The sequence below is a fragment of the Vigna unguiculata genome, chromosome 5 (genome assembly GCF_037176805.1).
Source record: "Vigna unguiculata cultivar grain cowpea cultivar isolate G323 ecotype 2 chromosome 5, ASM3717680v1, whole genome shotgun sequence".
Classification (NCBI taxonomy): domain Eukaryota; kingdom Viridiplantae; phylum Streptophyta; class Magnoliopsida; order Fabales; family Fabaceae; genus Vigna; species Vigna unguiculata.
Genome location: NC_140796.1, coordinates 3,348,743 through 3,492,921, shown reverse-complemented (window position 1 = coordinate 3,492,921; position 144,179 = coordinate 3,348,743). Strand labels below are relative to the sequence as shown.

At 30.8% G+C, this 144,179-nt stretch overlaps 15 protein-coding genes, 1 long non-coding RNA gene and 2 pseudogenes across 19 annotated transcripts; 10 read left to right on the top strand and 8 right to left on the bottom strand.

Annotated features, from left to right (window-relative positions):
- The first annotated feature begins 6,326 nt into the window (after positions 1-6,326).
- LOC114186217 (amino acid transporter AVT1I pseudogene) lies at positions 6,327-7,808 on the top strand (annotated as a pseudogene).
- A 17,539-nt stretch (positions 7,809-25,347) lies between these two features.
- LOC114183645 (amino acid transporter AVT1I-like) lies at positions 25,348-27,122 on the top strand. Its single transcript, XM_028070728.2, has 3 exons — positions 25,348-25,602; positions 25,744-26,351; positions 26,478-27,122. The coding sequence occupies exons 1-3, from the start codon at positions 25,461-25,463 to the stop codon at positions 26,991-26,993; spliced, it is 1,266 nt and encodes a 421-aa protein (XP_027926529.1). The 5' UTR covers positions 25,348-25,460; the 3' UTR covers positions 26,994-27,122.
- A 2,083-nt stretch (positions 27,123-29,205) lies between these two features.
- Positions 29,206-32,448, bottom strand: FTSH6 (FTSH protease 6). Its single transcript, XM_028073926.2, has 5 exons — positions 31,599-32,448; positions 30,776-31,316; positions 30,339-30,652; positions 29,821-30,061; positions 29,206-29,735 (listed from the first exon to the last, which is right to left on the bottom strand). The coding sequence occupies exons 1-5, from the start codon at positions 32,201-32,203 to the stop codon at positions 29,394-29,396; spliced, it is 2,043 nt and encodes a 680-aa protein (XP_027929727.1). The 5' UTR covers positions 32,204-32,448; the 3' UTR covers positions 29,206-29,393.
- Positions 32,449-35,824: 3,376 nt separating this feature from the next.
- LOC114184842 (amino acid transporter AVT1I-like) lies at positions 35,825-37,760 on the top strand. Its single transcript, XM_085673534.1, has 3 exons — positions 35,825-36,111; positions 36,193-36,800; positions 36,885-37,760. Exons 1-3 carry the CDS (start codon positions 35,970-35,972, stop codon positions 37,398-37,400), a joined length of 1,266 nt encoding a protein of 421 aa, XP_085529660.1. The 5' UTR covers positions 35,825-35,969; the 3' UTR covers positions 37,401-37,760.
- A 1,348-nt stretch (positions 37,761-39,108) lies between these two features.
- On the bottom strand, positions 39,109-40,773 carry LOC114185692 (Pentatricopeptide repeat (PPR) superfamily protein). The gene has a single exon (XM_028073564.2). The coding sequence runs from the start codon at positions 40,704-40,706 to the stop codon at positions 39,198-39,200; it is 1,509 nt and encodes a 502-aa protein (XP_027929365.1). The 5' UTR covers positions 40,707-40,773; the 3' UTR covers positions 39,109-39,197.
- A 13,071-nt stretch (positions 40,774-53,844) lies between these two features.
- On the top strand, positions 53,845-59,998 carry LOC114184262 (protein NRT1/ PTR FAMILY 7.3-like). Its single transcript, XM_028071552.2, has 5 exons — positions 53,845-53,994; positions 54,970-55,096; positions 57,476-57,693; positions 58,321-58,874; positions 58,959-59,998. Exons 1-5 carry the CDS (start codon positions 53,968-53,970, stop codon positions 59,827-59,829), a joined length of 1,797 nt encoding a protein of 598 aa, XP_027927353.1. The 5' UTR covers positions 53,845-53,967; the 3' UTR covers positions 59,830-59,998.
- Positions 59,999-68,566: 8,568 nt separating this feature from the next.
- On the top strand, positions 68,567-72,298 carry LOC114183287 (protein NRT1/ PTR FAMILY 7.3-like). Its single transcript, XM_028070255.2, has 5 exons — positions 68,567-68,706; positions 69,888-70,008; positions 70,143-70,360; positions 70,582-71,138; positions 71,281-72,298. Exons 1-5 carry the CDS (start codon positions 68,617-68,619, stop codon positions 72,149-72,151), a joined length of 1,857 nt encoding a protein of 618 aa, XP_027926056.1. The 5' UTR covers positions 68,567-68,616; the 3' UTR covers positions 72,152-72,298.
- Positions 72,299-73,486: 1,188 nt separating this feature from the next.
- LOC114186207 (protein DMP9-like) lies at positions 73,487-74,208 on the bottom strand. The gene has a single exon (XM_028074247.2). The coding sequence runs from the start codon at positions 74,203-74,205 to the stop codon at positions 73,576-73,578; it is 630 nt and encodes a 209-aa protein (XP_027930048.1). The 5' UTR covers positions 74,206-74,208; the 3' UTR covers positions 73,487-73,575.
- A 2,898-nt stretch (positions 74,209-77,106) lies between these two features.
- On the top strand, positions 77,107-82,157 carry LOC114185453 (granule-bound starch synthase 2, chloroplastic/amyloplastic). Its single transcript, XM_028073181.2, has 8 exons — positions 77,107-77,621; positions 78,388-78,805; positions 79,161-79,225; positions 79,396-79,473; positions 79,574-79,684; positions 79,935-79,979; positions 80,272-80,445; positions 80,909-82,157. The coding sequence occupies exons 1-8, from the start codon at positions 77,373-77,375 to the stop codon at positions 81,863-81,865; spliced, it is 2,097 nt and encodes a 698-aa protein (XP_027928982.1). The 5' UTR covers positions 77,107-77,372; the 3' UTR covers positions 81,866-82,157.
- A 590-nt stretch (positions 82,158-82,747) lies between these two features.
- On the bottom strand, positions 82,748-84,017 carry LOC114183003 (protein DMP9 pseudogene; annotated as a pseudogene).
- Positions 84,018-84,833: 816 nt separating this feature from the next.
- On the bottom strand, positions 84,834-92,530 carry AAR3 (defective in cullin neddylation protein (DUF298)). Its single transcript, XM_028073862.2, has 9 exons — positions 92,361-92,530; positions 91,906-92,038; positions 90,141-90,192; positions 89,725-89,800; positions 89,529-89,611; positions 87,749-87,845; positions 87,523-87,568; positions 85,715-85,806; positions 84,834-85,352 (listed from the first exon to the last, which is right to left on the bottom strand). The coding sequence occupies exons 1-9, from the start codon at positions 92,407-92,409 to the stop codon at positions 85,045-85,047; spliced, it is 936 nt and encodes a 311-aa protein (XP_027929663.1). The 5' UTR covers positions 92,410-92,530; the 3' UTR covers positions 84,834-85,044.
- Positions 92,531-99,339: 6,809 nt separating this feature from the next.
- On the bottom strand, positions 99,340-100,718 carry LOC114183232 (uncharacterized). Its single transcript, XM_028070167.2, has one exon. The coding sequence runs from the start codon at positions 100,230-100,232 to the stop codon at positions 99,576-99,578; it is 657 nt and encodes a 218-aa protein (XP_027925968.1). The 5' UTR covers positions 100,233-100,718; the 3' UTR covers positions 99,340-99,575.
- Positions 100,719-107,236: 6,518 nt separating this feature from the next.
- Positions 107,237-109,009, top strand: LOC114183226 (uncharacterized). Its single transcript, XR_003604315.2, has 3 exons — positions 107,237-107,376; positions 107,486-107,557; positions 108,773-109,009. It is a non-coding gene; the product is annotated as an uncharacterized LOC114183226 (long non-coding RNA).
- Positions 109,010-110,138: 1,129 nt separating this feature from the next.
- Positions 110,139-113,862, top strand: LOC114183175 (cyclic dof factor 2-like). Of its 2 annotated transcripts, XM_085672951.1 has the most exons (3): positions 110,139-110,256; positions 110,456-110,658; positions 112,178-113,862. In XM_085672951.1, the coding sequence occupies exons 1-3, from the start codon at positions 110,154-110,156 to the stop codon at positions 113,486-113,488; spliced, it is 1,617 nt and encodes a 538-aa protein (XP_085529077.1). In that variant the 5' UTR covers positions 110,139-110,153; the 3' UTR covers positions 113,489-113,862. The 2 variants fall into 2 exon arrangements, with proteins under 2 accessions (XP_085529077.1, XP_027925899.1); XM_028070098.2 differs by having other exon boundaries at positions 110,238-110,658.
- A 2,247-nt stretch (positions 113,863-116,109) lies between these two features.
- LOC114185726 (uncharacterized) lies at positions 116,110-117,247 on the top strand. Its single transcript, XM_028073604.2, has 3 exons — positions 116,110-116,365; positions 116,465-116,499; positions 116,933-117,247. The coding sequence occupies exons 1-3, from the start codon at positions 116,299-116,301 to the stop codon at positions 117,062-117,064; spliced, it is 234 nt and encodes a 77-aa protein (XP_027929405.1). The 5' UTR covers positions 116,110-116,298; the 3' UTR covers positions 117,065-117,247.
- A 1,915-nt stretch (positions 117,248-119,162) lies between these two features.
- LOC114183679 (Biotin/lipoate A/B protein ligase family) lies at positions 119,163-123,933 on the bottom strand. Of its 3 annotated transcripts, XM_028070784.2 has the most exons (6): positions 123,738-123,933; positions 123,590-123,652; positions 122,601-122,799; positions 121,441-121,679; positions 120,720-120,868; positions 119,163-119,678 (listed from the first exon to the last, which is right to left on the bottom strand). In XM_028070784.2, exons 3-6 carry the CDS (start codon positions 122,780-122,782, stop codon positions 119,466-119,468), a joined length of 783 nt encoding a protein of 260 aa, XP_027926585.1. In that variant the 5' UTR covers positions 122,783-122,799; positions 123,590-123,652; positions 123,738-123,933; the 3' UTR covers positions 119,163-119,465. The 3 variants fall into 3 exon arrangements, with proteins under 3 accessions (XP_027926585.1, XP_027926586.1, XP_027926587.1); XM_028070785.2 differs by lacking the exon at positions 123,590-123,652 and having other exon boundaries at positions 123,738-123,923; XM_028070786.2 differs by lacking the exons at positions 123,590-123,652; positions 123,738-123,933 and adding an exon at positions 123,098-123,391.
- A 6,413-nt stretch (positions 123,934-130,346) lies between these two features.
- LOC114183364 (putative calcium-binding protein CML46) lies at positions 130,347-131,372 on the top strand. Its single transcript, XM_028070374.2, has one exon. It carries the CDS (start codon positions 130,715-130,717, stop codon positions 131,330-131,332), a length of 618 nt encoding a protein of 205 aa, XP_027926175.1. The 5' UTR covers positions 130,347-130,714; the 3' UTR covers positions 131,333-131,372.
- A 1,824-nt stretch (positions 131,373-133,196) lies between these two features.
- On the bottom strand, positions 133,197-135,151 carry LOC114183635 (1,4-dihydroxy-2-naphthoyl-CoA thioesterase 1-like). The gene is made up of 3 exons (XM_028070716.2): positions 134,821-135,151; positions 134,497-134,688; positions 133,197-133,522 (listed from the first exon to the last, which is right to left on the bottom strand). Exons 1-3 carry the CDS (start codon positions 134,950-134,952, stop codon positions 133,370-133,372), a joined length of 477 nt encoding a protein of 158 aa, XP_027926517.1. The 5' UTR covers positions 134,953-135,151; the 3' UTR covers positions 133,197-133,369.
- Between the last annotated feature and the right edge of the window lie 9,028 nt (positions 135,152-144,179).

The window sequence follows — 144,179 nt, the reverse complement described above, 5'->3', positions numbered from 1 at the left end:
TTTACATTGGAAAAAAATATCTAAAAATTTTAATTATAATTCAATTATTTGATAAGTTCAAAAATATGAAAAAACAAATGACAATTATTTAGATTTGTGTAATTTCTTTTATAGTTATAGTTATACTAAATTATGTATTAAATTTCATTGAATTAATGACAAAAATATTAAATATATTATTATGACTCCTCCAAAAATTTTGGTCAAGATCCGTCAGAGTGGGGATATAAATAAGTTGAAGGTGCTGTGCTATATATTATAACAGTGTAGGCCGTAAACTAAATACTCACACTCTTTCTTCGCAACGGTTACAATGGTTGTTGTCCAATGTGACCTAAACCTTAACCTTAACATTCCCCTAATCCAAGACCAAACCCAACGCTGCCTTGAACGGAACCAACATCCTCAAACAGATGCCACCACATCTTTCCTCAACACTTGTTTCAATGGGCTCAATACTTTGTCAGGTATTTATTTCTCTTCTTCTCACTCACTATATTCTGTATATCATAACCTCATTCAATTTTATTTTTCTGCCCTCCTCTCCGTTTCGCATACATGCATGCAGATTTGGTTTTTTGTAATTTTTTTCGAGTTTACCGTTTTCTTAATGGAACTCAACCTGTTACACACACATATATACATATATTACCAGAACCAGAAATTTTGACGATTCATAGTCTCGTTTTACCAGAATAATGAGGGAATGAACACCAGGATGTCTTCCTGACCGTTGTCCAGAAAGACAAAGTGACTATATTTATGTAGGACTGGCCAAATTATACTTAACTGTAGTGAACCATTAAAAATTGAATTAAACTAAAAAATGGTTCACTTAAGTTGTATTAGACTGAAAAACAGTTCAGAAAAAACTGTACTGAACTGAACTGTTTTTTATTCTAACAAACTGAATTGAACTGAATTGTAATATAAACTGAAATGTGAACTAAACTTTTTTTCAAACTGCATTATTTTTGAATTGAATTACACTCCTTTTTAACTAAATTACACTGTTTTTGAACTTAATTACTTTTTTTTGAACTGAAGTATACTATTTTTTAATCAAACTACATTAATTTTGAACCGGACCGTAATATTCTTGAACCAAACTAGTTATGTACTATTTTTGAATTGTTTAACTATATTATTCAACTAACATTGCATCTCAATTAAAAACTATAAAAGGTAGTATTTACCCACTTCATTCGTAATATAAGTTTCTCATCAACTAAAAAATAACATAAAACTAAGTAGATAAAAAAGATTTATCTCTACTCAAAAATACATCTTCAAATATAAGTTGTTTTTTATTACTTTATCATTTGTATAGTCTAAAAATAAAAAATAAATCATAAAATAAAAAGTTGTTTTTTGTTTTCAAGTATAATCTAAAATTAAACATTTTAAAAAGTAATAGAATAAATTTTAATTATATAATTTTAAAACCAAAATAACCCACTGTTGTTTGTGATTTGCTTGGATGAGTGCACATATAAACGAATAAAGAATTAGTGAATTAATTGATTGAGATCGAAAATAAGGTACAACAAAAAAATAAATTGGATTATAAAATTCTATAATACATAAATTACTTTTTTCTTTTTATTATACAATTTAAAAGATATTTATAATTTTATAATTATGTCTGAAAGTAAAAAATAAATAACTTTCTAGTTATATGATTTAATTTTTTTTCTAATTATATAATTTAATATTTTTTCTAAATTATAAATATTACATATTTGAGAAAGGAAAAATCATAAGTTTTATATTTATGAGAAATATAGAGGTCTCACAAGAATTAGCCCATAAAATCTAGTTAGAAGAAAATATTTTTATTTTTATACAGATCAAACAAAAGTGTCAGTTTCTCTGTAAAAGAGAAAGGAAAAAATAAAAGAGAAGTTCAGTTCGGTTAATAATTAACTAATATAAGTTCAATTATTTAAAACTGCAGCTTAAAACAGTACAGTTAAGTACAATTATTATTCCAAATGATTCGGTTTATTTTAGTTTATTATAATCTAATTAACTATAATTTAGTATAATAAGGTTAATTTTGTCCGGCCCTATATTTAGGTTATAATTTATTGATTAGTCCTTAATTAGATGGTTTAGGAGGAAAGCACCTGTTGTCCGTTGGATTATTTGTCAACCTTTTTTTTTTCTGTAATAAAATGAGATCACGAAAAGATTCATATCCAATCCCATTGGACATAAGTGGAAGGTAAAATCCTGGCGGACTTTCCCTGTTTGAATTACGTTCGCATGCACAACTTAACACAATGTTTGGTAGATTGATATAAAAGTTCTTTTCATTGAATACAAAATATTTAATTTAAAAATAATAATTTTATTGGTTATATTATTATTATTATTATATAAAAAAGTGGGAATGATAAAGTGATAAAAGTGGAGAGTTGCTTAGATTAACTACTCTTGTATTTTCAAAAATTTCTTTCTACTTTTACTATGTTAAAATGTTATATTTTATTGCTTTTACCGTATGATGTACCGATACTTTAACTTGGATAACGTATCCGTGTCCGACACGTATCCGTATCTGATATTTTAAGATACTTTATCGATACCTTATTAATGAAGTATCTAATTTACAAAGTCATAGTATAATATAAGAAAATCTTTGAATAATGATCAATTTTAGTAACAAAAATAATTAGTCACTATATAGTGTCCAATTTAAGTATCAACTTAAAAACTAAAAATTATTGGTAACTAAAATAGTTCCAAAAAATTATAATTAATCTCTAAATTGATAATTAAAATACTTTTTATTATGAATAGATTTCTAAATTGGTCACTAACATTAACTACCAAAATAATTGGTTTCTAAATTGGTCACTAACATAAACTACCAAGGTTTTGACTACCAAAATAATTAATCTATAAATTGGTCTCTAACATATTTTTAATTACTAAAATTAGTCATTGTTTAAGAGTTTTCTTATAGTGATACTTTTATAATGACAATAATTTATATTTTTTCTGTTGATAACTTTAGTACATATAGTTTTAATTTGGATTAACACAATAACAGTTATACATTTATTATGTTTTTAAGAATTATTGTACCAATTTTTCAATATTCATATATCGTGTATCTATCACGTATCGTATCCTATTATTTCCAAAATAAACGTATCGACGTATTGGATATGTGTCGTATCTGATACATGTATCGTATTCGTGCATCATAAATGACAATTATTTATATTTTTTATGTTGATAAATTTAGTAAATATAGTTTTAATTTGGATTAACACAATAACAATCATATATTTATTATGTTTTTAAGAATTATTGTACCAATTTTTTTAATATTCATATATCGCGTATCTATCACGTATAGTGTCCTATTATTTTCAAAATAAATATATTAACGTATCGGATATGTGTCGTACCGATATACGTATCGTATTCGTGCATCATAGCTTTTACCTTTTATTTTTTGTTGTCCTCTACTTTTAGTAACAAAAAATAGACGTTGTGGGTAGGAAAGGAAACATAGGAAATTGAGTAAAAAGATTGAAAAAATTAACTTAAAAGAAAAATGAACAAAAAGAAAAAAGTAAATGAAAGAAATTATAATCAATATAAAGGAAGAAAGTAGAATACTAACGACATTAGTCTTACTTATAAATGTGTTTCTTATTACAACAAGTTTCTCTCAACTTAGCTTCTTGCTTCCACTCATTCCATCCATTATGCAACCACATAAGGAGCAAGCTCAAATGGAAAACTATCACTAAAGTCCTTTACAACCAACATTTCCTTATACCTTAGTTTGAGTTATTCTTTTCCAATTTCAATTTAGACATTGATTTATTTCTCAATACTTTTCACCAATTCAAAGGTATGAATCTTGTGTAAGGATTTTATTTCCTTTTGCATGATTTTTTACCCCTTGTCTTTTTCTTAATGCGACATAGTTTCTTTATAACTTCCAGGCTCTCCTTGCCAACAAAACAAACTCACCAGGGATGTATTTTGTGAAGGATGTCTCTCTCTAGTTGATATTCTCAAAAGAGACTCCATAGGTGGTTTAAGACAAACTAGTTTAATTGGTTCATTAACTTGATTCTCAGGCAAATCAACTACATTTTTCAAATCTGAATTCACATCTCCCATGGTCATTAGCAACTATGGCAAGAGGTTCTAAGTCAACATCATTGCACCCATGAGTAACCTATTTTAAATTCTCTTTCTTGTTAATATCTTCAATGGTTTGATTTCCAAGAAAAAAAATAACATCTCCCCTTCTAACAATTTTCTTATAACTCAGATCCCAAAATTTGTAACTAAAATCATCATGACCATAATCTAGGAATGCACTGTTTAGACTTACCAGCAAACTATTAGATCAATCTCTAGGGATATGAATAAATGTTTTACAACCAAACACTCTCAAATGACTATAGGAAACATTTTTCCCCTTTCACAGTCGCTTAAGGACGCCACCCTCAAGAGGAATAGAATGAGAAAAGTTAATCAAGTTTATTACAGTTCTCAATTCCTCACCCTAGAAAGCTCACTACGAGAAAATCGTTCGATAACAAGTAATTTAGAGAGAAAAAATAATTAGTCATTATGGACTAAGTTAGACACTTTTTTATAAACTATAAGTCCTTGGTATATTCTCTATTATTAATAAAAAATTATAATTGATTTGTTAATCAGAGTTTAAATATTGGTCTCTAACGTTAGCTATCAATATTTTAGCTATTTATTATATTGGATTATAAAATAATATCTAATTAACAATAGATACTAATAATAGTTAGTAGCCAAAACATTAGTAACTAATATTAAAGATCAATTTAAACTTTGATTTAAAAATCAATTATCAATTTTATTTTTTGATACTAATAATTTTGAGTTTATAAAATAATGTCTAAGGCAATATAATTGGAGTTGTCAATTTCGCCCACTCCAAGGGCTTGTTCCTGACTCATGTGGCTTGGGCCAAAAAAGCCCACAAGATCAAATCCACTCCATTATAAAGGCTCACAGGGCCAAAATACTCTTAAAAGCCTTGTGGATTAATGCCAAGCCAAGCCATGGACTTTCTTTTTTAAACGTAACAAAATATTAATTTTTTAAAATATATTATTAAACCTTTAGTTTAGGATGACCCGTCTTGACTTTCAGTCTAAATAGGCTTGTCTCAACCTACAACAAAATTGGATAGGGTCGACCTTTTTTCTCGGGTCGACCCATCTTGACCTTTGGCCTAGGCCGACACGTCTCGAACTTCAGCCCGAGTCGACCTTAGGCCTAAGTCAGGCCGACTAGTCTCAAACTTAAGCTCAGGTTGCACTAGTCTTGAACTTCTACTCGGGCCAACGGTTTCGACCTTCAATTTGGGTCAGCTTGTCTTGACCTTCGACTCGGATCGACCAATCTCAATCTTTGGTTTGGGTCGACCTCTCTCGACTTTCAGCTCAGACTAGCCCATCTCATCCTTCGATTCGGGTCGACTCATCTCGACTATTGACTCGATTCGGTCCGTTCAACCTTTGACTAATGGAAGTGTTGAATTTAGATTAAGGATGATTTGACCGAATTCAGTCAAATATAAATCGGGATCAACTTAGTTGAATTTAGCCTAATTTCGATTAAGATTGAACTTGATCGACTTGCTTGAGTTTGACTCTCTTGACTATAAATTTGTGAAGGACAATGGAGTGGTCCACTCTATTGACTATAACTTTCCAAAAGAAAAAAAGGTATTGTTTCACATGGGATGCATATTCCTTAAAGAGTTAAAAGACAAGTTGGTGATGAGAAAGTTTTCTCTGTTTTATTTATAATTCCCATTTTTTTTTAATTGATTCCAATCCCTAAATATTTATATCTCTTCAATTTGGAATCATATCATTTGATATTCATAGTAAAATTTCGAACGGTTGTCCATTCGTTGCAATTTATTTTTTACTGTTCACGTATTATTTTTTTCCACGATGTTTCGTATTGTTTTGCCCTATTTTGCACATAAACGTTTTTGTGACCTTTTGAACAATGAAAACAACTTCAAATTTTTATGTATTTATTACACCAATTCTGAGAGCAAATTCAATCCATTCCAAATTCAAACTTCTTACGTAGAAAAATATCAACACCCTCTCTCATCAACCATTGTATGTGATTTTGTTAAGAATGTCAAAACAACTTTCCTCCAATCCTTCTTTCGTACCTACCTTAATGGACTTAAGAGATATCCCACTTCAACTTATTGAAATAATTTGTTTCTGTTATATGTATAAACATAATCCAAGGCTAATGTTTTGTGTGCGATTTTGGTTTAATTTCCAGGCGTGGGCATACTCTCAGTTCCGTACGCTCTTGCATCAGGAGGCTGGTTAAGCTTGGCTCTTCTGTTTTCTATTGCCGCTGCTGCATTTTACACGGGTCTTCTGATTAAAAGATGCATGGATATGAATACGAATATCAAAACCTACCCTGATATAGGTGAACTTGCATTTGGAAAGACAGGGAGACTAATAGTGTCAGTATCCATGTACACGGAACTATATCTTGTTTCAATAGGATTCTTGATTCTAGAAGGTGATAACTTGAGTAACATGTTCCCCATTGGGGAGGTTCAGATAGCAGGCTTAACAATTGGTGGGAAGCAATTATTTGTGATAATGGTTGCCCTTATCATCTTGCCCACAGTTTGGTTGGATAACTTGAGTCTACTCTCTTATGTATCTGCAAGTGGAGTTTTTGCTTCTCTTCTCATCATCCTTTCAATAACATGGACTGCAACATTTGATGGAGTTGGTTTTCATCATAAAGGAACTCTTGTGCATTGGAATGCTCTCCCCACAGCTGTTAGCTTGTATGCCTTTTGTTATTGCGCACATCCTGTCTTTCCCACATTATACAATTCCATGAAAAACAAACATCAGTTCTCTAACGTAAGTACTCATGTTTGATTTGAATTAAAGTGGTCAATATTGTCCTATATTTAAGTAAAGATTGTATCTTTTACTTTTTTGCCTTTTCTATGTAATTAATGAATTTCACTTTTCTAAACATTGCAGGTCCTACTTATATGTTTTCTCTTAACCACTGTGGGTTATGCATCCATGGCTATTGAGGCTTATTTAATGTTTGGTGATGAGGTTGAATCACAAGTAACATTGAACCTGCCTCTAGACAAAGTTAGCTCAAAATTAGCAATATAAACAACCTTGGTGAATCCCATATCCAAGTTTGCTTTAATGGCAACACCGATTACGAACGCTTTGAAAGACTTGCTTCCAAAGACGTACAAGAATAGGGTGACGAGCATCTTACTAGGCACAGTGTTGGTATTGAGCAGCACCGTTGTTGCCCTTGCTATCCCTTTCTTTGGGTCTCTCATGTCCCTGGTTGGAGCCTTTCTAAGTGTCACAGCTTCTGTTCTGCTTCCATGCTTGTGCTACTTGAAGATTTCGGGCACTTACAAGAAATTTGGGTATGAGACGGTAGCCATAGTGATAATAATAATTGCAGCTATTGTAATGGAAATTTCTGGGACCTACATCTCTCTCGTGGAAATAGTCCAAAATTTGGGAAGGACAATGCAGTGATCCGCTCTCTTGACTACAAAATTTCCAGAAAAAAATAAGTATTTTTTCACATGCGTATTAAGCTTTGTTCGCTAGGATAGATTTAAGAGAGAGTCTAAAGATAGATTTGTGTTGATTTGAGTTGATGAATATGTGTGTTTTTTTGAGTGAATTCACTTGAGAGAGTGGATAGGTTTAAGTAGATTTAAGATGGAATTATGTATTTTTTTTAAGGGATTTAGAATTGATTATGAATAAATTTAGAAATAAATTTTGTGAAAGTTTGTGAAAGATTTGATTGATGTGATTTATTAAAAAATATGTTTTAATAGAAGTATAAATGAGATTACCATTTTGTCCTTAATTTAATAAGTAGTATATATTAATATTTGTATTAGTAAAAAAAAAAAAACAGTATTCATAAACTAAGCACATGGATAGAATTCTCTCAACTTTAACCAACTAACAGATACGTTTCATGATATGGGATTCAATCCCTCACCCCATATCCAATCCATTCAAAATGAGATTGAATCCCTCAACAAGCCAATTCCAATGTATCGAATCCCTCAAGCTATTGATCTGATCCATTCAAATGGGGATCGAATATCTCACTTTCTTTGTTAACATAGATCCTTTGTGGGACCGGATCCCTTGTTTAAGCACACTCAGCTCTCTATGTTCAGCTCCCCCACACGATGGATGGGTAAAATTGTCATTAAGTCGGTGAATCCACTCAAATCAGCGCATAAGTGGGGAGATTGCAATCCTTCTCCATCCCCCTGATCACCTCTATGTCTTTTCTCTTAAAACCTACCAAGCGAAATTAACTTCATAATTCATCTTCGCTTTGCCACTCTATCTCAAATGAACACAACATTTTGTAAAAGTTAGTGAGTGATTTGATTGATGTAATAAATTAAAAAAAAGTTTTAATAGATAAAAATTTGAAAATTACTAAAATATCCTTGATGGTAAAAATAAAATTAAATAATTATTAGATGAATTAAAAATATTAAAATTTAACAATATAATAATTATATTTAATTATTATACATATTATTATATACAAATATGTTATTAGTTACTACATATATTATTAATTATTTTATATAAATATATTATTATTATTAATTATTATTATATATATTATTTATTATATATAAAATCGGTTATATATATAATAATAAACAATATAATAGTAATAATAATTAATTATAATATATTATGATTAATAATTATATATAATATAAAAAAGACATAAAAGTAAAGTAAGTTTAAATTTGTTCATATCTTCACGAATGGATGGATTTTAGTAGAAGAGGCACAAATCTATTTTTACTTTTCTGCTTGAATCATTTAACGCGAACATGCAAAATATTTTACATCCAACTTCGTAAATCAGTGTATTGTTATTATCTGTTCGAACCAACAAAGCCTTAGAAAGGTTAAAACATCGCAACACAAAAATTCATCTTTTGAAGGTCCAATGGAAGATTCCGCATCCTGAAGAGACCAAGTTGAATGAATACATGTATCACATGTCTGGAGTCTTAAAATAATCATATTAACATTATAGTTGTACTCCCAAAACCCACAACTTATTTTGTATTTATAAACATTTGAGAGTTCAGCATAGAGTATAACACTTGCAAAAAATAAACTCAGGTTATCTTTTTTAGGAGTTTTCCTGCATCTCGCAATCTTATCAAACATTAATTTATGGCGTCTTTTATTTATCTAGGTTTTTTCTATTTTATTTATAATTTATAATTTTCTTTTCTTAATTGATTCGATCCCTAAATATATGTATCTTTTATACTCGAAGTACACTTTTTACTAAATTCTTTTCTAACAACTCAATCAATGCAAATAGCTTTTAGAAAATCAACCCAAATCCATGTTTTAACGTGTCCAATTTAATCTTTAACTCTCCCGGTTCGTCATAATCTTAATTTACTGAGTTTCCATCGTCAAAATCTCATCTCCTTTTAGAAATAATTTAGTCAGAATTTTTTTTTTAATCAAGTGGAAGCTTGAAAACTTTTAACTTCTATTTATAAATTTCATCTCTCATATATTTATTTGCAATATACTATTATAATAATAATTGGACCTTTCATGTAACACATTCATTTGAGATAAATGAAAAAAAAACTTTTATTGGTTGACAAAGTGATTTTTAACAAAGTTTGACAAAATAGGTAAAAAGATAATATTTTATTATTTTATTTTAATTAAAAAATAAAATTTAATTTACTTTAATTCCATTTATAGAAACTTTTTTAAGTTTGTCAATTTTTTTTGTCAAAAAAGATAATTTTCCAAATGAAAACTTCTTATTCTCATATTTGTTTCAAACTTTATATACAATTCTTGTAGTTTTTTATGTTGATAACATAATTTTAAAGATTGGAGAATTAATAATTAGTATTAGGAGTATTATTAATTTTCATGAATGTGTATTTCATGCATTTCTAATACAAAAATTACAAATTAAGTAACAAATAATTTTACCGTATACACTATTATTAAAAAACTATTTAAAAACCAATTGTGTACGGAAAGGATAAATATACCAATTTTCTTTAATATTAAGAAATAAGGATTTTTACAATTATAAATCTTGATAATCATTATTCTTATTCTAAAACCGGTTTAGATAATGGTTAGTCTTATGTTTTCTAAGGTATTTATATAAATTTTTTAAAAGTAAAATCGTATTTTTTTTTTGTTTTTATGATATTTCTAATTATACGATATTAAATTATCTAATAAAACTAATTTAGCATTTTATTTGTTAGCATAATTTTCTAGAAAATACAGGAGAAGCACTCCAAAGACATTATTTTTTAAAAATATTACATTTTATAAAACAATTAAATATAAAAATAAACCTTTTTAATTTCATATTTTTAAAAACTCATTAAAGTCTACATGTTTAAGTGTCTCTAAGTTCCCACACTCTACATTATATATATATATATATATATATATATATATATATATATATATATATATATATTGGTTGCCTTCACAAACTCTATATAACACACACTAGTACTGGTTAGCTAATCATTGCTTTCTCATTCTCTTTCACACAACACATACTAGCACTGGTTAGCTAATCCGTGCTCTCCTACTCTTACACACTCCACACAACACAGACCACAACTACACATACCAGCACCGGTTAGATAATCCGTGCTCTCACTCTCACACTTCGTACAACACACACTACAACACTCTCACATCGAAGTTTAATGGCACGTGAATGGACAAAATCGTAAAATCATACTTCATCCACTCAAATATTTTCATCCTTGATGAGATGGGTTAATCAACTTACTTATCAAATTGGTATTTTTTTCTCTCTCTCCCAAATCAACTAAAAGGATTTGTAAGTAAACCCATAAATTTGTCCTATCACATTCTTCCACACAATACCACCCAAATAAATAACTAATTTAATAACATGAGTCATCTGCCACCAACATGAAACCTCAAAGCACAACTGAGGTGTTGGAACGAACCAGAGTTCCTCCACAACAGCACCTTCGAACCTTCATCGGAGCAACCGTATCAAACCATTGTGTCAGCAACCACTGAATTGCGTAGGACCTCATTCTTCTCCGCCACGAACACGAACTCGCTGGAAGGAACCCACCTTCCTGCACCGTTGACGTATAGCCACAATGCCACAACAAAGTGGCACGGAGCAGTGACAACCTTCGTCAGAGCATAGTAGTGGCTGTGGTGGACGGTGGCGCAATGGTGTGACGGAGTGTGGTGGAGTTCGCGCAGAGAGGAACAACAACTTCGAGTTTGGGACGAAGATGAACAATGTTGGTTCGCGAATTTGGAAATCTAAATAAGGGATATGGCATCGGTTCAATTAATAACCGAGGCATAAAGTGGAATAGGTCTCGATCCTATTCCACCCGAGGCCAAAGCCTCTGCTGTCAGTGGCATTGAAAATTTGGGTAACTCTGACGCGTTATAGGTCTCAGTTGAGTGATAACTGAATCATAAAAGTCCTTATAGGCTTCGGTTGGATTGGGACCCGAGACAAAAAAATTTAAAAATTTTCAAAAATGTCACCGCGTCCTTATAGGTTTCGGTTTTACAATAACCGAGACCTATAAGGCGATGTAAAAACACGATTCTGCACTAGTGTTTCTTAAGAGCAATTAAATTTAAGAAATAAATTAGTCAGAAATTTATTATATCGCAAAATGTATTTGCAAATAAATTTACACATGTAAACAATTTAACACTCAAACTATATTTCTAAATTTTAAATATTAAATTACAGTACAACAAAAATTTTCCGTATTAATTTATATTTTCCTTGTGTTGATGCATCAAACTTTTATATTAGCATTATGTTTTCAGATATTATAAAATTGTGTCTAGATGTTCGTAATTTTGGATGGTGTTCAGAACGCAAACTTATCATCTGCAATGACAACCCTTAGAAAACATCATAAGTAGTTCAAAAGTTTTCATACCTAAGAAATATAATATAGTTTCTTTAAATTTGTTGAGATAAAAAACATGTAAAAATGTATGAATTTGAGATTGAATTGAATATACAAATATAGAGAGGGAGATATTTTCAAGACGATGGTTAACTTACCAATTTAATTTGATTTGAAAATCTTGTGATGATATACTTTACACAATAATATTTAATATTACATACAAGTTTTCAAATAATTTATTATTATTATTATTATTATTATTATTTTATTACTATATTTTATAAACCTTAAAATATATTTGGATAATATATTATCAGAATTATAAATATGGAATGTCACACATGTTCTTTTCTTCTAATCTTTTTAAAGAAAACACCATAAGGAAGTTTAATAAAGGAAAAAAAATCCCTTTATTCTACATCTACTTTTTTATTTTGGTTATTTGTATAATTTTATATGGAGTTTTCCCTTCTACTTTTAACAATAGAAAACTATTAAAATTTTGTCCCTCTACCATTTTTCCTCTTAAACCAAATATACCATTTAGATATTTCGAAGAGAAATGAGTTGATTCTTCAACCAAGTCACCGACAACGAATTTGAACGCAGCCTCACAGTTAGGGATGGCAGGGGCGGGGCGGGTACGGGTATCATGATCCCATCCCCATCCCCATAATAAAAATTCATCCCCATCCCTATCCCCAAACCCAACGGGTATACAACTTTTGACCCATCCCCATCCCTACCGGGTAACGGGTATTTTCTTATACCCATACTCATACCCATTTTTTTATTGTTCCATATATCAATTAAATATTTTTTATAAAAAAAATTTAAAAATCACACCAACGGAATGATACTATCAAAATATTCAATATTAAAATAACATACTCTTTTTGATTTTCATGATGTCAAATATTAAGAAAAATATTATAATAGTATAAATCTCAAATTAAAGTATCAAATAACAACTAAATAAAATTCAAATAATTATATAAAAGCTAAAAAATTACACATTACTAAAATTTTATAATAACCAAAATATTTATTAATTTTACAAATGATCAGTGGTTTCATTTGCATTCGATCCACCTACACATAGAAAAAAAAATGAAAAATTAGATATGATATAATAATTGAAATTGAAAATTTTAATTACTAGAATATAATGTACCTTCTTCATCAGATTCATTTTCACTCATGAGAACATCTTTTCCTTTTAATTTTTTAACACCTACAAACACCAAATGTAGAATATTAGATGAGAATTCACAAAAAATACTAACAAAAAATATTAATAAATTTGAGTAGATGGATTCAATGGAGATTGACTGTCATTATTGGAACTTTGAAAGGGAGTTGGTTGTTGTGAACACTGTGGTGGACTTGGTACCTGCAAATCTTGATCTCCTGTGCTCATTTTCTCTAGAAACTAACATATGTAACAAAAAAAAATCAAACAAAGTAAAAAGGTTAATTTCTTTTTTAACAAAATATAAAAGGAAAACCAATAATCAAGTTTAAAAATATTTCAAATATTTTTTATACTATTAAAAATTTATATTATACCACTTAAACGAAATAGCACAAATAACAAAATTAAATTAATAATAATTCAAATTTAAACATAGATTCTTCATCTTTTGATTTTGAATTAAATTAAGGATTTATGCAATTGAGCACTTAAAATTGAGAATTAAACATTATCATGAAACAAAAAATAAATAATAAATAAAATTATCATAAAGGAGTAAAGATAATTAAATGTGTGACCCAAATTTGAGAATATCCATTTGAACATAACATAACGGAAAAAAAATGTATAATTAAGATTATGATAAAAGGAAAAGTACCTTGAAGATCTGCTTAAACCTTAAAGACCAAGCCAAACAATTAAAAGAGAGTAAAAAAGTGTATAACCAAAGTAACAAAAAGAAGAGCTACAAAATAAGAGTCAAACATTTTCATGAAAATAAATAAATAAATAAAGATAATCAAATGTGTAACCTAAAAATTATTTCATAGAATGAAATTGAGGAACACCTATTTGAACATAACCATGTACAGAGAGTAAAAATTATGTAATAAGAAGAAGAAAAATTACCTTCAAAATTAAATCTTGAAAAGCAAACCAAACAATTGAGAGAGTAAACAAAGTGTATAACAAAAAACAAAGAGAATGAGAAATATGTTATATATATATATATATATATATATATATATATATATATATATATTATATTATATTATATTATATTATATTATATATTATATTACTATGTATATATATATATTATATGTGTAGATATCTTATGTTTATATATATATATAATTATTTATATATATTATATTATATTATATATTATATTATTATTACTATGTATATATATTATATGTGTGGATATCTTATGTTTATATATATATATATATATATATATATATATATATTTTTATAGATATATATTTATTTTAAGTATATATTATATTATATTATATAATAATATAAATATAATAATATATATTATATTATTATGTATATATATTATATATATATGCGTAGATATTTTATGCTTTTATATATATATATATATATATATATATATATATATATATATATATTTCTTTCAAATTTTTATAAATTTTTAATGTTATAAATTTGTTTATAAAAGATCTCACTAGTTAAATGATTAATTTGTTTTATACGTATATATTATATTATATTATTATGTATATATATTATATGTATATTATATTATATTATATTATATTATATTATATTACATGTATATGTGTAAATATATATATATATATATATATATATATAAAAGTATATTTTATTTATATGTATATATACTATATTATATTATATTATATTATATTATATTTTATGTGTAAATATATTATTTATTTATATATATTTTTTAGATTATTTAATAAATTATAAATAGTTTAGTAATTTAAGCGGGGACGGGTATTTGGGCGGGTATATATATATCCCCATCCCCATCCCCATCCCTAGTTGAAAATTTCGGGTATTACCCATACCCATACCCATACCCAGTCAAAGCGGGGATTTTCCGTCAAAACGGAGACGGGTTCGGATGATACCCACGGGCACGGGTTTATTTGCCATCTCTACTCACAGTCCCCTGAACACAATTAGAAGTAGCACCTAACCCCTCTTTATTTCTTATAATTTTTATTTTTAGAACTAAAGATGTTTCTAGTGCTCGAAAAATACATATATTTTAATTATAAGAATTATGTAAATATTTTACCTTTTACAAAAATTATTTCTAAACTCAGTTTTATTTTACAATTTAGTTTAATTTTTCTATTATCATATTACTAGTAAGACATATTTTTCAATAATTATTTTTTTAGAGATCGGTGATCACCAACAATTTGTTGATTCGAATAGTAATAAACTTTAAATAATGATTAAAAAAATTAAATACATAGAAAAAAAAATCAAAGAAAAAAGTATAAAAGGAAGTTTCTATATTTAAATCCAAAAGCTACGATGTTTTTAAAATTATGATCAAACTATTAATTTAATAAAAAAGAATCTATTTTATTCCCTTTGCCTTTTATTTTTGTCTTGTACGGGGAAGTTTTCTATAACGGTCATCACAACAAGTGAATTACTTGCAGAAGAGAACAGCAGTGTTATCGTTTATTTATAAGCAAAATACTGCAAACCTATAATACTCTCACTCTTTCATCACAAGGGTTCCAATGGATGCTGCCCACCGTCAACTAAACCATAACCTTAACTTTCCCCTCATCCAAGACCAAACCCTACGCTGCCATGAAAGCAATCAAAATCCTCAAACAGATTCTGCAAATACCACATCTTTCCTCAATACTTGTCTCAATGAACTCAATGCTTTGTCAGGTACTATTTCTCTTCTCACTCACTATTCATTTTTTCTGTGCTCTTCTCTCTGCTTCGCATACATGCAGATTTTATTTTTTATAATCCTTTTTGAGTTTGCCGTTGTTTATAGAGCTCAACATGCTACATCCATATTCTTACATACTTATATATATATATATATATATATATATATATATATATATATATATATATATATATTAGATCCTCGTTTACCGGTGTGGTTGGTGGTGAATGAATAAGCACGAGGTCCTATTTTTGAGTATTTTAGCTTATACTCTGTCGATTGGAAAATGAAAGTTTAACACAATTTTTTGTTTTACAAACTTTCACGATCTACCTATTTAGATAAAAGAAATATTATTTTACTACTTCATTTTAATTAAAAAATAAAAAATAATCTATTTTAATTTTATTTAAAAATTTTGTCAAATTTATATATATAAAAAATTCTCTATTAATTAGTGGTTGATTAGATGGTTTAGGATGAAAACACGTGATCGTCACAGGTTGTCCATTGGATTATTTGTCAACCTTTACTTTATGTTGTGATGAAATGAGATCACGAAAAGATTTAAATCCAATCCCATTGGACATAAGTGGTAGATAAAGGGCCGGGGGCCGTCTTAGACTTGGGGGTTTCTTCCGGCACCCAAAGCATTTCTCCTGTGTAATTCAAAAATTTTCTTTATTTTCAATTTTATCCTTAAATAAAGAAAGAGAAAAAATAGTAAAAAAAAATCAACTGCATTGCACTACTGCACCAGTCAGCAAATTCGTTTTTGTTGTAGGCCTCTATACCCCCAAAAAATATCAATTCCATGTGTGCCAAAACGGATGACAGAATCCGTTTCAAGATTTTAAGAAACGGATTTCACAATTCGTTTTGATTTTTCTTTTCATTTTGTAAGAAACGGATTTCACAATCCGTGAAATTAAATTAAAAAATACTTAAACTTTAAATTGAAAATTATTCATTGTATTATAACTTTTTCTAATTTATTTAAAGTATATGATTTTTAAATTTTAAATATATTTTTTAATTTTTGTTTTGTTTATTTATTATATTTTCATATATTTTAATATATATCTAAAAATAGAGTAATATATATATATATATATATATATATATAATTTTTGAAAAATAAATATAATTATAAAAATAAATAAAACTAAATGATAATTAAACTTTAAATTAGATAAAAGAACGAAAATTTTAATTTTATTTTAAATATAATGCTTTTTGAATTTTAATTATTTTTTTAGTTTATTATTTTTTATTTTAATCATATTTACATATTTAATGTATATTTTAAAAATAAAATAATATATTAATATTTTTTAACAAATATTTTAAAATAAATATATGAAACGGAGGTTGAAATCCATTTCAAAAATTTAGAAATTTATAAAACGGATCTTAATATCCGTTTTAATTTTATTTTAGATGACCATATGTGAATATTTCTGCATGGAAGGTTACACCAAATTCAACAGAACCATTAGGAGTGAAGGTGTTGAAGTCAAGAGGGATATTCCCTGAAGCATACTGGTATTGGATTGGTGTTGAAGTTGCCAGTGCAGTTGCAATTCATTAACATAGGAAAACAAAACATTGAAGCTAGAACAGTGCTTACTTGCCACATCTTGAAAATATAGACAAACGAATTCCTTTTCATAAGTAGCGGGCGAGCTTGGATGGGTTGTGGTGGTGGAGGTTCAGGGAGGATGTAGAGAGTTTGGTGGTAATGGTGGATGCGAAGAATTGTGCCCTCTGTCATCTTCATAAATTGCCATTGTTGGAGGGGTTGAGGAGGCGGAGAGCAGAGAGGGACGAGAGCGCCGGAGGGATGGGGCCGGAGAATTTATTGTTGGCGAGCGAGAGATTGGAGAGGAATGGAAGGTGAGCTATGTCGGCAGAGAGTCCCTAGAGAGTCCCGGAGAGGTTGAGTCCGGTGAGGTTGAGAGCGACGACGTGGAACTTGGTGAAACGGATTTCAAATTCCGTTTCACACCTTTACGAAACGGATTACGTAAGCTGTTTCAAGAAAAAAATTAAAATATTTGGGAAACGGAATACGAATTCCGTTTCATAAAATAATGAAACGGATTCTGTAATCCGTTTCAAAAAAATTCGAATTTTTTTTTGAAATGAATTATAGAATTCGTTTCACAATTTTATGAAATGGAATTCGTATTCCGTTTCCCAAAAAAGTTAAGCTAATATTAAGGGTATAATAGTAAATTTTGGGAGTGCAGAAGAGGTCTTGGAGGTGCAGGGAGAAACGTCCCTTAGACTTTCTTAGTCGAATTCGAGCAAGCAGAACTTAACACCGTGTGTGGTAGATAGAAGGAAAAAACAGCCACGACCAGTTTGTTCTTTTTTATACAACTTGTTTCTCGTGAAGAGAAATAAAATAAAAATATTTAATTTAAAATCATATCTTTGTTACTTATTATTATTATTATTATTATTATTATTATTATTATTATTATTATTATTATTATTATTATTATTATTATTATAAAGAGATGGGAATAACAAGTGATGAGAGATAGGAGTAACTTAGGTTAATCACTTGCTTTTTCAAAAAAAAGTCCTTGTACTTTTACCCTACTAAAATGTCATACTTTCTTGTTTTTACTTTTTCTTTTCCATCGCCCTTTACTTTTTATAATAAAGAACATAGCGTAATTAAGAATAAGAATTTCTAAGTTTGTACTATTTTGTATTATTAAATTGAAATAGTGATTATATCTTTACAGTATTATGCAGAAAATAAACCTACACATAAAATTATGGATGGTTATCCTCTTCGGTTACAAGCTAAATTTTAGCTCTATCTTAAAGAATAAGTCAATAAATGAGCTAATTTTATTAAATTAAAAAAAACTATCACATACTTAAAAAATAGAAACAGATAATATTTAAACGATTAATAATCTCTCCTTTAAATTAGATGTTAAAACATCTAGTTTACTTATGTTGCCTCAATCAAATGTTACATAACGCTGAGTGTCAAAAACTGTTCTGATTTGAGTGGTTTAGTCATTATATCTATTAATTGATTTTGAGCGCTACAAAAACTTAACTTGATGCTTCTCTCTTTAACAAGATCTCTTAAGAAATGAAACCTAACATCTATATGTTTACTTCTTATTGAAAGACTAAATTCTTAGATAGTTGAATAACTAGATTACTATCATAAGAAACCAAAATATGCTTATGTTCTTAAAAACCTATGGTCTTCAATATTCTCTTTATCCAAATACATTGGCATGCACATGATGTTGCAGCTATGTACTCTGCTTCTGTTATAGATAGTGCTACCACTGTCTACTTCTTGGAAGACCATGAAACTGGCCCAGATCCTATTGAAAAAACAAATTCATACATGCTCTCCTTTCTTGTAAAAAATCCAATAACAGTTGTCCCTTTTAAATACCTTAAAATTGTCTTGGTTGCAAACGAATGAGTTTTTGTGGGATTGGACATGAATCGATTAACTAGACTAACTCCATACATCAAGTCTGGTATGGTTGCAGTTAAGTACATAAGACTATCAACCACTTGCTTAAATTGAGTAGCATTTGCTTTAGGCCTTGCATCCTTTCTAGAAAACTTTGTTCTTGGGACAATTGAATTCTTGACTGCATTACAATCCATCATGCCAAACTGAGATAAAACCTTTGAGCATATTTCCTTTTATACATAAAAATTCCATGTGCATTTTGCAAAATTTCAACACCAAGAAAATGCCTCATCTTCCAAAGATCAGTCATATCAAATTCTGACATCATGGAGGTTTTAAAGTCATCACATATGATGTCATCATTTCTAGTGTATATTAATTATCTACACATAGACTCAATCAAAATTTTACCTCCCTCTATTGACTTTTGTGAATAACGTATGCTCACAAAAGCATCTTTCAAAACCATGTCGCAAGAAATATGCTTCTATTTTGTTGTACCAAGCTCTTTGTGTTTTTTAAAGCCCATACAATGCCTTTTTTTAAAAAAAAAATTGTATACCATTTCTTCCATGTCTTTTTCCACAAATCGAACTAGTTGTTGTACATATATTACTTCTTTAAGGTCTCCACGAAGAAATGTGCTTTTTCACATCTAGCTGAAAAATGACCTAGTCAAACTATACAACCATTGAAAGTATGATGCATATGGTGTCCAGTTTAGCAACTGATTCAAAAAAAATTGTTGTAATCCACCTTATAGTGTTATGCATACCTCTTTGCTACTAGACTCGCTTTAAATTTGTCAATTTCTCCATTTTCCTTGAGTTTGGTTTTGAAAACCCATTTATTCCAATTGCCTTTACCCCTTTTTGCACATAAGTCAATTCTCCACTTTTTTTGCTTTTAACTGCTTCCTTAAATGTCACTAGATCATTTTTAGTCACTAATAGCGCACTTGTAATATCATTATTTGATAAGTCATCTCTTTCTTCATAATTTGCCATCCATATTGATTTTCTTTTGTGCCTTCTATCCCTTCCTTCAATTGGAATCTCAAGTGTTGGGATATGAGATTCATTTATGATGCTTGTTCTAGTACTAAATGTCTTTGTACCTTACTGATTCTCACTTTCTGTTGCATCTTCAAGTTGTGCAGAGTTATGCTTTCCATCTTCTTCCAATTCAATAACATCTTATTGATCTTCTGCTTCATTTTTCTCCCAATTTCAACTCTTGTTTTCTTCAAAAATTACATCTTTGCTAATGATGATTTATCTATTGATTGGATCAAAAAATCAGTACGCTTTGGATTCATCAATGACTCCAAACAATAAGCATGGCTTACTCTTGTTATCTACCTTAGCTCTCTGTTAGTCTGGTGTGTGAATATGAACTAGGCAACCAAAAACTTGAAAATAATCAACAGAAGGTTTTACTTCACTTCATGCTTCTTTAGGAGTTTTTTCCTGTACGACTGTTATGGAACTTCTATTCAGAATATGAGCACACCATTTTGTTGCTTCCGACCATAAAATCTTTGGAACTTGTCTTTCAACCAACATAAAGCGAACCATATTCATAATGGTTTTGTTCTTCCTTTCCACAACCCCATTTTGCTGAGGAGTGTATGCAACAATAAATTGTCTCCTCATTCTTGGCTTCTACAAAATTCTTCAAATGCCTTTGAAGAAAATTCTCCTCCTGTGTCTATTCTTAAAGCATATGATACTTTCTCCAGCCTCCTCTTCCATCAAACCTTTGAAACTTTTATAGAAAGAAAAAGTTTCTGATTTCTCACTTAGAAAGTATACCTAAGCTTTACATGATAGGTCATCAATAAAACTCAGGATATAATTTTGAGAACCACTCCTTGTTACCACTCCTGTGATTGTTGCACCTCGAGTCTAGAAACCACTCACCCTTCCTCCTTTCTTTGCGTTCTACATGGACCATCAACAATCCTTTTGATCCACTTTGTCCTCCCTTTCAGCATATTTTGCTTTCTTTTCCCACATCGGACACTCATATTGGAAATGTCCAAGCTTATGGCATTTGAAGCATTCAACTTCAGCCATGTTAAATGCTTGTCTTCCCCTTCCTCTACCTCAAACAAATCCTCTATATCTCCCTCTTCCTTTACCTCTTCCACTTCTCTCATCAACCATGACTTGCATGACTTGCTTTTCTACTGTTGAGAATGTCATTCTTTGCTCGTGATCCCAAAGACTGCTTTGAAGTTCGTCTATTGTCATGGTATCCATGTTCTTAGATTCTTCAATGGAGCACACCACATAATTAAACTTGGTTGTCGTAAACCGGAAGATTTTTGCATTTATGACGTTCTCTTGCATATTTTCTCAAACTACTTTCATATTTTTTGCTATCTTGAAAGTTCGAACAAAGTATGTATTCATGAATTCTACTTCCTTCATTTGTAACATTTCAAAGTCCTTGCGTAAGGATTGAAACTATGCCCTTTTCACTTGTGTCGAATCTTGGAATTTCTGTTTCATGGAGTCCCAAATGTTTTTAGAAGTCTCATCATTCAGAATGGTATCCAAAATTTCTTTATCAATTGCTTGATTTCGACTTTTGTTGCATTTGCCTTATTGGGAACAACTCTAATTCCATGCTCGACCAAGTGCCAATACTCTTTTGATCGAAGAAAATTTTCCATCAACTTTGCCTATTAATCATAGTGCCCATCAAATTTTGGAATTGTTGGTTGCACGTACTTGATAGATTCTGCCATCTCTAGAAAAAAGTTCTTGACACTCAAACTCACAGGTGTTTCACTCACTCTCACCTAGTTTCTTTTGGTGCATATTTTTTCCCCTGAGATGTCCCTCTCTATCACTCGATTATTTTGGTTTAGGCCCATGTGAAGCAGTTTTGATACCAAATTGTTAACGCAATAGGTAAGAATAAGAATTTCTAAATCTAGACTAGTTTGTATTATTAAATTGAAATAGGGATTACATCTTCAAAAATTGTGCAGGAAATAAAGTAACACTATTTCTTGAAGTTCGATCTTTTCCCCAGATGAACCATATAGCCATGAGAAACCATAGACCAGAATAGAAGAGCTTACTCCACCCATGAGTAAATATTTCGTAGTAGCCTCATTAGACCGTACATCTTTCTTGCTATATCCAGATAGTAGATAAGAACATAAACTGAAACATTGTAGAGCTACAAAGATAGTTATTAAATCGTTAGCACTGCATACATGCAGAGAATCATATGCGGTTATCTTCCTAGTTTATGAGCCAAATGACCTAATTTTATTAAATTAAAAAGAAAACTTTCAAATACATAAAAAAAAAAAACATAAACAAAGAAGATTTGAAATGGTAACACATATTATATGTACGAAAAGAAAAGATCGGAAATTGAGTGAAAAAGATTAAAATATTTAATTTGAGAATAATGTAAAGGAAAAATTATAATTGATTCCTAGCCAGGTTTAGACTCCAAATGAAAACAAACCGGAAACAGAATGTTGATAGATTAAAGAAATATGAAGAAAAATAATAATTATTAAATATATAACTAATTAAGAGCAAGTTATAAGATATATACTTAAATTATATTACTTTTCGTTCATAATAATACTTGTCTCTGTTGAAAATTAATATGTATTGTATTCAAGTTTATTTTGATATGAATTTTCTAGATGTTTTCTTCTCTCATTATGATTAATCATAGCTAGTTTCAAATATCCTAATTTTTGTGGACTAAAACACATGATTGATTCTTCAAATTATCCCTTAATCTGCACATGTTTCTTTTGTGTTTTCCTTTCGAAGTTAAATTAAACATGTGTTGCATGTTTTGGATGAACCATCAACCTTATTTCGTACAAAACTATATAGATATGAAATTCAAAATCAGTTCGTAACTTTATTACAGCCTTAACTCGTTGTTCAAGAAATTGATCACTGTTTATTAGTGTAATTATTTTTTATAGAGTAAGTATAGAAGATGACGATTAATATAGAACAAATTACTCAATAAAGTGAAAAACAAAATAGGATAAATGATCATCTTAAGATAACGTCAAATAATGAGTAAGATATTCATTAAAACAACGTAAGCTTGCTGTAAATATAATGAAAAAGATAAACGTTACCTGTTTGAGTTAAGGTTTCTTTTATTGCTATACCAAAATGATAGAAATTTTATTTAGTTATTTAAATAACTAATTATTAACTACTTTTATAGATGTTTCTAATCATAGTTTAAACGTATCTTGATACTTTTGTGAATATATTTAGATAACTAGCTATATGTAAATGTTTTGATACTAGCTAATGTTTTCAATCATGTATTTTATTAGAAAAACTTGTTATACATATTATCATTGTTATTATCAGTATTATTAATGTACGGATATAGTATTTTTTTTTACATATTTATCATTGTTTTGGTATATATATATATATATATATATATATATATATATATATATATATATATATATATATATATATATATATATATATATATATATATATATATATATATATTTCCAACTTAAAACATTAAAATGTTTATTTTAAACTTTGTTAAAAAGAATGATTGTTATATAAATTGGAATACGTAATGATCAATTTGTGAACTTGATTAATTCAATCTAACTTGATTAATAGTTGAATATATGTTGAATTAAATTTATATTCGTTTACCTATTTAAAAATGGAATAGATCATTAGGTTTTTTTTACTCAATTATTCTAATCTAACTTTTGTCTTATTAACAAATATTGAATGAATTCAGCACATTTATCTTGTGTCATTATTAAATTGGGTCAATTAAATTTATTATTTAATAATGTTTTCGCTTTTAAGACAAATAATTTATTTTTCTATGATTTTTTTTTAATTTTTAAAATATATTAATTTTTTAATTAATTAATCTGAATTCTAATGACTAAAAATAAGTTATATATATATATATATATATATATATATATATATATATATATCATGAAGATTAAAATAGAAAATATTAAAATAACTAAAAGTAAAAGAATTTTAGTTGATTAATTTCTCTGCAAAAATAAATAATAAATATAAGTATATTTGTGAAACGAAAACATGTATAAATTGTTGCCATAACTTTCATCCATTCGTATGTTGAATGACCATTGACTATAATTGCAACTAATTAAAACACATGGATATTTATGAAATGAATGATACTTCTGAACTGAAGACCTCACTATCAAACATCCTAAAATAAGAGAAACATCGGCGTGCTTACTACTCGGTGCTTCTCCCTTTAATTTCGCTATCAAAGTGGGACCTATTTTTTCCTAAAATGCTCTTACACGCTTCTTTCATCTCATAGTTAAAGAGGGCATTTATCTGATCTTATCTCAATAGATGATTCAACCGCGTTCTTTTCACTTTGCCATCATTCTTCACTTAAATATTCAGTTTACTCTCCATAATCATTCTTTTCCACTCTCGAATATTAAACAAAAGATATATTTTAAGTAAGAATTTCTTTGTATTGTATCCATAAAGACAACAATGATATATATATGTCCTAATTATTAAATATTCTTCAGTAGTTTAAAAGTATGTACAAAATAACTCTTTTGTTTATAGTAAATATTTTGTGCTTTTGTTTCCTCGATAGCCAATAGTGGATTAGATTTGCTGATGTGGGAAGGTACTCAGAAGTTGCTTCTGTACTAGGTGGGGAAGTAAGTTGAAAAACCCGTTTAAAATAAGCTAAATACACTCATACTAGTTTGAAAACAAACTCATATTTGGTATGAAAAAAAAGGCAAGGCTATTTACGCGTGGCCCATATTTAGCATCAGGGTTTTTTGAATTGGGAAATATCATAAACGTTTTTTTGACCTTTCGAAGTATGAAAACAACTTCAAAATTTCTATGTATTTATTAGACCAGATCTGAGAGCAAATTCAAGCCACTCCAGTATCAAACTTCTCACATAAAAAAAGGATTAACCTCTCTCTCATCAACAGCTATATCAGATAGATATTGTAAGAATGTCAAAAAAAATTTCGTACAATCCTTCCTTGAGTGTACCTTTTCTCAATGATGAGGAGAAAGCCATAGCCTCTTATTCTTCTGCCAAAAATACTGTATCCTTCTTCCGTACATGCCTTAATGGACTCAATACAATAGCAGGTTTCACCTCCTACAACCATGCACTTACTTTCAACTCATTGAAATATATAATCTGTTTCTTTTATAGTTGCTTCAACCTATGCAAAAACATAACTTAATATAAGGCTAATGTTTTGTTTGCGATTTTGGTTTAATTTTCAGGTGTTGGCATACTCTCAGTTCCATATGCTCTTGCAACAGGAGGCTGGTTAAGCCTGGCTCTTCTGTTTTCTATTGCTGCTGCTGCATTTTACACGGGTCTTCTGATTAAAAGATGCATGGATAAGGACTCAAACATTAGAAGCTACCCTGATATAGGTGAACTTGCATTTGGAAAAACAGGGAGACTAATAGTGTCAGTATCCATGTACACGGAACTATATCTTGTTTCAATAGGATTCTTGATTCTAGAAGGTGATAACTTGAGTAACATGTTCCCCATTGGGGAGGTTCAGATAGCAGGCCTAACAATTGGTGGGAAGCAAATATTTGTGATAATGGTTGCCCTTATCATCTTGCCCACAGTTTGGTTGGACAACTTGAGTCTACTCTCTTATGTATCTGCAAGTGGAGTTTTTGCTTCTGTTCTCATCATCGTTTCAATAACATGGACTGCAACATTTGATGGAGTTGGTTTTCATCATAAAGGAACTCTCGTGCATTGGAATGGTCTCCCCACAGCTGTTAGCTTGTATGCCTTCTGTTATTGCGCACATCCTGTCTTTCCCACATTGTACAATTCCATGGCAAACAAACATCAGTTCTCTAACGTAAGTACTCATGTTTGATTTGAATTAAAGTGGTCTATATTGTCCTATATTCAAGTAAAGAGTGTATCTTTCACTTTCTTGCTTGTTCTATGTAATTAATGAATTTTACTTTCATGAATATTGCAGGTCCTAATTGTATGTTTTGTCCTAACCACTGTGGGTTATGCATCGATGGCTATAGTGGGTTATTTAATGTTTGGTGACGGGGCTGAATCACAAATAACATTGAACCTGCCTCTGGACAAAGTTAGCTCAAAGTTAGCAATATACACAACCTTGGTGAATCCCATATCCAAGTTTGCTTTGATGGCAACACCTATTACGAATGCTTTGAAAGACTTGCTTCCGAAAACGTACAAGAATAGGGTGACGAGCATCTTACTAAGCACAGTGTTGGTAATGAGCACCACCGTTGTTGCTCTTGCTGTCCCTTTTTTTGGGTCTCTCATGTCTCTGATTGGAGCCTTTCTAAGTGTCACAGCTTCTATTCTGCTTCCATGCTTGTGCTACTTGAAGATTTCGGGCACTTACAAGAAATTTGGGTGTGAGACGGTAGCTATAGTGATGATAATAATGATAGCTATTGTAATGGCAATTTCTGGGACCTACATCTCTCTCGTGGAAATAGCCCACAATTTGTAAAGGACAATGTAGTGGTCCACTCTTTTGACTATAAATTTCCAAAAAAAAAAACAAGTATTTTTTCCACATGGAGTGTATATGCTTTAAAGAGTTAAAAGACAAGTTAAAGATGAGAAAGAATGTGTTAGACGTGCTTGAGTTCTAAATATAGAATATATGCCAAAATTTGGAGAGAAAATGCGCATTCAGTGCAACAAATATGTCTTTTCAGCATAGTCCCCAAGTTAAAAGTCAGATATGAAAGAGGTGTAAAATAGGAATTATGTTCTCTGGACATGAGAGAAAAAAATGGAAGAGTTTGTAAATATTAAAATAACTTTTACAGATAAATGAGTTATATAACAATGTAATAACAAATTGAACAACAGTATTCACATCATTTACCACAATTAATGCGCATTTTTTCTTGTATGTTTCACATCACTTTGTCCCGGGAATATCTTTAACTGATCATAAAATTCTTACAATGCTGCTTGTAGTCATAAAGTGTATGCAATCACAAAAGTGTAAATATTTCACTACGGTTGGGATCGACCCAACTTGCTAAAGGTCGACAATGACACTACAAACATTTACACAAATTGCTAAAGGTAGACAATGACATTATAAGAAAATAAAATAGTAATTTAGTGAAATTTTGAATTATGCTAATAAATAAAAGTTGGCACTATTTAGTTAATAATGTCATATTTACATAATTCATGTATAGATCTAAAAGTATAGATGCTAATTTATTAATTTATAGATGTTAACTTTTAAAGGTCAACTTTGTAGTATTGTTTTAAGTTGATGTTAATTCATCATTATTTTTTAAATTACCTATTGCGAGTCCTACTTATTTTTAGGAATGACAATTCGGGGCAGGTCAGGCGGGTTGGCCCGTAGGTCCGCACAAAAAACTAGGGATGAGTTGAGATATTGAATCTGCTGACCCGCGATGATTCGTCCCTCATAGGCTCGTAGTCCACGTGGGCTAAAGGTTGGACGGGGCGGGCTGACTCGCTCGTTCGCTTACAAAATTATATGTTCTCATTTTTTTAGCTCTTACATCATTCATCATGTTGCTATTGTACTTTAGCTATGATCTTCGTTGTTATATTTCTTGTCTTTGATTAGCTAAACTAATTGAAATTATTTTGATAGAAAATGAATATCAATTATTATGAAAAAATAAAAAAAAAATATTTTGCTCAACAAAAAAAAAAATATTTCACTCATCACAAATGTGGGCCAATCCGCAGAGCAGACTAAAAAAATGAATCCGAAATTAAACTGTGAAACGGACTAATCCAATCCATACTTTACGGACCAAAATGCGAAACGGGCTAAAACGGACTGGAGTGGCCCGTTTTGCCATCCCTACTTATCTTCCTAAATGTAAGCTCATGTATAAGTTGCGGTAATGCTACTCCTGAATCTTCTGATTGGGCTTTCTCGCTACCAATTGGATTGCTGGGTAGGCTCACAACAACTTTTTACATCACAGCCTCTTCCTAAGCTATATCTTCATGCACCTCCATAGCTCAAATTAAATGACTAAAATATCCTTATATATATGAAAAAATATAACCTATCACATGGCAAAGAAAATAACTATTACATATGTTAGATCAAACATACTTTTATATTATCTCCTCATTTTCAATATAATATAGGTATAATGATTACATAAACACACACTAAGGATTCAATAAATTCTAAATTCTCATTCATTCAATAAAAGAGAAAAGAGAAAGTTAATCCATTTATTTTTGTTGATAACATTCAAGAGTTAGGGTTAATAAGTTTTATAATAGTGTAACAATTATTTAATTAATGTTATTTAAAAGTTATATTATTTCTAATTAATTACAAAAAAAAATACATTTGTTTTTGTATTATAAGTTGTATGGTTATCTCTTTTATATTTGCTAAAACTTCATTCTATTATGAATATTATCTCTATTTCAACTTTATTTTAGTGTTTGCATCCTCTTGGCATCTTTCAATTGAATATGAAATTCATATTCATCTATCAGTATGATTTATTGTGTAATTTTTTTTTATCAAATATTTGTTGTTTATTGGAAACATGCACAAATACACCAATTATTATACTATCTCTTGACTTTAAATCTAAATATTATTGTACTTTCTTTTTTTCTTAAAAAATGATAATTAAATCCATTTATTTTCCCGTGAAAGCTTAAACATTTTCAAACTTGTGCTCATATTAATCTCTATTTCTTATTGTTCAAATCCCAGGAAAAGTTTTCAACTAACTTGTAAGTTCAATAGTTATTGATGAAAAGTAAACAATTCTCTGTCAAAAAAACTAACTTCTATACTCTGTAGTTATGTATAATCTCATCCTACTTCGATACAAAGCTATATATATCATGTCTGTTACTTGAACTATGCTCATGCTTCGATCATTTCCCTCACAGAAGTTCTGTCAATCTTAATGGAAGAAATATCAGTGAATTCTGATAATAGAGCTCTAAATTCATCTCCATTAAGGGTTTCCTTTTCAAGTAGCACATCCACTAACTTGTCAATTGCATCACGGTTATTCCTTATGTGATTCTTTGCAATTTCATATGCTGTCTCTATTATCTCCCTCACTGAGTTATCAATGTCTTCAGCTAGTTTCTCTGACATTGAGTTCCTAGCCAGCATCCTAAGCACCACATCACTACTCTGCACTGCAGGGTCAATCAATGTCCATGGCCCTATCTCTGACATGCCAAACACTGTTACCATCTGTTGCAGAAATTATAACAACTTTTCAGCACACTGTGATTTCTAAATCTCCCATTTCCATATATATTTTGCGGACAATACTAACCTGTCTTGCTATTTGTGTAATTTGTTGCAAGTCCCCAGCAGCTCCAGTGGTTATCTCAGTTTCACCAAATATAACTTCCTCTGCTGCTCTGCCTCCTAAGCCTCCAACTATTCTAGCAAAAAGTTTCTTCTTAGAAACTAGAGAAGAATCTTCATCTGGTATGAACCATGTTAAACCCCGGGCTTGACCTCTCGGAACTAGAGTCACTTTTTGTACTGGATCATGTCCTGGGGTCAGTGTCCTACACAGAGTAAAAAACGTTGTTAAGTCACATTCCAAATGCAAGAGGGTCGATCAATATGAAGTACTTCAAATATCACTCTCAAAAACTGTGTTCTATGGACCTGCTGTTTCTGTTTTGATTCCTTTATTTTATAATGGAAAACTTGGAAATACAAAGAAAAAACAAAGGTCAATTCCTCAAAACGTATTCACCTTCAATTTTTCTACCAACTACGCAGAAACATCATGTTTTTGTTCTAAATTTTTCTATTAACGTACGTATTTGATGTACTTACGCACAAACAGCATGTCCAATTTCATGGTAAGCCACCAGAATTTTGCTCCTGCTATCTGTCATCTTGGTTCCTTCCATGCCTGCCACAATGCGATCTATGGAGTCATCAATTTCTTTGAGTGTGATCTTATGTTTGCCTCTTCGACCAGCAAGAATAGCAGCTTCATTCATGAGGTTTGCCAGGTCTGCACCACTGAATCCTGGAGTTCTCATGGCAATGACACTAAGAGAAACATCCTTGTCAAGCTTCTTGTTTTTACTATGAACTTTCAATATGTCTTCCCTCCCTCTTATATCTGGTAATTCAACAGTGACCTATTGGAACAATGATAAAACTAATAATGTATTTCTTTCTTGTCTCCTCCTCAACTTCAGTTAGTGATAAGATGAATAATACACAGAAGGTAAATTCATTGTCATGAGATTTTATAATTATACCTGCCTATCAAACCTGCCAGGTCTAAGCAATGCTGAATCAAGAATTTCAGGTCTGTTAGTGGCAGCAATGACTATGACGCCAGTGTTTCCAGTAAAACCATCCATTTCAGTGAGCAACTGATTCAGTGTTTGTTCTCTTTCATCATTTCCTCCACCTATACCTGTTCCTCTCTTCCTTCCTACAGCATCTATCTCATCAATGAACACCAAACATGGTGAATTTTGCTTGGCCTTATTGAACAAATCCCTGACCCTTGAGGCCCCTACACCCACAAACATCTCAATGAACTCTGATCCAGATAGGGAGAAGAAAGGAACCCCAGCCTCTCCTGCAATTGCCTTGGCCAGCAATGTCTTTCCAGTCCCAGGAGGCCCTACCAGAAGAACCCCTTTGGGAATTTTGGCTCCAACGGCAGAAAACTTCTCTGGGGTCTTCAAGAACTCAACAATCTCTTGGAAATCCTGCTTGGCTTCATCAACTCCTGCTACATCCTCAAATGTCACTCCCGTATTTGGTTCCATCTCAAACTTTGCCTTACTCCTGAAGTTAATATCATCAAAGGAAATAACGTTAAGTTATGCAAGAGCATATTCTACTTTTAAAATCATCATACATGCCATGAAATATTAACATTCTCATTGCTTACTTTGATTGAGAGTATTATTCAGAGAAAACTAAATAAGTTAGCCTTGAGCTGAATGGTGAACACTAATTTTTCTCAGTTCATCTACTTGCTGCATTTTCTCCTTCTTATCTTATGTTATTTTGAGAACTATGAAACCATTATTTCAAAAACTCTTCTTGAACTACATACAGTCATACCTTCCTAGTCCAAAGGGCAAGTTGGGGCCACCAGCAGGATTATTAATTGATGTCCTCAAGAGTAGAGAACCAAGCAGAATCAAAGGAAATGCCAAATTTCCAAACAAATCAAGTAGCGCAGGCCACCAACCAACTTCCAAGGGATAAGCAGCAAAATCAACATTTTTATCCTTCATTTTCCTGATCAAGTCCTGAGGCAAACCAGGTAACTGAATTTTGACTCTTTGCATTTTTTCCAATGATGGATTGTATATCTCTGCAATAGCAACTGTTCCATTCTCAAAGAGGTCAACCTTCTTCACAGCACCTTCATCCAAGTATTGCAGGAACCTTGAGTAAGAGATTCTGTTTGATGTAGAAGCAGCTGGGCTCTCAGGCTCAGCTCTTGTGGGTTGAGCAACAGAAAGCCCAGCCAATGCTGGGCCCAGCCCAATAACAGCAGAGGATAAAAGCTTCCTCTTGCTGATGACTTTGTTATCTAACAGAGATTGTTGGCATGATTTCTGGCTGTGGCTGGTTTTTGTGAGGTGGTGGAAGTCCTTGGAAGGGTCTTGAGGCTTGTAGAACAAAGTGGGGGAGACTGATAAACATAGTGCTGGGGACATTTTATTGCTCACCAATCTGTTGATTGTGTATTTACTATTTAGTGATGAAGTGTTAATGCAAGTGTGTGATGGTAATGTACCTTTCTTGAGTGGCTTGATTGGTATAGAAGAAGAATTGATTGCGAGGGAAGGAGTAGAGTTTGCTTAAAAAGGAGTGGGAAATGGAACCTTCGGGTGCCTTAATTTGAACTTTTTTGTTTGATTAAGGTTTTTGTTTACTTGTTCAAGTTTTTTGTTCAGGAAGGATCTACTATGTTCATGTATCTTTGGTTACTTCTTTGACCTTTCTTTGGCTGTTTAGAAGTGGTAAGATCGATGGATATGATTGTCCCTGGAAAAAAGCGAAGGGAGAAGATGGTTGTAGAACATATCAACAAAATTTCGTAAGTGATCATAAGTCACAACACAACCACACACTTGGAAGAAACGGAATTGGTAGCGTTGATTGATTGGACTTGTTATACATCAAAATTATTTCATGTGAATCCCAGGTTCAAATGTTGCCACCTAAATAAATTCATATACTTGATGCAAAAACTTTGATATGATTTGAGATAAAAAAATAAAAAATCTTCTATTTATGAGAATTTCTTGATGGATATATGTACTTTCATAAAAAAAATTCCTGGTTATAATTATTGACGTTTACAAACTAAAACATATTCGTTCTAATTTTTAAAAACGCTCTTCATTGCTGGGTATGCCCTTTTACAAAAAGATACCAAACTTTTATATTTTATGAAACTCACGTAAAGTTTTTCAACAATAAAAAGTTAGCTTAAATACCTTTTTGTCCTCATTTTCGTAGTGTTTGTTGCGGATAGTTCTCATTTTGACAGAATGTTTAAAATGGTCCTCATTTTTACTGAATGTTTAAAATGGTCCTCATTTCCGCAATTCGTGTTTTATTTCGTTCCTTTCTGTAACGCCGTTTAAATCATTAAAGAAGCATTGTACAGGTGGCACAGTCTGTATTAGGGTGTGTTACGTGTATTTTACAAGTGTGGTAATTAGATATTTGGGGATAAATAAGTGAGTTAGGGTTTTTGTAAGGAAAGTTTGGACAGTTGGTGAGTTTTGGCAATCTTGTTCCTCCATTCCCAATTGGTGTTGCTGCAATCTTCTTCTTCCTGCAATCCCATTATATAGGTATGTTACGGTCTCAATCTTCTTACTTTACCTCTTGTTGTAATCGTTGAAAAAGGACAACACACAAATCAGCAAATGAGGTCTTAATTATTTTTTGGAATTTCTAATGTAGAATTCATTATTGATGTACTGCATTTTGACTTTTTTTAAACTTAGTTCAATTTCACTTTTGTCAAACATTGATGTAGTGCATTTTGATGAGGATGAATTAATGTTATGAATTTAACTTCTTCCAGACTTAGATCAATTTAATTTTTCCCAAGCTTAGATCAATATCACTTACTTCAATGCTCAGATTAAGATGTCATTTTGAACATGTTGGGATTAATATCAACATAATTAAACTAATTCACTTCTTCATTTAACAATAGTACAAAACAGATTGGACTTTAAAAGATTTACACACAATAACAATACGAATAATACAATAACACAAGTGAACCATATTACTAATTGCAGCCTCTTCTCAGCAACCTTCAATGACTTCTCCAAGTCATTAATCTGCCTCATTTGTGTCATGATGATGACATCCTTTTCATCAACACCGCCATTTGAAAAAGTTGCAGCCCACATTATTGGAACCACCCACTTTGTAAATCAATAAACCAAAAATTAAAACCAATTTATTATTAACACAAAAATAAAAACAAATTGTACCCAAAATTTTCTATCAATATTCTTTGGAGTTCTTTCCATCCTCAAAGTTGTCATCTCTCCACAGCTACAAATCGGGGTTAATCCATTTCTTTTTGAACCACCAACAGTGCACGAAGTAATACAACACGGTTGCCTCCAACAATTACAATCAGAGGTAAAGAAAGAAGATTGGGACCGTAACATACCTATATAATGGGATTGCATGAAGAAGAAGATTGCAGCAACACCAATTGGGAATGGAGGAACAAGATTGCCAAAATTCACCAACTGCTCAAACATTCCTTACCAAAACCCTAGCTCACTTATTTATCCCCAAATATCTAATTACCACACCTGTAACACACCCTAATACAAGCCGTGTCACCTGTATAATGTTTCGTTAATGATTTAAACGTCGTTACAGAAAATGACCAAATAAAATACGAATTGCGAAAATGTGGACCATTTTAAACATTCTGTAAAAATGAGGACTATTTTAAACATTCTGTCAAAATGAGGACCATCCGCAAAAAAATACTATGAAAATAAAGACTAAAAAAGTATTTAAACCTAAAAAGTTTATCGCTAAGATTTTGTTTTTATTTTTATTTAGAAGATACATATTCCAAAAAAAAACAACGTGATTAGTCTAAATTTCTTTTAGATTGATCCGTTTCTGCTTTAAATTATTGAAACATAGTTTATTCGACCCTTTAAAACTTTTGTTATTTAATATTCAACTCTTTGATAATATTATGTTTTTTTCTTTAATTTTGATTTTTTTAAAATTAATAAATATTTAAAAAATTACATATAGAGATATCAACTATATATCTTACTTTAAAGAAAGAGACATATAAAGCCCAATGTCCTTGGCAAGTTGGCATAACAAGAGGAAGAAACATAAAAAGCAAAGAGTACTTTAAGGAGAAATAAGAGAAGCAAAACAGAGTCACCGATGAGGGATAAGAAGTTAAAGACCCTAACAACTTTCCTGATTTGAAGCTAGTATTAACTGTTAGTAGGTAAGTGAGATTGGCATGGAGCTGATGAATACATGTCATTTAATTGTGCTTTGTGTATCCAGTGATGAACTTACTAACAAAAGATAACATAACAAGTAACTTTTGTTGAAATGGGTTATGAGACTTTAAAAAGATAAGGACAAATTTTGGAAAGGAACATTAGCACAGGAAAGTGTTTTATGGCAGCAGACCATGTGGGACAGGGAAGAAAGTGCAAGAAAGGGATAACCAACGTTTGGGGTTGGAAGTGATATTTACCAAATTCTAAGAACTTCTTACAATTTTCTTCTTTCTCTTTTCCTTAGGAATCTCTCCTCAAGGATCTATCATTTTTCTCTGCATCATTGCTTAACATACTAAGTCACATGTCGATACAAATTTATAAAAAGAACAAGCGTTAATTACTATTTTTATTTTATTTACTCAAATCGGACCCATGTCTACCGTAAAAGTTGGCTTTTTATGCTGTTCAAACTTCTTTGTTCTTATTTAGAGCCAGATTGTAAACTGCAAAAGCTTCACGTAATTGTATGGATAATAATAGGCCAGTTTTTATAGGTGGGTTTACAGATAAAAATATCTTCCAAATGTAAGAAAGAGACGTAATCTGATGCAGTGTTTTTCTTCTTCTTTTTTTTACTTTTAGTGAATGTTTCCGAATTCGTTCTGAAAATCCGTCTAATAAATGCTAAATATATATACAAGCTTTCTATCGAGAAAGAACAACGTTTGTTACTTGTTACGTAGGAAAATCACAATTCAAAAGATTATTTATGTGGCCCATACTATTGACAGCAAAGTTAGTTACTCCAAGAAAGTGAAGAATTCCGGTACGGAATTTTTAATGTATAATTAGAGCTGTTCTTCCATCACCAACTTCAAATCAATCCTTAGAGATTTTTCCAACTTCTGCTAAACTTTTTTCCATATCAATATCTGTATCCAGTTTTGCTCAAATGTCAGAAAAACATTCCAACAATTCAGCTTCCAATGTGCCTTTACTAGCCGATCATAAAACCATAACCTCTCATCCTTCTGCACAAGACACTACTGTATCCTTCTTTCGCACTTGTCTTAACGGACTCAATGCAATAACAGGTTTCGTTATTTACAATATGTTTATTCTAAAGAAATAGTAAACATTTTATTTTTTCAGTTACCTCAATGTTCGGTTTGCAGGTGTTGGTATACTCTCAGTTCCATACGCTCTTGCATCTGGAGGGTGGTTAAGCTTGGTTCTTTTGTTCGGTATTGCCACTGCAGCATTTTACACCGGCACGTTAATAAAAAGATGCATGGATATGAATACGAATATCAAAACCTATCCTGATATAGGTGAACTTGCATTTGGAAAGACAGGGAGACTAATAGTGTCGGTATCCATGTACACGGAACTATATCTTGTTTCAATAGGATTCTTGATTCTAGGAGGTGATAACTTGAGTAACTTGTTTCCCAACGCCAAGGTTTCGATAGCTGCCTTAACAATTGCAGGGAAACAATTCTTTGTGATATTGGTTTCCCTTATCATTCTGCCCACAGTTTGGTTGGATAACTTGAGTCTACTCTCTTATGTATCTGCAAGTGGAGTTTTTGCTTCTCTTCTCATCATCCTTTCAATAACATGGACTGCAACATTTGATGGAGTTGGTTTTCATCATAAAGGAACTCTTGTGCATTGGAATGCTCTCCCCACAGCTGTTAGCTTGTATGCCTTCTGTTATTGCGCACATCCTGTCTTTCCCACATTGTACAATTCCATGACAAACAAACATCACTTCACTAACGTAAGTACTTGTGTTTGATTTGAACAATAGTGGTTGGTTAATTTAATCCTATGTAATAATGAAGTTTATCTTTTATAACACTAGGTGTTACTTGGATGCTTTCTCTTAACCACTGCGGGTTATGCATACATGGCTATAATTGGTTATCTAATGTTTGGCGATGAGGTTGAATCACAAGTAACACTAAACCTGCCTCTGAACAAAGTTAGCTCAAAATTAGCAATATACACAACGTTGGTGAATCCCATATCCAAGTTTGCTTTGATGGCAACACCTATTACGAGTGCTTTAAAAGACTTGCTTCCAAGGAGGTACAAGAATAGGTTGACGAGCATCTTAGTTAGCACAGTGTTGGTAATGAGCACCACCATTGTTGCCCTTGCTGTTCCTTTTTTTGGGTCTCTCATGTCCCTGGTTGGAGCCTTTCTAAGTGTCACAGCTTCTATTCTGCTTCCATGCTTGTGCTACTTGAAGATTTCAGGCACTTACAGGAACTTTGGGTGTGAGATTGTAGCCGTAGTGATATTAATAATGGTAGCTTTAGCAATGGCGATATCTGGGACCTACACCTCTCTCAAGGAAATAGTACACCAATTGTAGTGGCTAACGTGAAAGTACTGTGAGGACTTTTACCAATCAAATACAAAACTGTGCATGAAGAACCATTCAGTTCATTAAATTGAAACACTAACTCCCATTAATAGAAAGACTTACGGTGTATGTAACGATAAAAGACTTTCACATGGTTATACACTCTTTTGAAACATTTTTCTTCACTTTCCATTATAAAAAATGATGTCAAATGAATGGAAGTGTTTAAATGTACCATTGTCCAATTATCGAGACATATTAGTGATAATGGCATGAAATGAATTTACCATTTGAGTATGATAGAGTTTTTAACTGCAAAAACAATGAAAAGTCCTCAAATAATGATCCCAGTGTATGTAAATAACAACGTGAGAGATTCTTTTTTGAAGTCCAAAAGCCATCTCCTCTTTAATACCATTGTTCATTTATCTAAATGAGATTTGTATTTCAGTGAATTCCAGAATTGGGTAATGATTATATTCAAAACGATTCTCTCTCGTTTTAATATAATTTATTATTTTCAAATGATATTTATTACAGAAAAAGATAAATAGCTCTATTTTTTTATTTGTTACAAGAGTTTAGATTTGATTTAAATGTATTGATAAACTTTTCTTTGTATTTTCTTTTTTCTGCATTGGGTTGGGATGAGTGCTAAAGAAAGGGACTAACAGAAGAAAATGACAAGAGCATCAAGGGTAATGTAAAAAAAGATACTGCATGAGATTATTTTAGATTACATGTTAATTTAATAATGTTTTGACTTGAGAGATATTTTGAATCTATGTAAAAGAGTAAATGATTGAGACCCAAATAAAGTTTAGTTTCTTTTTATCGAGAGAAAATTGTTTTTTGAGAATTTAAATAACATATTTATTATATATTTTCTATTATACTTTAAGTATATTGTGTTTGGTGGCAAGAGATTTCAATAAAATTGAAATTATATAATTATTTTAGTAAAGTAAAAAATTACTATATTTTTTTCTACAAAATATTAAAAAGACAAAAAAAAAAACTAAAAAAGAATAATTTTCTTACGATTCTTGCGTACATACACAAGTACTTAATACCGCATATGGGCGCATATTTATTGATATCACATGCTTATCTATTTTAGTCGCCAATAATTCCCATATGTTTATTCCACTTTTAATATTATTTCCCAACTATTCCCAATTTTAATAAGTGTGTGCAAACATAAGATTTTAGGTTTTCATGAGTATAAGAAAAATTGATAGTTTTTTTCGTAAAATAGGAATTTTCAAAGCGATAAACACACATGACAATTCGGAACTAAATTGAAAGATAAATTTAGAAATTTTAAAATTTATGGGGTGGCACTTGAAACTATGGACGTGCGGGAAGAAGCACGCTCTGTAAAAGTGGTTGCAATCCAATTTGTACTGAGAAAGCCCAATCAGAAGATGTAGAGGACCATTTCCTCATGAGATTACATCTAGGAAGATAAGTAAGCTACAAAGTACGATGACATTATCATGGCTTTTATTCACATTATTTCTTATTCTATGATGTGGTTTAACGTAGATTATTGATTAATATATTATTATTTTTTAAAAAAATTAATGACTCATACTAAATTATATTACGAAGTAAAAAAAATAAAATCAAAATATAACTTTCCGGCCGCAAAATAAAAAATTTATGTAACTAATTTGATTTTTTTTTAATGGAACTCCCTTGAGCTGAACAAGACTTGAAATGCAGAAAAATAAAGATAAAAAATGTGACGTTCTGTTTTTACAATATGCAGAAAAATGTATTTATACCAAGCTACCTAGAGTTTCAGTAAACCATTTTCAAGTGCAAGTTCAATCCATGGAGCAGATAATAAACAGGCGTCAAATCTGGGCAAGGATCATACCCCGCGAAGAACCTATGCATGGAGCCACCTAAGTCAACACAACTCTCCCCAGCCATCTTCTTCATTCCTCCATCTCTCATCACCCTCCTCACATTTGCTGCTTTCTCCCACATACCCACTTCAGCGTACATGTTAGCAACAATAACCAAATTCCCTCCCCTCCTTGGCTCCATCCTAAGTAACCTCTTCCTCACTCTTTCTCCAATCCCTGCATGGTCATGCACATCATGTACAGTGCATGCACTTAGCAATGTCCTCCACACAACCGGATCAGGCTCAATAGGCATCCTCTGTATAAACTCATAAGCTTCTTCGAGAAGGCCAGCGCGGCCAAATACATCGACCATGACTCCATAATGCATCATCAGGGGCTTGATCCCATGCACACATTCCATGTCATGAAAATATTGGTAACCCTCATCTACCATCCCAGCATGGCTACAAGCACAAAGAACCCCGAGATAGGTCACATAATTTGGACATATATCATGATTGTTATTGCTACTCATCATTGCAAACAGCGCAAGGGCTTCCTTAGCAAACCCGTGCTGAGCCAACCCCAATATCATTGCACTCCATGTCCACACATTCTTCTTTTCCATTCTCTCAAAAACAAACCTTGCATAGCCCAAAGCCCCAGACTTCCCGTACATGTCAACAAGAGCAGTACCCAATTGAACACTTAGAACCATCCCTCTCAAAACCAATTGAGAATGAGCCCATCTTCCCAAACTCAAGTACCCCAACTCAGCACAAACAGATAGTAACAACACCATGGAAGTCTCATCAGGCTCAAACCCACAACCCCACATCCTGAAAAAATACTCAATCCCCTCACCCAACCAAAGGCTCTCAACACACGCAGTGATAACCGAATTCCAAGAAACAACTGTTCTGTCAGGCATTTCATCAAACACCTTTCTTGCATCCACAATCCTCTTACAACACCCGTAAAAGTTAATCAAATTGTTACCAACGTACACGTCAGAGTCCAAACCACACTTAAAAGCGTCCGCATGAACCTGCTTCCCTTCACCAAGTGCAGAAGCCGCAGCACAAGACTTAATGAGGAAAGGGAAGGTGAGTTTGTTAGGCATGGCGCCACGTTCTCGCATTTTCCGAAATACCCAGAAAGCTTCAAGGGGGGAATCGCTCGCGGCATAGCCTCGGATGAGAATGTTCCACGAAATGGGTGATGAAGTGGCACCGTGGTGCACGAGTGCGCGCGCGTGGCGGAGGTTCTTGGAGGGAGAGAGGGAGCAAAAGTAGACGAGTTCCGAGAGAGTGTGTGTGTCTTGGTAGAGACCAGAGAGGTGGATTTGTGCCTGGATTTGACGCATTTGTTCCATGGAACCACACAAGTTTAGGAGAAAGAGGCATTGGTGCTTCTTCGAGAGGAACTGTGTGTTCAATTTCGGAAGACGAACCATGCATGCATTCGTCTTTCAATCTTCCTTCTCCATTGCCACAGTTTTAGACAAGACATCCTACGTCAATCTACTAAGAACTTATTTAAATATGTAATTTTAAAAAATTAATTTAGTTAGTTTACATAATCCTAATAAATTTTATATTTTACATACTCATAAGCAAGTTTTTTCATTAATTTTAATGATAAATTGTCTTCTCTAATTTTAATCGCTCAGCTTATTGTTACTTTTATAAAATATTTTCAATAATAGTTTCAAGAAGTTGTTCCTATAAGCTATTAGGAAAAAATTCCATCAAGCACTAAACATAGTGAAGTTGTCTGGTGAGGCAAATATTTCTACTTCCAACCATTCCTATTTCTAATTTCAATGATGAAATTTATCACATCTAGATTATGAACATAATTTTTTTTTAAATCTCAAAATTTAGGAAACATTCAGTTATTATTATTTGGAAATAAAATCTTCGAGCAGAAACTAAAAGAGACAAAATTATCGTTTACTAAAATTCAGTTGTTGGTCATATTCCAATCATAAATTTGGAAACTCTTAGAAGGTGAATTTGAGGACAGCAAGTATAATATAATTAAAGAGGACTCGAGTTGATAAATATCAAAGTAATTGTGGCATCACGTAGTATTGACACAGTAAAAATTTATTTTTAAAAATTATAAAGTTCTTACTAATATTTATTTAAGAAAGTTATGACGAAGACGATGTCTAACTCCTTTTTTAAGTTATCATGTACGATTTTAGTATAAAAATAAAATAAAAAAATTAAAATCATGATTATTACGTGAGGTGTGACTTTGGTTAAAAAAAAATTAAAAATCATCTTCTTATACAATAACCTTCAACATGTATCATTTTAGTGAATGAAAAAAAAATCAAAATCAAAATTATCTTTACTACACGGCTTTTGTGCAATAGAATTAAAGTATTGTTTTATAAACTAATTTCATCAAACAAAGTCATGAAAAGTATGAATTATCCTTTGTTGTATTTTATTTTTCTTCTAAATTTGTAATTTTGATAAACTTTTTACGAACTTATTTACACTAACGTTTTTCGAGAATTTTGATTCAATGTGGTCTAATATACTTAGATTGAACCAAATTAATTGGGTGTGGATTCTTTTGTTAATTAGGCTAACAATATGTCAATCTGAATTGAGTGTATTGATGTTTGTGATTCCACTATAAACATAAATTTGATGCATAACTCGTTTATATTGTGGATTAATGTCATAATTATATTAAGTCACTGAATTTTCTTTTAATGTGTATTTCAATTAAAAATTCATGATTTTCTCTCTAATAATCATATTTTTGTGTCTGTATTTGGAGACATAATGGTGCATAGAGAACAAAAAGATAAATGTGAAAAAGAAATAGATGAAGATGAAGAAAAATAAATAAGTTTGTAGAAATGTAAATTGCACTAAAGTAAATCATCAATAATAAAATAAAAGCTGATAAAGGAAATCTACGAAAATGATAATTCAAATTATTATATTAATAATTTGTTCGTGACATTTTTAGAGTGTTAGAAGAATACTCACGATTTATCAACCCATTTTGCATTCGAATTATCTATTTTATATTTTCTCTACTAGTTACATTAAAATAAAATAAAGGATAAATTTCATCAATTGTGATAATTATCCTAAAATGGCCTATCTTGTCTCAGTTGTGCCAATTCTTCCCATACTATTTAGCAATTACGTAACTCATCTTTCGATCCAGCTTTAATTCTAACTCATTGTTTTCTCAATGTCTCCATCATGCTTTTTTAATATTGTCTTCGATAATGCAATTATTAACGAACTCTCTCCGATCTCTTTTTGATCATCTTTCTCGAATTCTTATGTTATTCCCTCTAATTTCCTTATTTCGACCCTTTCCTTGGATCCTTCGATGTCTCAATTCTATATATCCTAAAAAATTACAATATTTTTCTCTAGTAAAACTCCATGGTTAATTTTGTCCTGATATAAAATCAAATATTAAATTTTCAATTGAAAATATTTTTCATTTTAAATTAATAATTAAGATGAATTTTTTGCGTATAAGTAAAATTTAATAAAACTCAATCAAAGTACGGCCCAATGACTCATTGTATAAATTAATTTTACTCAATCTTATAACAGACTTGTATTTATTAAAATAACGATAACTTAGAGATGATGTAGAAAGAATAAAAAAAATGTGAATAGGATTCATCGTGTAAAGAATAGATATCCCCATAAAGAAATATAAAATAAAATGTCAATTTTTAAGCTGTAAATTCTTGTCACAGTATCATTGAAACATTTTGAATATGAACCTAACATACAACCTACTATTTTTTGTAGTTAAATAACGAAGATCCAATAATCATGCGAAAGAAATGGCGACAGTTGCAGCATATCTAAATGGCTTAAAACGAAGCTAAGTGTAGCTACAGTTTCAACAAACCTACACTGAATTCCTTGATATAAGTTTTTCAAACGTATTATATTAACATGGAGAAAACGTTTGTTATCTGAATTGGGACCATCAACAAGAATCCATGACGCCACCATAGTCGACCCTCACAAGGTAAGTGACAAGAGCACTAATTACTACAAAATTGACAATTGCATCTTTCTTATTTCTTCATCAACAAATTTCAAGGATTTATGGCTTTGATAGAAATTTCAAGATTAGAGATAAAATTAATTTAGTATATTTAAATGATGTAAACCTCGTCTTATAAATTATTTGTGAAATTGACTTAGGTTTAAATTTTACTTTATAATATCAGATATATTATTAGAACCTATCCTAACGAAATCTATTAGATCTACTGTTCTATTTATTATCGAACTACTTCTTAATATTTAATCTTACATTTGAATTATTCGTTAATTAATAATCTCACATTATATATATATATATATATATATATATATATATATATATATATAAAAGATTAAATTAAATTTAAAATTTAAATCTTAAGAAGGTTCTCGCCGCAAGTGGACAATGCATGCTTTATTTGAACTACATCAACTGCATCCATAATAATAACATCACCATCGCCAACACCTTGTTTTGAACAACTCCTCCAACACTGTTCATGATGTCTTGACGCTTCAACTTTGTCATCCTAAAAAGCAAAAAACTTAATTAGTGGTTACCGTTGAAACCACAAATAGTGGTCACGGATTTGTATCTATGATTCCAAAATTAACTGCTTATAAAACTATGGTATTAAATCTCATCTGAGATATAATTTCTAAAAATATAACTTTTGTTAATGTCATGTCCCAGTACAGGGTTGTGACTGGCACCAAAGTTTTGGTGACATAATCCATTTTAATTAAGCTTTGTCCAAACTAACGGGGAAGAGTGTTATAAAAGAACTTATAAATAATGCTATGCGACCAATTAGAATGGAGACATATCCAGCCATCGTCAAATGCAGACAACTATAGTAATGTTTTGACACATAAACTAACGTTTGCATACCATTCATCATGGAAATAAAACAAAATATGTGTGTTTAATTTTGACTTATTATAATCTGTTTATCAAACGAAACTTGATAATTAACCGTCCAATGGAATGCAGTGGATCAAATGCAACAAGTATATGAATAAGATTATTTAATGGTAAAGTTAAAAAATAAGATAGAAGAGGTTATTGATTTAACTCCATTAACGCTTAAAAGTTATAAAGTTAGCTCGGTAAATTTAAAAGAAAATGAAAAATATTATAAATTATAGGTTCAATTCATCTCTTTAACAAAAATGCAATATTAATCGTATTAATCATTATACAGTATGTTTGTATGAGAATATAATAGTTATCTTGGGTCACAATTGCACATTCTATATTATGTCAGAAGCTCTTTCTTAAAGATGCAATGGAATTTGTAGAGGGAAATGTAGCAAAGGAACGGTTGCAGGGATAACAACAAAGATAAAAATATTTTAATTCTGACCAATGTTTTGGTGTTTCATTATTGCAGTATAGTGCATATATTTGAATTTTCGGTTTGCTTTGAGGATTTTAAGTAATTTTTCATTGTCATTTTTTGGGTTTGACAGATATGTGTTTAGCTGGTGCTTTGATGCCAAACTAGTGCATCAATATATACAGGACAACTTTTTGTATAAGAGTTAGAGCATCCCTTAAGTGCTCTTTTTAATTTTAATTCATTCTTTGCTGATAAAAAAAATCATTATACAGTATGATCACTGTGATTATCTGGAAAATAAAACTCCTATTTTTTTCTCATATACAAGGCAATTAATATCCTCTATCTTAACTGCTTATTTATATCCATGTTTTTAATTAAGTTTTAGTATTTGGTGTTCTCGTTATATGGTCGTGCCTCATCTTTTTTTGTAGAATATTTAATATTTTAGTCATTCCTACATTTCATTGATAATATTTATATGTTCAATTATATTAAAAGTTATAATTCCCAAGGATGTTTGATTATAAAAAGATTTTTATTTTATTTTATCATTGTTTTCATTTAATTCAAATTTTTCAACACAATATTTGTTAATGATTAAAAGTAGTATTCTTTTCTTAAAAAAAAATAGACAAACTTGTATAGCTTATATACAAAGATCACGTCAATAATTTGTTCACAAAGTAATGTTATATCCCAATGTGACTGTCACCAAACAAAGGTTTACTAACCTAACCGACGGTGATTTGATGAGTGGACTAATAAAAGCAAGACAAAAGAAACAAAACTTTTGACCAATTAATGGGAAATAAAGCTTGCACTTTGAATATGAAATACTAGTGGATGAAGATATACTCGTGCTCCAAACACGACAACATATCTAGATCCTTCAAAAGGTAATCACGTAACGTGATACGATAATTTTGTAAATATGAAAATGTTATTCTAATGGTTTAAATTTGAATTCATGTAATAAGGTTTCGTTAAATAAAGAATGTATTTTTTTTTTATTTACTTGCATGTCTTTTTTTTTTGTGTTTCAAATTTGCCCTTCTTCCTCATTTCGTTTATAATTTGTTCTTGTTCATATTCATTTCTTTTATTATTTTTAATTGTTCGACTATAAAATGTTTTGGTTGTTGTTGGTGTGGTGGTGTGTAAATAGAAATTTTCTTTCTTGTTTTATTTTGGAGGAAGAAGAGATGCGGTTCTCAAATAGGTGTTCATTAAGAAATTATAAAAAAATAATATGGATTTTTGGGATATTCTACTACGTGTCGACATTTACAGTGGTAGAACTGTAAGATATGATGATGAATCTCATAAAACACAACTACTATAATCTTCAAATATTTCAGGACAACCACTATTTTCTATGTCCCTTAAATTTAGGTTAGGTACAAAATTAACATAAAAATTTCAAAATTATTATTAAAAGTAATCCCTATAATAATGAATCTAAAATTAACATTTATGTGAATAAAAAAGAATGTTTTTTTTTCAGTAAATAAATTAGATAAATTCTTTCAACATTTTCTTATGCTCACTTTGTATCTATTATTTTTATTATTATTATTAAATATGGAGAGGAGGAAAATTGAAATGATTAAGAATATTTATGTTTGTTAATATCTTTGAGAAGTTTTGGGCTTCCAACGATTTTTTCTTCTTTGTTTTAGAGAAATAAAATAAAGCATTGACTTGGAGCTTGAAGTGATGAGTCATAATAAGTTATATATTATATTGCAAATACAAATTGATTATGTCATTAAAATATTATGCTTTTGAAGTATTACTTATTTATAATTAGTTACAATGGACTGTGAATCTTATAAAATTTAGTTATATATATATATATATATATATATATATATATATATCAAATGCTCTTTGCTCTTTATTTTTGTCAAGAAGTACTAAGTTGGTCTTCTAGTTCTTTTTTCTATCAGTTTGGTTCTAGTTTTTTTTAATTATTTAATTTGGTTCCTGTCATTAATTTTTACAAACGATGTTAAAGTCAATATTACATGTCAATTTGTGATTTTCATGAATATTATTTTTAATTTAAATTTTGTTTACACATGTCATTACAAGGTTTTGCCACATGGACAAAGTCTCAATTGGTATATATTATATGTTGATATTCTTACTAAAATTGATATTTTTTTAAAAATATTTATAGAAATATTTTTAAACAAATTTTAAAATCTATATGAAATATTTAGGACAAGGTGAATGATAGAGTTAATACTTGAATCTTGAGAATTATACTATCCAACTTATTAATTTTAATTTGTCTATGTACTTTTTTGTTGCATGATGTGTTCTGGTTTCACGTTAGATTTAATATTCACATCCAAACTCTAACTAACATGATCTCAAATTGAAACTAAAAACAAATATATATACCAAATTGAGATTTTGTCCATGTGACACAACGGTAGAGTGACATGTGTAAAAAAATTTTAAAAAAAAAAATCACAAATTGATATGAGACACTTGTGAAAAACTATCGACAATGACTAAATTACTAAATTGAATCACTTTTAATAAATATTTGGACAAGATATTGTCGTCATGGTATCTTATAACAAAATATTATGGACGACATTCAAGGAGGATAACAATGCAAAATAATTGCCACATTACAAAATTAACAACAACATTTAATTGTTGAAACTCAATTAAAAATTTTAAAAATTTTAAGACTCAATAGACCATCATCCTAAATTTAATAAGAACCCAGAACATAATTAAGCTTGAAGATATATATTTATGTATTTATTATTATTAGAACATGTTGATGAGTATCTCTTTAAGTTCGTATGCACATTATAAAAAAATGAAGTTATAGTTCATATTTTAAATAATTATTAATTTTCTAAAATTAATCAGTCCAAATTTTAAGATGTCTCTAATTTTTGTAAATTACATTTGCATTGCACAATCTAATAAGTTGGATTGCATCCATAAAATATATTGAGTGTTTAGTATTCATATACAAAAAACAATTACTTAATTCATTAAACAATACACCATCAAGTAGAAAAATTAAATTTTGGATTCAATTGAACATTGTGTGATAACCTATAGAAACAAATTGGATTTTGAATTGGATTAAATGATAATAACCAACAGAAATAAAAAAGTTTAGCTTTTAGACTAAAATGGGTTTTGTCACGTGAATCGTAAGTAGCCTTTAAAGACTTTTACCAAAATGCTTAGTTTTACTAATTATTAATTAACAAAACCTTTTCATATCTTTTTATTTTTTTACTTTATTTTAGTCTTTAACTACTTTTAGAAAATGTCAGCATAATTTAGAATTATGAGTAAAATATTTTTAAAATCCTTTAAGCTATTTTTATTTAATATTTATGAATATCCATAATATGCCCATAAGTATTAAAAGATATATTAGACCATTTTGTATCTAATAAAACTTGTTATATTGTTCTATTTCTTGTGTGCATCACGTCTCATTGTCATACAACTGTTATATATTAAAATCTGATTCCATTACCTGCAGCGTATTTATACATTGATTAATTTTATTTTCTTTCTTGTTCTTATCATTATTAAAATTTTTCGTATTATGTGAGATTTTTTTTATAAATTTATTAAAATAATTAAAAAAAAGTTTACCATTTTTTCTAAAAATTTTAATTACTAGGTTTTTTCGTAAGTAATAATTTTTTATAAAATTATAAAATTTATAAATATTTTTTACAAAATTTGTTATGAAAAGTGTTTTATACAAAATATTTTATACAAAAATTGATAGCAATTTTTTGTAAATTTCTTTTTAACAAAATTTATAAATATTTCTTACAGAAAAAATTTTAAAACAAAATTAACAAAATTTTAGTGATATATATATATATATATATATATATATATATATATATATATTATTGTTTGACTTATTATAATTTATTTAATTAGCAAACGTACCTTAATAATTACGCTATGGACTGTGGAGAACACCAAACACGATCAGATTCAATGCAACAAATAACATAGTAAATAGTGTATATATTGAATGGGAATCATACAGATTGTGCAAGAAAGTAAAACCGACATTTACTTGAAAATATAGGACCAACCCATAAACCTACTTTGCTGCTTAGTTAAATCAAGGTTAGCAATGGACTTACAGACTTAATTTGTATTAGTAAAACAATTTATATTAGGTGGTTCAGATAGTTCAGGAATTAACACGGATCTAACATCAACCATTACATTTATATTTATAATAAAAAGTAGTTTTAATTTCTTGACTATGTTTATATAATGTAACAGGTAGAGAAGTATACATTTAAGAAGTAAACATTAAAATAATTATTTTTGTCTTAATATAGTAAATACTTTTTTCTTATGATTTTTTTTCCATATCCATAGACCAGGGACAAAAACAAAAAATTAACACAAGTTTACATTTTTTTTTAAAGAGTAATACTACTATTTTGACACCCTATAAATGCTTACATCCATTTCATATCCATTATATTTGTTTCTTCTTTTTTTTTCTTTGCAAATGCAAAATTAGATAAAATTTTAGTAGTCAATACTGTAGACACATTTAAATCTTAATTAATATACCAATTATATTTTTATTAATATTAAAGACTATTTTAGAAAATAATAATGTTTAGTTTATAAGATAGTCGCTGATTTAGTCAATATAATATAGTAACTACTTTTTTTTTCTAAATTTGATGGTTATTTAATGATTTTTCTATAGTGTTTATAATGTATTTTTTTTATTCTGATTGGTGTATATACTCATAACTTTGAAGCAGAACTATGAATTGATCTAGGGGAGCCACCACTTTCCCATTTTTTTTTTAATTTATTTTATATATATATATATATATATATATATATATATATATATTTTAAAATTATATTTATATATTATTTATATTAAATTTATATTATGAAAATTATAATAAAAAATTTAATGGAAATATTGGTTTATAAAAGAGATTAAGATTTTTTTTTTGTTATAGCATTTTTTTACTATGTAAATTATCATGAAAGTGTGTGAAGAGAAATAAAGTTTAATTAGTCGGATGGTATCCACTTTTATTTAGATGTGTTAGTTTGATACCTGCTTTTAAAAAGGTACAATTGAGTCCCAACTTTTGAAAAGATGCTTCAGTTAGGTCCTTTTCAGCAAAAAAATATTAGGTCCTAAATTTTGATATGAATATCAATACTTAATTTTGTAATTCATTTTAAATATCAATACAGTTAACGGCTATAGTAATTTTTGTCTGAAAGGGACCTGATTAAGACACTTTTCAAAAGTTTAGACTAGATTGACACATTTTTAAAAGCGGGTACCAAACGGACACATATGAACGAAAGTGGATACCATCCGACTAATTAAACCAAGAAATAAATACAAAGAGATAGATTGGAAAACAGAGGTTTGGAAAACACATAGATTGAGATTGAAGTAATTCTCGCATGATCTCTCACAGATTAAGGTTAGTATCTTATTATGATTTATGTATGTCAGATTTATGATTCTTTTTAAGATGTTTCTCTAAATTAAGTTTATCCCAAATTAGTATAAACCTAATTATGATTTTAGGGATTCTTTTATGAAATTGGTATGAACCCTACTTATACTTTTTCCCAAATTATTATAACCCTTAATTATGAAATTTAGGGATTTTGTGTTTTTTGCTGCCTAAGGTAATTTTTTTTTAAAGTTTTGAATTTATACTATGTTGCTTATTTAATTAAAGTGGTATGAGTTTTGTTATGTCTTGCATTGTGATAATTGTGATTTCTGAATATAAATTTTCTTTTTTTCTAAATAGGTGAGATGTTAAATTTATATTAAAAATATTATGATAAAGAGTAAAAGAATTAATTTCTTTTTTGAAGAAGAAAGTTTGTGATAAAGATGAAAAAAAACGGCATATATGTTAACTAAAATTTTTATGAGAACCAAGAAGTCAAGACAATGAAAATCAAATCTCTAAAGTTTCTAGAGTTATATATAATGAATTTAAAAATTCATTAGAATGCGATCCGGAAAAAGCGTCTTCAAATTTGATAATACCCACCAAATCAAATTGATGAGGTACACAGAACTTATCTAAAATAATATTCATGGTTTAGTATCATGATATAATAGCAAATAATAGTCATATTTTTTTGAATTTTATTATTATGTGTGTTTGTTCTAAGCAGAGGAAATGATGAGAAAAAATGAAAAACTTTTTTTTTCTAACTAAAAAAAATTATATATAACAAATTTAATTTGACACCCCTAAATATTTTTTCCAAGTTTCGCCACTGCTTCGAAGGCTTTGCATTTTTATTGTCAGGTGTTAACCAAGACAATAGAAGCTAAGTGGTAAGGGCAACTTGTCACAAATTGTGTCAAACTTTGTTACTAATGGTTAAAACAATCTATTGAATATATGGATAATTGTGTGAACTAGCTCCTTTTGAGTGTCTTGGGAAAAGACTATACAAAATATGACATGATTTGTAGTAAAGTAATGAGACTTTCTAGCTTGGTGGTGGTGTAGTCTTTATGATCTCATCTATGAAAAGGTTTTTACAAGACGCTATGATTAAAGAAGTGTGGATTGTGATGGGAGCTTTTGACAAAAATCTATCACCATTTCATTTAGCATATACAAAGGTGGAAGGGTTGTGTAGGTCAAGAGTAACTTGTTCCTTAATGATACTATACGATCTTGTTAACATTGTTATATAATAAAAATTAAATCTTCTTACAAGAACTAAGATAAATTTACAAAAACAAAGTCTATTACAAGTTTTTCTAAAATATTTTTCTACTTTCAAAATAATGTAAATAATAATTAGATAATATAAAGAATTTATGTCCTCAAATCTTCACTATTTATAATACCTTAATAATGTATACACAATTACTTACCACATATTACATTTTTTTAAAAGTACTCTATATTGAAGTGATGTCATTTTTGAAATTATTGACAAATAATATAGAATTGTTCAATTAAAATCATAGTTTATCTTACTGTAAACTTACAATTCCCTGAAGGAAACATATAGTGAGATAGACTACGATTTTAAGTGATTTATAGTTTATACTATCTTGAATAATTTAAATTTTTTTTATTTTTATTATGCCTTAAAAGTTACTATTGTCTCTTATCGTTATTGAACAAAAGTTTTTCCTCTTTCGCCACGAAAGACGAGCTTGTCTTCTCCTTTTTTTTTCTTCTTCTTTCTTTAGCTTGTTACCACACCCTCCATTCAAGTTCACATCTCCTTCCTTCTCATGTTCTCACTCCTCCATTTGTTTTTCTACTCTTGCTCGACCTTAAATTCTTGTTCATGCTTTGCTATTTGTGTGATTGTGTTGCCACCCACACTAGTTGTGTTACTCACGTTCGTAATCAAGCATGTTTCCAGGTTTGTATTTCTCTCTTCACATATTTTAATGCATTTAAAAAATCTATATATGATGATTTATATTTTATTATTTATTATGTGTTATTTGAATTATTTATTGTTTGAATATGTTGTTTAGTATAATTTTATATAGTTGGTTTATTGTATAAATGAATTATAGTTTTTACATGATAATAATTCATTATAGAAAACTACTCTAAGATCTTAAGATTCATGAGTCCCACACATTCACGTACATAAATCATAATAGAATACTAACCTTGATCCATGAGAAATTCAATGAAAATGTGTTCTTCAATCTTTGTTCTTCAACCTCATTTTCCTAATTTATCTTTTTGCCTTACTTTCTCCCCTGAGACTTTCTTCCTTGATGAATTATTGGGGAAGAACCTTATGGCCAAAACCCTAATTCTTTGTATAAATCAATGTCCATCAATTAGGGATGAACCTTATTTGATCTTTAAGTTATTTTATCAAAACTTCCCACAATAATCAATAGATCCTTATATTTTATTAAATAATATTTGGATATATTATAATAGTTTAAATGAGTTACATAATAGAATTAATTCGTTAATTAATTCTAACATATTGGATGCATAAATTTAGTTTATTTCATTTTGATATTCAATACAAAACCTTATTTCGTTTCATTTTTATATTAGCGGACCCTAAGTAGTGTTTTTTTTCTTCTTCTAGTTCATACCTCATATAATATGTTGAAAGGCAGACCAACAAAGATCTATTATTTCTAGTTTTGTTTCTATCTGGATTGCTTAAGTAGGAATAGAGAAACTAAAATAATATATATATATATATATATATATATATATATATATATATATATATATATATATATATATATATATATATATTTTGAGAAAAGATCCAAAGGATAATAAGCTATAATTATTAAAAGAATAGTTTATAAGTCACAATCGATTAAGATTATTTGGAGAATTATAATCTATATATAAATGATAGTCTATAGGTAATAACAAACTACTTTTATTTAGATAATTGTAGTCTAAAAGTAATAATAGATTATGATTAGAGAACTGTAATGTATAAATAATAATAGACTAGGATTCCAATCATAATCTAAATAATTATTTTAAACTACATTTTGATAGATTATATAGTTTTATAATGGTGGAGTAAATTGTAAAATAATCGTACCATGATGCTATGCAATAAAGTCTACCGAATATTTGATTAGTATTTTATCACTTAATTATTTTTCTAATGTAATGCGAATTATAACGGGCCGACACGTGACAAACGTTTGTGGCCGATATCATCTTAAAACATTGATTGTACAATGTTTATACAAAATTGCATTAAATAATAATGTTCAAATTCTAGAAGCAGTTTGTCCCTATCCCAATTTTCACCCTACTTCTTTTAACTTAAACTAGACCGAGCGATTCAATTTATCAGCTATCTTAATTAAGTTAGGTTCATAGTTCATAATAAGTTAAGTGGCTACCACATTCCAATTAATAACAAGGACTATAATTCTGAAACTAAAAATTGTTTAAAATCATTTTTTTTAGTACAAAAACTTAGAAACTACGGTTCCATTTTTTTATATTTTCCTTATATATAATTTAAGAGAATCAAGTTGGGCACAATTATTTCAACTATGCAGTAATTACGACTGACACCATGCCTAAGGTATACCTAAAAGATAAACTATATCACCTTCTTCTAAAAAGAAAAACATTGTACCAAGCTTTTTGCATTTTCCATCCCTAACTTCTCTTTATTTGTTTGTCGTATACACATCCTAAGCTTAAATTGCTATATATACATCTTCAATATTCTTCAACTTCTCATCTATATATCTCTTCCATATCCCTAACGTCCAACTCTAACCACAACAATGGCTTCTTTCTATTTTAATAAAAAGGTAAGTTCCAGTTTATGTTCACTTTTTTCAAAACTTTATCATTTCGTGATTCTCGTTCCTTTTGTCAACCTTTTTTTTTTATCCGAGTAGTTGAAATGATCCTCATTTCACCTAATGCATGCATGAATATTGTGAAACATGTAGCAGCACGTGTAACAACAACATGTGAAACATCAAATGGATCATCGAAGACCTCGAGTGCATGCATTTGATTTGCTCAGATATTGTTCTTTTGCGTTTGTAACACAATTATACAGATATTAATCATGCATGCACGATTTGTTCTATCTTTCCCTGCCTTTTCAATTTTCTTCTCTTTTCCTTATTCCTACGGATTCAAACAGTGACTTGTCATTAATAAATGCCAAACAACTCCAATTTTTTCAGTCCTTCCGTGATAAAAGATTAATTCCCTTAAACAACAATACCTACTCTACCATTAATGCTTTTCATAATTCATCTTTTTTAAATTAAAATTAAAAACTTGCCAAATAAAGGAAGTTAGCTAAACGCCTAATTTAATACCAACATATAGTAACTGAATATTTTTTCCGTTTGAAAATGTGAAATTCCTAAAAATTAATTTATCTTAAAGTTAAATTTATTCATAGAATTATTTTATAGACATATTATTCGCTTATGCACAAAAAATGTAATGAAAAGGGCTAATTTTTATGTAGGTTAATGGGTCAATTTAAAATAATAACTAAAAAATATATAGTTTTTGAAATATCATAACAAAAACTATATATGAATTGTATACGTAAGTAGTTAGCTACCATATTGAAGACAAATTTTATTGTCTAACCTGGTTTTTTAATTAAATAAGTTTTTAAATAACGACCTTGAAGTAATTTATTTAGTAAATAGTACAAGTTATAGATGAGAGTTAAAAGAAGAGAAAAGTATATGTGGTAGCTATGATTATGATTCCGGTCAAAGTAAGATCTAATATTATTTGATGATACTATTTAGGAGAAAATGAAGGGAAAGATGAGCAGAGACGACGACGTTTGCACGTCAGATGGAGCTATTGATAGCCGTGGTCATCCTGCAGTTCGAAAAAGAACTGGTACTTGGGTTACTGGAATTTTGATTTTAGGTACTTAACTAAACTCATACATATTCATTTATTCATTTCAACCTTTTTCTAGAATAATATAATGTTATCATCTTCTTTTATATATATATATATATATATATATATATATATATATATATATATATATATATATATATATATATATATATATGCATGCGTATGTATGTGTATTTATATATATTTCCGTATCATTTTCATTATCTTACTCCTAACATAATTATATCGTTGGCGAAAAATATATTAATTTAAATGTTGATGTGGATAATGGGTGATAGAAAAAAATTACCTCTATGGACGTTATTAGTATAGTGAACATTCATTTAAGTCTTTATTTTAATTTTGAGAATTTGATACGGATTTATGAAATTTTAAGAGTCATGTTACAATATAAAATATTAGGAGTTATATAAATACAATATAAAATATTTGAGTGTTAAAAATTTGTAAATTTGTAGAAATGGTAAAGTTAGGAGAGATATAAGATATATGATTGATATAAGAGATATGTTACAAAAGAAACTTATTATTTTATTTTATTCATATTTTTTTTCTCTATCTATTTATACAATATATATATATATATATATATATATATATATATATATATATATATATAACAAAATGTAACAAAATATAAAATATAAAGTTAAATAATTTTACATAATTTTTTTTTTAAATAAAGTCACAAAATTATTGATCTGCAGATTTGGACAAGATGCAAACTTAAATAAATGTAAGCTTGAAAGTTTATTGTATAATCAAACTTTTATGACATAAAAAAAATGCACACAATGAATTTGTATACTTTAGTAAATTCCTATCCATTTAAATTAATATATATATATATATATATATAATAAATATAAAATATAAAGTCAAATAATTTTACATAATTTTTTTTAAATAAAATCACAAAATTATTAATCTACATATTTGGACAAAAAGCAAACTTAAAAATGTAACCTTAAGTGATAGTTTATTGTATGATCAGACTTTTATGACAAAAAAATGAACATAATGAATTTGTAAAGTTTATTGCATTTCTATCTATTTAAATTAATATATATATATATATATATTTTATTAGTTTTTAAATTTCATCTATATATTTTATTTTAATTTAGATTAAAAACATTAAAATTAATTTTATAATGACTAAATGAATTTTATCGTATTAACAAAAAGAAAAATAAATTATTTTATCTTCAATATTATTTACTGATTTAAATTTTTAAGGTTGAACTTCTAACCACGATAGTTCAAATCTTTTTTTTTATCAATAATCTTATTATTTTTTCAAAATTTAAAATTATTTTTATTTGTCAAAATAATAAATATATAAAAACATTAATTAAATAATATAAAATAATTAAATAAGACAAGTTTGAAAAATTTCGATCAAATCATAAAATGTAAAAGACATCTTATTCAAAAAATATAGTTATAAAATAATCAAATAAATAAATAGTAAGATTAATAAATACCAAAGTAATTATATGATTAATAAATAAAATAAGGATAGAAATTCGCATAGATTAACAAATAACTAAAATAACAACAACCTAAATTATAAGATTAATAAATAACAATTAAATTAAAAACAATATTAAATAAAAATAATTATTAAAAATAAATAAAATAATAGATTTCTTTTTTTTCCTAAACTTATTAATTATAGTTGATGTAATATAATTTTACTAATTATGTTTCTCTTAATTTTCTAGAATCTATTTACTTCTATAATTTTTTTTTCTCTCATTGTAGTTTACTACTCTCACTTCCTCTTTCCTTTAGCCCCACTATTTTAGAGTCTAAATTCTTTCTTGATTTTTTTTTATTATCTTTAGTTGAACATTAAAAATATACTGATGCTGGTACTTTACAAATTTGTTTAATATATTTTAAAACTAATAAATTAATGTTAATGGGTGTATTTTGAAAGTGCAGCAAATATTCAAATTATTTATAAGTATATAATAGTATTTAAAAAATATTATATTATAAATTTAAAGATATCACCTATACACTTATACAGCCATGCAAAATAATTATAAAACTAGGTGTTATTCTAACTTTTTAGATTTTATTTGAACAACTTCATAGGAAAGATTGGCTTCATAGTCATTCACTTAACAAAGAAAAAGAAAAGAAAAAAATACTTGTAAGAAATAATCTAATGAAAAGACACTTACAGAAAAGATTATTGCATAAAATGGTGTAAGAACTCGGGAGAATTCCATGCTTTTGCCAAGTTATTAACACATGATAACTGGATAATTTTCATAATAATATTGATAATGCAACTAAAGCAGATATATATTTAAAAAAAATGTGATTAAATAATATTTATTGATTGTGTAATGTGTTTTACTGTTACAGTGAATCAAGGTCTTGCAACGCTGGCATTCTTTGGAGTGGGAGTGAATCTGGTGTTGTTTTTGACGAGAGTGATGGGTCAAGACAATGCTGATGCAGCCAACAACGTGAGCAAGTGGACTGGCACAGTTTACATTTTCTCTCTTCTTGGAGCCTTCCTCAGTGACTCTTACTGGGGAAGGTACATTACCTGCGCCATCTTCCAACTCATATTTGTCATCGTAAGTTGTCTTTAGTACATTCCCAATCAAGCAAAACCAAACACACACACATAAACCAAAATATTTTCTAACTATCTAACCTCAGCAAAAATGAATTCTTCCTCAAAACCATGAATTTGTCCATTAATGCTGTCCTAACCTAGTTATTAGGGTTAACCAGTTTGTTTGGTTTTTATTTTGGGACTCATCATAGCTTAAGCAAAAGTCAAAAAAGATAATCTCTTACACCAAATCGTGGTTTGGGACGTCTCATACAACCCAAAACCAAACTTTCTGTAGTACTAACTTTCATCTTAATTTCCATACACTACTCTCACCCATTCGTATCCGCTGACCGAATCCTAATGACTTTTTAAGTAAACAACAATACATAACAATTTAACATCAATTTGATTAAGCAAGTTTATTTTGGTCTATACGAAAGAACTGCTTGTCTAAATTAGTAAAATCCGGTTCGGGTTTTGGAAACTAAACATCTTTTATGTTGTTCATTTAGCTAGCTTCTCACACTTTTAACTTTTGAAGGAGTAGATATGGATAGTTATCTGTCACTACTTAATCTAAATTTTTTTATCAAAATTATTTACTTAGACTACCTAATCAAAATTAATGATTTTGATATGACAGGGTTTGGTTTTATTATCATTGTCATCTCACATCTTCCTACTGAAGCCGAGTGGTTGTGGTGACAAAGAATTACTGTGTGGATCACACTCATCATATCAAACGGCTTTCTTCTATGTTTCCATATACCTAGTTGCCTTGGGAAACGGAGGATATCAGCCTAACATAGCCACATTTGGGGCTGACCAATTCGATGAAGGAGATCCTAAGGAACAGCTTTCAAAAGTAGCATTCTTTAGCTACTTCTATTTGGCCTTGAACCTTGGCTCCCTCTTCTCAAACACCGTATTAGATTATTTTGAGGATAAGGGACAGTGGACTTTGGGATTCTGGGCATCAGCTGCTTCTGCTGCTATTGCATTGATTTTGTTCCTTTGTGGCACACGAAGGTACAGATACTTTAAACCTGTTGGAAACCCTCTACCTAGGGTTGCCCAGGTTTTTGTTGCTGCAGCAAAAAAATGGAAGGTCAAGGTATCAGCTCAAGATAAACTTTATGAGGTTGAAGAATCCTCACCCAATGGAAGGAGAAAATTGCTCCACACACAAGGATTTAGGTCTGTACATCATCATTACAAAACCTATAGATATATTTGTTTTTGAAGAATGTAGTGATGAATTTTTATACTGATTTTTGTCAGGTTCTTAGATAAAGCAGCATTTGTGACATCAAAAGATTTGGAGCAGATAGAAGAGAACAAACGCAGTCCATGGCGTCTATCCACTGTGACACAAGTAGAAGAAGTGAAATGCGTACTGAGACTACTCCCGATTTGGCTATGCACCATAATGTACTCGGTTGTTTTTGCTCAAATGGCATCACTATTTGTGGTGCAAGGAGATGCTATGGACACTGGAATTCCAGGTTTCAACATTCCTCCGGCGAGCATGTCCAGCTTCGACATATTAGGAGTGGCCTTTTTCATCTTCATTTACAGGCACGCTCTTGACCCTTTTGTGGCGAAGACAATGAAATCGAAACTCACAGAGCTTCAGAGGATGGGGATTGGTCTGGTCCTTGCAATCATGGCCATGGTTTCAGCAGGGTTGGTGGAGAAATTCAGGCTGAAGTATGCAATAAAAGATTGTGTTAAATGCGATGGGTCAAGTTCACTGTCGGTGTTTTGGCAAGTGCCACAGTATGTACTCACAGGAGCATCAGAGGTTTTCATGTACGTGCCTCAGTTGGAGTTCTTCAACGGACAGGCACCAGAAGGATTGAAAAGCTTTGGCAGTGCACTGTGCATGACATCAATATCACTAGGAAACTACGTAAGTAGTTTGCTTGTTGCCATTGTCATGAAAATCTCCACCAAAAATGACATACCTGGATGGATACCTGGGAACCTAAACCTAGGACATTTGGACAGGTTCTTCTTTCTCTTAGCAGCACTAACAGCTGTTGATCTTGTTGTTTACATTGCATTGGCCAAGTGGTATAAATATGTCAAATTTGAAGGAAACCAGGAATTACAAGACATCAAGAAGGAAAATCGTGAGGTTATAGTGTAGACATGTATTTTATTAGATGATAATTTAAGTATGGTCTTGTTGCAATAATGGAGAAATCTATGTACATTTCTCTTATTGAAGCTTGCGATGATTCTATTCGATGGTGTATTTCATGTACAATTATATATATTCTACACCTATTTTATATTAAAACATATATTAAAACTTATCAAGATTGAAAGATCTGGTTGAAAGTTCTTACTACGATGAGTTGAGTCAGATATCAACAAAATGATAAAGGGAAAAGATAGCAGCTTCTTCTGCTTATTTTATTTCTAGGTTTTAACAGTTTTTAACATTGCAATTAATGGTGGGAAACCCTTCTCCTTTGACTGGCAATAAAGGTTATGTGAGTGGCACCAAAAAGTAAAAAAAAAGTTATGTGATGTAGGCGAAATAAATATTGTGGTAAGTGGCTTTCACGATTCACGATCACATTGAAGCCAATTTGGACTTCAAAGAAACCAACCTAACAAATTTGGAGGTAGTGAAAAGGACTTTGACCAATTGAACTCTCTTTTTTAAAGTTAAGGATCATGACACTGACTTCGTGTCCCCTGTCTCCTTAAAGCCAAGTTGAAACTTTGACGTAAAAACAAAGAAACAAAAAATAGTGACACAGAGATAAAGAAAGTTGGAGGAGAATGATGAGTTGACAAAATTGAAACCTAGCAATTTATTTTTCTTTAAAATATTATTTATCTCTGTTTAAAAACATTATTTATTTATCTTCCAGTTCTTTTAACCGTATTTAATTTTATATAAGTTGAAAAATATTTTGTATTAATAATGTAACTATAAAAAATATTTTGATGAAATTAAAAAGTAAAATGACTATCCTTTTCATGGTTTAGTTACTGTATAATCACGAAATTTATATATAAAGTTTACCTGGGCATGCTGATTTCAAAGATGTCATTTTCATGGAGGGCTTTTGTAACAAGAGATGCACGTAAAACATGATTTGTTGCCAACTGTGTTCCATGTAATTAGATTATCGATGATTGTGTCATGTGATGTTATTAATTACAAGTGTCCAACTCTATCACGCATCTTCCAAAAATTAGATTATCGATGATTGTGTCACTCCTTATATTACAAAAATTTATCCCAACTTTACCTGTGAAATAGAAATAATTTTTTTTTTTTTACTTCATACTTGTACATCCCAAGTATTGGGAGTTTAATCCTTCTATATATGCCAAGTTGTTATGGCTAGCTTATGATTAGGAATCATAAGTGTAGGTTTTAGGTTATGGTAATTAATTAGTATCACCAAGTGAACACTACTTTGAATTGTTTTTCTATTTTTTTCGTTTTAAATAAATTTATTTTTATTTACTTAACTAATTCTATATTATTACTTTTATATGGTTAGTATGCTTAGAAATTATACGATGAGTTTTAGGTCATGGTAATCAGTATCACCAAGAGGACATTGTTTTTTTTCTTTAGTTTTAATTTATATTACACAAAATTCTTTAATTATTGACGGATGTAAATCTTTTGTTAAAATAAAATTTACCAACAGAAATAATCTATCAATAAGATTCATAGATAGGTAAATTAAAATTTGAATTATTAATGGAAAATATTTGTTGGTAAATTTTTTCAATAAAATCTGTCAATAATCTAGATTTATTATTATCAGCAAAGAATTGTTTTCATCAGTAAATTTTATCAAAAAAATTACACTACATTTCCCTCTTTGATTGGTGATAAAATTCGTCGATAAATCTATCGGTAATTGATTTTTTATAGTCCATTAGTAAATATTTATCGGTAAAATAAATTTTGATTAATGAATAACAAAACGTATGTAAATTCGTCGGTAAATTACACACTAAATTTTTCACCCAATATGATGAGATATGTTTATAAATTAATTATGCATGTGTTAGAAAAAATACAAGAAATAATTAAAAAAATTGAAATAAAATGAAAAAAATATATAAAAGGATCATGAAGAAGAGAGAGGAAGAAGATGAAATAAATTACAATATTTATTGGCAATTTTTTTGTCATCGGTCGGTAAATTCTTGATAATTTTTATTTATCAATGAATTTTAAATATTTTTAATGAATTTTAAGTATTCTTGACGAATTTTATAATATATTTTTATTTATTTAATCAAATCTATATTATTTTTTTAAAAGCTAATTACTAATTTTAAAAAATCTTTGTATTATGACTATTGACTTTACATATACAACTTTATTTTAATGTGTATGAAATTTTAAAATCATTTTAATCTTGTTCTTTCATGTTTCAACAGACTTAATTTTCAAATGTGAAATAGTTTTTAATTTAATGTTTTGTCAACCTTTTTGTTTTTCATTTTTTTTATTCCACAAACTTTTGAAAAACTATTACCTTAATAATGTGTAATGATAAATACATGAGGTAAAATGTACGATGAAATTTCAGTGTCATTATTAAATGATAAAGAGAATAGTTGCAAAATAAAGATGATAAGTGTTCTCTTTGAGAAAAGGAAGAAAAAAAATGTAATAAATTTTATGTTGTATATACAAATGAGTATTTTTATTATAACAAAAACAACAATCTATAACACTTTTTATCAAGTTAGAAAACATGTAACAAACTTGTTAAAAATATGAATTTGGGATTTAGTATACGTATCAATGAGTTGGTTGCTAAAGTAGACAAAGCTAGTAGATATTTTTTGAACATGACTTTCTTTCTATTAAAGTGGCGATCAATTTTCGATACTTTTTTGTCCTTTCAAATCATATCATTGACTTTTCTCTTAAACTGAAACATGTATATCATATGAAAAAAATCTCAAAGAACACAATGATTGCCAAAAAGAAAAAAAACCATTAGCAAGCACAACAACTACTATGATAGTGAATTTTTGTATTCCTAAAAGGTTGATCAGTTTCACCTTGGTAAAGATAGTACTTGAAACAAAGGTGAAAAATATTTTCAAATAATTCCCAGAACAATTTTACATTTAGAAAACTAGGTATAAAAAATTTTTGGATATATATGTATTAACACACTCTCGATGAAAATATGGATATTCAACTCTGTAAATTTGACACCCCTTTCTCCTTTATCTATATATTAATACATACTTTGATGAAAGAAAAAAATTAGAAAGAATAAAAACATCAGAAATTGAATCATGTACGTAATGGCTTACTTGATGAAGATTAGTAATAATTTTATTACAAAGTTTTCGGCTTTAATGAAATACACCGGTGCATGTACATTGAAAAGATATAAAACATAAGAAAAACATGATAATCGATCTCTCAAACATATAATCATTACAAAAAGAAAATCATTTGATTACTTAATTTACACCTACTACAAATCTTCTATATAGTCACATTTCATTGTTTTTCTCCCAATCCAAATAATTATTTTCTATAATATAAGAGATGTACGTAAGGGAGTTTCAAAACTGAGTTGCCAAAATATAGTTTTATTAAATGTAAAATGAAAATTATTATATCTTTATATTAATTCATCTAATTATCATATTATATTTAAGGGTTGTGTCTAATACTGATAGAAGGGTTACGTAGTAACATAATCAGTTGGTTATTGCGTATTTCATTCACTTAAAAGTATATAGGTCAGGTTGATCCAAATAAGATAAAAATGTAGAAATTTCATGACTTTTAAGAAAAATCTTTGTCCATTCCTTGTCGGAAATAGTTTAACTGTGAGTCAAAGTTCTACATTAAATATAATGGATAAAGTTAAATATTGTATAAGAATAAAGTCAAAGTTCCACATTGAATATAATAAATAAAGTTAAACACTGTATAAAAATAAAGTCTCATAAAATCATTGTCTTATAATTTTGGAGGTAAAAGTAGTGTTAAATATCTTATATGTGAAAGACCAGTATAGAACAACAATTTCTCAATAACTATAACATATGAAACATAATCCAACAGTACTATCAGAGTCAATGATTTAGAATAATTGTTTGCATAATCATAAAAAAAAATCACTTGTATGAGAAAAATCAAAATCAATTAAATTAAAGAAAAATGTACTACACAACCGAATGATCATATTATATGATAGTTAAGATTTTCTAAAAAATCTAGTTGCAAAACGAAAGTATATAATTTTTGCCATCACTATAAAATAACATGTCATGTCATGTCATATCCACACGCGAGCTTGTGTTGTGACTGCCACCAAACTTGACTCACATATATACCTGTTTCTTTTATTTTTCATACCTTTTATCCAAGTTCATGTGTAATACCTACGTATATTTATCTAGAGGGGAAAATTAAATTTAATAAATAATATGATATTATAAGAATAAATAATTACTAATTATATTTACCCAACATATTAATATTTAGAGTAAATTGCAATGACACCATTCTATTTCGGTGAAATTGTACTTCTATTTTTTCAACTTTGTTAACTCCATAAATCTATCATCTCGTCTCACTTGCATCCATGGCCTCTTAAAGGGGTTTTTTCATCAACATAAAATAATGAATCAGTATACACGCATGTTTAATGTTATTATCATTATGACTAGATTAAACATATTTACTTATTTATATTGGAAAAACTTTAAAAGTAATATACTCATTAAAATGAGTTTTATATAGTATTTATTATATTTGAATGATTGCATTGGTTGGAGGCATTTTTTTGGCGATGACAGAGAAAGCGTGAAAAAGACACGAGACGAGAGAGAGTGGAGGGTGTGTCCAAAATGGTAGAATAGGAGTTGAATGATAAAGACATTAGAAGAAAGAAAATTGGGCACCACATCCAAATGCGAGTGCAAGAAAGGGGATGTGTATCCAACAATGCTCTAGTGCCCACGGACAACTGTAGTTTATATCTCACCAATTTTCCATCAATAAAATTCTTTTTTTTAATTATAATATAAATTTTATATGAATATTATGGTCCATGTTCTACGTGCAACACTCTCGTATTATGACAACACGTATCTTTGATGTCAAACCCAAGGACATAAAATAATTGGCATAAAATCTTATGAAAAAAAAAACTAAATTATTCCGCATTGGACAAAGAATATGTGTGGCGGTACAGTTATAAAATTATTTGTATTGAAAATGTATATAATTTCAATATAGAAAAAATAAAAGAAAAATTAGAAATTTTTTTAATACCATTTCTGAAATCAGACAAGTGATTCAAACTGGATCACACTGGCAAAATTGGTCCTAGTGATGGAAGAAAGCGAAACCTACAAAATCTTCTTTAAAGGAGGGCCTGCCTAAGGCTACCAAACAAATCATATTCATCGTACTCCAGCTTGGTTTGGGCTTACCACATTTTTTTTATTTTATTTGCTTAAATGTTATCATTTTTACATCTTTAAACTATATTCTTTTGCTTTTTTAGATATGTATATATATATACATATATATTTACTCTTACCAGATTATTAATTTGTATATGCAATATATTTTAATTTAAAAACAGACAGCATTCTTCTTCAACTTCAAAATATGATTCTTTTATACGGGATTACAGGCATAGTGCCTACTAATTTCAAATTAGGTTTAATGATTTGGATATTACATGACATTATAAGTTCTGATTTCATTACTATACTAAAAATATAGACAGTCATGTTTGAGTGTAGTAAGTTAAACAAACTCTGCTAAATTGGAATAATTTCGAATCATTTAATCTATTAGAGAGAATAGGGTTTTATCTGCTACTTTTTGCATCGACATTAAGTCTAAAATTAAATAAATCCTATACGTTATATTTAATGAAGCATCATTTTACAAAAGGAACATTACTGTTAAAATATTAATATGAATTTTAATTTCAGTTTTTCATAAACTAATAAAATAATTACATATGTTTACAGCGAATAAAGACATTCGCTTTACGTGGCGATGTGTTTGTTAATTGTTAAAACCTAAAATAACTCGAGCCGCCGTGGTTGAAAAGTTTGCTAAAGTTTATATGAGTGTCCACAAAATGATAAGCAGCCTAAGTTATCGCTGATATTTAATGATTCATTTCAACATTTTATGGTATATAAAGGAACGCGTTTCGCTTTTGATAACCAAATTACACAATAAAGTAATACAAGACGTACGCCAATTGAATAGGGCGCGTAAGTTTCACATCCCATGCATTTGCTAAAACCCAATTTTAACACAAAATTAATTAACCAAACATTTTATCAAGTTTTAATCCAGTTGTTTTCATGATGACACTGCAAATTAAAAAATAAAAAATAAAGAAAACTAAAAGTGAAAAGGAAAATATGGAGACAATTAAAAGGAAAACAATTTGACAAAAAAAACATTTAATTTCTGAACATGAGACTTTAATTTGTAAAACAAAAGCAATTAGATATACGCGTTTTAACAATATCTTAAGCAAGTTTAAGATATAACTGCAATCCAGCTCATAGTGTTTTTAGTGGAATAGGTTGGTGATAGTCATGCAATGGTGTGCTCCGAAAATCGACATTCATCACTAGCTGCACCCCAACAATTGCTTACCTTCCACACAACTTGTGCACATCAACAATTCCAACACTGCTTTTATCTCTTTTGTCCATTACTGCCAATTAAATTGTTTTTTTTAATTATAAAACACATTAATTCATAACCTCCTTATTAATTCCTACGTAACTTCAACCATATTTCCTTCCTATAATTAGGGCCATTTTTTGGAGATAGAACTTAGGAAGTTGTTTTATACACACATAAATAACCAAACCACTTTTGTCAAATGATATTAATTTTAGACGAAGAATCCTAAACTCAAAATCAATGTGACACTCAATCATATTTTTTTGGCTAATTAATTATATACATATATATTACTTTTAATAAATTTAGCTTTAAGCTAGTATGACCAATTGGACACAATTTTGGAAAATACAGGCTGAGGGCTGCTGCCACCCTTAAAAATCCAATCTTCCAAATTTTCTATCAGCTCTGATTCTACAGTCAGTGCATTGTATACATCTACTTTTTCACTGGCTTTTGCATCGAGAATTTATTGGATGAAAATCGAACGTTGATTAAAGATAAGACAAATTTAAAATATATAAATGAATGTAAATACATTTTACAAACTGATTTTTGTGAGATTGAGTTCAATTTAAAGTTCACTTCCTAATTTAATATCAGAATTATGGGTTAGAATTTATCTTATCGAGATTTGTTGTTTGCTGGATCTATTGTGCCACTTGTTATTGTGAGATTTGATGAAACTATCATGTTGTTCGTTACTTGGTCACTATCAAATCACTAGGTATTAAGATGTTATCAAATTCCTTATTAATGTCTAGTTTCACGTTTAAAATGTATATGTCTCGACGTAAAAAAAATGTATTAGAAATTTTATATCGATTAAAAATATAATTTAAAGTACATTTCTTAACTATGTATATTTTACCATAGTGCACCAATTCTTCAAATGTAAATGCAGTAATAAGTTAATACAACGAAAACACAATAAGAAAGATTGATTTTTGTTTAAAAAAAAATCACAAGTCCTTTTCAAAATACGTTCTTGAAAAAATAGATGCTTCGTAAATCTATTCAATAGTACAAAAAGAAACTAATTCGTATGTATCATCTTGTGAACGTTGAACAAAGTCGCTGAAAAAGTAAAGCATTTTCTAACGAGTTCAAATATATTAATTAATATATCAAAGCGATAATGGAAAAGGGAGAAACACATTTTCATCCCGTTTCTCGCGTAAGAATCTTGGACAACAAATTTCAATTTTCAACAACTCCTGATATTTTCTTTTAACAACACATTTACTAAAACCAAGTTCCAAACTATTTCAAGTATCATTTCTACTTTCGCCAATAAGTATTATTTTTCTAACTTCTTTGCATTTAAATATTTTTCTTTATTCTTAATCAAGCTACCAAAGTCTAAAGATAATCTACAAACCATACAAGTAACTAGACTAACGCTTGTTATTATAAGTTTAGAAAATTGCTATTTAATATTTGAAAACCAATTACCGCATTAATGTAACTTTATTGAACTCTTAAATTCTGTGTAACTTGAGACAATTAATGGGAGAGTATATTCTTGTTCACAATGAATGTTGAAGTTTATTAAATTTTCCCCATTCTAATAAAGATATTCACAAAATTACGTTTCTATCATTTTTTTTTTATTATTTTGTTGGTGGAAATCAAGTATAAATTTCTTAATTTATCCACAAACACTCCTCTCTTTTTTTATTGTATCGTCTATTTCTGTTTTTATGTTCTCACTTTTGAAGATTAAACTCCATTTTGTAATATTTGTTCGGGATAATCCAAGTTACTTATAATCTTTTCCAATGCCTTGAAACTCTGATATTCTTCTTATCTGAAAATTTATACAATAGAGACGAAGTTTAAAGTTAAGTGACAGACGAAACTTTATGGTGTGTTGATTTTGCAGAAAAGAAGGAAACAAAAAAATTTAAAGATGATAATATTTTATAGATAGTATATATGAAAAGATAAATACGAGTATAAAGGTGAATACTATATAAGAAGATTTGAATGGTTGGGCACGTATGTTTAAAAAATGTAATTATGAGTGACAGCTAGCCTAATTAGAGTATACCTAAAACGTGATACTCTAACGAGTTCATGCTGATTGTGATATGTTATCAGTAAGTGATATGTATCCAACTGTATCACGCTTCTTCAAAATTTTCCTGTGAAACGGCAACACACCGTCTTTAATTTTTCTGTCACTTTCTATTTCACCTTTAAATCTCCACCCAACTTCTATATATACATGCTCAAACCTTCATGCTCATACCTACATGCACATCTCTTCCTCTTCCAACATTCTCATTAATCAATCCTATACTCATGGATTGTTTCCATTTTCTTAAGAAGGTTGGTTCCTCTTCTTTTTCTTCTTATTTCATCGCTTCCTCTTCTTCTTCTTCACTTCATTTGATGATGCATACACATGAATCAAAGCTCTGAAACTTCCTCTAAAACGACAATGTTTCAGATGGGATTGTTTCAGTGTTTTTGCTTTTGTTCTTTCATCACAATCTGAATATTTTATTCTGCGTATTACAAAGATACAAAATATATATAAAGAACAGTGTCTAAATTTTATCCCTTCATGAATCTCGATCGATATGATTATTCACTGTGAGTGTGTGTGAGTTGGTTATATAGAAACTTCAATATCCTCATAACATGCAAATTCAGCCATATGTGAATTTTTGCTTTAAATTTATGAGCAGTTCAATTATGATACTTAGCTACACGAACAGTGCATTGAGATAAAAATATGGAATATATATCATATTAATACTATATAGTTATATGTATTAATTCACGCAAGATTTTTCTCCTTTTATTTTTCTCTATTACATCATTCATTAGAACACTATTTTTTTATAATATATAATTTATCTATAAAACTAACAAATATTTATCAGTGGACTCTGATCTTTGCCGACTCTTATTTACATAAATTACAGTATATGTATAATATATATATAGAGAGAGAAAAGAGATAGATAGATAGATATAAATATATAATCTGTCCTAAAATTTAGAACCCCACACGTGTGAAGATTCATATGAAGTATTTATTTAGTTTATTTTCCCCTGAACAATTGATTGATCTTTTAACCTTACTTCCTCACACGTGGAACTGATTTTATGTATTTTTGCGAACAATATCGCAATCACGGATTGCTTATGACTTCATCACTTATGTTTTACGGAAAGCCTTATTATTTACTCCCCTATACTTTAATGAACATATCTCAGTATGCACAAAAGATGCAGCCAAAATGTCTTGTGCAAAATATGAGAAAAACATGTTCCAACAATATTGCACTTCCTATATTGTTATTCATATACATAAGAAAGTTATTGTTTTTATACTAATTATTTTAATGATCATACTTAAAATAATTTTTATGATTGATAGTATAAAAATTGTAGACCGATACAGAAAGTAAACTCATGCAAAGTTGGTTATAAGAATTTGATATGAAACATTGATAACTATGTTGCAATATTTTATTTCCTTTTATGACTGAATATTTCAGAACACAGTGGAAGAAAAGGTTAAAAAGGAGGACTACACTTCAGATGGAGCCATCGATCGCCATGGTCACCCAGCAGTTCGAGAGAAAACTGGCGACTGGGTTGCTGCAATTTTGATTTTAGGTATATATCACTCAACTTCAACAAAATAAACAAAATAGTATATATATAAATAAGGAGCAAATATATATATATTTAAAAAAAAAAATTGTGATTAAATAATATTTATTGATTGTGTGATGTGTTTACTGTGACAGTGAATCAAGGTCTTGCAACGTTGGCATTCTTTGGAGTGGGAGTGAATCTGGTGTTGTTTTTGACGAGAGTGATGGGTCAAGACAATGCTGATGCAGCCAACAACGTGAGCAAGTGGACTGGCACAGTTTACATTTTCTCTCTTCTTGGAGCCTTCCTCAGTGATTCTTACTGGGGAAGGTACATCACCTGTGCCATCTTCCAGGTCATATTTGTCATTGTAAGTACTTATCCATCACCATCTAATTGATCATCACAGAAATTGAGTTATTGGGACCCTCAAAAAACAAACTTTCAATATCAATTAGTTGTTGATCCAGATGGACTAAATTTGGAAAACAAATAATAATAATGAATTTAAAAGCATTTGAAGACTAATACTGTGTTTATAGTTGGAGTATGAGTTATTGTTTATGAGAGTTGACATGTTGTACGTAACAGGGGTTGGTGTCACTATCGGTGTCATCTTACATATTCCTACTGAGGCCAAGTGGTTGTGGAGATAAAGAGTTACCGTGTGGATCTCACTCATCATACCAAACGGTTTTATTCTATGTTTCCATATACCTAATAGCGCTTGGAAATGGTGGATACCAGCCTAACATTGCTACATTTGGGGCTGATCAATTCGATGAAGGTGATCCCAGGGAGCAACATTCAAAAATAGTGTTTTTTAGCTATTTTTATTTGGCTCTGAACGTTGGCTCACTCTTCTCCAACACCATATTGAATTACTTTGAGGATGATGGATTATGGACTTTGGGATTCTGGGCATCAGCTGGCTCTGCTGCTTTGGCTTTGGCTCTGTTTCTCTGTGGCACACCAAGGTACAGATACTTCAAACCCAGTGGAAACCCTCTCCCTAGGTTTTGCCAAGTTTTTGTGGCTGCTGCAAGAAAATGGAATGTCAAGGTCTTGCAAGATGATAAACTCTACCAGGCTGATCAACAAATCCCAAACAATGAAGGCAGAAAAATGCTTCACACCCAAGGATTTAGGTACATATTCCATCCTCTCTCTCACATATTTTCTATTATTATTGGTTAAAGTCTGTTCAAAAGTACAAAATCACAGTGCTGGTATAGTCCAATCTGTATGTGTGTCAGCAACTCAGGGATGGAATTTACATTGATTTTGCAGGTTCTTGGATAAAGCAGCATTTATGACATCAAAAAACTTGAAACAAATGGAGGAGAATAAATGCAGTCCGTGGAGTCTATCCACTGTGACACAAGTAGAAGAAGTGAAATGCATACTGAGACTGCTCCCAATTTGGTTATGCACCATACTGTACTCAGTTGTTTTTGCTCAAATGGCATCACTTTTTGTGGAGCAAGGTGATGCCATGGACACTAGAATCTCAAGCTTCCACATTCCTCCAGCAAGCATGTCCACCTTTGACATTCTAAGTGTAGCAGTTTTCATCTTCGTATATAGGCGAGTTCTGGACCCTCTGGTGGCAAGAACAATGAAATCAAAAGGACTCACAGAGCTTCAAAGAATGGGAATTGGCCTAGTCCTTGCAATCATGGCCATGGTTTCAGCAGGGTTGGTGGAGCACTTCAGGCTAAAGCATGCAATAGAAGATTGCAATGAGTGTGAAGGGTCTAGTTCACTGTCCATATTTTGGCAGGTACCACAGTATGTGCTGGTGGGTGCATCAGAGGTTTTCATGTATGTGGGTCAGCTAGAGTTTTTCAATGGACAAACACCTGATGGATTGAAGAGCTTTGGCAGTGCACTTTGTATGACTTCAATATCATTGGGAAACTATGTTAGTAGCTTGCTTGTTGCAATTGTGATGAAGATCTCAGCAAGAGATGAGATGCCAGGATGGATCCCAGGAAACTTGAACAAGGGACACTTGGACAGGTTTTACTTCCTCTTAGCAGCACTCACCACAGCTGATCTTGCAATCTATGTAGCAATGGCTAAGTGGTATAAGTATGTCAAATTTCAAGGGATCAATCAGAATGAAATCAACAGAGAAGACCCTGAATTGGGAGTGTAGACAATTTTTTTTGTGTTGTCAACTCTTTGCTGTGACACTGGAGAAATTCAGTTTTGTGTTTCGCCTAGTGGAGCAAAGAATGTGTTTCTGTATTATAAATAAAATTGTATTATTTATTAGCAAATATATTTAATTTGTTTTGTTGGATCTCTGTGCATTTTGAGCTCATACATTTTTCAGTCCCCAACTATATACTCCATCCATCTCAACTATAAAACAAAGTTATATACATGTCTTCGACCAAAATGGCAACTGCTTCAACAATCTTCAGACTTCAAAGAAATTTCTATAACCCAGCATCAGTTCCAGCTGCAGCAGTTCAACACTTTTCAATCATCCAGCAAAGTTTAATAAGCTCAAATATGAGTTCCAGTTGTTGATCAGTAAATACGGTAGGAGTATTCATGGTCCACCAATTGCTTTCCAGGGTAAAAGTCAGGCCTAATTATATTTTTGACCCTTTATTGATGTGCAATTTTTGTCCCTCTGAAACCTTTTCACTCAAACTTAGTTACTCAATTTTCTAACTTTTACGATCATATACTTCCATTACTTTTTCTTTACATAAAACTCTCATAATGATTTGATGTTTGAGATGAATTTAATAATCTATCACTTCTATAGATTTTAATAATTTGAGTGTGTACATCAAGTATTGAGCCCGCATACGATTAGTGGTGAATTTGAGTACGTATCATGCACATATTTAATTGTATATATAAATAGGAAAATAATTTTTTAACTATTAAATTTTGACAACTTTTTCTTACAAGATTAAGTGACATCTTTTGAATAATTTTTCATTTTTTATTTTCTCATTTTTAATATTTCAAAATTACTTAAAAAATAATATTTCATGTTATAAAATAAAATTGTCAAAATTTAATAATATAATAGGACACGTAAATATAAGTAAGTGCACTTTTTAGCATAAAAGAATGACATTTAAACATTACATCTTTACGCAATGTGCAAAAAAAGTGAACTCTGTTCACAAACTATAATCTTAACTACAACCGAAAGCAAATATCAGTTTTTAGGAACGGTTTCTCCAGGTTTAAGTATGAAAATTTGGGCTGATCCTAACCATGAAGTACAAACCCTATTGTAAAATCCTAGGAGAAAGAAAAAGGCAAACTATAAAAAAACGAAAGCCTACTAAACGGTGACGATCAGAGAGCGGAAACCAAAATAGGAGAACTCAAACGAAACAAAGAAGCAAGAAGGCAGCGACATTGAAACTGAAAGCGCGAGAAGAGGAAGGTAAACAAAATTCAAGAAACAACAACCATGAACATTAGACAATTACCCTTATAATTTGCAGCGTCAGGAGATCGTTTTTAATCATACATCGTACATTAGAATCCCAATATTTATTGATGAAACAGAACAGACAATATTTTAAAAGAAAGGAAGAGAAGGAACTAGGCAGACATGCAACCAATGCCATGTCTGGAAATGGGAAAGACGAGGAACAAGCCACTGCAAAGGAGTCCCACCAAGAGAGGAAAACTCTCCCTAACCTGCTCCAAGTCCTTCTCGTGCCCAGGGAACAGACAGTTGGTGACCCTGTGATCGGAAACAGCAATGGCCACGAAGATCATCACGGACATAACGGCGTGGACGAAGTCGGTGAAGCCCATCTTGAACTTGTCGTCGCTCGGCACAGGTACGGCGGGGAGAGAAGGCTTGAAGACGGAGAGGCCGCGCGTGGTGACGAAGCCATAGTATAGGGTTCCGTCAGGGCCGTGGAAACTGTCGGTGAAGTGGAAGAAGAAGCAGGAGAGGGCGCAGACAGAGAGGAGGAAGTTGATCATGAGCGTCTGCACATGGCTGCACTGTCCGTTCTTGTAGATGGAAGGCAGCACCATCTCGAAGGTTAGGAGAGTGCCCGTCGGAAGGAAGTTTCCGAGGAGAGAGGTTTTGGATAGAGTTTTCTGAACACCCTTTGCCATCATCGCACGACGCTTGTTCTGTTGCGGGTTCTTGTTTGTTCCTCCTTCCTCTGCTGGTGTAGTTGCATTGTACACTTTGACACCCATTTCTTGATCCATTGTTACCAAATAGAACCAAAACATGCAATGAAAACAAAATGATGGATTCGGAGGTAGAGCATTATATATTGTGCCATGCAATTCTCACAGTTTTAACAGTTTGAAATTTTGGGACGGTTTTGACGGTTTATGATCTTTTAAACTGTGTTCTGTTTCCTAGGTTCTGTTTGCTAGAGCTTTATATATTGTGCCATGCAATTCTCAAATTTAGACATTTTAAATTTTTGGGACGGTTTTGACTGTTTATTATCTTTTAAACCGTGTTGAAGGGATGTGTTAGATTTAGTGCATCGATAATAGGGTAATTTTGTGTTTGTCGATGTTTGTTTGTGTAGATATGTACTAACAGGGCATTTAATCACAAAATCATATGTGTAGAATTATGGTGTCGTAGTTTTGGAGCTGCTCAAGTTCTTGGTGATAGTTATTTAATCAATCTATTTATTCGCCACTTGCAGTTCAGCAGTACCTTTTTGTAACAAACTTGCATGTGCTGGTGTTTAGGCTCTGCCTCTTTTCACTGATAGAAAAAATGTTGTAAAGATTATGGATCCTTCGTTAGAGGATCAATACTCTATGAAAGAGGTTGCCCAGGTGGCTGCAATTGCTGTAATGTGTGTAACCGAGGCAGATATCGTCCTCTCATGACTGATGTTATGCAGTTATTGGTTCCACTGGTGAAGACTCAAAGGTCTCCTTCAAAATGGTAAAGATGGTTTCGTAGAACCAGAAAATACTGTGTGCTATACCAATGCTCAAAATAATGTGTTGAAACCAACGTGTAAGAACCACAAGGCAACCATGTAGGTATTGTATCGAATAGTTGATGAGTTTGACTACGAGAAAAATAACAAAGTGCAAAATTTTTAAAAGAAGTGTGAAATATTATGGAGAAAACATACAACGAGAAGACCAAGTAAAGCAGTCTGACTCCGAACACTCAAGTGTAAAATATTATGGAAAAAACATACAAGGAAATGACCAAGTAAAGCACGTCTGACTCCAAACAGTCACGAGCAAGTTGGAGAACATGAGGATGAAGGAGACAAAACGAGTTTCAAGTACATCACTGTTGAAACTATAGTAAACTAATTCAGCAGAAATGGAGATACTCATGAATGCAAATTCATGCATACAATTAGGCTTATTCTGCATCAGTTAAAATTGCATGAATGTATTTTGAATATTTTGAAGTAAGTTAGTACCATTACAGTGAAAGATAAGTTTATGGAATTGTGGATAAATTGATCAAAGCTTAATGATACTTCCAAAATTAAATCAAAAGTTAGCAAATAATCAAAGTTATAAGAAGTCAAACATTACATGAAGATAGCAAAAAGAACATGAAAAAACAAAAAATGGGAGAAAGCAAACAAAAAATAGAATATGTGATTTTTTTTTATCTTTTTCATGTGAAAGGGCTTTAATAATGTAATAGTCATTATGATAAAAGAAAATTTGATAAAGATACTTAAGAAAAATCATTAGGAGACATTATATAAACCTTTTGGGGGAGCAATTATGGCCAAGTCTCAACCATCCCGTCTTTCCCCTCTATTTTCTTCTATACCTTTCATGAAATTTTAAAGTTTGGATCGATTTTCTTGTAATTTCAATAATCAATTTTGGAATTTCAACTATTGAACTGTTTATTTTTATTTATTTATTAGTTATTTTTTTATTCTTTTCATCTTGAGTTTTATTTGTTACTTTCGATATTATCTTTGAATGGTATTCAGAAGTCAATTTTATGCATAATAATTAATAAAATTTCGTATTAATTTTTCATTGGTAATTTTTGAACAAAATATATTATAATTAATTTCATTATTCTTCTTCTCTTAAAAATGTGTATGCATGGATAAGTTTATGGGAGAAGCTTACCAAACTTTTATGATAACTTTTTGGGAATTTCTTCCTACACTTCCATGTCTTCTTCTTATACCCCATGAGCAAAACGAAAAGTCAAATTTACTTTCATTTCCTTCCCTTTTCCTTTACTGCACTTCTATATTTTCTTCCATCTCCATCCTATTTTTTTCTTTTACCTCTACCCCCGTCTTCTTCCTCGTCTCTAAACCCACCCCATCTTCTTCATGCAACCCCTTCATTGCATAGAGTATGTGTGTTTTTTTGTATTATTATCCCTTTTGGTTTTATTTCATTTGGTGAATACCCATTAACATTAGAAGCATTACGAATTATATTGTTTATAATGAAAATTAACATTACATATAATACCATTCGGTATGTAATTTGTATTATCAATTATTTTATAACTATATTACATTCCGAATTATACAATTTATCAATAAAATTTATATTATGAATTGTCTTTCGAATTTTCATTATAAATTATACAATTCATAATGTAAATTTATATTATAGATTATATAATTTAAAATGAAATTTAAATTAAAAATTGTCTTTCATATTTATATTATAAATTTGAAATGTAAATTTACATTTGATTTGTAAAATTAATATTTTTTACTTTTGAATTATATAATTAGTACGAAACTATAATTTCAATAAGAATATAATTGAAATTTTAAAAAGTATATGAGATGTAGAAAAGAAAACATGAAGGTTCCGAACTTTTCCAATAGAAAATACTTTTATAAAGCCAACTAATTTCATTTATTTTTTATACGATAATTTAATCTCGAAATAAACTTTTCACTTTCATTAATAACAATTTATTAAAAGAAATTAAGAAATTAATGAGATCATATTATTCGATCGGAAAGAAGAAGAAAAAAAGAGACAACCTTAAAAAAACGAGAGACCATCATCAATGGTCCCACAAAAACTCCACATTTTAAATTCATGAATTATCTATGGCCATGAAATTCTCACACTGAAAATGTTCTTTCTTCCCATTTCTGTTCCAAAATCATCTGTCATTTCCAACCTCAAACTCCTCCATGCTTTCACTTTCTTTGGGACCCACCTGGTGGATTTTCTTCCTTCTCAATCTCTCTACATGCATAATATATATGTATAAATGTAGGTTTAGTTGCGTTTGTTTTTGACAGATGTAATCAATCAGTTCAAGTTCCTCGGTTTATCACTTTCTACACCTTCATATCCTTCAACTGCAAAATCCTTATCATCTCTGCTAAGTTTGTGAAACCAATTAGCCTTGTTGTTATTCGTAGCTTCTCATGGCGTCATCAATAAGTGCCCAAGCTTTGGTTCTGCTTCATAGCAGAGGAAACCCTTGTCTCAGATTTCCACAGAAAAACGGTGTCGTTTTTGAACATTCGCAAAGCTTGGGAATCAGTACGCGCATAAAGGCAACAGGTGGTAACAGTTTAGGGGCAGATGAGGGTAAAGACGGCGCAGAAGCTGTTGAGGGCATCAATGAAAAGAAAAATAAGGTGCTAGCTTTGCAAAAGGATCTCCTTCAACAGGTATTAATTTCTCTCCTCTATATATTCCATAATAATACTACTCAACAATTTGCTATTATCTTGCTTTAATGTTGGATTAGAATAATATGTTGTATTAATTATTTTAAACTGCTAATGGTGGAAGAAGAAATTTATACATTTCTAAAAATATACACACAACTATATGCATTATTAATAAATGTGACTATCGTTATTAATTATATTATAATTTATGAATGAGACATTTGATACTTTGAATTAGTTACAGTATTAAAATTAATCTGCATTATGCAATTCATTAAAGCCTCCAAGAAAAAATATATATATCTCACCGGATAGTTCAGAACTAAATCGGTTAGGAACCAAAATTAATACATAATAAAATTAAAAAACAGATCCATAATTTAGATGGAATGACTTTTTTTTTTTAATTTATTCTGTAATTGGATTTAACTTTCATACAAGGATGGGAGGAGTATGCTTTGAGAGAACAAAATACAATAATAACTTAATTAAAATTTATATTTTGTGTAAATGCCTTATATTTGATTTTATCACAACAGTTGGAACAACTTTCTATTTATTTTATCACAATTATGTACTATCTATCAAAGACACCCCCCTTAAAGGTGTTTCTTTAACTACAGTTTGCAAATAATGGAACAGAAGATCAATCAATTAAACAAATATATTCTGCTTCATCAGAATCTGTTTGATTTCTTTGGTGCTTTCTTAAACCAGCAAGTTATTCCATGCATGCATATGGTTTTCTCTTGTCCATTTGTAGGTTGTGGAAATAAAGAAACTGGTTTCTTCCGAAAAGAGTGAGAACATTCTTGGATCAGAAGTGAACAGGACGTCTTATGAACTCGCTAACAAATCTTTCACAAATAAACCAAGTCCACAGAGTGCTTCCACCAGGGATGGCAATGCAGTTAAAAACCAAAATGGAATTATTGCTTCACCAAACTATGTCCAGTCTAGTGAAGACAAGACACATAAGACTAATAGGCCTGATACTCTCTCAGCCTTCTTTGTAAATGGTACTGAAAATTTGAGTCTAGAGGTTGAGAATCAGGAAGGTATAAGTGAATCTACCCCTATTGAGAGTGAAGGTGAAACAGAAACACCCCAACCTTTGGCTGGGACCAATGTCATGAATGTCATATTGGTTGCAGCAGAATGTGCTCCCTGGTCAAAAACAGGTAATAACTTGATCTGTGTTTCCTTGTTAAATTCATGTTGGTTATGTGTCCTATTACAAGGTAAGGCACTATTGAGAATTGTCTTCATCTAAGAACTTAAAACTGGTTATGTGTAATCTAGTGCATGCATTAAATTTTTTCAGGGTTGTTTGAAAACACGAATAATTGACAAAAGACTAAAAAGAAACTGGAAACACTTTTGTTATATCCATATAGGTTTTCAACTACTTCCATGAGAAGATCCATTGAGCTCTCTCTGTCTCATCTCTTTTCCAAACTATTTATTGCCCTTTATGCATGTCATTTTCATTTTTATGTAATTTAAAGACTTATATCCCTATGCTAATTTTAATAGGTGGGCTTGGTGATGTAGTTGGTTCCTTGCCAAAGGCTTTGGCTAGACGTGGACATAGAGTTATGGTAAAATACTAATTTTTTAATGAATTCAGTCTCACATTCTAGGGAAGAAATCACACTATTCAAATTTGCTGCTTGCTAAGGGAAGAACAACATGAACTTCACAAAATATTTTCCTTGCTTGGTTCCTTTTGAATAATATATCAGATTTCTCTTTTCTTTCTTTCCTATAGGTTGTGACACCTCGCTATGGTAATTATGCGGAAGCCCAAGATACAGGGGTGCGAAAATGGTACAAAGTAGATGGTCATGTATGCAGTATACTTTATTAGTGATTAATTAAATTCTTTGAATCTATTAAGTTGATAATATTTTTATAGTGCTGTAACCTTTCCAATTATTAATTTACAGGAGGCGGAAGTAAAATATTTCCAAGCCTACATTGATGGTGTAGATTTCGTTTTCATTGACAATCCACTTTTTCATCATCTAGAACGTAACATATATGGGGGAAGCCGATTGGTAATAGTCTATTATTTATTAAGTTGAGGATCACTGTTATGTATGATCAGTGTTTATCGTATAACATTATCCAGCACATTCTCAAGTCCCTAAAAAGAGAAAAGATGGGTAAAGAAAATAGCCTTCTGAGTTTTTAAGCTATTGTTTTCCACCATTAGTTAGATGATTGCAAGGTCTAAATCAAAATGCTGCAACGTTACGTTTGTATTATTTCTGAGCTATTTGACTCATGTTGTCCTTTATGGAACAGGATATTCTAAAACGTATGGTGCTGTTTTGCAAGGCAGCGGTTGAGGTACATAAACTAAATTGATTTCTGAAGTGACTGAATCAAGAAATGGAAAACTCAGCTATAACATTTCAAGATTTTTAGCAGATTGCATGTGCTATTTTCTTATGCTGTAACAAATATATATATATATATATATATATATATATATATATATATATATATTTATATAAAAGATCCAGATTATGGACATATGTGGCTAACACGATTGCTATGCTTTTTATCAACGGTGAAGTTTTATTTCAAATCCTTATTTCTGCATACCTGCAACGTGACAAAACGAATTTAACAATTGCAGGTTCCATGGCACGTTCCATGTGGAGGTGTTTGCTATGGAGATGGAAATTTGGCTTTTATAGCAAATGATTGGCATACTGCATTGCTGCCAGTTTATCTGAAGGCATATTATCGCGAGCAGGGTTTGATGAAGTATACAAGATCAGTTCTTGTGATTCATAACATAGCTCACCAGGTTCCATCTGAATCTAGAAAACCATTTTAATTTTTTTAATTCATTGTTTTGGTGTAGCTTATTAAGGAGCTGCTGGATATATTTTTCGTGTTTTAGGAATAAATATGATCCACTAGTCTATTTGGATGGGAAATGAATGTATTTTATGATTATCAGTTAATCACAGTAACCAGAGTGATAAATACCACAGTAGCTTTTATAAACCCTTTGCAGATAATGATATAAAAAAGTTCAGTCAATTCTGATGTAAAATGTTCATATGTCTTTTCAGAAAGCAAATGAAATTAACAAATCAAGAAAAAAGTTTTACTCAACCTATGTGTCTGAGTTACTAAACTACCAGCCAGTTATATCAGAAATCGAACTTATACCTCTGAAAAAGAAACTACCTCAAGTGGGGGACAGATCATTGAAGCTGATTTCATTTACTTAATTAGTCTAAACTGCACTGTTTCTTTTACAGGGTAGGGGGCCTGTTGATGATTTTTTCGCTGTGGATTTACCTGAACACCACATGGACCTTTTCAAATTATATGACCCCATTGGAGGTGACCATTTCAACATCTTTGCCGCTGGTTTAAAGACAGCAGACCGTGTTGTCACGGTTAGTCATGGGTATGCGTGGGAGCTCAAAACTTCTCAAGGTGGTTGGGGCTTGCATGGGATCATAAAGGAGAATGATTGGAAATTGAAGGGCATTGTGAATGGAATTGACGACAAAGATTGGAATCCTCTGTTTGATGTTCACTTGAAATCAGATGGCTACACTAACTACTCCCTTGAGACACTTTCTAGTGGCAAACTTCAATGTAAAACAGCATTGCAAAAGGAGCTTGGTTTGCCTATCCGTGAGGATGTCCCACTAATTGGCTTCATTGGAAGGTTGGATCCACAGAAAGGAGTTGATATCATAGCTGAAGCAATTCCTTGGTTGATGAGTCAGGATGTGCAATTAGTCATGTTAGGCTCTGGAAGGCCGGATCTAGAACACATGCTTAGGCAATTTGAAAGCCAACACAATGACAAGATAAGGGGATGGGTTGGTTTTTCAGTGAAGATGGCTCACAGGATAACTGCAGGCGCAGACATATTGCTCATGCCATCAAGGTTTGAGCCATGTGGATTGAACCAACTTTATGCCATGAACTATGGAACAGTTCCTGTTGTACATGCTGTTGGTGGACTGAGAGACACAGTGCAGCCTTTTGATCCTTTCAGTGAGTCTGGCCTTGGGTGGACCTTTGAAAGTGCAGATTCAGGTAAGTTATCAAATGCATTAGGGAATTGCCTATGGACCTATAGGGAGTATAAGAAGAGCTGGGAAGGTCTTCAAAGGAGAGGAATGACACAAGATCTTAGTTGGGATAATGCTGCTTTGCAGTATGAGGAGGTGCTTCTTGCAGCCAAATACCAATGGTGAACTTTTTGCATTTATTTCCATCAAAGCAAACTTTTCACAATGGAGCTAATTCATGTTTAATAGTTTCATTGTATTAATTGTTGTACGAGGGAAAATAACTGTGCAAGCTGTTGAAATTCTATTGGTTATAGTTAGAGGGTTTATGATGGGGATTGGAAAGCGAAATTTTGGCGCTGTAAGGATTGTGTAACTGTAATATTGTGGGTTGCAAGTGTTCAGCGGCTCAAATGTACTAATTATAGTATGCAAATCTGATTTTCTATGATACGGTTTTAGCTTGATTTCTCATGAAGTATCCGTATTAGTATTGCACATTTCCTCACCTTCTTCCATCATTATCATATACATGTATTTTCAAAGCAACTACTAAACGATAATACGAGCATTGCCATGAAATGGAATCTAAACTTTCTAAAACTACTTCAGGAAAGGATTAATATTTGTCGGTGAATGATACAAAAGAATAATGTGTTATATCTTATTGTGGTAAATTAAGAACTATTGATCACTCATAAAGTTTAATGTGGAGAGGAGGAAGGAGAGACAGTGATATTTCAAAGCAAGATTTCAAAGCAAGGTCGTTTAATTCCATGTATTTCATTCTCGTTGTGGCAGCATCTACAGAATCTCACAACTAATGATTGTCCTATCAAAATATGGATATCTTTCACCGCACTACATCTGTGAAAATTGCATTGCCTAAAAAAGCCCAACAGTATCCAGAGTCAGCTTGTGGATATTAGAAAATTCTGTCATTCAAACCACTAAATCATTCACCAAAACTTAAGCACAGATCAACGCTTACACAATCACAGGAGGCAAATATTGTCCACTAAAATTATATCATTTAAGTGGTTAGCGGTAAGATTATATCACGTTAACTGAAAAAAGATGGTAAGATTTGTCTTCAGAACACCAAAAAAACAGAGGATGTCTAATTTACACAAGTTAGATAATAATCCCATCAAAATGGTTTGATGTAATTCTTGATGGTATTGGCTTTATCTTTTACAATACTATCATAACAGTGTCTTTCTTAAACAATCTATCATTTATCAAGAACACTATATGAGTTTCAAAACATGTTTATGTAACTAATAAACAAATTAAGACCTATTTTCAGGCCTTCTGAAAAAGTCAAATGAATAAGCGAGACAGAACATACATGGAGGAGAACATACATCATATACATCATACATTATGAAGATGTCAGTAACAAAGAGAATCATACAACATATACATTATGAACAGAATCAAACATCATACATTATAATCCTAAATTTGTTGATGAAAGGAAGAGAAGGAACTAAGCAGACATGCAACCAATGCCATGTCTGGAAGTGGGAAAGACGAGGAACAAGCCACTGCAAAGGAGTCCCACCAAGAGAGGAAAACTCTCCCTAACCTGCTCCAAGTCCTTCTCGTGCCCAGGGAACAAACAGTTGGTGACCCTGTGATCGGAAACAGCAATGGCCACGAAGATCATCACGGACATGACGGCGTGGACGAAGTCGGTGAAGCCCACCTTGAACTTGTCGTCGCTGGGCACAGGCACGGCGGGGAGAGAAGGCTTGAAGACGGAGAGGCCGCGCGTGGTGACGAAGCCATAGTAGAGGGTTCCGTCAGGGCCGTGGAAACTGTCGGTGAAGTGGAAGAAGAAGCAGGAGAGGGCGCAGACAGAGAGGAGGAAGTTGATCATGAGGGTCTGCACGTGGCTGCACTCTCCGTTCTTGTAGATGGAAGGCAGCACCATCTCGAAGGTGAGGAGAGTTCCCGTGGGAAGGAAGTTTCCGAGGAGAGAGGTTTTGGATAGAGTTTTCTGAACACCCTTTGCCATCATCGCACGACGCTTGTTCTGCTGCGGGTTCTTGTTTCTTCCTCCTTCCTCTGCTGGTGGAGTTGCATTGTACACTTTGACACCCATTTCTTGATCCATTGTTACCAGATAGAACCAAAACATGCACTGAAACAAAATTCTGGATTTGGAGTTAGAGCTTTATATATTGTGCCATGCAATTCTCACATTTTTAACAGTTTGAAATTTTGTGACGGTTTTTGGCGGTTTATGGTCTTTAAACTGTTTCTTTAACTACAATTTGCAAAACAAGATAATAGGAGCATTGCGATGAAATGGAATCTAAACTTTCTTAAACTACTTCAGGAAAGGAACTGATATTTGTTGCTGAATCTTATAAAAGAATAATGTTTGTGGAGAGGACGAAGGGATTGCATTGACATTCCCAAGGCTCCACCTTTATCAATGAAAATTACTTATTCAGTGATTAATAAAAGTAATAAATATTTCAGATCTATAAGATGATTTAAAGATTAATTATGATAACTCAATTCTTATATAAAATCAAATTTTATAAGATTGATTCCTAATAATTCTTTAAAATATGTGAGACAATTATAGAATTTATTTGAAAGAAGTACACCATTAGAGGAAAAAAATGGTTGAAGTTATTGACTCCCCAAAAATAAGTTAAATAGCTCTTAGACTTTATAACAATCACAATATAATTGTACGTCGAAATTTGATATTCATAGTCTTATCTAAATGGGTACAATCTTTTCGCTAGTTATTATAGTAATAAATCCAATATTGACTTAAATGATTAAGTATTAAGAGAATTTAAGTATTGACATAATTTTAGAAATTATGAAGTATATAATACGAACAACTAAAATCGTTCAATAATTTCTGATGCAATCAAATAATCAAAAACGGTTTGCATTTCACCAGAATAATCCCTTTAATTAAATTCCAATAACTGTGTTCTGAATTCAATACCCCTTTTTCATGATTTAGCACTATTGTTAGTGCCTCTTAGATTGCCACTTCACATTTCAATGCATTGCAGGTAGAGACAGCTGTTAATCATACTACGGGAATCACTTAAAACTAAGACTTTTAACATCAATTAATTCCAGAAAGACCTGAACATACAAAGAAAGAAAGATCACATACAAACAAAACACGACACTTTATTGATTCTATCAAAGGTAATGGACAGTTATTTAACACTCAACAGGATGATGTTACAATTACAAATTACAATGTGATTAATATTGGAAACTAAAACAGTGTATTGTAGCCCATTCAAAATGAATACATCAACAGATATTAACCAGCAAAAGAAAATTCTATAAACCTCCAACTATAAGGGGGGTGTTCATCAAAACGAAGCTCTTCTCTCCTCACTAAACTGCACATAGGAACGAGTTGAGAGTAGTCCAGCAAATCCCTTAGACAGAACCCCTTCAACTGCACATGGGGACATAGATGAACACAATGGGCTATTTTGTGTACTAGTTTCCATAAAATCCTCTGCTGTATTCCCTGATGGATACTCCTCAAAATCTGCTGCATCCTTAGGTCTACTTTTTTTACAATGTGAAAAAACAACATCGTTGGCATCCATATGATCATTTTTGTTGAAGTCTTCATATGACTTCCTCTTCACACCAGAAAAATTACTCAGCCCTGTAAGAAAACCATAGCCAAGTACTGAGATTTATAGAACAGTAAGGAATTGTTCGTTTAGTGATTTCACAAATAATTGTGTTTCCTAAATTTGTTTGTATCTTGAGCACATTTCTGATTTTAAACTTTGTCCCTGGTGTACTTGAACAGAACACTCAAAGAAAACAGAAAACAATGAGAAAGCACCTCTCCTTTTTAGGTTATTAAAACACTTATTTTGGAAACAATTTCAAAACTTAATAGAATTTGGATGAAAATTCGACTGCTAAGTAGTGTACAATCATTTTAAATAACTGTTAAACAAAAAATGAGAAGCGAATCAAGAAAGCCTAAGATTAGAATTCCTATATCAGGGAACTGACCAGGAAGGGAATCCTCCAAAACACATGACTGAGATTCTGGATCACCACACTGGCAATGGAAGTTGGAATTATCATAATATGATTCTTGCATCCTGCAGAACAATAAAATAAATGAAGTTAAGAGATGTTGATAAAATAAAATCCAGTGTATATAAAAGTAGTCACGGCCTTAAATTGGCTTTTAGCAAAGATTTTAGAAATGGTAAGGCAAATTAAACCCAGCAAAAATGTAGACCGTCATTGAAATAGAACAAGATTTCAAAGCAAGGTCGTTTAATTCCATGTATTTCATTCTCATTGTGGCAGCATCTACAGAATCTCACAACTAATGATTATCCTATCTAAATATGGGATATCTTTCACCGCACTACATCTGTGAAAATTGCATTGCCTAAAAAAGCCCAACAGTATCCAGAGTCAACTTGTGCATATCAGAAAATTCTGTCACTCAAACCACTTAATCATGACCAAAACTTAAGCCCAGATCAACGCTTTCACAATCACAGGAAGCAAATATCGTCCACTAAAATTATATCATTTAAGTATTAGCGATAAGATTATATCACGTTAACTGAAAAAAGATGGTAAGATTGGCCTACAGAAATGCCATGCCAATTCAAATGCCATACTTGAAAGGTGGTGCCATTTTTCTAGAAACTGAATCTGTCTCCTGTCAAAGACTCAACTATTATAAAAGACAAAGTTGCTTGATAGTTGAAGGTTCATGACTGCTTACATCTCTTAACACAACACTTCATGAAAGACCCTTTGAACTTCAAGCATGGGCATTGTGAAACCTTCAGATTCTACTACTAAAATGTTTGGAAGATTGTATTTAATTGGTCATGCTGGTGGACTTACTGGTGACTTTAATAATCCAGATCTCTACAATTGCTTAAAATTCAGGTTAATGGTGTTATTCTTCAAAATCCAGATGTTAGGAACAAGGATAGAACAAGTGAGTTGTTTAGGTCATGGAGGTGATCTGATTATGACTCAGGTCAAGGCAGTATTGACATTATGGTTTAAACTGATTCTGCTGAGAAAATTCAGCTTTAATTGACCTGTAGTTCTATTGATTATTATACCTTGTGAATAATTTTCTGCCTGGATTGAGTGAATCTTATATGTCCTAGACGGAATAGGAATTCTAGAATTTGTGAAATTCAAACAGCGAAAAATGGGGACTGGCAGATCACTGACGTGCTGATAAGGAAAAAAGTGACATAAGCGAATAGTTGACACCTAAAGGCATAAAAATTGAGGAGTGTTAATAGCACATAATATCAGAGCCTCTTTGACCAAGAAGATATTTGATCCTTGCCAGTCCCATTCTCTTAATTTAGGTGGTGATTGAATTTTAGCATCAGGAAGAGTAGGTTGGTAAGTAAAAAGTACATGCACCCTTGTTAAACTGACCGAAACCTATTTACTAATCCTATGGCACGCCAAAATAGCATGGTTAAGGTCGTCCTACAGAACCCTCAGAAACTATCTAATATGTCCATAACATGCAAAAGATAATCTTGAAATACGAAGACAACATATAATAACTCACAGTCCACTCTTTATGAAATAAGATGACCCAACATCGCACTCCTGATTTCACCCGTATAACATATTTGACATCAACCATATCCAATAAAATATTAATCCAATATTTGGCATCCCAGGAGGTTATATGGACCAATCAATGCCACTGAGCTCTATCAAAAACTAATACTAATTTTGTAAACCTAACATGAAATTCATCATCAATGTCCTAGTAAAAAATTAAGAAGCTTTGTTTGGCCATAAAGAAACCAAACCTGTACATGTGCTCGACAAAATCATCTATTAAAACTGGCCAAGCACCTGCAAGCATAAAATAAAAATGAAAACTGCATCAGTTCGACAACACCCCATGCACGTTCACTGTTAAACAATACGAAAATTCTTTTTACTGATCCCACTACTTAATTAAATGACATGGAGAGAGGTATACAGGTACTAACATCTGCATCTAATTATAGAAATGAGACAGGAAAACAGTACCTTCAGGATCATAGGCTTCCAGATTTTCACGGGTACACCAGCTGAAAGCTAAAACCTGTTGCCAGGTATCCTCAGAGATATTGTACCGTTGGTTTTTCTGAATAGAAAGTAATAGTTCAGCTTCCACAAAAGAAAAGTAAAATAACACAGTACTAGTAGGTTGTACAAATGGGATAGACCTAGGAAACCAGATCTAATCCACTTAACTCACTGGTTAAATGGACTGAGCTTATACATTGAGATTCCAATTGGCTAATAATATTAAGCTTCCCTAATCCGCACAGTCAAGGAACATGGGCCCAAGCCTAATTTCCCAAGTCTATCCTATGCTATAACATAAAATTGGCCCCTTTCATCCTTATTGTTTACATAGCCTTGTTTCTATTCATATTTTCCTCCGTTTGCCAGCAGAGTAGTTAATTGCATTCTATATCACTGCAAAGCATCACAGCTACAGGCTGCTCAGTGCAACCCCATACTGAGTCACATCTCACTGCCATGCCTGGAGCACCATGAATCACGGCTGCTATTTGCAGTCAACACGAACACTATTGCATCAGACAATAAAATCCCATTTGTTTTTGGACCCTTCAAATAATGTTTAGTGCTGTTTTGGAGAAGGGGTGATATTGAGATTTTGCTCCCCTTTTAGTTCATCACAACACGACTTACTTTCCCATTCTCACTCCTTTTGAAGGTTAAATAATGATGGTCTCTTCTCTCTTTGGCACAAAAAACCTCTCAGCTGCATTTCTAGCCAACTCATGGTTCAAGTCACACAACTTTGGCACACCTATTCTCTGATCTCTGCACTGTTCACATCCTTTGGGGTCTGTTTTGTTCACATCAAAGAGGTATCATTTTGTTTTATATTCTTTCTTTCACCGTTGTGTACAGATAGGCAACCTTATACTGCCCATTCTTATATACTTCTCTCTCCCTTTTATATTACTCAACTCTTGCTTTGATTAACTACTGTGTTTGTCTTAAAATTGTGATTTTTACTTATCAATAATGAATATTCCATTAATTATAGGTAATTATTTTTACTTTTAGCATCTATAAATATGTAAAATAAATTATTTAATTTATATATGGAAATTTCATAATATCGATCATCTCAATATTCACTACCCACTAAAGCAATTTTAGGGTTGGCTGTTATGCACTGCTATCTGAGATGGATCACTATGACTCCAGGTACTGTTATACGGAATACTAAAGTTTTTCAAGAATTGCAATGACTTAAAAAGAACTAATGTGATGGTATGGAAGAGGGATATTATATACCGTCTTACCCTTGTGTATGCAAAGAGACTGTTCCGAATTCAAACCTGTGACCTATTAAGGGTCACCAAGGCACAGCTTTGACATTGCACCAGGGCTCACCCTCTATTGGCATTATACTATTTTGGCAATGTTTGTTGTTATATTATGAAAAACTGTTGTTAGTTTTTAAATATTCACACCACTTCAGTATTGCAGCAGTATCAGCTTAACTTACGAAATCAAGGTGATTTGGTTTTGGAGTGGCTGATTCAACGTACCTTTTGGCTCAAGATAACACTTCAGTAAAAGTGTGTATACTATCCCACGTAGTATTTGCACTTCCAAGATTTTCCGTACCCAGAGAACACTACTTAATCTATGAAACTCCAATCCTTCTACTAATACCACAGTATTCCCCATAAGAAATTTGCATGTGGCTTTCTTCTCAAACACAGCCCTGATTACTAAGGAAAACCCTAAAACAGTTTCGCAGTCCTTAAGTATTATTTACCTCAACAAAATCACACCACGGATGAAGCAGTGAAAACCGCCCAGCAAGAACTAATTTCCATGCAGTTACCGCCCTGCTTACAGCTGCAAATTGTCAAATTTTAACAATTAAAGGAAATAAAGTGAGTATAGCATATTGCCAGCCACTATATTGAATAAAGAAGATTATGTTCAAATTATTAATCTTGGATGCTTACTAATGTTCTTTTGACCATCTTCACGACACATGAAGAAAACAAAATCATAGAACCGAGAGAATTCTGCAAAGTCCACCTAGACAGAGAAACAAAGGAAGCACCTATTTAAATTAAAAATGTATCATAGATAAAAATAAATAAATAAGAGTGCAAGATGTTTTGCAAAATTCTATATCTTTTCTCCTTCTCTCTCCTTATAGCACAGAAAATGCACAATCTCCTGAATTTTCATTTTTTTCCAGTAGAATCAGTAACAGGAGCAATTTATGTTAATATTTTAATTTGATGTCTTACTTTTGTGCGTCCAACTATTACAAATGGTAGTGGTAAAACGCTTCCTTTATAATTGAAAAAAAAAAGGAAATGCAATATCTAAAATTGCATAATTAAAAAATGTCAAAGCAATCAAACCTCACCCTCAAACCCAGATGAGACATGAGCACAAAAATTTCATCAAAAATTGATACCCTGGAAAATATGGCATGTCAACAATTTCGTTAGAAAAGAAACATGCATATGGTGTAATCAAATAATTTCAAGAGCATTTATATTAAAATTAACCTACACCTGATACAACAATAACTTCAGTACAAATGACAATGACAATTGACGGCAGACTGGAAAAGCAAATTTGTTCCTTTCGAAGCATAACTTCAATGCAGATTGCAAATGTAAAGCACAAAATATCCAAACATGACCCAAAATATTCAGAATTAAACTGAAGTTGAAGCCTACATTTTCCAAATATACGACAAACAACAAATTGGAGAAAATCTGAGATTTACTAATAGAACAATAATGATCATCAGAGAAAGAGACCTAAAAATGTATTTATTTAAACATTTATCTAATTTTATCATATTGAACAGCATCATCCAGACAACTGAATGAGTACTTTCAACATTTAGTTGGCTTGAGAGCAATTCTCTTAGCTGAATCAATCTAAACATTCAGATTCCACGTTAAGAATCTCAGTTTGTTCACACAAGATACCAATATTAATAATTTTTCATAGATGAAAAACTGCAAAAGCTAATTACTAACATATTTTCATTACCATATTTCCATTCATTATTGAGAAGGGAATTTCCCTTTAGCATTCATGGTTTCCTTGAAGGAAAATTTTCCTTAATTAAACTACAAAGTGTTTTATTTAAATGCACTGTTTTATTTAAATGCACTACTTGAAATTAAAACTATTAAAGAAAGTACAAGAAAAATGGAAGAGGATCTGCAGCGATATTCACAATCCTTAACTTATTATCATAATGCAAATTTATTGTACATTGTCCCATAAGAAACTACCGCCGGAAAATGTTTCTTTCTGAGTTCAATCTACTCCAACCATTTGCGAATAGAATCAACATAAAATTGGTGTACACTAATGGCCTACTTTAATGATACTCCGAAATCAACAAACTAGAATCAATATTCCAAGATGCTAACCACGGAATAATAAGGATCCTGACATGAATCAAAAAGAATAAGCAGCAAAACAAATTATATTAGAGCCGAGTTTTCAATCATGCGTTTAGTGGCACTGTAACAGCTACATGACACAGCTAGCAGCTGCTCCACAGAAGCTCATCATGTCACAACTCGCTGTCACACCCGGAGCAATGTCAACCGTAGCCATTTGTGGCACTTTGGACACTATTGCATTAGCAGAAATAAAGTCCGTTTTGACCCTGAACAGAAACCCTGTGAAGATGTTTAAGGGGGAAATCTTGGGATTTCGCCCCTTCCCCTATACATTAACCAGTTTTGGAGACCCTGTTAAGATCATTTGCATACTGAAATCATGCCAAGATCATTCCCAGCCCTCTCCACTGAAACCCTAAACTATTCGCTCAGATTCCATAAGCCCTTGTTGACTCCTGGCAAATTCCCAACAAACAACAGATTCACATAGTGCTCAGCGGATTGACACCTGTATTTAGTTCTCAAACACTAGATTTTGATCATTCATTGTGAATGTCTTTAACTTCAAATGTTTTTATATTATAAAATCTATGCTCAGGGTTTAGGATTCAAAAAAATGATCATCCCGCTATATGCTATCTTGATGTAGAATTTTTGGGATGGACGACTCCACTCCATTATATGACAATGACTGCTATCATTAGTGCAAAAACTACTTGGCTTCAAAATTATCACAGGAAATCTCAAAGAAACACAGACCCTGTACTAACTCGAGACTCCACCAACTTTGAGAGCTGTGTGAGCGCCTCCCTTGAGACCTTAGCCTTATGAAGGTCACTGTCTTGTCTGTACCCTTCTTCCCCAGCAATGCATGCATGTCCTGATTTTATGTCTGTACAACCATACTCAAATAAATAATAATAAAGAATAAAGAATCACACACATATATCACCACAATCGTAAATAAAAATGAAATCAAAATTAAAGAACTATTGTTCTAGTTCTTTTCTTTTTCATTGGAGGGAGGGGAAACTAAATCAATACCATGGTGCTCAAACAAAGCAACACCAAAAACCCGGAAAAAAAAATCAATTTCGGTGACCCATAAGCGCAAAATCTTGGAGAAACGAAACAAGAACAAAACTTGGTGCGTAATCAAAAATGAAATTGGTGTTAGCTACGCGTGATTGCAAAGGGGAAGTGGAAGAGATTACCAGAGAATCTTCGGTAAATCTCAAATATGTCGATCCGAGAGGCATCCATGGTGAACTTTGCCCTCTGAAGCTCTTGGACCAAGCAGCGAGCAGAGGAGAGAGGGACACACAGATAGTTGTTCTTAATAACCCAATGTATTCCAAACCCAACAGTTTCAAATTCTCCAACGAATGTTTTATATTTTTTGTTTTTATTTGATACAAAATAGAAGAAATATTGCTATGAAATACTATTATTAAAATATAAATAACTTAAAATAAGTTTTAATTTTGCTCTAACAAATGTACTATATTTTTTTTTTTTGTTTTTATTTGATACAAAATAGAATAAATATTGGTACAGCAATACTATTAAGAGCTGATATTTTGACACTAATTTTTTGCTCTTACATTCAACCGACAGGGATCTGAATATCTATTATTTTGACAATAATTTTGACACTATTTTGACAATAATTTTGATCTAAATATTATTTGATTGTGTAGTCAACAATAAAATCATTATTAATTTGAAAAATACATGTGTGAATAAATATAATGATTTACCACCATTCTAAAATCTTCCTTAAATTTATAACTAAATTGATAAATTGATATCTTTGTCCAAACTATATCAGTTTTAGCCAATTTTGGTCCTTGACTTTTCTTGTGCGCATTTTGCCCTCAATTCTTTTTAAATGTTATAAATTTAATCTGAAAACCATGTTGGATTAGTTAGTGTAGTTGGTTTGAAATCCAGATTGACGAAGTTGAAGAAGTGGAGAATGTAACATCTTTTTCTTTATAAGCAGATATCAATGTACAAGTACTTATTATAAAAATGATTAATAATGTTACTAATCAAAATTAGTCAGATTTACACTATAGTTCATAAATAGATAGGACTTTTTTTTTTTAATAAAGTCATAAGTATTTTAAACAGGATAAATCCCTTATTTAAAATAATCTTATACTAATTTTTCAGTATTTTGTCCCAACTCCAAAGTTATTATCTCCATCAACTTTTATCTCTGCTTCCATATATATAAAATATGTATAATCATCGCATAAGAAAAGTTTTTCAAAAGAATAAACTCAAATAGAAAGAGATTATATCTTATTATAGAAATTATTCATCTCAAACTTTGAAATAGAATAAAATTCGTAAAAGAAAAAATAATTTATAATAAAGATTATCAAAAACAAATCTTTGATGGAAATCGCTACTTAACTTGGTATTTCTCATTTTTCCATTTAAATCAATTGCTTCAACCAAACAACTCATTTAACAATATCATTTCATTATATGAACCAACCCAAAAATATATATACTTCACATACATCGAATCAAATACCAAGTATCAGCCCACGTATCTCAATATAATGGCTTAAACAACTATCAATCTCAAACAACTCAAGCAATCAGATAAATCTAGACTCTACTTCGGGAAGATGGTGTATTGAATAGACTCGTGAGACTTTGCACCTGTCATATTTTCTACCCAATCCTCCATTGATATTCCAACACTCAAGACTAATGTCCCCAAACCAAGCCATGACAGGATAACTCCACTAGTTCCCTAAGTATGATCCTCTTTCATATCATATTGTCCACCATGTGAAGTCTCCTTCGACTCACACCACCTAGACATCTAACTCTGTGAGTGAGATACTAGTTGAGTCAGGATAGTCTCACTCTTTGAGTCAGGATAGTCTTACTCACAGAATCCCCTTTCAATACACTTGGACTTAACCAAAATTAGTATTTTCCCTTGGAAATACTAATTTGACTACCATATATACTACAACTTTACATATACACATACACTAGTAAAGATAAATTCAGACAATCATAATTATCTTAAGTAGCATACAAGGAAACTATTTAGTAACAATATAAGGCACCAATAATTCACACTCTATAACAATCATATAAACATACCACAAATCTCAAAAATGAAAATACAATGTCACATTCAATATTACATTATTATAATACAAACATCGGGTCAAACATATTCATAGTTTATGCAACAATATTCCAAATTCACAGGTTTTTAATCACTTTTAAACTAAAGTGTTCACTAATTAAGGCTTATAAGGAGAAGTTATTGTACCACACCAAAAACATCAAATCCAAACAATTGTTTTACCACAATAACATCAGAGTCACACACATTCTTTTCTCGTCTTATAGGCTAACTCTTCCTTACATAATTATGATATTTCATACTAATACATTATCAAACACACTCAAGTATCAACTTTTCTCGTAAATCAATTTCTTTGTAATCACGTTCATACCCACTCCATTAAAAAAAAAACAGTATAAACAACAATTCATCTAGTTTCTCATCACACTTTATAAGTTCACAATCAGATCAAATCACCCTTCTTATAAGGATTATTCCAAATTTCAGCAAGCATATAAAGACAACATTCATACCATTCTTTCTTTCTTTTTTAATTCAACAATAAAACCTTAAAATTTCAATTAAATTAGCTTCCCTTACTCCAAAGAGAGTTTACCAACATTCTCCTTGGATACCCCCCACACTACTTAAGTTTGCCTATATACCACAAAACCCTACTAAAATTAGATTGTGATCTACTAAAATTAGATTGCGATCTCATGACAACCAAGGGATAAGGATTCATCTAGAACACAAAAAAACTATATGCAAACCCAGAAATTTTTCATGCATTGAAAATGATGATTGACTCCTAACAAAAGGGGAAAATTGTGCTTACCTACACGAATAGATTACTAAGAGCAGATTGTACGATTTGTTACAAAAATCTTGCTTTCACTGCTACAATCTTCAAAAGATGGGGAATGGTTAGATTCTAAGAGGAGCATAGCACAACAGAGAGAAGAATGAAATTGTTAAGGAAGATGAATAGAAAGGTGTTATGTTTATTAAAAGAACCTATTTTTATAGATTTTAACTTTTTAAGAAAATAACCATTTATATATTTATTGGGTTCTCCAATGGAACATTCTTACCATTGGCGGAACATGCATGTAACCGAGGGGAGCCATGGCTCCCCAAAAATCTTTAATTTTATTTTTTATATGTAATTTATATATTTTAAAGTTATATTATGTATAGATATATATATTAAGTTTTGAAATTTTTTTATCATTTTATTTATATATATTATTTATTTATGTATTTTTGTTGTTTAAAAAATAAAATAAAAATCAATTTGATGGATGTTCGTTAATAAAAAAAAAATAGGATTTTGCTTCTATACATGAGGTTTTTTTTTCAGTAAATTATCAAGAAAGTGTGAAAGTAAAAAAAAAAGATAAAAAAATAATCGGGGAAGAGATTAATGAACAGATAGATCAAGGAATGTATTATTATAATATATCTCATAAATCGATATTAATATTCTATTATGATTTATGTATCTTAAACTTATGATTCTCTTATTCCTATTACGATGTTTTTTCCAACTTAAGTTTTCCCCAAATTAGTATGAACCATATAATCAAGATTTTAGGAATTCTTTTATAAAATTGGCATGAACCCTGATTATAGTTTTCCTCATATTAGTATAATTATAAATTAAGAAATTTAAGGATTTTGTATTTTCAGTTTAAATTTGTAAAATTTATGAATGTATCTAGGTTGCGTTACAAATTTTGTTACTCATAATAAATTAGTTGAATAGTCTTAAATTGGAATAGAAAGCAAAAATATTAAAAATTGAAAAGTACATATGTGAATCGATGTGAACAAATAATTTAAGTAGTGAAAATGAAAAATTCATTTATTTAATTAATAAGAATAATTTATATATAAATAAATTTAATTTGACACCCTAAAATTTTTATCCAAATTCCGCAATTGATTGTTACAGTCCAACCCAACAAAACCTGATTCATTTATTTTATTAAACCATCATGTTGAAGATAAATCTTGAAAGCTTAATACTTTTTTTATCTTTCCTTCATTTCCTTTTGTGTTATTCATTAGTTTATTTATTATGCGTTGCTTGAGGATGAGGTATATCAAGATACTATATAATGTTTCAAGAATCATTAGAAAAACAATATAATATTTTCTTTTGCTCTTTATAATTATTTGAATCGATACTAGAATATGATATAAATGTCAAACTTCAACAAGTTGATATATCATGATGATAAAATTTTGTTTTTTAAAAGTAATGTCGTAACAAATCTTAAATCAACTTATTTCTCATCTATGTTATGATAACAAATCTTAAATTATAATAAAAAACTTTATAAAAAAGAATTATTATATAAAATAATATAAACATGATAAAGAAAAATATTATATTATAAAAAAAATAGGATTGAGTAATTAAACACTTTATACGCACACCTGTTTCCCAATAATAATAACTTGGTTTTTAACCTGGATTAACCACAGGAAATAGAGTTATAAATAAGGAGAATTGTTTTTTTTTTCTGACTAGTAAATTATATTAAAATTATTCTAGTAAATTTGAAGAAAATTCGATGAAAGTTTTCCAAATTAAGAGATGAATGTAATTACATTACGTGGAGGTAGAAATATTCCATTTCCTAATAGCTTAGTCATTTTAAAATCCAATTCGTAATTAACATTTCTTTATATCTCATGACACAACACTACTAGCTATTGTTGAGTTTATTTTAAGTTTTTATGGGTTTAGAGATGTTATCCAGTTAAAAAAACACAACAACAAAAATATTTAGTCTTCACCGAGTTAATCCTAAACAAACCAATAAACATAAAAAAAAAAATGCATGTTATGTGACTTCTGACAGTGAATTTATTGACTAGGTGCATTAAGATTTTTTTATTTAATACTTGATTGTTTAAAACTTGTGATAACTATTAGTTATTAATTTAATGAATATATTTTCAATCAATTTTCAGGCAATCGCGGACACATTGATCAGTTTAAATTAAAAATAAATAAAAATACCCTTTCTTTTATAATATTGACCTCAACTAACCAAATTTAGCCTCAACTAACCAACATGTCATATTTAACTTTTTTTTTTTCTATTACGTGATCTCAATATTTATGATTAGTTTTTATAAGGTGTTTCATTAAAAAAAACTTTGACTAACTATCTTTTCTTCATTCATTTAGATTCAGTTTTTTTTTTTTCATCAAGTTAGATTCATGTCAAACAAATTTCTTCAGGAGTAGGTTCTTCGTACAAGTCATGTTTCCTTAATAATTTTCTCCCTATTTATATTTGACATTCAAAAACCAATTAAATTAATATTAGCTACATTTTTTTAAGTACTTATGATTGGTTTTCACCCACAAATGATGGATTCAAAATTATACCCTTTTGGTTTAATTTAACTTTTTTTTAACATAAACCCTTCATTACAATTTACGACCCTTTTTTAGTGTGTCTTTGAAGGGAACAAAGTACAAGGTTACTGTCATGGTCTCACCTTGAAATCTCACGTCAAAACATGCTTTGTTTATGTAGCACCTCTCCAAAAAATGGCAGTAACAATTAAAGAACAATGTATTAACTAATTTTTGGTTCACTGAATTATAATTAACAACTAGAAACAAACACACAAGCTCTGCAAATCAGTGTTATACCATCATAGATTTATAAATCAGTATCCCCACAAGTTATCCATCAAAGACAAAAGAGAATCACTTATGCAATAACATGAATTTGGGGATATTGCAAACAAAACAAGTCAGTATAATGCTAGAGACATTTGAACATAATATCCCTCCAATTATCTATCAACTACCAAAGAAAACCACTTGTGTAATAACATGAATTTGGGGTTATTAAGAATAAAATAGTCAGTGTAATGCTATCTAGGTACATTTGAACACATCAGCATACACAAATCAGATAGATGAATTTGATCATCAGAACATGATATTTGCTTTGCCGCTAACCTTTTGAGTGTTAAAATAACCCCCAAAAAGTGAAAGTATTTGAAGCCAATTCAATCTAAGCAAGTACCAACAATAACTAGAAAGGCTGTGCCAACATATTAGAGAAATAAAACTGAAGGGTCAGTTCCTCGAGTTTTCGTCCAACTTAGTCTTAGCAATGAAATTCCTCTTGGGGCAATACTTATTTCTTTAAGAATGCAATTTCAATAGAAGAAATTGGTCAGATTCAGAACCAACATTAGAGAACCAGATCAAATGAACTATCCCCCTTTCGTTCCCCTCTCATAATAAGGTAAGCTCATTAAAAGGGATGAATTTGACCCTCGCATGCAGGTGACATGTGATGAAATCAAGACTAATGGAGTTAGGGTGAGAGACTAGTTCAACCAATATCCAGAAATGTAAGGACCAAACAAATTGATTTTTAATGTACAAAAACTAACACTAAATTCAACGAATAACAGGGACTTAAAACACGGTTGAACTTAAATAATTGAAGTACATTTCAAAGTGAGGGTCACCTAGAGGGATAAAAAGAGAGAGGCTGAAGGTCACATTTCAGGGTACAAAATTGCTTTTGCTGTATATAACTAACCGTCCTTCTGATATGAGATAACAAGTATAATGTGAAGCTGAGTACAGGCCCCTAGATGCACCAGGATAAATAAAAGCCCATTTAACAAGCACAAGGTATTAGACATTATACAACAAACTTAAAAAATGAGACACCAACAAAGGGAATGAAAATAATCTTCAAAGTTGAATCTTTATCGTTCCCGATTCACAGAATAGCGATTCAAACAGAAAACCAATGCCTACGGATAAACGTACTGAAAAATCAAGCATCAGAGAATATTAAATTTCAGTGAAACAGTTAAGCTTCAAAACAACAACTCTAAAATTGGACCTCAACAAGGTTCAGTTCAACTGCATTCATAAGACCAGAACAACCACTTATTCCATCATAACCTGTAAAAAAGTATTGAAATCATGATCATGCACATCCACTTTTCACAAAAAACTGAAAAACTGAAACCATGAGAAACAATAATAAAAAAACAGAAGCACGAAATTTAGAAGAACAATGAAGTAATTCAATTAAAATCAAAGGATTCTTATATTCTCAGGTATAAATAACCAAACTGTGTATGATCCATAGTTCCTTACAACTTATTGCCAAGGTAGAGGGGCTTATTCAAAAGACAACCTAATTCTAAATAGAATATGATCAGATAACTATAACCAACTCCTCTGCCCATTTAGGACTAACATACTGTATCCAATTATCCTCTCCTTCCTATTAGACTTTTTGTTTTCCCTTTTCTGTATCTACTTCTTGCTCTTTCGATTCTTCTTCGGTCCCGGAACCTCCAACCTACCAACAGAACAGCCACACCTTCCTCTGAGGACAAGGACAGCCCTTCCATTGGGAGGTGCCATCTTCTTGAGCTCGGCCTCAAGTTCGCGGTGGTGATCACAAGGAAGCTTAAACAACCCCTTCTTAACCCCACTATCCTTAGTCAATGAAGGTGAATTCTTCACACAATCCTCAGTCTCCAATTGAATGTCAAACTCTGCAGCCTTCCTCAGACCCTTGCAATCAGGGTTCCCACACTTCCTTGTGGTGCAAGCCACAAGAACCCAAGTGGTCAATGCAGCAAACGTAACACTAACACCAATGAACATGTAAACCCACGGGGCAACAGAAACCTCCTCTTTGACCAAATCCACGATCACAACACCAATTTTGACACTCTCACTCGCCACAATTTGAGCGTAGGGGAACAGCAAGAACCCAAAAGCCGCGATAACCGCCACGAAAATCACAACGTCCACCACCGCCGACCGGGATCGTCGGCAGGGCGTAGCCTGAGGGGAGTTTGGGGTTTTCCGGTGCCTCGATTTCGAGCCGAAATCGAGGGAATTCGCCATGGGTTGGCCAAGAGAGGAGTTGCAGAGAGAGATTGAGCTGTGGAAATAGACCATTTCAATCACAACCCTAGAAACCCCCAATTGAATCAAACCCAGATCAGAAACGACGTATCTTACAACGACCCACTTCGCCAAAAATGAAAAGGCTTAGAATTTCGGAATGATTCAGAGGATTGAAGATCCGGGGGCGCCCCTTGATGGATCCAAAGCCAGCAAAACTTTTAGGGTTTTCTCCTTCTTCTTCAGGGAAATTGCCCAACTGTGATGTGTGTAACAGTAATAATAAGAAGAAGAAGAAGAATAGAAGAAAATGGAGAGATGAAGGGGTGAGAAATGAGAGGGGTGGGAGAGAGAGGGCATAAGAAGAGGAAGCGTCACTGCTTCATTGCTTTTGTTGTTGTTATGGACGAATGGATGGTATAAATATTATGAGTATGTTCGTTGGTTCTCAAAGGGAAGCGTAGTGGATAGGTTGTTTGTTTTGGTTTCTTCCTTTCCTTCTCGCAAGCACTTGGAGGGTCAAATCTCAAATGGTCAACGATGGATGATGATGATGAATTGGGAAATGGCAAGTAAATTGGTAATTAACATGTTTGGATTTATGCAAAGGACACGCTTTTGTGTTCCACAGTTGTGTGTGGGAGTGAGTGGGCTGTGGTAATAGGACATCGAATGGGCTTAGGAAAGCCTTGCATTGCATTATGTGTCAATCATTTTGTGGGGCACTTACTTACCTCTCCTCTCCCTTTTAAGGTACCACTCCAACGCAAACATGTCTTTACTTTGTGAAAAAAGAAAACAAAAATAAGGCTTTGTACTATGTGAGTCAAAAGACTTCAAATTTTTATTATGTAATGGTCATTTTTTTCTTTAAAAACAAATTAGAAATATGCCATACATTATTCTAGTGCACCATTCATAAATCAATAAAGTTTAAGCTAGGTAAAATAAAAAAAATATTAGACAATACCAAAATATAATAGATAACTTAACCGTTTTCTTATGTGACTGTTTTTTTAAACTTAATCATTTATTTGATTATAAAATTACTTACAAAATAAATAAAAACTATTTATAACAAATTTACAATAATAATGATAATAATCTTATTATTTTTTGTTATCGTGAAAAAATATGAATACATGTAGTGAACATGTTTTCACTAGTAGTAGAACTAATGTGAGTATAAACTTTTAAAGTTATAAGTAAATACTAATTGGGAGTGATATGATACCTATTTTGTCGAATTCTTTTGAATTGTCATGCGTTTTCACCAAAACTATAAAATCATGAACAAAAATTATTAATAAAAAATTATTTGTCTAGTTTTAATAAAATATATATTTAAAAATTAGGTCTAAATGCACACTAATGTCATTTTAACTTTTGAAATTGTATGCTTTGATTTTAAAGAAAACAAAGCAGAAAAAAATAGGGTGAAAAATTTTCGATTACTGTGAATTTATAGATTTTGGTTCTTTAGAAAATCAAAACTTATTCGTCTATATGCTTCGATTACTAAAGAATTAGAGCCCATTAGCTCATAAATTTTCAAAATTTTCGTTCTCTTTTAACTACTTTATCTCAGCATATAGGTAAAGACTTAAGTTTATAGAAAATCGAAGCCTATACAACCTATATGCTTTGATTTCTAAAGAATCGAGACCTATAAATTGGCAAAAAAATTTCAAAATTGTCACTTTTTTTTTAATTATTTTATCTCTAAATAGGCCTCTGTTCTTCAAATAATCAAATCCTATTCATACTATACGCTTTAGTTTATAAAAAACTAAGACTTATAAGTTGGCAATTTTTTCAAAATTGCCATTGAATGCACAATTTTAGGCTTTGGTTATTTGTAAAACCAAAACATATTAGCTTTTAGGCTTCAGTTTTTCAAATAATTGAGGCCTAAAGGTTATTTTATGATTAAATTTTGAAAAAAATATATATGTCCATTTTATTTATGTAGTTTTCTTCTTCCTTCCTCCTTTGCAAATGAGTGTGCACCCTTCATTACCACCCTCTGCCACTTAATGCCTTGCCTCTGCCACTAAACACCACCATCCTTGTGTCGTCATATGGTTGATGTCATTGTCACTATCCTTCATCATCTTCCACAAGAGTTTTAGAGGACCTCCATTATTTGTCGTCTATGTTGTCATCTTCCAAGAATTCTAAAGGACCTTCACTCTCTGCCATGGAAAGTGATCCTCTTTGAGATATTTTTTGTGTGTTTTTGTGATGTTCATGTCTTGCTTGGTTCATTGTTGGTAAAGTATGCCTATTTTATGCCATTTGTGTTCAGGTATTGTTTCATTGTGGTGATATTATGTAGATCTCCAAAACGCGAGTATTGTTGCCTCTTCCTCCATCGTTGCTCATGCTTCATGCTCCCAAGTTCCTATTATTATCTTCATTTTTTCTTTTTTTAATATGAGCCTATAATTTTCTAGTATGTTATTTATTTTTTGTATGTTATGTATGTAGTTAATTATATGCTTAAATATATTGTTTTATTTTTGTTTATTTGAGATTGTTGTCACATTGAGTTAACCTTAATTTCATATTTAAGATTCAATACGAAAATTATGTAATGTCTCTAACTTTTTTAAAAATTAATATAATAAAAGGTAGTACTAATAATTGCATTGATAAAATTAATCACTTTTTAGTAGTTTATTATTGCATATATATTTTAGTATACATATCTTAAAATTCATTTATATTTTCCAATTGTGTTTTGTATTGATCTTCGGTGGTTGATAATCAATTTTATTTCATGTAACTTGAAGACCAATGCGAGATGTTGACGAAATTTCGTGAAATTTAAGATATGTTGTTAAAAATTGATATGTACCGATACATTTAAAAAAGTAAATCTTCTTATATACTAATTGAAATTATTGTGTATTGTGCAAAATATACAATTACTTATTATAAGGATAATATATTGTTTTATTTAGATTCTGACTGATTTTGAGTGTGATATATATAATGTGTTGGTTTTGTCTAACTTTTTTTTTTCAATACGTAAATTAAAATAAATAAAAAATATTTTAAAAAAATTGGCTACATTAAACTTTGATTATAATCAAAACCAAAATATAAAGGGACATTGGACTTCGATCTTGATAATAATTGAAGTCACATTTTTTTATATTCTATTGTTATTTATTGTTTTATGCTTCAATTATCAAAATCGAAGATTAGTACGGAAGTTCATGGTTTGATTCATATCCAAAGCTAAAAATTTATCTTTCTACCTCTTATGGATATGGATATGATGTTTCATTTATTAAACTAAAGTACAATGAATAAATATAATTGTCGTCAATACTCTTTTATGTACTTATAGCATTGCAATGAAACCAAAATTTTATAATAACAACCGAATCTAATAAATTTAGCGTACTTAACTATATTTAATAAAAAATATATATTTTACGTTAATGATTGTTTTCATATAAGTATTATTTTGGTACTTAATATTATTATTTTTCTAATTTTATTTAATAGTACTAATGAAAATACATGGACGACGTGCATGTGTTCATTTCTTTTATAACAAAAAATAATAAATTATAATTATAAAAATAAAAATAAATAAAAATAATTTTTATATTTAATTATGGATAATTTTTATTTATTTAGTAGATAAGTTTTATTTATTTAATTTTGAAAAATAGTTAAATTAAAAAAAAGGTTAAATTTAAAAAAATAATTAAATTTAAATAAAACGATAACTTAAGAGGTAAAAGTGGAAAGAAAAAAATAGACACTAAAAAAGAAAAATCTTCTTTTCATATATAATTATAGATTTATATATAAGTGTAGATAAATTACTTTTTGTTTATTAAATATAGGAAAATGTTACAAATACATTAATGATTTTATTAATTGCGTAACTTCTAATCATTTCTCTAAATAAAGTATGTCATTAAATTAAAATTAATTATTTTAAAACCCGATGCATATATGTATATACTAAAATTAGTGATACACATATCTCAATAAAAGATTTTAAAGTAAAAACAGAACAATAAATATCAATAAATACTATAATAATAACATTAAATTTTATTATAATAATAGTAATTTTTATGTGTACGAGACTTAAATATGTAATAGCTATGACAACAGTTTAGTACATACATAAATAATTTTTAAAAAATAATATTAATCATTATATTAATTATACATAATATTAATTAAATATACATTTATTAAATTATAACTTTTCACCAACATTTCTATATATTAAATATAATATTTAATAAAATTAATTATTTTAAAATATTATTCATATATGTGTATATTAATATATTTACATTTTGAAATCAAAGGAGAAGCGTAAATACTAAATAATATGTGAATTAATGCGAGATTATTAATAAATTTTAATCTTACCCATTTACATGCATTTTTAAAAATCTTATCGTTTTGAATAGTGCATTCTTTGATCTTAAATCACACCATTCAAGCCAATTTTTTAAAGTGAGAAGAGAGGGTATCAAGTTGAAAGAAAAATCACAATATACAAAGTTAAAGAACAAACAAAAGAAAAATAAATTCTTCTCACTAAAAAGTAATCAACATTACTAATATAATTATTCAAATATCGAATTATAGAATTAAATATAATATAATGAATAATTTTAATAACTCGTAATAAGCGAGTACATAAAATTATGACTCATAAGAATCAGTAAGGAGTCATTTATAATTTAAGATTGGTTTTGTTTTTAGTTTAAGCTTGACCATAGTTACGTCATCTTATTATAAAGAGTAACTTTATAAAATTAATTTATTTTTTGTGACTTTCATTATGTAACATTATGAAATGTTTTCAAAATAAAAAATATCATTTTATTATTGCGATTCATGGTCTTAAATCTTATACCATGTTTCTACAGGGAAGTTCTAAAAATCAAGTGTTAAATTTATTACTCTTTTATAACCCCTTGCAACTAAGATATCTTTTGAATTCCCCATAACATAACTAATATATGTTTTTATTACTAATGAGTCTTAATTTTATAACACTAGATTGATAAGGTTGTATTTTCTCTTAAATTGAATTTCTCTCTTTATTTTTTATATTTGGATTTTCAAATTGAAGTGATAAATCTTTTCAATAATTAGTTCCGCATATTTTCTTACTTATAATCTCTCCATTTTAAAGATTTATATATGTTTTTGTTTGATTTTGTATAGTTTTGTATGTAAGAAAGAAAAATGGTTTTTTAAAAATTAAATTTTGATAATTTTTTTAAGTGATATTTTCTAAGTGATTTTTTTATTTTCTTAATTTTTTATATTTCAAAATTACTTAAAAAAATATCACCTTTATCGAACTTTAATTATCAAAATATCATTCTGAATGTGTGAAAATTAGCATCATCAAGAGTCTTTTGTCTTTTACTCCGTTTTATTCTTTTAAAAGTACTCTCCATTTGTTAGAATCACTTCTATTAATTTTCCTAAATAGAGAGATTTAATAAATGGAGAAAACACTTTGCAAATAAATTACTCATGTAAAGTGTAAGAGGATAAATAAAATAATCTAATCAAAATTTATTTATTTTTCCTGTTTTATGAAAAATAATAATAAATCCTTAAAGTCAAACAGAATATAAAAATATTAATGTGATCATTCAAGTTCATGATATCATATAAGCATTGTGTTTGAACTACTTAATAATGTTATAAATATGTAATTTCGTAATGTCTAAAATACTTAAATAAGTTAATTTTGAATATTATTTTAAATTATTTTATCTTTTAATGTTTTTTACAAGACAATTTAAATTTATTAAATATTTTTATTTGAATAAAATATTATAGTTAACAATAAATTAAAAAACATTAAAATAGTAAATGATTATTAATGATCTAAAAATATCAACATTTTTTAGAAAAGTCTTAACTAACATTGATCAAGAAATAATTCTAACCTACATTGTTGAGAAAATAAATGTAATTGATATTGATTGAAAAATTAAAACATTGATTAACATCAACCAAAAATAATATCATGTAATATAAACTAGAAAAAGTTGTTTGACATCAGTCAAAATATTGACCATTAATTTTAATTTTAAATAGTCCAATTACTTACAAAACTTTACAAAAAAAAACAAAAACAAAACTTTGCAATTTCAACTTCTTTTTAAATTTTCTACCCAATCAACATATTTTAGCTCAAGTTTTTTTTTTCTAGACAGATGTATATCTAATAAAGTCCATCTTATACTTTTGTGATGAATACTTTTTATAAAATTTTACCGTTTTTATTAACTTAGTTTGTTATCAAAGGATAAAGTTTACTAATATTTTAAAATTTAATTCTCTTGTCAGATATTTAATGATTCAGTCCACTTCTTAATTATCCTTCACAATAATTAAAATAGAACAATAGTCAAGATAAATTTACATAAGTGATCAAGGATAATTTGGATAAACATAAAAAAGTGTTGTAATTAGCTCAAATAATATTCAAAAGTTATTCCTCAATCATAAAAAAAAAAAAGGAAAAAAGAGAGAGATATGGATGTAATCATGTGATATAGGATGTAATTTCTTTTAAGAAAAATGATACCAACAAATAGTAATCCATGACCTGCAACCATTTCTTCATCATTTTATTTAGATTTTGTCATTCAATTCTCTGAGTAGATAAATCCTATTTCATCATATTTAGATGTAATAATCAAACTCTCTTATATTGTTCTGATTATATTTATATACAGTGTTATATTACAGTTATCCATTTACACGACTTATCTCTAAATCATTAAACTTAAATGTGAGTTTAATTTATTAACTTCGATAAGAAATTGTAATTTAATATGTTATTCTTATATTTTACTATTAGATATAAGAGTATATGGTTTTATGATAAAGATTAATTACAGTGAAAATACAAAATTTTATATTTTTAATTTTAAAAAACAACATGGTTGTAAGGCCCAGTTTTATTTTCTGCCTTAATGTTTAAGGACTGACCTTAATCTGTTGGGCCTAAGGGCTGACCCATAGGGTGTTAAGGCCCTAAAGCTGTTAGGGTTTCCAATTTTGATTCATTCTTGCAAAACAGAACCCTAAACGCTGCCCCCTCCTTTCAGAACGCTCTGTTAGGGCTTGACTCTGATCTTGGCCAAAGATTTCTCGAGCTCAGTTTTGTCTTTCACTCCGTGTAAGTGTTTCTTAAGCTTGTAATTGTACTCCCTGAAGCTTATTTTCGTGTACTTCCTTTTAGGGTTCCATAATAACTTTGTTCTTTCGCTGACTCGCTGTCCTTTCAGTTTCTGAGACTACTTCTCGGACTGTTGCACTTCGCAGTTGGTGTCGAGGCCTCGTATAAGCCCTTTTTCCAGGTAAGGGAAGCTAGGGTCTGTGTGTCTAGTCATTTTTAGCTTGCTCTAATATTATTGTATGATTTCGTGGACTGTGTGCTACTGTGATTTGATGAAAATGTCGTTGTGGTCTTTGGGTTTGGTGTTTGCATGTCTGTTGTGTGAATGAGCAGTGGCGGGCACTGGTTTTCTCGCCCAAACGAGCATGCCTCGCCTAGGCGAGACTAATAGAGGCTCGCCCAAGCATTTCTGTGTGAGCAGTCGCTCAGGCGACCTGGTTTCTTTTTGAGAGAGGTGCAGTCTCGCTTAGGCGAGATGAGGCTCGCTTGGGCGAGACATCGCAGAACCATTGTTTCCCTATTGCGCTCTCGCCTAGGCGAGAAGGGTTTCGCTTGAGCGAGAGGGTCTCTCTCGCCTGAGCGAGACCTGTTAGCTTGAGCGAGATTGCGGGCAGGTTTGGGTGCTATTGTTGAATGGTCCACTGGTGTGTGACTAGCTTGTCTGATTTAAATGCTTTACTAGGAGGGTACGGGATGATGCCATGATTTATATGTGAGTTTGAGATGGAAATGGTATGTTGCTTTGTTGGGCATGAATTGGAAAGCATGAGTTGTATGAATTGTTGTTTATACATGATATTGATGTTATGGGAACTTCCTGATTGGTGGGTGGGTGGAACACGTATAAAGTGTGGGTAGGGCGTAATTCCATGACTCTTGTAGTGAGAGCTCTTGGTGGCGCCTCATCTGTTGGACGTAATTCCATGGACCTTCCTAATGGGAGTCCCTAGTGGTGCCTTACCTATTGGACTTAATTTCATGAACCTCGTGATGGGAGTTCATGGTGGTGCCTTAACATAAGGACGTAATTCCACGCGAGTATCGTGGTGGTGCCTCAAGGCCAGGACGTAATTCCACATAGGCCACGTGGTGGTGCCTCTTGTAAAGGTGTAATTCCGCGAAGGCCTCGTGGTGACGCCTCACTGCTAGGACATAATTCCACGGCCACGTGGTGGTGCCTCATTATGCGTATCCGGATAGTGAAGTTTTGGGAGTCTTAAATAATGTTGGTAATCCATGTGTGAATGTCGGTTATTCATTTTTTATTTTGAAATTGCATGTTGACTGTTGTGGCACAAGATTTCTTTACTCTAGCTTATCCTATTTGTGTGTTTGGTTGTCTTGTATGTGGTTCTTCTCCTATTGCGATGATCATCGATTTTATTGATATGAGCAGATGGGAGAACCCCTGGCAATGGTAATGATGATAGGAATACTACAGCTTGATGGACTGGACGATCCCATCGCTAAAGAATTTATTTGCTATGTTTTCTTGTCTATACTAGACTCATTACTATTAGTTCGTTAGTATTTTTATGTTTTGGGCCATGTGAGGCCTCTTTTATGTTTATGGATATGTTGGGGTACGGAGTACTTCATATTCCAAATCTTCGTACCCTCCGAATATTATGTATATAGCGTTTTTATTAAATGAATTTTTATCTATTTATTTGGAACGTTACAATGGTGAAATAGTAAAGTCTAAAAAAATATATAAATAATTAATTGTGTTATTTAATCTCAAGTCAATATTAATTTAAACTCATTCATTTAGTTAATAAAAATAAAAAGTACAACTTTGAAATTACTTTTGATATTTAAATTAAAAGAATCAAATCCAAACCTTAAAAAATTATATTAAAAACCATAATGAACAACTTATTCCTTTAGAGTACCAAAATGTTGGTTAAATGGACTTTGAATTTGAAATTTCTTTTTTAATAACCAATAAGTTATGCTTTTTTTTTTCATCAACTGAGTAATGAAATATAATAGTCCAACACTGAACCACTGATAAATTTACATTTTCTTTACAAATATAGTTAAATATTAAAGGGTTAATATATGTTTTTATCCTTTAACTTTCACTGAATTTTGAAATTAGTCCATTTTAAAATTTTAGACTAATTTAGTCATTTATTTATTGAAATACGTGAATTTAATCATTTTAATCAAATTTTGTTAAGTTTATTTGATATTTCAAATGCATTTTATAATAGTATTTGACTTAACATTAAAACAAAAATGTGTCAAACAATATAAACAATTTAAATACAAGTCTGAAATGCGTATAAAACATTATATAAATCTAACAAAGTTTGATCAAAAGAACTAAATTTACGTACTTCAAAAGATGAAAGATTAAATTAATTTAAAGTTTCAAAATTCTCTAAAAATTAAGGGACAAAAACCTATTTAACCGAATATTAATTAAGTTAAACAAGCATATCTCAAATTCATTTTTATGAATTAGCCAAAGGCCAGAACTTAAACATTTAATTTTTTTTTTTCACAATCCAAATTTCGAAGTTGAAAGGAGTCGTAAACATGGTATGCAAAACAAGTGGTGGTTATCTTGGGAGAAAAGTGCAAGTTGTGTTAAAGTTTTGAGCATTTGCAGGGTGCATTAATAAAAAAAAGAAGTTGAAAAGCAAGTAAAGTAAAGAAGTATTAGGAAGGAATGTGTTGGTGGAAACTAGGATCGGACAGAGACACGCAGAGTCATACATAGATATACCCAAACGTGTGTGTCTGTGTGTGTGCACATTTGGTTAAGCATGAGAAAGGAGAAAGCAAAGGAGAGAGAGAAAAGAGAAGCAAAAAGTAAGAAAAAGAAAGATCTTTTTAAGGCCACAAAGAAGCTTGTGGCTCAAATTGCAGGTAGCTTCTGATGTGGCACTCCTACCTGCTTCACCGGATCAACAACAAAACGCACAATCAACCACACTCTCACACAACGTGTCACACCCATTCTCTCTCTATCTACACTTTTTCCCTTTCTCTCTCTAACCTTTTACAGTTTTTATCTTTTTTTCCCCTTTCAGACAAATACAAAAATAAAAGATTCTTTTTTTATTAGCACAAATGTCGGAGCCAAAAGACCCCACGATCAAGCTCTTCGGGAAGACGATCCCCTTGTCGGAGATTCCGACTGGATCCGCCGGAGCTCCGGCTTCGTCTTCCGGTGACCTTGTTGATGACAGTCTTGAACACAGCCATGCTTCTTTTTCCTCCAACTCCTCCAGGGAGTCTCATACGCGAGAGGAGGGTGTTGTGGACAAGGTATGCAGATTTTGGGGTTTCAGAATTTCTTATTTTGAGCGTCACCCTTTATTTGAAATGTTGAAAAAATTAATTTGGCTCAGGCATTGAAGATTCCGTTGACTTGGTTTTCTGGCCTGTGTTGTAGTTTCTGAAGTTTTGTTCTGTTATTGATGTTTTTTGAAGAGTTCAGTGTTTAATTGGTTTTTGTGGGGTTTGTTTCAATCTGGGGAGTAATTTGGTGGTTTGTTTTAAATTTCCAATCCCCATTCGGTGGTTCTACTGTTGTTTTTGACTTACTGAAGCTTGATTTTTTTGGTGGTTCAAGAGAATTCTGGGTGTATGTTTGGATTGGTTTATTTTGTGTTTGAAACACAAAGTGAAAGTTTTGAATAAAAAGAAAAACGATTGATTTTATACGAGATAGACATTAGGATTTGTTCTTCAGTAGTTTGGTTAGTCTGATACTGCCAGGTTCTGAGATTGAAACATGGATTTAGCCATATTTGAGAATTCGGTCTCTTTTGTGCTTTCTAGATTTCAAAACCTTGTTACATTCATGCTTTAAAACATCGAAGTCATTCTTTCTTTCTTTATATCTGTGTGACGATAAATCATTCATTTTCACAGGATTCTTTTGGTTCTTCTTACTTAGTTATGACCGCATGTTTGTGAAAAGTATTTTTCTATTTGAGTTCTAACATTTGTATGGATTTTGAAAAATCGAGAAGAAGAATTGAAATAGCCTTGGTACCATCATGAGTTAATTTCCTTCCACTGTAACATCATCAGTAAATTTTCTCTGTTTTTCTGTCTTGGATTTCATTGTTTAATTCACTCTTTTTTTACATCCATGATTAGTTTCGTCTTATTTGTAATTCATGTTCTGTTCTGTTCTGTCTCACAAAAGGTGAACAACGAGTGGTCTCCTCAGGATCTCCGTGCTTTGTTTCTTTTCTGCAAGTTTCAACTTCGAAAATTTCAGTCGTACTCTTTTTCTCTTGGTTTGAGCCAGCATTAGATGATTATATTTCCAGCATCAACCTTTTTAAGAAAATTGAATAAAATGTTTGATTTGCGGATAGAATATATAAAAATAGATTTTGACAGTTGATGTTGCTCCATGGATTCCATACGGCTGATGGGAAAATGAGGCCAGCGATATATTTACTGAAATATAATTTATTGCCTGAGCAACGATTCTGAAGTAAATTCCATGGTGTGTTTTTTGTGTAGTGCTGCTCGAATTTTGTTTTCTTCTAATGAAGTAGCCTTCCATGCAATGTTTTCTTCTAATGCAGTGCTCCTCTCATGTGTAGTGCAATTCAATGTAGTTATATTTATATTTTCTTAAGTCTTTTTAATCTGCATAATAAGTAAGCTTTAGTTTTTAATGTTTATCATGGCTGACTTGGGATGATTGTATTTACTTGCAGAAGGCACAAATATGTTTGTGTTCTGATATCCTTTTGATTGTTACATTGTTCATGATAAAAATCAATGAATAGCAATATACTTAGTAGGGTTTTCATGAATCCAGGACTCACTGGGAGAAAAACCAGCTGAAGATAAGAAGGAAGTCCCAACCCAATCATTTGAAGAGATCAACAATCCAGATTCCGCCTCAGGAACCTGTGAAGAATCCATTACTGTACCCACTGACAAGGAGACCACTACATTGAAAACTTCAAAAACTGAAGAAGAACTAAGCGAGACAAGTAAATCACAGGATAAGAACCTCAAAAAACCAGACAAAATACTTCCATGTCCCCGCTGTAATAGTATGGATACCAAGTTCTGCTACTACAATAATTACAATGTCAACCAACCCCGTCACTTCTGCAAGAACTGCCAGAGATACTGGACTGCTGGGGGAACTATGAGGAATGTTCCTGTAGGTGCTGGTCGCAGGAAGAACAAGAGCTCTACTTCTCACTACCGCCAGATAACTGTTTCTGAGGCTGCACCCCAGAATCCTCAAATAGACTTGCCAAATGCAGCGTATCATCCTTCCTTGAAATGCAATGGGGCAGTCCTTACATTTGGATCTGATACACCCTTGTGTGAATCAATGGCATCGGTTTTGAACCTTGCTGATAAAACCGTGCACAACTATGCAAGAAATGGATTTCATAAACCTGAAGAACTAAAAGTTCCAGTTCCACATGCCAGTGGAGAAAAAGGAGATGATCTATCCAATAAATCTTCAGTTACCTCCACAAAGTCAGTGGAAGGTGCAAGCATCAATGGAGCCCAAGAACAAGCTATGCCAAACTGCCATCGTTTCCCACCACAGGTTCCTTACTTTACCGGTAACTCTTGGCCTATTCCATGGAATCCAGTACAGTGGAGTTCTCCAGTACCACCTCCTGCTTTCGGTCCTCCCGGATTCGCCATGCCACTCTATCCTGCAGCAGCTTATTGGGGCTGTGCTGTGTCTGGTGCATGGAACATCCCATGGGTAGCACAACCGTCCTCGCCGAACGGTGCAACTTCAAACTCTGGCCCTAACTCACCAACCTTGGGTAAACATTCAAGGGAAGACAACATTCTGAAACCAAATGAATCTGGTGGTAGTGAGGATGGACACAACAAAGAAAACAACAAAGAGAAGTGCCTGTGGGTTCCAAAAACTCTAAGGATTGATGACTCTGGAGAAGCAGCAAAAAGCACTATATGGACAACACTGGGGATTAAAACTGACAAGGCTGATTCAGTTCCAAGGGAAACACTCTTTAAAGGCTTCCCTTCAAAGCTTGATGAGAAAAACCATTCAATGCATGCCTCACCAGTATTGCAGGCCAATCCTGCAGCATTGTCAAGGTCACTTAACTTTCATGAGACCTCATAGCCATGTAGCTGATATAAACTAGTGATTGTGTTTTTAGGTGCAGCAAACTGATTTGGCAGTGTTCAACCGGTCCTGAGGGAAACACAAATTGTAAAGCCGCATTGGTTCACCAACTTTGTTTGTAAGAAGAGTTAGTTCTGTTGTCAGCCAACTGAAGAAAGATCAAGATGGTTCTTCATACCTTTTCTTAGGTGACTTCTAGGCAGTTTTACCTTCTTCCCTTTTATTTAAATGGTGTTCTTAGTTCATGTGTGTATATATATATATAAGTACATAGTATAGTGAGTTTGTTTTCTTGACCTTATATGTGGATAAATAAGAATAAGAACGGGAGTTCAAATTGAACTTTTTGTTCTGGTTTCTTTGTTTCAGAATGTAACCTTGATGCTTTTCATTGACCTTTTGTTTATAATCCACATATTGTTATCATTGAACGAGAGTTTCGTCTCTATGACAGAAAATCTGATTGTTATATAAAGAATTTTTACTGACAGAAAAAAGGGAAATAACTAGATAGTCTTTGAGAAGTACTTCCCTGAAGGGGCTTGAAGCCTAATCATAGAACAAACCAGAATGCTTCCATTTTTAAGGTTCAAAGGAATTGAAGAATTTGTACCAAAGAGACTTGAGGTACTCACTCATCTTTTTTTATCTGCCTCTAAAGTTATTCTTCATTGGAACTTCTTGGAAACAAACAATTAAACTTGTTTGACATTTGCTAGGGACGGTTGATTTAGGGTAACTTTTTGTTAAGGTAGCTTTTGACATCCAAACAAAACAAAGAGTTTGTATTAAATTACTCTTTGCTTTAACATCTTATTTTATTTAAGAATTTTTATGTTGTGATGAAGCTCACCTTGGAAGTGCAGAACTCATCCCTCACAATCAGCAGAACATCCAATGATCAACAATAGGATCGCCCTTAATACACTTTGTCATATATACATACAAATTCTTCAATAAGTGATAAAAGAAAGAAATAATGAAGAAGTTAGCAAAATAAAACAAGATAGTGAAATAAGTGAAGCTTCTAGCGCAAGTTAAAATTACACATCTTTTAGAATAATTAAACATATTTTCTTATAATTTTAAGTGCTATTAGATATTTATTTCATTAATAATATTTTTACAATATCATCACCCTTCAAACCTTTACAATAACCTTGTATATCTTTTAATTATTATTAATTTTCATTTCTAAATTAAACTTCAATTTCTTTTCAATATAAATGATTAAATAACTTTTTTTATGAAAAATAGAATAAAATATGATATTATCAATGTCGAAATATCATATATTTTTATCTTCTTCAATTTTATAAAATGATAAAAAAAGTATAATTACATCAATTTTAAAATAAAATATTAAATAAAATAAGAATGACTTATTTTGATATAGTGATGAGTATAAAGACAAGAAAAACATATTCATATTAATCAACCTACCTTACTTAAAAATCTATTAAACAATATTCGCATTTAATTTTGTCAAGTTAAACATAATATGAATTTCGTGCATCTTTTTAACCTAAAAGAAAAAAAAAATACTAAAAAAATGAACAAGAGTAGTAACTTTTGTTAGTGGAAGAATAAGGTAGTCTATAGAAAGTGAATCCCACTTGGGCCAAAATGTGAAAGGCCACATTTTATACTAACTTTTGTTAGTGGAAAACCCCTTTATTTATTGCGAACCAAAAGTAGCCCATTGTTATGTGTTAGTTAAATGCAAATCTCCATTAACTTTAATGGTTTTAAGGATTCCAAACCCAACTAAAATACTACTAAGATTATGTTTCTTTATCATATATGTAAATTAATTTATTAGAAAAGCATGGCAAAGGAACTGAAAAGAAGCTAACTTGCAAAAGTTCTCCAAAGTTGTCTCGTTGGAATCACAGTTTGTGGTGCAAGATTCAAGCATGGCTTCAGATGCCATTATGTGGTGAACATCTCACACCGTGCCATGTCCCTTATATTTAACTTAACTTGTCGAAATATGTTTTATTTAGGGTTAAATATATTTTTTATCTCTTAACTTTTAATGAATTTTGAAATTAGTTTATTTCAAAATTTTGGATCAATTTAGTCTTCCATCTTTCGAAATACGTGAATTTAGTCATTTTAATCAAATTTTGTTAAATTTATTTGATATTTCAAGCGCGTTTCACATTAATATTTGACTTAACATTAAAACAAATATGTGTCAAATAATATAAACAACTCAAATACAATCCTAAAGTGTATATAAAACATCAAATAAACCTAACAAAATTTGATTAAAATGACTAAATTCACGTATTTTAAAATATGAAAGACTAAATTGGTTCAAAATTTTAAAATAGACTAATTACAGAATTCACTATTCACTGAAAGTTAAGAGACTAAAAAACATATTAAACCTTTTTATTTAATATTATTTGAATATATTTAATCAAAATTAATGCCATCGAAAGATCATGATTAATAATAGAATTAATATTAATAATAAAAAATTATAAAAGTGTTTGTGAGGATATGTAAATAATAAGTAGAAGAAGCCGCCCGAATGGTGTTAATTGACAAAAATAGCGGAATCTACAGTTATTGCGGTGTTTGTTATCACTTTTGCATTTAGAACTAACCAAAGAAAAGACGCAGAGTTTCGTAACTCTTAAGTATGGTTGGATCTCACCTTAACCCAAAGTCGGTTCCTAAAATTATTGCTCTTTTCGCATTCCTACGCTCATATTTATACTCTGCACTCTCACACACACTCACCTTTTTTCACTCTTTTTCAAACACTCTCTCCCTTTCTTCTGCATAAACCATTGATGCCTCACTCACGTTTTCTCATGCTTCTTCTTCTTTCTTCCCTTCTCTTTCTCTCTTTTCATCACGGTACGCCATTTCTAACTCTCTATGCTCTGTTTCGGTTTTCTCCTTTGTTTCATTCCATGGTTGTTCTGATGTTTATGTTTTTTTCTTGTGAATTTTAAGGATTCGGCCGGGTGGCAATGATGGAGACCCATCAGGTACATACGGTTCCTTTATCAACAGTGGTTTCTTTTGTTAACCTTTTCTTTTCTTTTCTGTTTGGTATTGTTAAAAATCTCTGAATTGTTACTCTTTATAATTAAGTGTTATGAGGTATTTTGTTATCATGATACTTTTTCGAAGAACAATTTAACACACTATTGGTTATTATTTTACTATTAAATTATAAGTGTTTTCTCTTCAACCAATTAGGTTAACGATGTCAAATTGATCGTTTAGTCTTCTTTTTACCTACTAAAAAGAACTTTACTGATTTGTATTAACTGTATCCAAATTTGGGTGTTTTAGAGTAAAGGGTGCATTTATCTCTGTGATGAAAATGGAGAAATAAATTAAAATTTGAATCTGTTGATAGTTTTGTTTTGGGTTATGGAGAAGAGTGTTAAATGAGAATGTGTGTTTTTGCTTCAGGATTTTCCCATTCGCAGAATAGTGAAGTATGAGATTGAAGATTATGCTGATCCACAGCCAAATATCAATCCAAAGAATGGGTATATTTTCACCCCTCCTTCACCGACTCCAACACATCCTCCAAAACCTTAAATAGAACCAAAAACCAGAACACTTCAACCACTGGTTTATGTTTTTTCACAGAATTAGGATTTTGGCCACTGTGTTGCTGTTATTTTTATCCCTTCAATTTTATTTTATATGTTTTCAAAATGGAAAATTGTGAATTGTGCTAATAAATAAAGTGTTTGGTTATTTTGCGCATCAAATGTAAAATTTGAGTCTGGAACAAATGAAAGGGAGGTGTTATCTGCATCTTCCTGCATGGATCAATTATGAGTTTTTGCCAACTTTTACTAGTATAATAATAATAGTAATAAAATAAAAAGCAACACATGGATTAGCAAAATTATATGAATGACAAAAGACATGTAAATTAATAGTTGACTTCCTATTGTCTCTATCGATGCATGATTAGCCAAATTTTAAGTAAATCACAGTGTTGTTAATTGTCTTCACGTGCAATCTAGGGTACTGTGAGTAGATATATCAAACTAATAACATAAAATTGAATTTCTCCTTCTCTTCTCATGTGATTTACTTATCACATTATCACATCCTTGTGTTTTTATATGTTTATTTATTATACACTAAAATAAGAAACTTCTAAGAAGCGATTTATTAGTGGGGTGGGGTGATACCTAATAGTTTGTCGGTGTTATTTTCTCTTCACTTGCCAAATGCAATTTGACCTAACAATAGCTTGTTTTTATGTGAAAAAATGTTATTTGCTAATTAATTTGTTGTTGAGTAGAAGGTGGTGAGATGATTTAGTCAACAAAATATTGTTGGGATGATGTATTCACTCTACGAATGTTAGCAGGGTAATTGAAAATGTCAATAGAAATATCATTTTATAAATGGTCTATTATGTAGTTTAATTTAATGTCAATAAATGAAGGATGATAGTAAATTTGGTAATGATCAAATTAGCATAATGGAGTTTGGTAAAGCGATAGGTTTAATTATCTAACACAATGTTGTACCAGTTTTTATGTTTGGGTAACAAGTTCATTTATGGTGTAATAAAAAAATATTAAGATTATTTCCAGTATATTAAACGATTATTTAACAATGTAAAATACATTATTTGTATGTTGAAAGGAAAGAAACTGATATTTTGTTGATGATATCTTTTTAGTATTGAAATAGATAATGAATTTTCAATGTTTATTGACTTATAATACATGTTTAATTGAAAGCCCATTTACTCCAAAAAAATATCTACAATTCGTTATAATAGCACCTGTCAACGAAAAAAATGGTTCGATAACTACAATAAATAAATACAGTTGGAGATCATTTCTATTTTACTTGCGATTTGCAATTTATTTCATTTTAGTTCTTAGACCCAAATGTTTGGTAGTTGAAAAAAGAATTGAGTTTCGCCAAAAAATATTGCCTGTGTATATTTTTCTTCTCAACCATCGGTGTTTAAAACATTGTAACATTTAAAAATTTCAGAAAATCAATAGTTTTATGTTTGAGATATGAAAAATTAAAAATCCTACTGTTTGGATAATCAATCCAAACATGTAATACGAGTATAAAGAAATACACACAGTATAAATTGTTTTGTAGTAAAATTCGATGTCAATTTTCATCCCACATAAAATATATTTGAAATTAGTTTCAATTCAAAATTAAATATGGATTCGAAATTAATTTCTTAGTATAGGACTAAACATATAAATTGTTCTAAAATTACATTAACCGATATTTTAACATGTTTCAACATCAACCGAAGCATGCTCTTCTTTTGCTTAGGCCAAACCATTTTCCTTTTTAATAATGGACAACTTTTCGAAGTGCGTATCGGATTCAATCTATTACAAACATAGAGGAGGGTGATCCATTTTTATTTTAGTAGATTTTACATAAACTTCAATAAAATGTAAACAGTGTGTTAGATAAAATATATATAGCACCGTTCTCTGCACAAACATTGAATCAGTATTACAACTAAAAATGTCTTGGGCAAATGCATGATGAACTCAATCAAAAAGTTGCAACTTCACAAACATCAATACTGCCAAATCTAACATTTTAAAACCCAACAAAAGGTAATGACTCAACAACAAAAGATTAGCACAGCCAATAAATTGTCGAGGAAAAAGGTATACACCAAAACTAGTCTCTGAAAAATAATATAAAAATTGAAACTAAAGAATAAAATAAAGAAAGTATCTTTCACTAAAAGTATGGAAAATAATCTAACCAAAAGAAAAAACAACTTGGCCAGAATAAATTATGGTCGAAAAGAAAAGAAAAACTATTGTACAACAATATCAGAACACAGCAGTCAATATTCATCAGCACTGAAGTAGGAGAATGAAATTTCCACAACAGCATACTCAATTCACCCATTGTTGAATCCTATTCCCCTTATTATTATATCTTATATATTGTTACCAAACCTCTTGCAACTATTTTTTCAAGTTTGAATAGTGCAGGTTTCCTGAATGTCCTGCTCTGTGAGAAGCTTAGTGGTATGAACATATTCAGAAACAGAGGGAACATCTATGGACTCCAAGCTAATGGATTTCACCGAAAATTGGCTGTCAAGAGCCTTAATGGTTCTCTCGATAAATTCTGATCTAGGCAAATACTCCTTCATTCGACAAATAAAATCCATGTGACTTCTTCTCTGCAGCATAGCAATCAAATGTTAATATGGATCGGTAAACAAACAACTGAAGCAAAAGAAACTTAAAACATGCAAGTTTGATGAAATCTGGTGATAGGAACACAGAATTGAAAAGAGGAAATAGAGTAATATTCTTTGTTGAATAGACCGAAAAGAACACAAAATACAAGAGCACTCTCTCTCCTCCAAGGGTTCTTCACAAAGAGCTAAAGCTCAATCTACAGAATTATCATTCCCCCTCTCCTCTCCTTTTTTCCTATTTATATCTAACTAACAGTTCAGCTCAAGTAACTGACTCTAACTATCTTAACTAATTTCCCTTCTCCATGTGTCCTAACATCTGGAGACGAAGAACCCACACCAGATTATACAGAAACACGCAAGAATAGCAGAAAATAAGTGAGGTCTGGCATTTAATGCAGTAGACTCCTATTTTGAGCAAAATGCCGATGAAGATATCATGGAGACTAAATAATTCAACTTTCGTTCACCTAAAATCATCCATGGCAAAAATTATTCACATAATATACATTCAGTAATCATAGAAGTCAAGAAAATATGTAAAGGAATAGAAATATTTCACTTAAGTAATTACATTAGCGGATATGCCAATAGGCAGTGGATGCAATTCAAAATGAAGAAACATTTATTTCTCATTCGAATTCATTCAACTGTTTGTCTCTGCACATGCTACCTTTTCTAGATGAGATATACTCGAACATCTAATATGCCAGAAGGTCAAGGTCACAAACAGGATACACTTTTATGCTATTATTCGACTAGACAAATTAGGTAGCATTGTATCATCAGATAGAAGAATACAACATCATCCCAAAATATCTTACCTTCCTTTTTTAATATGTGTCAAACCAAGTTTTTTCATCAAGTCATCTTAATCAGAAATGTGTGTACGACAACAGCCTTATAATCTGATAAAAAACTATGCAAGGCATGCACCATACAACCAGCCAAAAGAAGATAATGAGCACAGGACTTGTCAAGAACTCCAGTGCAGAAAAAGGAAAAAGAATATAAGCTTACTAATCGGTACTGAGGAACCTTTGCGGGTAACTTGAGATAAGACATGTTCTTGACATCATAATCCCATAAAAATGATGTGTGGTGTACCCACCGATTCTTGGTTATAGACTGAGCATTACCACCAAACTTGCGATCACCAAACACATAATCTTTACACAAAAAGGAAAGAATAATCCAATTAGAAACGGATTATAAGTTTAATGAAACAGATTACAAAAGTTTAAATTTAACCAGACTATAAATCAATCAATGGAATCAGTCTATCTGCTTCTCAAAAGCAAAATCAGAAGCTTTTGAATGCTCCCTAAATGCATTGTTTTGTTGAGAAGGTGGAAGGTGATAAAAGAATATATACAAAAGTAGACAGAAGGGCAGGAATTGCACTTTTGGCATGCTTTCTAGAATAACTTGATCGTTTTGCATGCTTTCTGTACCACATTCAAGTTTGATGGGGAAGAAAATAAAAAAATTGTTACCATTGAATTAAAATACAACTTAAACTCGTATAGCATGCATCGATTGTGAAGAAACAAATCAAATTTTGATCCTTTCACAAGGTTTCATTGATAATCTACTAATGAGAACCAGCATTATATAATGCAAATCACTCACGCATGTCCAGCCCATCAATTTCCTCTGGACGTCTAACATAAAATTTGATAGTATAATGCTCACATAAATACTGTAAAAATCATATTGATACAAGACTCGATCAATGTACCATTCTCCCGGAGATGGAAATCAGCAAGCCCTTTAAAAACTTCACTGTATAATAAACCACTCCATGACATGATACTGCGGGGAAAGGGTTGCACATTTGAAACAGCATCTTTATTGCATATCAACGTAACAAATATAGTGTCATGATCAACAACAACAGTTCCTCCCCCAGTAAACCTTTTGATAATGGGTATACGATCTTGCAACACAGGCTTGACTTCGACGAGTTCTGAAAGTTTCCTATGTATACACATTGAAATTACATACTTTTTTCCTTGGCGATTATTATCAAGAGAGAAAGAGGAATGAAGGAGGCTTTACACAAATAAAGAATAAAAACAATAAACCTATGGAATATAGCATTCATTTGCTAGATACTAGTGCTATTAAAACAGTCTGAAGCATTTTTCATATCTGAGAATGCAACACTCCCACAAGATCGATGAATAACAACCGCCATGGAGGAGGTGAGACCTTGACATTCGCATAATCTGTGAATGATTTTAACAAGTTAAACACAACATTACTGTTTTCCCCGTTCCCCTCCCTTTCATCAAATGTTCCCATACACTATCATCGTCGCAGTGCACTCCTGTTCTCCTTGTACTGTACCTCAAGTGCATCACTGCCACACTTAAAACCTAAAATGTTGCCAGTGTCACCACCGCCACTGCCGGTGGTGTCTTGAAAATTGAACAAACGTGATTTTAGGAAAATGGTCAACATTAGTGGGAATTTGTTTGAACCAAACTTATCAGTTTGGGAAAAGTTGTTCCAAAATATTTCCTGAATGAGTTGTGTTTTAAGCAAGCCAAACACAGGCCCATTAATGACGTGTACCCTAGTTAGTCCATCGAAATAGTACAAAGTCACAAAATTACACTATAGGGTAGGAATCAACACTGGTACTAAACCTAGCCTATTTTCAACGTATAAACTTCTCTGTTTATACAGGTGCATCTGCATATTAGACTCCATGGAGATTCTTTCAGAGTACAAATAATAGATTAACTGGAAACATAGATATTCGTGTCAAATAAAATTTTCTTTGCTGGGTAGGGAAGAGAGGGGGGGAGGGAAGCGGTTACATATGAATATTTGTAGAACCAGATTATGATTCAAAAACAGGGGAACACTCTAAATAAAGGTATAAAGAAATACCCAGACAAGCCCATTACAATGGCAGGGGAATTTGTTCCATCGTTGATAAGGCACCAATTATCTGAACTGGTTCGAAGCAGCCGTTCCTCTAAATTCAATTGCTGCAAAATAGGCATCCCTCTCAACTTAATCAACTTCATCAATGGAAGTCCTGCTTCTTTTGCCTTACCCATCACAGCCATTATCCGGTTCTTTGATTCTGCAATTGAATGAAATCAATGAAAAAAATCATAAAGTACAAGCAGTGAGCCAAAATTAAAAACTAAAAAAATCAAATCAGCATCTTCTCAGACTTATTTCTCTTTCGTCTTAAACCAAGAACAGAAAAAGACAACAATAATAGTAACTTGGTAAATGCCATCTTTGTAGGTTTCAATTGAAGAGCAACAGAAAAAAATTAGAATAGAAAATGAGAAAATTTGGGAACAAAAAACAAAGTGAAAGATAATCAGAAAATAATGGGAATGAGGATTCATGCCCACCCAACAGAATACTACCAAAACAACACAAAAACGAAAACTAAATGATGAAAGCACGCCCAATTGTGATTAGTAGCACCAATTTGTTTGAATGAATCCAGAATGTTCAAGCAATAACACAACAATACAACTAGTTAAAGAGGCATTTTATCAAACAGGTTCGGTGAGTAGCGGAAATATCTTAGACAAAATTATTAAGAAGGGACCGTGTTAAATCGTGAGTCAATATAAAAGTGAGTGAGAATGTGTGTTATTAATTATCCTTTTTTGTCATTTGTACTCTTTTTCTCAGTTTCTGAAAAAAAAAAAACGTTAAACAACAATTAAAAAGAGTAAGTATCAACATCAAACCCCAGGGAAAACGTCGCAGCGTTGTAATTGCTGGAATACAAACAAAGGAGCATTTTTTTTTTTTCATCCTAACAGAACCACAAGTGATTAGAATGAAAAAAAACAAAACACGACGAGGAACGGAGACACGGGTTAGATGAGAAGAGGCGTGAGACATACCAGGCGATGAACGACAATGAAAAACAAAGCAATGAGATTCGCCAGCACTCTTGGGCGATTCTCCTAACAAAGGGAAAATTGAAGCAATAAGACGAGTGGGTGAGACGAGCCAAAGAAGAATAAAAGAGATGGAAATGATGTTTCAAACCTTTTGAGGTTCAAGTGAGATGAATGCGGTGGCGCCGTCTAGGGTTTCTTAGGGCTCGTCGGAGGCTTGAGAGCGTCGGCGAAAACAACGGTGGGGGACAATGAGAATCGTTACGGAAGGAAGTTAGAGAGAAGGCACAAAACTGAGTTGAGTACACCAGATTTTATTTGAAACTTATTTTGTTCGAGAGGGAAAGTAAGAAACTATGGGAAACAACAAATAAATAAAAATTCACCGCGGTTGATAAAATTTTTTGGTTTTTATACTTTTAAAAATATTGATTTTACTGTTAATTTTTTCAACGGCAGTTTAAGTTTATCTGAAGAAACAAACGATGGTTGTTTCATTCTTGTATGAGATAAAATACTAGTGTCACGATTTTTATAATTAATTAAAAAAATAGTTAAAAATCCAACAAATAGAAATATAAATAATAGAGAGATTAATTATGTTTTTAATCTCTTTTAGTAAATATTAGAGTTTAATTTTGTCCAACATTTTGATATGTTATGGTTCATAAACTTTGAATCGGAGATAAATTTTGAATCGGATGTATATCAAATGATTAAACAATTTCAAAATTAAAATGAGAGGCGTTTGACACATAAATAAAAAGTTAACCTAATTAGGTTAAAAAAATTAATTTTTTTTATTTTTTAAGTTTAAGGACCAAAATATATTAAAATTTTCAATAAAAATTTTAATTCAAAATTCAAGGATTAAAAACATACTTAACCCTATACAAATAGATTCTCCCAGCCACAATTTTCCTATTATTAATAATAATATTATTATTATTTTAATTATAATAATATTAATATTATGTATTATTGGTAATAATAATAATAATAATCATATTAATTATAATAATAATAATTTTATATATTACTGATAATATTATTATTACTAATATATAATATAATTAAAATATTAATAATAATATTTGAAAGATTGGCGTTGGGTGAGTTTTTTTTTTTCTGCACTCTATATTCACTATTTGTATCACTATATGTTAGGTTTCTTAACTTTTTTTATTTTTTTAAAACTAGTGATTAACTAATATTTTATTTTATAAAAATTAAAGAATACATGTAAGATCAACTTTCACACTATTAAAAAAAACCAAAATTAATATTTTAAAAAGTGCATGAATCAAATTGTACACAAATTTTAACCAGAAATTATTTCTAATTTTACATGAAATTTTAGGGATAAAAACATATTTTTTCTTTAGTTATTTTACCCTGATATGATATGAAAAAAAAAATGCACACCTTAAGATAATTGATCCAAACATGTTATGAAATTATAAAGAAATAAACACGTGATATAAACATGTTATAGTTTAGTGGTAAAATTTCGATATAATTTCTTAGCCGTTCTTAACCGATTAAAATATATTTAAAAGTAATTTCAATTCATAATGTATTCAAAATTGATTTCTTAATATCTGAACAAACCTATAAATATTTGTCTAAAATCATATTAACCAATATTTTAACATGATTTTATTAATTTCATTTTATATAATTTCAACATTCAAGTCGTTATTCAAAATATTTTTTCTCTTTTTTTTTCTATTGAAATCATGTTTAGTATCATAAATTCCATTTATTTAATATATTTTTCCTTTTCATTTTCATTTTCTGAATTGTGCTAGTAAGTAAGGTGTTTTTCTTTTTTAATTATGTTCTTAAAAACATTTATGTTTTTTTTTTTTGTTAAATCCACCATCTAGAAAACAATGTACAACGGCATTTGTTTGATGAAGCAAGGAAGAAATGGACTTGCAAGAGACACTATATTCAAACAAAAAGGCTTGTAATTTTCTCACCCACTAAAAAGAACTCCACTCTTGAATTATTATTAAAATATATAAGTTTTGTATAATTTTAAAGGTTTTATATTATGTGTATATTTAATATTGTTTAAGAATACTAATAATAAGTTCTTCATGACTTAACATCTCAATGAAAATAGCTCATTTAAGGATATCAACATGTGCATATAACAATAAAATGAAAATAAATAGAATTTTTGTAAGTCTTAAATATTATTTTTAATAAACTTAACTTATAAAATGACAATGGGGATTATGATTTAACCTACAACAATGCCATTAAATTTAATTTTATTGGATATATATATATATATATATATATATATATATATATATATATATATATTCTATTTCTTACTATTTGTAAAAATGATTACATAGTTAAATATTTATTATTAATTGAGAACATGAGTGCAAAATTTATATATATATATATATATATATATATATATATATATATATATATATACTAGCGTACACACAGGCGCGTAGCGTTGTCGCGCATGTGTGTACGCAATTTTTAAATATACGTGATATTATATTAATATGTGATGATAATGTAATGTTATTAAGTTAATATATAAAATAAAATTATGTTTATTAAAAATAAAGTGAAATATATTAGAAAAGATAAAAGAATAATCATTAATAAATAGAGAAAAAAGAGAGAGAGCAGAAATAGACGATTTTATAAAAATATTTGTAAAAGTAACCGTCAATTTTTAAAAACTTAATAAATAATTATATTTTAAAAGATAAAATTGGTATTTTAAAATATAAACACAAAATAGAGAATTCTCTTTATATATTGTTATATATATATATATATATATATATATATATATATATATTATTTTTTTCTCAAGAATACAAAACATTGTTAGATTCATACAAAATAAAAAATATGTACACTCATAACTTAATCTTAAAACTGTTGAACATAATAGTATAATTTTTAGTGTATGAATATAATCCAAATCGATATTATAAATATTCAAATATTAACCTACTTATTAAAAATTTTCTTAAACCCTACAATAATTCATGTCTTTTATTTTGTAATATACCGGTGTGAATTTCTTAATATAAACACTCATACCTTAGTCTAGTATTAACTCACTCCAATAAAACCTAAAACTCTCTATCAAGTAACATACCCTTAGATAGTTTAAAAGATCACATATCATTGTGACTATCAAGATATGTCGTATTTTTGTCTATCAATAATCCATGCATTATTCAAACATAAAAAGTATAAAATTAATAATAATAAAATATGTAAGCAACTTTCTTTTATGCAAGTTCATTGAAAAATATTTTCTTTTACTTTTGTTATTATATTTTTTAACTGAATTATAAGATAATAATGTTTAAAATAATACAAAATAAAAAAAAAACAAATAATTAGATATGAATCAATATATCACATATAAATAAAATAAAAAGATATATAAATTAATATCCACACAAATAATTAGATATAGACCAACATATCACATATAAATAAAATAAAAGAATATATAAATTAATATCCACAGTTACTGAAAATAAATTAAATAACATAGTCATAAATTTAATAAAATAATTTGGTGCAAAAATAAATTAAATAACATAATTATAAATTAATAGAGATAAATTAAATGCATACTCGTAAATTAATAATATCAATCGATAAGGTAAGATAAATTAAATAATAAAAAAATTACAAATTAATGAGCAGGATCAAATATAAATTAAATAAAAATAAATCATTGAATATGATAAAATTAAAGAAATAAATGAGTAGGATAAAGACTAATGCGGGAGATTCAAATTTTATTTTATTTCTTTTAATCCTGATAACATTCAATTTTAATTAATTTTATTTTATATTATTTTGTTTCTTTTTATTTTCTTCGTATCCTCCCTTAAATAATAATCATTTTAATATATATATATATATATATATATATATATAATATTTGCCATTTTATTTTTCAAACTATTTTTTATTTTTTTACTTTATCATAATAATTTTAAAAAATATATTTGATTTTCTTTTTAATGTTTAGATTGTATTCGAACAGATTACAAAACATTTCTTTAAATACAAAAATAAAAGGTGAAGTATTTAATTTTTTTAAGTTCTTAATTTTTAAAATTAAATTAAAATAAAATAAATAATATAATTATTTAAAAGTAAAAATATTACATGTATCTCAAATATTTTACAATTAAAATAAAAGAAGCAATAGATGACAAAACAAAATTGACTTCACAAGTTGACTTATGTAGTCCATTCAAAGAGTTAGATTGAGTTTATAATATATATTATTCATATTTTTTTAATCTTTTGTGGTGCTTTTTTCAATATCACTCTAGCATTGTCTATCACTATATATTTAAAATATAACATTTTTTGCCATTAAGTATCTGTCTATACGGATAAAGAATGTCTTCTTTTGTGTGAACAACACAAAAATATATGACGAGATTCATGATAATTATAAAATCTTTCAAAACATTATTTAGGATTAAATGCTTACTATACATATTTAATAAAGTGATTATTAATTTTTGTACCGATCTAAACAATTTTAAAATACATGAAAAATAAATTGAAAATTAGTGTTTATTTATTTTTATAAATTAAATTCATTATATAAAGCTAATGGTTGATTAAATATTTACGGGATAATCTTCTTTTGTTATTTAAATTCATAAAATAAGTTATACAAGTATGAAAACAAAACACTTATTACCATCATCAATCAATTAAGATTTTTTTGCTATTTTCTAAATAAACTCTTATATACTTTATGAAACAAAATTAAGCAGTGATTATTATTTTCATCAAAGAAGATTTCAAAGCTAAAGTTAACCAAATTTTAATCAAGATCCCAAATTTTTATAAACTTTCCTTTGAAGAAATGTCATCTCACTTTAATTGTGGAAAATAATAGTTGAACAAACCATCAATTTTATATGGAAAAATTAACACCAATTATTCTATAATTATGGTATTGACTCTACCTCTCACTTATGGTCTATGGACTCTAAATCCAGAGGGTTGGTTCAACAAACCTGATAATTAATTTGGGAATTTCTATATCCTATCATTCATCGTTATATATTTATTTATTTATTTTATTTTGTTTTGTATATATACCAATATATTTTTATAAATTTATTTGTAACAAAAAATTTTATAATAATATCTGTATCTATCACACCAAAAATATATTAGTATTGTCATGCCTAAAAGGATCCAATAAGTATGACATCGTGTATCCCTAAATAATATAAACAAAATCCAGATTATAATAAACTGAAATCAGTTATTATATCTGGTATTTGTTGTTATATTTTAATTTTATCTTATTTGTTGTTATTCATACGTCTAAAAACCTTTAAATATACATGCTATTATAAGAATTCATCATTTTATCATATTTTTACTCATAAATAAAAGGAGTTTGGATACAAATCAACGACAACAAGTCCAACCATTTCGAATCAATCGGCAAATTTCTGGTAAAAACAATATTTATTTAGTATCTGCATAATTTGGATATATTTATTGACCATAATTATGATGTTTAGGGTCCAAATACACATTGATTCCTTATTTATTTATATACTCATGTTTTACTTGAACATTGAATCTGGAAAATCTTCTGCAATCCCACTTGAAGCATTATTTGAGCTAGGATAATCGTATGCAACCCCACTTGAACAAGGAAAATCGGTGATAACTGAAGAATTACACAATTTCCCGGTAAGAATATTTATATATTAAATTTCCCGGGAATTTATTTTACTAATTTACTATATGAGAAGCAACCAATTCATTGTTTCACATTGAATTTTTCGTTTATTTCCTAGAAAATACTGTGAAAACCAAAATTGTGATTTATAGTGGAGAAACTACACATGTAGGCGCATATTTTAATATTCGAGTTCACAACTTTCTCACCATCTTACCAAATTGATTCTACTAATAAAAAATAAATGGTCCAACAAGTGGGCCCAATAACCAGAAAGACCATAAAAATAGTAAACTTGGAAGAGTTATGTTATGGAATAGTAAATAGATGAGAAGATTACAAGAACATTCAACACAAATTTACTCTAAAACGACCCAACCTTTAAGCAATGCAAAAGACACAAATATGTTTATAAATGTAGTGACGTAACTAAGTTGATGTCTACAAATAAGTGGACGTAGGGAATTTGCAAGACTTAAGATATTAACTCAAATGTTAGATTCACACTGCACCGTTCAAAACAAATTTAGATTTTTGCTGAATTTTTTTTTTCGTGTTTTCATAATATTTAAATTAACAACAGTCTAATTTTAATGTTCAGCAAATAACAACATTCAAAGTTAATAAAGAATCTGGACTTGTTCAAAACCTACAATTAGAAATTAATTAATTACTTCAATAATAAATGATCATATTTGTTAAACAAGTTGATTTTTCATAAGAAACTTGTATTTTGAATTGATTGTAAAAAAAAATTTACATTGAAAATAACCATAATTAAATTCATGAAAAGAAATAAATGACATTAATGTAATATATATGTTTTTAACATCCAATTATTAATATCTGAGAAGTGGAAATGTGATGCATAGCATGATGGTAGGCAATTAGTGTTCACTCAGTTCTTGGAAACTACTGAAACTTGTCTTTTTGCATATTTTTTAGCTTTGACCAAAAAACCTGCCAGAAAGTCTAGCAGAAAATTATTTTATACATAATGAAATGAGAAGAAGACATAGACAAAGCAGGCCAGCCTGACATATACCTTTCTTTCTAAGACCACATCAACCTAAGAAAAAATCCACACACATAACAGGAAATTTCCCATGATGCTGTCAAGAAATAACCATAGTGACATGGTAGCACTTTCTTTCAAATTCCTGATGAACTTGTGAAGCACCTTCCTTCAGCTTTCAGGGCTGACTATTCAGGCTGCTTCAAAGTTCCAATATTTATAAAGACCATCAATACAACCTTAAACAACATCCACAGCAACATTTCTTGTCTTTGTAGGCTAACCAAGTTCTAACAACTTAACAATAACAATTTCAGGCACAAGGGATCACACAATTCTGCTACTTCTTCATCTATTCTTGCACATATCTGCAGCCATGACTCTAGGAAGAATTGACTTTGTTATTTCAGAAGGGGGGGCATCTCAGAATGATGGCAACTCAACTTCTCCCTCGTTTGGTTTGGTAGAACTTTCCTTGTGCTATACATGTTTCTACAAAATCCAGAGTTTTTTCTTTAGTTTTTGGTTTTTCCTTCTGTGCCAACTTCACTCTCGTTACTCAAAGGTGAGGGAAGAGGAGCAGGTATCAAAGCCTGAGTTTAGCCACCGAGAGAATGAGTCAGAGAGAAGCATAGATGGTGAGAATTATCTTGAGAGGGATGAGGTCAAAACGGTGATGGCAAAACTGGGATTGTTTTGCAGCTCGGAAAGTGAGGAACTTCAAGAGAAGTATGGTTCCAAGGAGCTTTCTGAACTGTTTGAGGAGCAGGAGCCAAGTTTGGAAGAGGTGAAACATGCTTTTGATGTTTTTGATGAGAACAAAGATGGGTTTATCGATGCCAAAGAGTTGCAGAGAGTTCTGTGCATTTTGGGATTGAAAGAAGCAGAAGAACTTGAGAACTGCCACAAGATGATCAGAGTCTTTGATACAAATCAAGATGGAAGAATAGATTTCATTGAATTTGTAAAAATTATGGAAAATCGCTTCTGCTGATTTGTTTCATTTATATATTAATAAATGAGTTAGTTTAATATGTTCTTTCACTTCTTCCTTCTGCATAATGTTATCATCGATATCAGAATCTATACCCTGTAGAAAGAAAAAGTACATTGGAAAATTGTAATCATCGTCAGCCCTAAAAAACTCTCATGGAATGCTTTGCATGAGCTTAAAATCCATGAATTAAACATAGCAAAGAAAAGTATAATAAATATGAAGTGAATTAAGAAGAAACTTAGAAAAGACACTGTGACATAAACCAATTTCTCATAAAGTTTTCCGTAGAAGAATCAAAGCTATCTGGTTTTTTAGTCCCTTGGCTTTTAACCATAATAGACAAGTTATTACAAGAAAGGTGAAAGAAAGAAAGGTAACATACAATTGGATGCATAATATGGATTTTTTTTTTGTCACAGACGCAGAAAATAAGAGAAAAATCTGAAAAAGGTTTTTGAAAAGTTAACTAATTTATATGTAAGCTAATTTAGAATCATGTACGTTTTTCTTTTTTCAAAAATATTTATGAAAAAATAATCTAAATAAGTGATACTATTTTTATTTACATGGATTTAGAATCAGTTCAGAATAGATTCCTCATTTAAGCTAAATATCGAAAGATACATTTTTTTTTTATGATTTGGATGGTGTGAAAGAAATTGAGGAAATGAAAGAGAAAAGAAAAATGCAAAGTGAGATTAGACTAAAAAGGAGAAAAAAATATGAAAAATTTAAATGATTATCTATTTAGTTGGAAAGAAGGGAAAAGTAAGAAAATAAGAATTTAGTCACATTACGTATGAATTAAACTAGTAAGTTACATAATTCAGTTTTAGGGGTTCTACTGTGACATTTTTATAAGGAAAGTTTCTGTTATATATGTGCAGAGTTATTTTCGCTCTGACTGTATCTAAATCCGATGCTATAATATGTAACACATCAAAGATTGGTGATATACAAGATATGTCGTCAGAACTTGCTTAACACATTAGTGTTCCACATGTAACAACATGTTAAATGTGTTTGGTTCTTATAAGGAAGCTAAGAAGATATTTAGGGTTTTTTTGTTCTTAAGGAGATTATTACAGATGATAGAAGAAGATAAAAGACATCAAAATGTAGCAAAAAATTATTCTCCTACTTGGTGAGTTTTATCAGAGCACATAGTTGGAGCAGTGACATTCAAGTTACAACTTCCAGAACATTTTATCAGACAGAAGTATTTCAGCCAGTCTGTTCTGTAACACAGAGTGAGTTTTAGGATTTCAGATTCTTCTTTGTTGTCGTGTAAAGTTTCTTATTTCCTTTATTTTATTCTTAAGCTTCAATTAATATATTCTGTTTTCAGAAGACTAGTTTTTGTGCATAACTATCCAGGTCCATTTATTGGTCGTGCTGATCTTTTATTGTGGAGTCGCTACCTTTTGTTCTGCTTTTAAATTTTAGATTTGGCAGTGTTGATGGGTTTTCAAATGTAAATTTAGGTTTGGGCAGAGAACAGTGCTATATCTATCATTTGTTCACTGAGGTATCTTTGGTTTTAAGACTGATTGTGCAGAGAACAGTGATATGTCGATTTTGTCTGACACTGTTTACAATTTATCGACATTTATGTAACATCTATCAAAATTAAATTGGGCCACCCTCCATATTTAAAAACTTTTCTGTTTAATAGATCTTATTTTAAAAATACATTAAAAAAAGTAGGTAATGTATGTACCAGAATTAGTGATGTAACACTGTTAGGTATATCATAAATTTGTTGACTTTTATAATAACTCTCTCAAAAGTAATGTAATGATGATTTTTATGGGTGGTTTTGCTTTGTAGTGGTAGATTTTTCCATGCGTATATCGATCCATTTTATAATTACAAGAAATTGACATTCCATTCAAGCAACAAATTATTAGAATGGTTTATATTTTGAAGCACTAGTGATGCTTTTTTTAGACCCTCAACAATCCTTTCCTCGTTGTATTTCAGAAAAGAAGAAAAGTTTTGGTTATGCATAAGTAAATTATACAGCAGGAATATTCACAGTCTAGCATGCTTCCTTAGTGTTTCTCCTGCACCTTTTGCATTGTCGGGGACAGGCATGTTGGATAGTAGAGTAACCCTTGATGATGATATCAGAGATCTCTTTTCTTTGTTTGAAGGATCAAGCTTCCAGATTCTAACCTCCCATACCTGATTTCTTCAAAAATTTAGTTCAGATGGGAAACAAACTAATCTCAATTATCAATATGAAAGTTAGGGATTACTATTATTGAAAGATCATCGCTACATATATACAACACTAATAAAACATATGTTCAATCTACACATAAGAAATTGACACAATTTTTAATCCAAAATTTTAAAATAATAAGTTTTCATTTTTATATAATATTTAATTTTTTTATTTTTACTTAATTTAAAACTTAGACTCGAATTTAAAACTTAGACTCGTATTTGAATTTGAATTCGTAAAAATAATTGACTATCAAAATTACCCTTTTAACTGTATGAACTTTTTTAAGTCTGTGTTTGCCATCATAATTTAATTATGTAATTCTAAACATTGAAAAGACATTTATATCCCTCAATAATACTATCAGCAGCCTCCTGAACAAAATGTCAATTTTGACATTCCCATCTCCAACATCCTCACATGGTGAAATTCCCAAAACCATTATTAAGACAAAACCCACTACCACCAACCTATTTAAGAACTTACAATGGAAAAAGACAGTGAATGATCTTAAAAGCAGATCCTAAAATATACTTACAGGGTTATTAGTTCCAATCCGTTCCTAAAGCCAGATTCTAAATAATAATCGAACCTATCTTGTGCCAAATAATAAAATGGTAGTTCAGTTGTGACTCTGTCACAGATGCTAATTTAAAAAAAGAAATCTTTGAAATCAAAGCTTCTATTAATGGAGAAATAAAAATTACAATTTCATATACCAAGTTCACTATTTCCTATGGACCCATAGTGTCCCCACTGACTTTACTCTTTGGGTCAACAACACGTGCATATTTATTTTAACGACACAACAAGAACACCCCTGGGTTGTGATCTGAGATAGTTTATTTTCTTGTATTTTGATTGGATCTGTAGTAGAGTAAGACATGGTTGTGGATTAAGCAAGAAAAAGAGAAAGAAGAAATTGAAAAACCTGAATGGTTTTGCCAACATTTACAGGGGTAGCTTCTGCATAGACCAAGTCACCAAGCACAGCACTTTTCAAATGGTTGATGCTGAGCTGAATCCCAGCCACTCTCTGGTAACCAGAAGCCATGTGGGCACCTATGCTCGCAAGAGCCTCTGCCATCAATGCTGACACCCCTCCGTGCAACACCTTGAAGGGCTTCACCGCGTGCAAAATTAGACCAACAAGTTCCCATCTTTATTAAAGACAAACAAAAAAAACCAGACCAAAGTATTTATGTCTGTGTGTGCGTGTGTTGTTGTGGTGGTTTGCAGGAAAAGAGAGAAAAACCTGGCAGCACTTTTGTGTAACAGTGAGATGCCCAGATACCCTTTGTGGAGACAAATCTTGAATCTCGAATCCAATTAAATGGAGAGGAGCATCTAATTCAGAAGTCTTTGATGATTGGTGCTGGTTTTCCATTTATCAGCAAAGTTCGATGAAAACTGGGTTGGGTTGGAGTCAACTATGATGAAGAACCTGTCATGAGAAACAATAATTGGGACAAAGATGACAGGGGAAGTCTTTGGTTGTTTTTTTTATACCATGAATCGGAAGAATGAGAGTTGGTGGTAGGTGAGAGAGTTTGTTCACGTTGTGGAAGGTATGGTCTAAAACTCAGTTTCTGACTTTTTGTTATTACTCCGATATAAACCATTTGGTCCCTTAATAAACACCGAAAATTTGGATAACAGCACAAGTTTAAGTTTTTTTTTTTTCTTTTTAACCCTTGATTTTGAAAGTATTTGTGATACCGATCAAGTAATAATATAGAAATAATATAGATAACGTTTAATTTTATCCTCCCTGTTTTATATTCTAGAGATATATCAGTTTCGATAATTTAAATAAATTGTTGATTATAAATAATTTTTATATATACCTCGATTGAAAAGAAACGTGTATAATCTACTAATATGTTTTTGATTATATAATTGAAAGTATTAATTGAAAATGTTACTATTTAATCTGTAATTTTATTTTTATCAGGTGATTTTGTTATGATTTTATTTTACACGAACTACCTTGTATTTAGATTGTGAGATTCTATTTTCAAATGTTTAAAAATGATTATTAACTTTTTTTTCTGATGCAATGTATAAATTCAAGTATTTTCTTGAAAATATATTAAAGAGATAATTGAAGTTTTTTTTTTTTAAAGTAGAATATTCAATATTCGGTGAGTCATAGATATTTTCTATTCTTGAAAACTACAACATTTGCTATTATTGTGTTTTAACTGTTGGAAGGATATAACAGCTAATTCAACACATTTTGAAAAATATGATGAGATTAAAATTTGTACTAAATATAATAACAAATTAATATAAGTCCTCTTGTTATAATAAAATCATGTTAACTTGAAATTTAAATTAATTAATTACATGAACAGAATATAAAACATAAGAAGTAAGTTTTATTTCCTTTTTCATTCTTTTTTAAAATCTAAGAAGTGCAGTCAAACCATATATTATTATTATTATTATTTAGATGAATTGATAAATATTTCGCAAATTGAGATTGAAAACTTCACTTTTTAATTTAGTGCAGGTTCAGTAACAGGCAATATAAATATAATAAAGAGAGTGGATCACTGTTGACTACTTTCGTAACCCATAAACTGCAATATGGCCCAAAAAGACAAATGGAAAGTGGGCAAGCACTTCATACACTCACTCAAATTTCTTCTTGCACCCATCAGATAGCTTCCGGATAACCCACACCACTACACACCTAATCTAACGAAGTCAGTGTCTCGATCTCATAAGGGCATAGATGGATTAAAATAAAATTATGGGGTGTAGAAAGAAATTGATGGGTACAATAAGCAATTGCCTGGAAAAATATTGTTGGTCTTTTTCGTGTTTTCTTATCACCTGTCATATTTTCTGTACTTATATATAATTGTTAAACATAATACACTGAATCCTGATGGAACCCGGTCCGCAATAATACCTACACCTTCTTCTAATTCCACCAAGTGACCTTGAATAGGACTTTGACCATAACACAATCGATAGATCCAAGATGTATTCCTATAGGTAAAAGGAGTTGGTATAAATATTGGTTGTGTTTGAAAGAATTTTAATCGATTGAAAAGTCAAATTTCAATATCTTGATTTTTAATGACAATGCATCGTGAACCTTTGTATATATCGTCTACTAATACACGACCAGTTTGTATCCAACTACTTATACTCAAAAATTATTTTTGGATTATGTAATCTAAGAGTGAACTTCAAATTTCACAATTCGAAAATTTTTTTAGGTAAAAGATAATTTTTAAATTGTGTAATTCAGAATAGAATTACATAATTTAAAAATTCTTTATATCAAAATAACATATGAACTGTGCAATCTAATTTTTTTTATGCAACAAAAAATTTTGATTGTGTAATTTTAAAATTTTGTATACAAAAAATAACTTTTAGATTGTATAATTTTATGAAAAGAAGAACTTCTAAATTCTGTAATATAAAAGTAAAAAAGAAAAAGTTTTCTTGTGCAATCCAAAATGTTTATCATGTTACACAATATAGAAGTTTTTTTTTTTTCTTTCATAAAAGAACGATAAAATTGTGTAACCTAAAAGTAAAAGATGGTTATATAATTTCAAAGTTAAAAATACCTTTCAAATTATATAATTTGATGAAAAATAAAGTTTTTTCAGATTAAAAGACACTTTTGATCTTTAAATTCCAAAATCCGTAAAAAACAAAAAAAAACTTTAAACCAGAAGAATAAAGTCCGAATTTTCATATTTTTGAATGTAGAAAGAAATCATGGAGGTGAAAAATAATTTTTCTAATACTAGGAATAAAGAGAGGGAGCCACATTTTTACTTTCCCCTATAAAATCAAATTCAAATGGTTCAAAAATATAATTTAAAAATCTCTAAGTTTAATCGTCAGGTATTACTGAAAGATAAAGTCTCATATTTCATTCATGACTTTGCTCGTTTTACTCAATATTTTTCCCGTAAAATGTTACTTTGTTTGGATTAGAATAACTTCATTTTTTTATATTCTAACTATTTTATTTGGATAACATTCTCACCTTTTGTTACTATTCTTCTAAAAACAAATGACCTATTTGTTGTAAAAAACATACATTTACAAAAATAAACAAAGTTAAATGTTGTAGAATACCGTGTAAAGGAAAGTCCTTGAAAAGATAAGAAAATTAAAGTATGTGAACGTGACATTCCAATGTTGTAGTGCGACTTGCACCAAATTTTAGAGACATAAGCCTTCTTAATTAGATGAGTGATTGGTGGTCAATTTTATTTTTCAGTGGGAACACAAAGTGGATTCATCAAAATGGTTTTGACAAAAAATAAAATAAAAATGATGCAGTTGAAGAGTTAGTGAATGGAGATATAAATGGTCAAATGGAGACAGCTATATATAGATGTTTGACAAATAAATTTGACATTACAGCATTCATCATGCTCAAACAAAAGCAAAATAAAAATTCTACTCTTTCAATTATAAAAGTGTATGATTTATTCATTTTTTTCTTTCATCTGTGTAATTTTAATTTTTAAAATATAATTAATCGTAGGGTCATCGACCGAGTCGATCCGTCTTAACTGTCAATTTGAACCGGACCGTTTTAGCTTTAGACTATCATTCTGTGTCGACTCATCTTAATTGTGGATCTAAGTTGACTTGTCTCGTGTGTAAAGTCTGACTCGTCTTAACTATAGACCTAGACTAACTCGTTTTTTAAATAATAACATTATGTTAATAGTGGAAGCTTGAAAATGTTGATAAACAAATTGTGTTTATTTGGTTCAATGTTATCTCTTATTTAGTTGTTTATAAAGTTCATGTAATTTTTAAAAGTGAAATTGTTCTTATTCAATAAATGGAGCTAAATCAACAAATAGATAATTCATAAAAAAAAAATTAAGGTGGGGTCAATCCCAGTTGTTTTCACAACTTAGCTAAGGCAATGTAGGGCCTTGACACCTCTATCTACCTTTGAAGTATCACTTTTGTTCCTCACCTTTTTCTTCTGCACACTGCTGTAAAGTCCAACAATTTATTAGGTTTCATTATTATTACTTGAAAAAAAAAATCAGTTTTCTTACATAATAATAAGTCTTGGCGAGATTGGTGCACATATAAGCTACTTTTTTATGAGTAATGGATGTTTTGACTCATTACAGAACAACCAAACCCATTGACTCGGTTTATTTATACTTTCTGCTTATTTCATTTACTTAAAAATAAGGAGAATTTGACCTTTCAGAAGTCATGTGACAAAAAGAGAAAGATGCAAACACCACATTTTTTTTTTTTATGTTTGGGTAAAATCTGAGAGAAAGATCAATAACATAGTTGCTCTGCAAATTGTGAATGATTGGGGTGGTATATGCACAAGGAAAAGGAATAATTAAGTTACTAAACATTTTCAAGTAATTTTCTATGACTTTTGTTGGGAGTAACCAAATCTATATTAGTATGTGTGGTGAATTTTGCATGTCTGTCCTCAGACCAAATTAGATGACTTTTTTGGCCCAATTTACATCAAATGAAATTATAAAAAGTTGCTGTGGAAATACTGTTTATTTCCCTTTTAAATTGGAAACTTCTGACTCATTTCTTTGTTGGAGCGTTCGTATAAAATTTTATGTATATAACTTTTTCTATAGGATAATTGTTGGGTATTGGGCTCCCTTCCTATGTGGAGAAAAGGCCCAAAATTTGAGAAGCCCATGTCTCACTTAAACCTAGTGGAGAGGAGGCTATAAAATAAAGAGAGAGGCAGAACAATAGAGTCAGAATACACTGAAAGCCCTAACACATAGAGGGAGAGGTAGAGGGAAAATTCTGTTCACGTTTTTCATAGAGCTGTCGCAGTAAATTCGGCGCTGCGGATTCGTTCACCGTTGGATCGGGCTGAAATTTTTACAGCAGGTTCGGAACTCATTGCTCTTCATTCTGACCGGTCGGATCTTTGATACGAGGTCTGAGTTGGGAGATATTAATTTCGCACTGCAGCAGTGATTTGTAGAGGTTTTCCTCTCTTGTTCTTCTCTATTTGAAAGCTTTGTTGCTTTGTTATTTGGTTGGGTGTTGGCACTAATTTGTGCTATTGATTAAGACTCTTTTGTACTCTTGTTGATCATAGTGAAGCTATTTCTTTGGTCTGGACGACTCGTGGTTTTTACCCTTGATTTGAGGGGTTTTCCACGTTAAAAATCTTGGTGCCTTTATTTGTGCTTTTGGTGGTTTATTATTGCTGCTCTTTGATTATTGCTCCTCATAGATTCTTGCAAGTTAGGGGAAATTATATCCGCTGCATTCTCTGGTATATTGTTTGTTATTGTTTTCCCCATCAGAGTGGTATCAGAGCTCTTGGTTGGGCTATATTTACTTGCTTGAATGATGGAGGCAAATGCAAAGATGATTACTTTGAATGGTACAAATTATCATTTGTGGAAGGGCAAGATGAAAGATTTATTATTTGTCAAGAAATTGCATCTTCCGGTCTTTGCTACACAGAAGCCAGATTCTATGTCTGAAGAAGAATGGGACTTTGAGCACCAACAGGTATGTGGTTTTATTCGGCAATATGTTGAAGATAATGTTTATAATCATATTGCTAATGAGACACATGCCAGAGCTTTGTGGGAGAAGATTGAGTCTTTGTATGCTTCTAAGTCGGGCAATAATAAATTGTATTTGTTAAATTGCTTGATGAATTTGAGGTACATGGAGAATTCTTCTATTTCTGATCACTTAAATGAGTTTCAAGGGCTCCTAGATCAATTGTCAGGAATGAGCATAAAGTTTGATGACGAAGTTATGGGATTATGGTTGCTTAATACTCTACCAGAGTCTTGGGAGGTATTTCGGGTTTCAATTACGAACTCTGCCTCGAATGGTGTTGTTTCTTTTCAGATGGCAAAGAGCGGTGCTCTTAATGAAGAGATGAGAAGGAAGGCACATGGTTCTTCATCTCAGTCTGAGATGCTTGTTACAGAAGCTAGGGGGAGAAGTCAGAAAAAGGAACATAAAGGTGGTAGAGAGAAGAGTAGGAGCAAGTCCAAGTCAAGATACAAGAATTTAGAGTGCCATTTTTGTCATAAAACTGGACACATTCAGAAATACTGTTTTAAGTGGAAAAAGGAGAACAAAGACAAGAAGGGCAAACAGAGAGAGAATGATCATGATGATGATGATCGTGTCACTACTGCTACAGATGGTGATCTTGTTCTTCTTCGTGACTTTGAGTCCGTTAATCTTGTATCTGATGAGAGCATGTGGATTATTGATAGTGGTGCTACACTGCATGTTACACCTAGGAAGGAGTTCTTCACATCTTACACTTCTGGTGATTTTGGAGTGTTGAAGATGGGTAATGATGGTGAGTCTAAAGTGATTGGTGTTGGTGATGTTTGCCTGCAAACCAACATGGGAGTGCAGTTGTTGCTTAAAGGAGTCAAACATGCTCCGGATGTCCGTTTTAATTTAATCTCTGTGCAGTTGCTTGATGATTGTGGTTATGACAATCACTTTGGTTCTAGTAAATGGAAGCTCACTAAAGGTAACTTGGTTATGGCCAGAGGGGAGAAACAATCTAAATTGTATTGGACTAAAGCTTTGGTTGCTAAAGACAGTGTGAATGCTATGTATATGGAGGCATCTTTGTGGCACCGGAGGCTTGGTCATATAAGTGAGAAAGGGCTTAACTGCTTAGCTAAAAAGGATGTGCTTATGGGATTGAGAAATGCAGAATTGGAGAAATGTTCTCATTGCATGGCTGGTAAACAAACCAGAGTATCTTTTAAGAAGCATCCACCCTCAAGGAAGTCAGAATTACTTGAATTGGTGCATTCTGACGTTTGTGGCCCATTAAAGGTAAAGTCATTTAGTGGTGCAGTTTACTTTGTTACTTTTATTGATGATTGTTCCAGGAAGCTATGGGTCTATGCTCTTCAGCGGAAAGGTCAAGTACTTGAAAAGTTCAAGGAATTTCATGCTATGGTTGAGAGGCAATCAGGCAAGAAGCTGAAATGCATCCGTAGTGATAATGGTGGTGAGTACCGTGGACCTTTTGATGTTTATTGCAGGCAGCATGGTATTAGACACGAGAAGACTCCTCCTAAAACTCCTCAGTTGAATGGTCTAGCGGAGAGGATGAACAGGACCTTGGTTGAAAGGGTTACATGTATGCTTTCAGAAGCAAAGTTGCCTAAGCACTTTTGGGGAGAGGCATTGCTTGCAGCTGTGCATGTTATTAATCTCAGTCCCGCAGTTGCTTTGAATATTGAGGTGCCAGACAAAATTTGGTTTGGTAAGAATGTTAGATATGATCATTTGCGTGTCTTTGGTTGCAGGGCATTTGTTCATGTTCCTAAGGATGAAAGATCCAAGTTAGATAAAAAGACAAGGCAATGTATCTTTATTGGCTATGGTGAGGATGAATTTGGCTACAGGTTTTATGATCCTGTTGAGAAGAAGCTTGTTAGAAGCCGTGATGTACAATTCATGGAAGATCAGACCATTGAAGACATTGATAAGGTGAAGAAGACCACACCCGAGAAAGACAGTAATCTCACTGATGGTAATCCGATGAGGTTGCCCACTCACAATTTGGAGAATGTTGAAACGGAAGCTCAAGACAATGAGCAACATGGTGATGTTGATGATCGACAGTTTGGAAGTGGAGTAGAGGTTCCAATTGATGATGCTCAAGAGGAACATGATGATGATGACGATCTTGGTGATATACCTGAATCACCTCAAGTCCAACTCAGGAGGTCTAATAGACAAAAACAACCTTCTACAAGGTATTCCTGTGATGAGTACATAACCTTGACTGACGGTGGAGAACCTGAGTGTTTTGAAGAGGCTTTGGATAGTGAAGAGAAGAAACAGTGGCTGGATGCAATGCAAGATGAGATGAAATCTTTGCATGATAATCACACTTACGACTTGGTGAAATTGCCTAAGGGCAAAAGGGCATTGGAAACTAGGTGGATTTTCAGGGTGAAACAAGATTCAAATTCTACACTTCCAAGGTACAAGGCCAGATTAGTGGTGAAAGGTTTCAGACAGAAAAAGGGTGTTGATTTCAATGAGATTTTCTCACCTGTGGTGAAAATGTCATCCATCAGAACTGTGCTAAGTTTAGCTGCTACTCTTGATTTGGAGGTTGAGCAGATGGATGTGAAGACAGCTTTCCTTCATGGTAATTTGGAGGAAGAGATATACATGAAGCAACCTGATGGTTTTCTTGTTAAAGGCAAGGAAGAATATGTGTGTAGACTAAGGAAGAGTCTATACGGTTTGAAGCAGGCTCCAAGGCAGTGGTATAAGAAGTTTGAGTCTTTTATGTGTGAGCAGGGTTACATGAAGACTACTTCTGATCATTGTGTCTTTGTTAAAAGTTTTTCTAATGATGACTTTATTATCCTGTTATTATATGTTGATGACATGCTTATTGTTGGAAAAGATATTTCCAAAATTGACAGGTTAAAGAAGACACTTGGCGAGTCTTTTGCCATGAAAGACTTGGGAGCTGCTAAAAGGATTCTTGGCATACATATCTCACGTGATAGGAGAGAAAAGAAGATTTATCTATCACAAGAGCAATACATTAGGAAGGTGTTGCAGAGATTCCAGATGGAAAATGCTAAAGCTGTGAGTACTCCTCTTGCTACTCATTTTAAACTGAGTGTTAAACAGAGTCCTTCAAATGAAGTTGAGAAGACCAATATGAGTAGAGTTCCTTATGCATCTGCGGTGGGCAGTTTGATGTATGCGATGGTGTGTACAAGACCAGATATTGCACATGCTGTTGGTACAGTTAGTCGATTTTTGTCAAACCCAGGTAGAGAGCATTGGAATGCTGTGAAATGGATTTTGAGGTATCTTCATGGTACAGTTGATATGAAGCTTTGTTTTGGAGGTGATAAACCTACTTTGATGGGTTACTCAGACTCAGATTTGGCTGGGGATATTGATTCCAGAAAGTCCACTTCGGGCTATTTGATAAAGTTTGCAGGGGGAGCTGTGGCTTGGCAATCAAGACTACAAAGGTGTGTAGCGTTGTCTACTACAGAAGCAGAGTTCATTGCTATTACTGAAGTATGCAAGGAGGTGTTATGGTTGAAGAAATTCTTGCAGGAGCTTGGTTTTAGGCAAGATAACTATTCATTGTTTGTTGATAGCCAAAGTGCTATCCATCTTGGTAAGAATCCAACTTTTCATTCTAGATCCAAACATATTGATGTGAGGTATCATTGGATACGTGATGCTTTGGATGCTAAGTTGTTGGAGTTGAAAAAGGTTCATACAGATGATAATGGTGCTGATATGATGACTAAAGCATTGCCAAGAGGAAAGTTTGAAGTTTGTTGTGAGATCGCCGGTTTGGCGGTTATCTCCACATAGTTGTGAGGGGGAGATTTGTTGGGTATTGGGCTCCCTTCCTATGTGGAGAAAAGGCCCAAAATTTGAGAAGCCCATGTCTCACTTAAACCTAGTGGAGAGGAGGCTATAAAATAAAGAGAGAGGCAGAACAATAGAGTCAGAATACACTGAAAGCCCTAACACATAGAGGGAGAGGTAGAGGGAAAATTCTGTTCACGTTTTTCATAGAGCTGTCGCAGTAAATTCGGCGCTGCGGATTCG

Coding starts and splice junctions, on each gene's coding strand:
- LOC114183645 (XM_028070728.2), top strand. CDS start 25,461: ATGTCAAAAAAAATTTCGTACAATCCTTCCTTGAGTGTACCTTTTCTC. Junction 25,603..25,743: donor TGGACTCAATACAATAGCAG/GTTTCACCTCCT, acceptor TTTAATTTTCAG/GTGTTGGCATACTCTCAGTT. Junction 26,352..26,477: donor ACAAACATCAGTTCTCTAAC/GTAAGTACTCAT, acceptor TGAATATTGCAG/GTCCTAATTGTATGTTTTGT.
- FTSH6 (XM_028073926.2), bottom strand. CDS start 32,203: ATGTCCCCAGCACTATGTTTATCAGTCTCCCCCACTTTGTTCTACAAG. Junction 30,653..30,775: donor CTGGCAGGTTTGATAGGCAG/GTATAATTATAA, acceptor TTGTTCCAATAG/GTCACTGTTGAATTACCAGA. Junction 30,062..30,338: donor ATTGGACATGCTGTTTGTGC/GTAAGTACATCA, acceptor TACTCTGTGTAG/GACACTGACCCCAGGACATG.
- LOC114184842 (XM_085673534.1), top strand. CDS start 35,970: ATGTCAGAAAAACATTCCAACAATTCAGCTTCCAATGTGCCTTTACTA. Junction 36,112..36,192: donor CGGACTCAATGCAATAACAG/GTTTCGTTATTT, acceptor TTCGGTTTGCAG/GTGTTGGTATACTCTCAGTT. Junction 36,801..36,884: donor ACAAACATCACTTCACTAAC/GTAAGTACTTGT, acceptor TTATAACACTAG/GTGTTACTTGGATGCTTTCT.
- LOC114185692 (XM_028073564.2), bottom strand. CDS start 40,706: ATGGTTCGTCTTCCGAAATTGAACACACAGTTCCTCTCGAAGAAGCAC.
- LOC114184262 (XM_028071552.2), top strand. CDS start 53,968: ATGGCTTCTTTCTATTTTAATAAAAAG. Junction 53,995..54,969: donor CTTTCTATTTTAATAAAAAG/GTAAGTTCCAGT, acceptor GATACTATTTAG/GAGAAAATGAAGGGAAAGAT. Junction 58,875..58,958: donor CTCCACACACAAGGATTTAG/GTCTGTACATCA, acceptor GATTTTTGTCAG/GTTCTTAGATAAAGCAGCAT.
- LOC114183287 (XM_028070255.2), top strand. CDS start 68,617: ATGCTCATACCTACATGCACATCTCTTCCTCTTCCAACATTCTCATTA. Junction 68,707..69,887: donor GTTTCCATTTTCTTAAGAAG/GTTGGTTCCTCT, acceptor TGAATATTTCAG/AACACAGTGGAAGAAAAGGT. Junction 70,009..70,142: donor TGCTGCAATTTTGATTTTAG/GTATATATCACT, acceptor TTACTGTGACAG/TGAATCAAGGTCTTGCAACG.
- LOC114186207 (XM_028074247.2), bottom strand. CDS start 74,205: ATGGATCAAGAAATGGGTGTCAAAGTGTACAATGCAACTACACCAGCA.
- LOC114185453 (XM_028073181.2), top strand. CDS start 77,373: ATGGCGTCATCAATAAGTGCCCAAGCTTTGGTTCTGCTTCATAGCAGA. Junction 77,622..78,387: donor AAAAGGATCTCCTTCAACAG/GTATTAATTTCT, acceptor GTCCATTTGTAG/GTTGTGGAAATAAAGAAACT. Junction 79,474..79,573: donor GGTACAAAGTAGATGGTCAT/GTATGCAGTATA, acceptor ATTAATTTACAG/GAGGCGGAAGTAAAATATTT.
- AAR3 (XM_028073862.2), bottom strand. CDS start 92,409: ATGGATGCCTCTCGGATCGACATATTTGAGATTTACCGAAGATTCTCT. Junction 87,846..89,528: donor CGTGGTGTGATTTTGTTGAG/GTAAATAATACT, acceptor CTTTCTATTCAG/AAAAACCAACGGTACAATAT. Junction 85,353..85,714: donor TTTGGAGGATTCCCTTCCTG/GTCAGTTCCCTG, acceptor GTTTTCTTACAG/GGCTGAGTAATTTTTCTGGT.
- LOC114183232 (XM_028070167.2), bottom strand. CDS start 100,232: ATGGTCTATTTCCACAGCTCAATCTCTCTCTGCAACTCCTCTCTTGGC.
- LOC114183175 (XM_085672951.1), top strand. CDS start 110,154: ATGAGAAAGGAGAAAGCAAAGGAGAGAGAGAAAAGAGAAGCAAAAAGT. Junction 110,257..110,455: donor GCTTGTGGCTCAAATTGCAG/GTAGCTTCTGAT, acceptor TTTTTTTATTAG/CACAAATGTCGGAGCCAAAA. Junction 110,659..112,177: donor AGGAGGGTGTTGTGGACAAG/GTATGCAGATTT, acceptor TCATGAATCCAG/GACTCACTGGGAGAAAAACC.
- LOC114185726 (XM_028073604.2), top strand. CDS start 116,299: ATGCCTCACTCACGTTTTCTCATGCTTCTTCTTCTTTCTTCCCTTCTC. Junction 116,366..116,464: donor CTTTCTCTCTTTTCATCACG/GTACGCCATTTC, acceptor GTGAATTTTAAG/GATTCGGCCGGGTGGCAATG. Junction 116,500..116,932: donor CAATGATGGAGACCCATCAG/GTACATACGGTT, acceptor TTTTTGCTTCAG/GATTTTCCCATTCGCAGAAT.
- LOC114183679 (XM_028070784.2), bottom strand. CDS start 122,782: ATGGCTGTGATGGGTAAGGCAAAAGAAGCAGGACTTCCATTGATGAAG. Junction 121,680..122,600: donor ATTGTAATGGGCTTGTCTGG/GTATTTCTTTAT, acceptor GTGTATACATAG/GAAACTTTCAGAACTCGTCG. Junction 120,869..121,440: donor TTTCCATCTCCGGGAGAATG/GTACATTGATCG, acceptor TTTTGTGTAAAG/ATTATGTGTTTGGTGATCGC.
- LOC114183364 (XM_028070374.2), top strand. CDS start 130,715: ATGACTCTAGGAAGAATTGACTTTGTTATTTCAGAAGGGGGGGCATCT.
- LOC114183635 (XM_028070716.2), bottom strand. CDS start 134,952: ATGGAAAACCAGCACCAATCATCAAAGACTTCTGAATTAGATGCTCCT. Junction 134,689..134,820: donor TTACACAAAAGTGCTGCCAG/GTTTTTCTCTCT, acceptor CACGCGGTGAAG/CCCTTCAAGGTGTTGCACGG. Junction 133,523..134,496: donor ATGTTGGCAAAACCATTCAG/GTTTTTCAATTT, acceptor TGAAGAAATCAG/GTATGGGAGGTTAGAATCTG.